The sequence below is a fragment of the Sphaerodactylus townsendi genome, linkage group LG11 (assembly GCF_021028975.2).
Source record: "Sphaerodactylus townsendi isolate TG3544 linkage group LG11, MPM_Stown_v2.3, whole genome shotgun sequence".
Classification (NCBI taxonomy): Eukaryota; Metazoa; Chordata; class Lepidosauria; order Squamata; family Sphaerodactylidae; genus Sphaerodactylus; species Sphaerodactylus townsendi.
Window position 1 is genome coordinate 24,030,168 of NC_059435.1, and position 128,291 is coordinate 24,158,458.

General features: G+C 42.1%; 2 protein-coding genes across 13 annotated transcripts; one reads left to right on the forward strand and one right to left on the reverse strand.

Annotated features, from left to right (window-relative positions):
- The first annotated feature begins 1,487 nt into the window (after positions 1 to 1,487).
- Positions 1,488 to 86,598, forward strand: LRRFIP2 (LRR binding FLII interacting protein 2). Of its 12 annotated transcripts, none has more exons than XM_048511754.1 (28): positions 1,488 to 1,632; positions 12,732 to 12,880; positions 15,801 to 15,887; positions 25,891 to 25,941; positions 27,068 to 27,121; positions 27,214 to 27,258; positions 29,267 to 29,335; positions 34,053 to 34,115; positions 35,014 to 35,088; positions 35,876 to 35,923; positions 36,007 to 36,051; positions 38,311 to 38,358; positions 38,467 to 38,517; positions 41,014 to 41,082; positions 43,345 to 43,458; positions 65,211 to 65,255; positions 66,429 to 66,536; positions 68,382 to 68,453; positions 73,919 to 74,089; positions 74,899 to 74,991; positions 77,147 to 77,239; positions 79,470 to 79,571; positions 79,800 to 79,932; positions 80,892 to 80,941; positions 81,877 to 81,994; positions 83,299 to 83,378; positions 84,008 to 84,112; positions 85,727 to 86,598. In XM_048511754.1, the coding sequence occupies exons 2-28, from the start codon at positions 12,791 to 12,793 to the stop codon at positions 85,835 to 85,837; spliced, it is 2,190 nt and encodes a 729-aa protein (XP_048367711.1). In that variant the 5' UTR covers positions 1,488 to 1,632; positions 12,732 to 12,790; the 3' UTR covers positions 85,838 to 86,598. The 12 variants fall into 12 exon arrangements, with proteins under 12 accessions (XP_048367711.1, XP_048367713.1, XP_048367714.1 ...); XM_048511756.1 differs by having other exon boundaries at positions 35,014 to 35,067; XM_048511757.1 differs by lacking the exon at positions 68,382 to 68,453.
- Positions 86,599 to 87,303: 705 nt separating this feature from the next.
- On the reverse strand, positions 87,304 to 112,077 carry MLH1 (mutL homolog 1). The gene is made up of 20 exons (XM_048511753.1): positions 111,954 to 112,077; positions 111,416 to 111,552; positions 110,776 to 110,866; positions 110,540 to 110,638; positions 108,424 to 108,497; positions 105,937 to 106,009; positions 104,960 to 105,051; positions 103,891 to 103,933; positions 103,205 to 103,293; positions 100,391 to 100,503; positions 99,468 to 99,561; positions 98,491 to 98,644; positions 95,676 to 96,019; positions 95,139 to 95,284; positions 92,684 to 92,792; positions 91,230 to 91,293; positions 90,050 to 90,214; positions 89,497 to 89,589; positions 88,315 to 88,428; positions 87,304 to 87,506 (listed from the first exon to the last, which is right to left on the reverse strand). The coding sequence occupies exons 2-20, from the start codon at positions 111,529 to 111,531 to the stop codon at positions 87,339 to 87,341; spliced, it is 2,241 nt and encodes a 746-aa protein (XP_048367710.1). The 5' UTR covers positions 111,532 to 111,552; positions 111,954 to 112,077; the 3' UTR covers positions 87,304 to 87,338.
- Between the last annotated feature and the right edge of the window lie 16,214 nt (positions 112,078 to 128,291).

A 128,291-nucleotide genomic window follows, 5' to 3' on the forward strand; every position in this document is an offset into this window, starting at 1 on the left:
GATGTCTCTCCACGGGTCAGTAATGACTGGGTGCTTCCACAGGGACTACATTCACCTTTAAATATGCATAGGATCAGGCTACATAATTTTTAAAAAACCTTTTTTTTAATTCTAATCGACAGAAGCTGACAAGTAAATAAAGCCTTCAAGTAAAGATTCTGAGTTTATAATCTCCAGGCCAAATGCTTGTACAATCAGACTGTTAAACATAGAAAAGCTTCTATAAACAGAAACACTTATGGATCTACTTCTCTCTCCAACTATTTTGACTCAGTCTGTCTTCTGCTTCAAATGATATGCCTTGGCAATCTGTTCTGGCATTTCACAGGTCATCTGAAGTTTAGCAGGGTAATCCCATGTTCATAGCTCTTTATTCACTTTCAGGGATTTGAAGAAACATATCACTGAATTGTGAGGATGACACTCTGACACGCTGCCCGAGTTAAGTATCATGTTTCTGGCAAAGATGTAGAGATGCTCAAAGGATATCATTTACTGACACAGCCCCTGCTAGGGAGAGTGCAAGCTTTAAATGAGAAATTGAGCATATCTACCAAACCAGGACGGTTTGAGTGATTTATTAGGGATATGTTACACATGACAAAAAGTGACAAATGGAAAGTGGACTTTAAAATGTAGGGGAAGTGAAAAATGTGCCCTTTGCAGAAGAGATTCCCAACAGCATTGGTGACCCTTTAAATACAACATCCCCTAGCAAAGAAGTACAAAGGAGGAAAATCCTACGCACAGGTCTGTGGACTGACAGTTCCAAAATGTTGTGGCACTAAACCCTGGGGCAGTGTCAAGAGCTCTGGCAACATAAGAGCCTGTCCTGTGCACAGAGTCGACTGTTCATGCCAGGCTGAAGCTGAGAATGGGAGCTTGTCTAGAAAAAGCTTGTCTCATTTTTCTAATATCTGAATTTATCTTCCTTTTGTGATTTCTGCCACGCGCAGATGTTATTAATGGGAAAATTTGGTTAAGATTAAGGCCCCTTCCACACATGCAGAATGCACTTTCAATCCACTTTCACAATGGGTTGCAAGTGGATTTTGCTATTCTGCTCTGTAAAATCTATCTGCAAAGTGCACTGAAAGTGCATTATTTTGCATGTGCCGAGGAGGCCTAACGTTGCAGCTCCTGACCAAGAGGGATCATGCATTTGCACGATCGAAGATGCCATACCCCAAAAACGCCTATTTTAGAACAGGGACAATCCTGGCAAGATCCTGAGTCTGATATTAGAAGCCTACCCTCCCTAGCGTTGTAGGTTGGCTTGCTTTCTGAAGAAGCGGGCTCTGACTCACAGAAAAGCCCATGTTGCAATGCAAGTTGTTCGCCTTCAAGACATTGCATTCTTTTTCTTTTCTTTCAACCGCACCTCAGACAAACCCACAGCACCCGCCCTATTATTTATGCGCATGCGCCTTTGAACCGCTGCCCTGCTCGTGGCTCCTCCCAAGCCGAGAAGTGACGCGTGCGCACTGCGGAGTGTGTTTTGGGAAGAGCTGTCGGCGGCTGAAGCGTCGGCTCGCGGGGTTGACGGTCGGCTGGCGAAGGGGCGCCGTGATTGACAGCCGCTTCCCTGCGGCGTTTTGGGGAGCCCCTTTGGAACTCCGGCTTGGGCGCTAGGTAAGGACGTCACTGCGGCCGTTAACGGGTGAAGGTTGAAGCGGGGTCTCCCCCCCCCCCTTCTCCCTTTCCGGTTCGAGCAGCGAGCAGAAGCCGCCGACGAGCGTGGCGGAGGGGTCATCCCTGCCCTCGGTGGCTGCTGCCCCGCCCTGCCTGCTGGCTCTTCGCTTTGTGTGAAGGGACCGAGGTGGCCTCCGGTGGGGGGAATTTAGAGCCTCGGAGGCTTCGAGGGGCGAGAACGGGCGGGCGCTCCTGGCCTGAGGACAAGGCATTTCGGAGAGGGGTGGTGGCTTCGCTTCCCTGAGGCTCCTAGATGGGGAATGGGTTGCTGCCCCCCCCCCCCCCCCCCCCGCCATGTAACAAGAGGCAGGAGAACCACACGGGAAGCTCCAGATTTCTCTGACAAGGTGTGTTTGGAACCAGGAGGACTTGGGTGGCCTAGAGAGATCTGTCATATCATCCCCTCCACACACAGAGAGACAGAGACATATCATCGCCTCCACCCCACCCCCCCAACACACACACACACACACACACACACACACACACACACACACACACACACACACACCATCCCCTACACGCGCACAGACAGGCATATCATCCCCCACCCCCCACACAGACGCATATCATCCCCTACACACACACGCGCGCTCAGGAAGGGAGGTAGTGTATGAAGCAGGGTGGGGGATAAATCTGGTAGTGGTGTGGAGCTGATAGGACTTTAGCTGCCCCTAGTATTGGGGACAAGGGAAGGGCTGAATGAAAGTGGAAACTATTTCTGGGCGTCTGCTGAAGATCACTGTAATATTAGGGTTGCCTGTTCCAGATCCCGAGGGGGAACCCTGTTATCTCTCAAGCTACCATCATAAACAGGCTTACTTGGAAATGAGCCCCACCGAAGCCAGTGGCCCTTATTCCTGTGTAGTGGTCAGTGTTTACTCATGCAGAGCTTTGTAGAGCTTCTCAAGCAGAAATAAGAAGTAAATAAAAATAAGGTGGGTCTCTTGTCTCCAGAGATGTTTGCAAGGTGTACTGAAACCTAAAGCGGTCTGTGATTTTGTTCAAAGGGTTTGCATGTGGAAGAACAGCAAAGAGTGGCTTCATAAGAGGAAAAACCAAAACTGATTTCCTCCCTCTTTCTTTACAACTCTTGCCATCTTAATCTTGCTTACCCAGAAGTGAGTTGCATCAAAGTCTGGACTTGTCAACATGGCTGGATGTGTATTAACTATCCCTGTAAACATTTCTTTAGTATCATGTGTATGTGAGGGAGTACACTGAATATCACTTACTGCAGGTGCCATTAACAGTCTTTAACCCCAGTTTACCCTCACAGTCAGCTTGGGGAAGTAGGGTAGGATTTTGCATCTTTTAAATACATTCTGCTGTTGGGTTTGTTTGTGTCTGAGTTATATATGTAACGGGCATAAACATGTACAGCAAATAATGTGCGAAATTTTCTTCTACAAACCATAAATATTACATGTTAATAGGTCAAATTGAATCATTTAAGGCAGTTGTTTCAAATTGTTGAGGTGGGAGTACAAGACTACAGTGTTTGGCTTAACAGTAGCCTGAAATACTCTGGGAAAGGAGTTAAGTAGAGGTACCTGCTGTGCTGTTTTGTGTAATGCACAAATATGCCTCATTTGCCGCTCCTAATATTGAGTTCTTGTTTGGGGAATAGCCCAGGTCTGTTGTGCTGAAGAAGGGATGATGTGGATTTTCATCAGTGTGTATTGGGCTGTATCAGTAAATAATATGTTTAGTCAGAATGTTCCTGAGAGAGAACAAAAGTCCATTCAGAATCTGGATCATCCCCTCCACCAATCTTAATGTTAAGTTATCTTCTGTAGATTCTTGGAATTTTTTTTCCACTTCAGACAGGAAATTTCTTTCCACTTCAGACAGGGCCGGTGGAAGTTTCCCCTTGTATCTAGTGTTGGGAATGAGAATTAGTATTTTAATACTGTGTCAATAAAGTAAGAATGGATGAAAGACTAATTTAGTGGTAGTATTCTTTTGGGAAGCATATGGGTGTGGAGAAGGTATGTTTAGACCTTGAATTTTGCATGACTGAGAAGCATGTGGTGCTCAGTAATATTTTCAAGGGTAGTAGTTGCTGTCCCTTATTAGCTTAGGAAGCAAAAAATAATCAAACTCTAGTTTGAACTTCATTATTAATAGTTTCCTTCTTATCCTAAACACATTTACACAGTTCATTACATTCAGTGGAGTTTGCATCCAACTTCATGTTTGAGTTACAGTATAATGTTCTGTGTTTGGAACTGCAATAATAATTTGAAATGCAACAAATTAGCCAAAAATCGTTTTTTCACCTTAAAATGGGTGTCACTAAGCCTCTATCACATATAAACAGTTCTTTTTCTCCTGTGGTATTTCTGTTCTGCAGGAAAGTAAGAAAGCTGATTTTTCTCTTGAGACTATGAAGACTGTAGGATCTAGGAAAATCTAAGGCTGATTCTGCATGGGCCAAAAACAGTGGTGTGAAAATGGTGTGAAAACAGTATAAACCCTTTTACACCATTTCAAACCCCTTTACACCATTTTCACACCGTTTTCACACTGCTGTTTTTGGCCCATGCAGAATCAGCCTAAGTTATAGCTATCCTTTTAGAATGTTAAGCTTTTATGATTATTATAGTTGCACATTGATCACATGCATATTAGTTGAATCATGGTAGAATACAGTAGATGTGGCCATGTGCTAAAGAGAGTGATAATTTGAACACTTTTCTTTCATACATGGCTAGTACTTCTGATTGTATCCCCAGTATGGAACTTGCTCCATGTTCCAGGAATCTGGGCCCAGCCATTGCCTCAGCAGATGGTTCCCAGGGGTGCTGTGTGGTTTCCGGGCTGTATGGCCGTGTTCTAGCAGCATTCTCTCCTGATCTTTCACCTGCATCTGTGGCTGGCATCTTCAGAGGATCTGATAGTAGGAATGGAAAGCAAGATAGTTCCCACCTTGAAACAACCACTGAAGAATGGATAAGCTGCTTGCTTTTCCTGAGCTGTGAGCCTCAAGCCGGGAATGGAAGTGAAGGGCCAATCTGCTTCAACAGCCCACTCATCCACCAACAACTTGCCATTCTGGTTAGAGTTGTATATTGAATGTGTGTGTTTGAAGTGGTACACAGGACATGCAGTAATCAGGTATCTCTGTTAGCTGATGGTAATTGCCAGTGTAGCTCTTCACTAGCTATGGAGCGAGGACTACTGGTTTTATAGATTCATGATAGAACTGATACTTTACTTTTGTGATATAAATCAGACTTCCGGTATTGCAGTTGTTACCTAGATCATCAGTGACCAAAGGCATAATTCTTAAGCGATTCTAGTACTGTTACATTATGTTTACAACTGCAGCATTTTAAAAATTCCTTGGGAAACATCCATGGGGATGTAACATAATAATACTTATTTCTGGTAATGAGTAATTCTACAGCTCGTTGTGATAATTATAGTAAGTTACGGGGTGAGTAACTTTCTAATGAAGTTTGCTGTATAAATAAAGAACATTACTGAAATAGACGTTAGTGAGAATATTATTCCAGATCTTCCTGGTGCTCTACTTAGAAGCAGGAACCAGCATAATCACTTCTAGTTGTTTTTTTTCATAAAATCTGGCTCTTACATATCTGAATTCTTTTCTGGTGATCTTGATTTTAATAATGGATGGTGCTTCAAAATTTAAGATCTTGTTCTCCAGATACACATACTTCTGTGTATGGAAGTATGATTCAGGGAGAAGCCTCCCTCCCAACTGCCCCCCCCCCCCAAAAAAAACAAAACCTCTGAGTGGCAACCAAGTTTGACAAATATGACAGGCAAATTTGTGTACATTCTGTAATGGAGATATAGCTAAAATGTGTAGTGGAATGACTGTTGTCAGTTCTAGTGAGGGGAAAGAAAACTTAGATCGCATTGGCTGCTCATGTCATGTTTTGGTAAAGGCAAAATGCAGTAACAACAGCTGTGAAGGTTCAATTTTGGATCTGGACTGTAAGAGCACTTCTGATTGTAATTTTGCTATGTTACTGTTTGTTGTGTTTATGGTTAAATTATTGTGCTTTTATGTCCTCCGCTTAACCGTTTTTCATTTGGGTCACCAAATCCCCTTCCTTAGCTCTTAAAGCCCAGATTGCTCTATCTTCATTATATCACACTTCAATTACTGGCAGTTTCGGGAGCTTCATATTCCTTAGCTTCTTTCCTCCACTAAGGACTGCAATTATTTTTTTACTGTCTAGGGACCCAGGGAACAGATCCAGATGAAACAGCAATGCTTGGAATCAAATATTTTTAAAGGAATACATAATGTTAAAACTTTAATTGGACCAGTTGGGGCAAACATTGACCATGGCAGTATTTTAAAATATAAATGTCATATAAACATCACTGGCATGCAAGAATCATAACTAGATTGGTTTCAAGATATGTCTGAAAGGGTAGCCATGTTGGTTTGCAGTAAAACAGTTAGATTCGAGTTCAGTAGCACTTTAGAGACCAACGTGAGTGTGTTTTCCAGATTCAAATTTCCCTTAATTAGAAATGGAGATCTTTCAGTCTTTTAATACTAGTCAGAGGATGGAAGGGATGTTGTTAGGAATGCTGGTAAATGATCCAGAGATACGATGCATATTGCAATCAGCTTGATTACAGCAAAAGGGAAATGCTTGGTAGCAAAAAATTAGCATCTATAGTGAGATAAGAATCCTATGTCTTATTCAATCCTGGGGATCCATTGTTCAGAACTTGTGAATTATCACAAGTTCAGCAATCTCACCTTGTAAATTCCCCCCTGAAATGTATGTGTTTAGAACTGCCACTCTAGCTCAGCAGTGGAATGACCTGGAAGATTAAAATGTTCTCCCATTGGTTCTTGAATATGGGGTGATGTGTGGTTTAATGTTAGCTTTACATCCATTTATTCTTTTGCATGGGGACTGACCTGTTTGTCCGATATAGAGAGTGGAAGGGCATTACTGACATTTGATGGCATGTTTAACATTGATGATGAACAAGTGAATCAACCTGTGATACTGTGGAAGGTGTTGTTAGGGTCAGTTATTGTGTTATGGGTCAGAGTTGGCATCTTGGTTTGTTGCAGGTCCTGGTCCCAAAATACATGGCCATGTTTTGAAGATTATAGCTGTGGTTAAGTTGTTAGGGTGAGGAGGCTGTCTGTGGGCTGTCTCTTGAGTTTTGTCTCCCAGTTCCTGTGTGAGAAAGGAGTATCATTGTTCAGCAGAGGTTGTAAATGTTGAACTAGTTGGAGCTGAGAACTGTCAGTGACTACCAGTGGTATTCTTCTGTTGTTCTCTTTGGGCCTATCTTTTAGAGCGTTTTCCCTTAGTGTCATTCTGTTTTTGTTGATCTGTTTCCTAACTACATCAGGTGGATATTGTAATTCCAAGAATGTCTGTTGTAGATCCTGCAAGTGAGGATCTGCCTGAAGGATTGGAACTGATGTGGCCGTGGCATAGAGCTTGACTGTAGACAGTGGATTGTTTGATGTGTTCAGGATGGTGACTGGAGGCATATACGTGTCTCTGGTTATCAGTAGGTTTCCTGTATAAGGTTGTTTTTATACTTCCATTATGTATTTGTACAGTGATGTCTAGAAAGTGCCTTTCATAGATTGGTTTATGGTCAGGTTGATGATGGTGTGGAAGTTGCTGAAGGCCTGATGAAATTTCTCCAGCACTTCTTTCCGATGTGCCCTAATGATGAAAATGATGTCAATATATTGCAGGTAAAAGGGGGTGTTAATGGATGGGAGCTAAGGAAGCACTGCTCTGTGTTAGCCATGAAAATATTGGTATAGTGGTGTTATATGAGGGCCCATGGCTGTAGGGGCGAAGTGAGGGGGAACTGCGCCCGGGGCGCACGCGCGCCCTGTACCCCTGCTGCAGCACCACCTGTCCCCCTCTGCCCCAGAATGCCTCCAGAACACCCCTCCATGCCCTGGTATGTGTCCAGGGTGTCGCCCCCCGCCCCTTGGGCTCTGCGCCACTGCATGGTTGTGACCTTGATCTGAAGTTATGTTGTTAATGTTTAGACCTTCATACAAAAACTTAAGGAGTAATTTTCTAGAAGTGCAAAACTGAATAGTTTTTAACTGAATAGTTAAAAGTGAATTCCCTGAAATAGGAAGGATATACTGTTGAAACTATGTTCCTGATCAGTAAAAACTACTTTATTTTTGAGTGTTTCAGAGGACTCAGCCCATGAAAGATTTTGTCCTGGTGAAAAAGGCTTTGTTTAAAGTGACATCTGTGAGCAATAGTCATTCAGCTGACATGAGGGCAAGGAACAGTGCCAGCTAACCCTCTTGCAGCACAGCGGGCAGCAGTAGAGAGCCTGTTCATCTTGCCCATCTTTGTTTGGTGATCTGTAATGCAATTTATTTCATCTAGGTTGAACGGATGGAGAATGTTGTACCAGGAGAATGGCAGTTCTTCACATTCAAGAAAAAAATGTAGCACAATGTTAAGACAGTTGCAAATGCTATCAATTAAAAAAAGGGGCGCAAAAGTCAGTAACTCAGAATTAAGGCTGCCATGCTTGTTTTAGAGAGCAGACAACATCATGTATTTGATATGCAGCTAGTTCCTTAAGCCATTTATATGGAAGCTACAGTCAAATAAATTGTAGTTCAAACACTGTTTAACTCTTTACCCTCAAAAAGAAAGAGGAAATGTGGCAAATATTGAATCCTTTATTTTAAATATTTGATTCATTTGTTCTTAGGCTATGTCCTGTAAGGCAAATCCAGAGTCCCTCATCATAATAGTTTTGCTTTGCTTGAGTATGCCAGAAAGCAATTGTATTGGTTTGTCCATCAGAAGCTGTGTAAAGCATTGTTATTATAGTTACAGTATAGCAAGTGGTCCTGTAATAATTGGTAACTAAATAGTTGGCTAATTAATTGAAATTCAGGCTCTTTTGCTTCCTCCTTGGACTCCTTGACTAACTGGAGGCCCCTTGGCTGACTTTGGGTCCTGTATGGGACCACTTCAGCCAACTCTCCCAGGCTGATGTGGACAGAATCCTTGCTGCTGTGAAGCCAGCCACCTGTCTCTTGGATTCATGCCCATTATGGTTGGTTAAGGCTGGTTGTGATGGGATATAGGCCCCCTGGCAGACATTATCAATGTGTCCCTGGATTCAGGGTCATTACAGGGAGGTTGAGGTGATGGTGAGATTGCAATTAATATAACTATCTTTGGATCCCCGAGAATTGTTAAACTACTGCCCAGTATTGAATCTTTTGTTTCTAGGTAAGGTAATTAAGAAAGCAGCGGCAGGTTAGCTTTAGGTTTTTCTTTGCTGAACCAATTTCAATCCAGCTTCTGACATGGCTATAGGATGGAGACTGTGCCAGTCAGCTTCAGAGACAATCTTCATAGACAGCTGGATGGACGCAGATCAATGCTTCTGCTATTTCTCAATCTAACAAGCATTTGACACAATCACCTTTGACCTCTTGGCCTGCTGTTTTGCTGATTCTGGCATACATGGGACAGTCTTACAGGAGCTGGGGGTTGATCCTGGATGCTTCCCTTTCTATGAAGGTCCAGGCATCTAATGCAGCCAGGTTGGCATTGTTTCATATTCACCAGGCTAGGCAGCTGCTGCCCTATCTGTCTCGCCTTATCTAGCCACACCAATCCATGCAAAAGTCACCTTTTAGACTACTGGAACTCACACTATTAGACTACTGGAACTCACACTATTCAGGACTATAAAAAAATTCTTGTAATTCAATTCTGTCATTATGTGGTTCTGTTTTTAAATGCTCACTCAGTTCTTTCCAAATTTCAACAGCATCAGCAATAAAACAGCTATTTTTCTGTATTTTGTTTAAAGCTTCAGAAATGGGTTCCAGGATGCTCAGCGTATGCACAACATTTCTCTTATGCCCAATGTTGATGGTTTTGGCCATGACAATACCAACTATTTTCTCTCAATTTTGTTTACAAATTGTCATCAGAATAGGTCAGTTCTTACTATACTTCTCAAAACAGTCCATTACGGAGTTCCATCTAACATTTTGTGGGCACATTACCTTGGTTTCCCCCATTCTTTTCAGTTCTGCTGCAACAGCAAAATGATTGTTACGGAAGTATTTAGCAATTTCAATTACATTAGTCTTTATTTCTGGAACACCAGAGTCTTTGGCTAGGAGGTGCAGCAATTGACCACTGCAACACTATGTTATTAGCTCTATATTCTCTTCGTCCTCTTCTAAATTTAATCTCACCCTGGATACATTTGCACTGTTGTCTGTGGTTGAACTGCATACTAGACATTTGAATTTTGTTCACATTTGACTATTGCTTTTGCTATTGCTTCTTGTAAGTATTCTACTGTGTGGCAATTTCTACCCATGACAGATAACTCATTTTAGATCCCATGTAAACCTGGTAAGAATCACAATCTAATATGTTTTTACTCTTATCATTCCTTCCTCATTATATTTCCACAGTAACCACGTGAGATAGCTTTGGCTGAAACTGTGTGACTGATCCAAAGTCACTCAGCAAGCTTTGTGGCAGAGAGAGGGCTTGAACCTGGGTCTCACAGATCCTTGTCTTCACTTCTATCATTACACAATAGCACTGTCATATGCAGTGACTTTTTACTTGTATAAGTGGCAGTGTTTTCATTGTACCTGTTACCACATTTTCTATATATATAAAAAGCTAACAGTGTTTTTGTTGATGATAGTAAAACTCAGTAACTGCTGGGCCAATTCCTCTGAAAATTCCCAGCCACTATAGTCAGCCAGGTGAGAGTGTTTTTAGAGGTTCACATACCTGAAATTTCACACCTGGCCCAGGTAAAATGCCTTTTTCCTGGCGCTCCATGGTGAAGGACATGCAGCTGCCTGTGTGTAACTGTCACCCTTAGAATATTCGTGCTGCTTAGAATGTTCACTCAGATGGCCAAATATGAGCAGTGAAAACAGGACACAGGCAGTAACTCGAGTGGAAGTGAAACACATACTCACACATACACACGAGGGAGAGGGAAGGGAGGGAGAGGGAGGGGTGGCATGCAAGGGAAGAGAGGGAGGGAGAGGAAAGGGACGGAGGGGGAGGCATGCAAGGGAAAAGAAGTGAGAGAGGGGAGAGAGTGAGGGGTGGCATGCAAGGGAGGGGAGGCAGGAGGCCCAGCATCTTGATATGACCCACCCACCCTAGCGGAGGAAAAGGAAAGGGAAGGAGGGGAAGGGAAGAGAAGTGAGGGAGGGAAGAGAGTGAGGGATGACATGCAAGGGATGGGAGGGAGGGGCCAGGCACCCTAGATTCCCTGAATACTGCAGTTACAGTTAAGAAAACCAGGCATGCATTACTCAGGAGTAAGCTCGGTACAGCAACCGTGACATACTTTGAATGGCTGCATTGCGCCCCTCAGAAGGTTTCCTTAGAAGCAACACCCATTGCCACCAACCAAACTTACTCCCAGGTAAAGGATCATTGCCAGCCAGCCTAGATGTGTGGGAGGGGTGCCTTTCCATTCCCCCCTCCCCCAAGGAATGCGGGCACACACATCAATGACATCGCACAGTATCAGGCTGCGTGTTTGATGAGCACGTATTGCTGGCCTCTGCAATTGATTTGCTTCTACTGTTCCTTTCCCATTTCACCACAATAAGCCACAGCAACGCGTGGCCGGGCCCTGCTAGTATTCTGATAAATTAAAATGTTTTAACTATTCCATGAAGTGACAGCATCCAGCCACTATTGAGGCAGGTGGTGGTGGTGGTGGTGGTGGGGCTCTGCAGACAGGCAAGCAACACCTTTGTTCAGTTATTGTCTATTTCATATAAACACACAAATGGAAGGAATTTATGTGTCGAAGTGATGGGACTTTTTGCCTATTTGTGTTCTGCTTAGTAATACCCTTCTGAGGTGTTTGATTTTGAAGGAATACCTTGAAGGATCCGTAGCTATATAGTTATGTTGAAGGTCTCAGATTCAGTTCTTGTTGTTAGGAACATGAGCCTGTGTTTTAGGAAGGAAGAAGCTTTTGCATTAATGTTGCATGCGGCTTCACGTTAACGTGCAGTTTGGCCTTTTGCGTCATTGACAGAGATTCAGCAAGTGTCACTATTTCTGTCCAGGTGCATTTTAAAGAGCATGTGCACATTAAAAAAAGGTATGCCATGTGTATTTATAGTACATTCTTAAGCAGGATACCCAGTGCATTGCATATATTTGATACTCATTTTGCTGGCACAGACCCAGGCACTAGAGCAGATGGTACCAAATGAGTTTGAGTACTACGTCCTGTAGTAGTTCTCTCTGTGAGACTAGAGAAGCCCACAGATCTTGAGTGCTTGGAGTTTGGTGAGCTAGTGGTGCCAAACAGAAGGGAGATACTGTACATCTGTGATGAACCTTTAGACATTGGAGTAAACAGAATACAGAGAATGAAAATTACTTAAAGAAAACTTGGGGTGGGGCGTGGGAGTTGCAATGCAAAATTCAAGTGTGTTTAGAACACTAAATATTGCATAACTAAGCTATATATAGTTCTTTCCAATGAAGCATTCAGTGACTTTGTGTAAAATATCTGGAGCAGCTTTTCTTTAAAACACATTCATATAAACTCAGGTGCAGAACTGGAAATGGCTGTGGGTTTTCTAAAATAATTTGAAACAAAACAGTTTTGTCAGGATGAATGATATTTGGACTTAGAAATGTCACAGCTATGCATCCATTGCATGGAAGATTTTGACTGGAAATATGTAAAATTAGATTTATAGTACTATTTTTAGATATGTGGTTCTTGATGACTAGTACCTACATTTATAACAGTAGGTGGTATCCTACTGTTTTGAAACTTAACTAACAATATACTCTAAAGTGGGTTTATGTGTCTGCTGCAGTGAAATTGTGAATTTAGAATTCAGGCTTGTTTTTTATAACAATATATAGTAACTATTAATAATATATGTTTGGGAAGGAGATGATGGTCCTTGATTTCTTAACTCTTTGAAGAGTTGGTAGTAAACATGTGTTTCAAAAAATAAGCTTGTTAATTCTTTAACTTCATTTTAGATCTGGCCACTTGGATCTGACCCAAACGTGTGAGAGAATTACTGAACGGATATTTGAACATGGGGACTCCTGGTTCGGGAAGGAAAAGAACACCAGTGAAAGATAGATTCTCAGCAGAAGATGAAGCTTTGAGTCATATTGCCAGAGAGGTTGGTAAATCTATAATTCCAAGTTAAAGTGGATATTGGAAAATTATGAAAATGGTAGTATACATGGTTGCAGATTTTTTTAAAAAACTGGTTTTGCTTGTACTAAGGTGATGCTATATTTACAGTTTTATCTGAACTTTGTTGATATTATGTTGATCTCTTCAAACTGAACAGCTGGGATTTTTATTAAGTTATAACAAACTGAAACACTATCAAAGCTGCGCTAAAATTTAAAATGCTTGAAAACTCCAAACTATATACTTCTTGCAATTTGCCCCATCTTAATGGTCTTGTAAACTGAATAGACTTTGTGTTAGGACATATGTAGTTCTTCACATAGATGCAACAATTCTGGGCAAAGCTGCAGTACAACATAGGAATGTTTCAAAACTGACTGTGGATGGGGGGGCACAAACAGATAGAGGTGATGGTAGTAGTCATATTTATCAGAGGCTGCTACACAGTTGCTTTTGGGGGAAAAGGGAGATTTGCTGCAAGATGGATTTGGGATGCAAGTAGAGCAGATCAGGTACAAAGGTAGAGGATAGTTAAGAGGTACACTGTGTCACTGGTTAGTTTGATCGTTTAAAAAAACTTTATTGACTTTGGTCAGTTGCTTTACTCATGGATATCAAATCCAAATCCTTTATTAGGCATAAAACGGGTGCGTGTCAAGAATTCCAAATACAATAAGAAGATCGTTATTGCACAACTTGCAGAACACAGAGTAAAAATATAGCAACAGCTTCAGAGATTTCAACATTAGAGTTATTTAGAAGCTTGGCCATTTTTATCTTATCAGAAAGGAGCATAAATCCTGTTGGTAATACAGTTCTCAAATCAGTTCTGATGTTGTTGTATTTTGAACAGTGAAGCAGAATATGAGAAAGTGTATCAGTTGTATCAGGACAAAATCGACAGCAACGCTCATTTTGTGGAATATTAGAGAAGCGACCTTGAAGATGTACTGACGGAAAGGAGTTACACCTTGCTCTAGTCATGACCCATCTGCAATTGTAATTAACCAGTTGTTCCAGGTATATAGCAGGGCTAGATTTCTGAGGGATAATCCCAAAGAATATTGGGGAGCAAGAGCTTTGTGCTTTGCTCAGGAGAAATTAATATTCTTGATCAAATAATCTAGTCTTTAAGCGATGGTAAATCTCCGGAGTGGTGAGCATTTGTAGGGCCTCCCAAGAGACTCTCATGCATATATGTAAGCAGCTGGTAAGACCACCTTCAGTAAAATTAGTTGTTGAACTTTCTATTTCATCCTTTTATTATTGAAAGTAATGTATTGAAAGATTGGATTTGGTTTTTTCCTTTTCGATATATGTTGCTTATATGTGTAAAATAAATAAAATTGGGCTTGCTTGAAACTCTATAGACAGGTTTGAATCTTAGTAGGTTTGACTCTGCCAGAGAAAGTGTTGCTGGAATTTCTTGTATTTGGCAGAACAGGTGGTCCTGATGGATGATGCAGGTATTAATTACACCCTACCAAGAGCTGGAAACTGCCCCCCTTGTCCTGAATCTCCCTGGTCCAATCATAAGTCTCTGGTCTTCAGTGGATTTAGTTTCAACCATCTCTGCCTCATCCATCTCACTGCAGTCTCTAAACAGCTGGCCAACATATCTGGAGCGGTATCAGGCTGGCCACACATCAACAGGTACATCTGGGTGTCATCAACATACTGGCATCAGCCCAATGCTCTGGACCGACTGGGCAAGGGGTTGCATATAGATATTAAACAACATGGGAAGAGGATTGGCCCTTGTGGGACACCACACCTCAAGGACTATCTTGGAGAAATCCTCTTCCTTAATGCCACCCTCTGTCCCCAATCCTGGAGAAAGAAGCTCAGCCACTGTAGGGCTGTCCCACATACCCCAGTGTTGGCGAGTGGATAGGAAGATGTGGAGGGTGACCTCTTTGAAGGGAAACCATCCATTATATTCTGTCTTAACATGGAGGATACATTGATTTAGCATCTGGTAGAGTGGAAGAACAGGAGGGAGGGGAATGCTGTGATTGCAACATTGACAGTACATCCAGGAACAAACTCAACTTCAAGGATGAATTCATCTTATGTACTTCAGTGTCAGTGGTGAAAATCTGCTATTGGTTCAGTTTGGTGCAGAACTAGGACTTGCTTTGATATTAAATCAAAACTTCTGAGCTTAATTCCCCATTGGGGAGCTTTAGGCTGTCCTTTGATTGGTACAGACTTAACACCATTGGTGGAAGTTGAGAATCCAGTCTGTGGTAGGTTAGGGTTTGATCTCTATATATTAATCACAACTAGATTGTGGGGGGGGGGGGGATTTTAGGAAACAAGGTTATTTACCTAGAACTGAGATATCATTTGACAGAATTTGGAATGTAATGTTAATGATCAAGTTGACTTGATATAAACGTTTCTAGGAAAAAAATGAGGATTGAAATGCCATGACTTTCTTTTGTTTCCGAGTGGAAACAAGTAAGTGCATCCTCTCTTACCTTTCTAACAGAAGTGTAAGGCTGTATTGTCCAGAGAGGCTCTTTTCTGATTTGGTTTGTGTAGTGTTTAGTATTTTAATATGTCAGCTTCTGGCTCATTTTTAATCTATTTAGTGTAAACCGCTTAGAGCAAAGAAGAAAGCTCCATAGTGCCTATATACAATATATGTCATAAGTGAATTAATAAATGAATACAATTAATCCACTGAAAAATGTATTTCCTTATGTTGTAATGTTATACTTTTCTAATAAAATTTTCAGATTAATGTAAAGTAATAATCTTGGCAAAACATCACTTCTGTACTTAAACCTTGTAGTGTTTTCTGTTCATGTTTTGATTAGTCATTTTTTAAAATACTGCAATAATCTGTCTGTTGGAGTGTGACAGTTTTTAAAAAGCATTTACTATCGATATGACAGGCAGAAGCGCGGCTCGCAGCCAAACGTGCAGCCCGAGCAGAAGCAAGAGATATACGCATGAGGGAGCTGGAACGACAACAGAAAGAGGTACTGATACAGTTTCTCTTATTCTGATCATCTTAACTTTAGCACAGAGTTTGTTTCAGAATAACATGAACTGGCTCTGTTATTTGACATGGCTATTAGTCTTTAGGCATCATTCTGAATGCTTACAAGTTATTTTCTAATTGTTTTTCTCAGCTCGTTCAGAGTCAAAATTAAAAGTTCTGCAAAGAGCAGAACTTTCCTACCTCGGGGTTCAGTTTTTCTGGCTTTCTGTAGACTTCAGATGGCCTTTTGAAACTATCATTGCAATCAGTTTTGTTGATTTCTAGCTGTGGTTATGTTACATTCTAATTCTTCTCTTTTTTCTTTGCTAATGTGGTTCGTGTGTTCATTATTTTTGACTGAAACTATTTTGTTTACATCTTAAGTTTTCTAATGAAGAACATGATAAATGTATGTAAATAAACATTATTCAGACATAGCTGAATACTTTATAAGTGTGTACTTTTAATGCAAGGCATGAAATCTAATAGACTGCTGACAAAATGAATACTCAACATGGCATGCGGAATCCGGAACAGGAAAAAAACTTACAGTATGTTGACAGCTATTTCACATGTATCTCTCAGAACTTGGCACCCAGATCTGGCTTGCAGAAAATCTTTGGGCACGTTAGCTTTCAAATGGTGCTCTTTCAAGGTGGGGGTGGGGGTGGGAGGGTGGGGAGGTGAATCAAACTAGGCTTTGTTTTACTGCTCTCTGTTAAAACCGCCAAGAGTACTTTGTGGTTTTATTGTTTTGTGAGTTCTGTTGCAAGAAGGTGAAGCAAAGAATATCTGAGCTTTCGTTTGGGAAGAATTCATGTAGTATAGTGCATTGGGTATGGAGAGGCACTCTGCAATATTGATAGGCTTTAGATAGGGACAAAAAAAGCATAATTTGTGTTTGGAATGTAATAAAGAGAGATTTGGAAAGAGAACAAAAATGACTGATCTGCTTGCCTGTGCTGGGATCACAGTTTGGTATGAATTGTATAATTCAACTTGCCAGCAAGACTGGAAGTGAAGAAGTCTGCACTCTTACCCTTCCTTGCACTTGTGTAGTCGAAAGCTGGAGAATATCCAGCATGCTAGCTATGATGGATGGGCAACCTCTGGGGTGCAGAGTGCTTTGCAGTAACAATTTTGCTTTCCTTTATTTGAATTTCTACTCCGTCCTAACCCAGCCGAAGGCCAGGCTCATTGTCAGGTGCTTTATGCTTGTAGTACCCAGTACCCAGTCAAGGACCTAAAACCTGTGAAAAGTTCAGCAGCTGAAGTAAAGCAGTAGGTGAAGCATTCTTAATGTGCAAAATGGAGATCCACATAGAGGGTTTGACAGTGCTGACAATTCATATTATGGTCGTGTGTTGAAAATGACTGTACCTATTTTATTTCAGGGCTGAACATAACCCTGGTGCCGTGTCACAATGGTGACTAGAAATTTCATTGTGGTGCCTAGCAATGATTTTATTGTAGCTTCTTTCAGTAATTTTTAGATGAAGTGCAGAACTTGTTTTGTAGTATGTTGTAAAAATTTTCATGAGGTTCTTGTCATCACTTGTTTGTATGTAAGCTTCTGGCAGTTCAACGGCAGTGGATAAGTTCATTTCTTAACCAGTTGCTTTCTATGCTGGCTTCAACTTTCAATTATTTTATTGTATTGGTTTTTTTTAAAAAAAAACTAAATAAAAATACAGGAATGTGAAGTGAATCATGGGAGTTTGTACTCCAGTGTTTAAAAACAAAATGCAGAGTGGAACAAATCTGTTCAATTGGAATTCCATCCCTTCTCTTTTAGGATATGTCATAGTTAAAAAGGAAAAAGCACAACCCATATCTTTCTATAGCTGTGCATTTTTAGTCTTTTGCAAGCAGATGCCTCATATATTTATATTGAAGGTACTGAAATTGTAATCAATTCTCTATCATCCTTACATATACTTTTAAAAATAAATCCTGCTAAAAATAACTTTGGATTGCATAGTAATTCAGATCCAGTAATATCTTTAAATTTTTATTTATTTATACCCCACTTTTCTCCCCAGTTGGCTCGCAACATTCTCCGTGAGAGAGAATATGACTTGCCCAAGGTTACCCAGCAAATTTTCATGGCAGAATGGAGATTCAAACTTGAGTTTTCCAGCTTGTAATCTGTTACTCTAATCATTCTATCACATTGGCTCCAATCTCTGGATTTGTTTTCAAAAAGTTTACAATTAGTGGAGAGTTCTAGAAAGTATGTTTTACGTTTGTGCTGGGGGTTTGACCATCCCAACAATCCACATTGTCTGAATTGTAAATGTGTTCCCATCGCTGAGGCATTGAATATCACCTTAAATGGAAGCTATAGGAGCCTTATGTATATATTTATTACATTACAAGATATATCCCAGATCTATTCCAGATATATTCCTGTTTTTTTTCATGTAATAAATCCTGTTTTCCTTTTCTGTTTCTCCTTAAATTCTTTCCCTTTATTGTCCACATTGGGCTACCCTGAGTGATCCAGGTCAGGGCAATCTTGTTAGATCTCAGAAGCAAAGCCCTGGTTAGTATTTGGATGAGAAACCACCAAGGAATTCCAGGGCTGTCATGCAGAGGAAGGCAATGGCAAACCACCTCTAATTGTCTGTTGCTTTGAAAACCCTACCTACACAGTCACCATACTGGATATGACATGGCGACATTGTCCATTTCCATTTTGCAGATTTAGCAACAATGTATCATATACATCCTTTCTGTGCTGACATTTTTAACAATAATTCGGTTTTGTTTTGATTTCCTTAGTCTTCCCATCACCCTACTTAGTTGTAAAATAACTTTACTCCTACCTGCAACCAATCCTCCACATTGTTCCAATCTCATATTTTTCTTTATTTTTCTTATTTTTCTTATTTCTCTGTCCTTTGGTGCTGTCATTCGTATTGAAAGCTTCCCCCTTCAATTTAATCTCAGTATGTGTTTATGGCCTCTGATCCTGTAAAGAGTTTGACAACTGACTTTCTATATTTGTTCAGAGGCAAGTCTCACAGTGTTCGATGGATTTATTTGTAGATTAATATGCACATAAGATTGCATTCTAAGAGTGTCTGTCTTGGAGGAAATAGAGCAGAAAATCAAAACAAATATTATAATTATATTAGAAGACTAAAAAAAGAAATTGTGCATGAGATTATAGTTACTAATCTGATAATGGTAGACAGTTGAAATAGCTGTTATTGCGGATAGTGAATGACATAATAATAAATACACAGTAATCCTTAATTTGACAAAAATAATAAAATACCCTGTGCAGTATATGATAAACCTCATAATATTAGACAATATTATACATTTAAATAGATTGAGTAGATAAACATAACTGATAAGCGATTACTATTATAAATTTCTAAGAATAATTCTCACATATTCCACACTGAATACACATACTATTATCATCTATTCATAACATATTTAAAATTTTATACGTCTTTCCTGTAGGCCCTTTTTCAATCAATTTATCATTTTAAAAGAATAATTTGGAAAATAATTTTTTATTTATCTTGAAATTTTTTGATTGGTCTCTTATTCATAAAATTTGTAAGTTTTGCCACAATTGCATATTCAGCCAATTTACTTCCATTTCTTGTGGCTTGGACATTTTTCTGCTTTCCATTGTACTGTAATGATATCTCTAGCTGCTATTATCATATATTGAAATAGTTCTTCTAGGATTTTTGGAATATTTCTTGGAAAAATGTTTAATAACATACTCTTGGAGTCCATAGCAAACTTGATTTAATTTTTTAAAATTTTTTTTACATGTATTTCTTTCCAGTTTAAAAAAAGAATTTACCCATCAACCGCATATGATAAAAGGTCCCACCCATTTCTTTACTCTTCCAGCATTTCACTTTGTAGTTGCATCCATCTTCTCAATATCCTTCAGAGTGATATGCTACCTATAAAACATGTGCCAATTTTCTCTTCATTTTTTTTGTCTGACTGTAAATTTTATGTCTTTTGTCCATAAAGTTTCCCACTGTTGAAAGGTATTTCTTTCTCAGATTTTTCATCAATTTAACCATATATGTTTTCACTTATTCTTTTTCTGTAACATATTGAAGTAATAGCTTATAAATTCATACTAACAAATGTTCTTTTTGCTGTTACCACCTTTCAAATTCTTTTAAGTCCCATTATCACACCTCTTGGTGTTTGAATCACTTAATCTTGAAACTAATTGCAAATATAATAGTAATTCTATTTTTTAAATCTTCATCCTTTATTTTTTACCAATACAATTTCTCCTTGGATGTTTATATCTCCATATGTTATAAAATCATTATTAGCATATGTAAAGATTATGTGCATATACATACATACAAATATGTATATACACATACATATTTAAATATACATACAGAGAGAGTAATTGACTTTGTAGTCCATAAACAATTACGTAAATCTTCTTCCAGATCTGCCATTTCTAATTTTATTACTATTTGGTCTGGGTTTTTGATTCAGTCCACAATCCAGACTGATTGATAATATAGTTTAATATTAGGTACTGGTAATTTTCTTTTTTTTATCTTGTAAAACTTTAAGTCTGATTCTTGGTTTTATGCCATTTCATATGAACTTTTATCTGTCTCTGCCATTCCTTCAAAGTTTTTTGTACGTGAATTAGTTGCATTTTAAACATTTTTTACTGTATCTTCTTGTAATAAAAGATAGTCATTTAGTCTCCATATTTCCCTTCTCATTCTGAAGGGGAGAGCATCTTGGAGCTTGTATTATTCCCACTGATTGCTTGCGGAGGCAGAACCAAAACTACCACTTCCTTTCTCCCTACTGGGAACTTGTGCATCAGTTTTAGTTCCTGCCTTGCCTAGGGAGAACAGCAGAGAGATAGCTATCTGTAGAGTCTATTTCTTTCATATTTCCTTTCATTTTAAACTACCAATTCTCAATAGCTACACTGCACAAATTTTTCTCTGCCCTCTCAGAGCCTTTCTAAATTACTCATGTCTTTGTTCATCCCTCCCCCAGCTCCACTCTCAGTAGAGATTGGGGAACACATCAGATCAACCAGAGACAGATTTCTTTCTGACAAGGATTCAGGCCTGAGTCTGTTGTCCTCACAACAGCCAGGAACCTACATGGTTCAAGGCAGCCTTGGAAGAAGTGAAGAGCAACAGGAAACACCTCAGGCAGCCCAGTGGCTAACATGAAATTGGCAAAATGTGTGTAATGAATGAAGGCCATGTACATGTAATGAATGAAGGCCTTAACTACAAAAATGCCCCCAGTGGCTGCTAGGCCTGAATTGGAATAATGGCAGGTTTTACTTGCAGGAAAAGGACTCCTCGATCCACCAGCTGAATTTGGATAACTCTGGGGAAAATGTTTTTGCTCCCCAATCGAGGTTGTGGGAGGGCAGCCATCTTTCCAAATAGACATTTGAGAGATAGTTAAGCAAGCCATAAGAGAGGAACTAAAGCACCTCCAGCCACATTCAGGGTTTTCCAACATTCCCCATCCAGACCCCACCAGTCTCCTTCAGATAGATCTTGGTGTGAGGAGGGGCAAACTGTACAGTTTGACCAAATGGCTCTTCAGGTATATAGCCTGAGCATGTTGTGGACAATGTGACACGCTCTTCTAATTCAGATGTTGAGGAGGAGGTTGAGAAGGAGACAGCCATCACTGAACTGGGCTCTTCTGATAAAGCCATCCCTTTCCCATAGTATTTTGAAAGGCATGAAAATCTAATAGGCATGAGCATTGGGCTGATGCCAGTTCAGTCTCTGGAACCAGCAGAAAGGAGCATTGGGCTGATGCCAGTCCAGAGCATTGGGCTGATGCCAGTTCAGTCTCTGGAACCAGCAGAAAGGAGCAGCAGTGGACAAGGCAACTGGACCAGGAAGAGCAGAGTGACTCTGGTGTTCATTTTGGAGGGCTTTTCTCAAAGCCACATCTTTTAAAACAGTGTATTTTTAACAGGGGTTTGCAGGGGTTATCTCTTTTTCTCCTTGTAAGGTTGCTAAGAGCTGAGACTGCTGGAGGTGGGGCTTAACAGGGGTTAACAGAGGTTACTCTTTGTCCTGGGCTGCTAAAGGTGGGGCTCCTGAGGTGAGTCATTCAGTCTTTAGTTCAGTCTCTGGAACCAGCAGAAGAGCGGAGCAGCAGTGGACAAAGGCAACTGACCAGGAAGAGCAGAGTGACTTGGTGTTCACGCCTTTGGAGGGCTTTTCTCAAAGCCACATCTTTAAAACAGTGTATTTTTAACAGGGTTTGCAGGTAGGTAATATCTCTTTTTCTCCTTGTAAGGTTGCTAAGGGCTGAGAGACTGCTGGAGGTGTGGGGCTTAACAGGGTTAACAGATAAGTTACTCTTTGTCCTGGGCTGCTAAAGGTGGGGCTACTGAGGTGAGTCATTCAGTCTTTAGTTCAGTTCCTGGAACCATGCCGCCCGCAATTTCTTTCTTTTCTTTTTAAAAAAATAAATAAATTAATTAATAAGGACATTTCTTGAGGATAGTAGGTACAGATAGCTCCAAGGCGCACTGGACTAAAAGTTTAATATCTAAATATCTAAACAAAAGCAGATATGAAGGCATGAAGCGAGCAGGTGGCTGGAGGCTTTCCAGCGTTTTGCACTGAGTGCCACATGTATGACTATCTGCCACTAGGCCAGAGCCAAGTGGGTGTGCCCTCCCTGCAATGAGCTCCTGGCACTCAAGGAACGGTCCGCTCTCTTGAAGCCAAGGTGGCAGACCTGGAGAAGCTTTCGAGAGAGGCAGAGAGGGCAACAAACAAGGCTTTCAGGACCTAGCAGCCGGGTCCCACTCCCAAGGTGACATCTCTTCAGATGTCATGGAGAATGAGAGTCTGGGTGACAGAGGGTGCCAGTCTGAGGTGGGGGAAGATGTTCCTTTAGATGGGACCCCTTCCTTAGCTAGTGGTCAGATATCCTCTCGCGACTGAGGATACCCCTCGGGAGGTGGGGGGCTCCTTGTAGTGGGTGATTCGATCATCAGGAATATAGAGAGTTGGGTTGGTGACAGGCGTGATGACTCATGGTGACTTGCCTGCCTGGTGCTGAAGGTTGCGGATGTCACGCCACGCCTAGATAGGCTGTTAGACAGTGCTGGGGTGGAGTCAGCAGTTGTGGTCCACATTCGTACCAATGACATTGGGACTTGTAGCCGGGAGGTTCTGGAAGCTAAATTCTAGGCTGCTAGGAAAAAGGTTAAAACCAGGACCCCCAAGGTGGCATTCTCTAAAATGCTACTCTGTTCCACTTCAGGGCGAAGCTAGGCAAGCGGAGATACAGGGTCTCAATGCGTGGATGAGAAGGTGGTGCAAGGCAGAGGGTTTCAGATTTGTCAGGAACTGGGGAACCTTTTGGGATAAGGCAGGCCTGTACAAAAGGGACGGGCTTCATCTTAACCAAAGAGGAACCAGGCTGCTGGCCAACATTAAAGGTGGCAGAACAGCTTTTAAACTGATCCCTGGGGAAAGCCGACAGGAGCTGAGGTGACTTCGGTTCGAATACAGAGTGCCATGGGGATGCAGACAGAGAAGGAGGTTTTTTAAATCAACCACATACAAGTGAGGAACATAGCAATGTGATAAGTGATAGTGTCTACAAAAGGCTAGAGGGCAAAACACATAAATCCCAGGTTAGGGACAGAGACAGAGTATACAAGTGTCTCTATGCTAATAGTAGAAGCATTCGACCTAAAATGGGGAGCTGGAGTACAGAGTTTTGAAGGAGGACATTGATATAGTGGGCATCACAGAGACATGGTGGAATGAGGAGAACCAGTTGGATGCTGTTATCCCAGGTTACAGGCTCTACAGGAAGGATAGGACAGGGCGATAGTGGTGGCCCTCTACATCAAAGAGAGCATAGTGTCACATAAAATAGACAATGCAGGGGGAGCTGATTCCTCTACAGAAGCACTGTGGATATCAATACCAGGGGTGAAGCATAGTTTAACATTAGGAATATATTATCGTCCCCCTGACCAAAGCGCACAAGAAGATTCTGAGATGGAAAAAGAAATTAGAGAGGCCAACAAAAGCAAAATGTCGTGGTAATGGGCGCATTTTAACTATCCCCATATAAACTGGAAAAATGCATGTTCAGGTCATAGTAAGGAGAGAACATTCCTGGATATGCTAAATGACTGTGGCTTAGAGCAGATGGTTGTAGAACCAACCAGCGTAGATGTGATCCTAGATCTAATCCTATGTGGGACTCCAGGACCTGGTGCGCGGAAGTCAGTGTTGTTGAGCCGATAGGGAACAGCCACCACAATGCTGTCAGATTCAGCATCTCTGCATGCTAACAAGTGACAACTACTAATGTAGTTACATTCGCTTCTTCAGAAAGCGAAATTTCTCAAAGATGAGGGGATAGTGCGCAGGAAGCTGAAAGGGAAAATCAAGAGAGTCAAAATGTCCAAGATGCTTGAGGTTATTTAAAAACACAGTCTTAAAAGCCCAGCTGGAATGTGTTCCGCAGGTTAGGAAAGGCAGCACCCAGTCCAAAGAAAGCCACCATGGTTAACAAGGGACGTTGAGGAAATTATTAGGAAAAAAAAGATGTCTTTAGAAAATGGAAGTCCAACTTAACTGATAAAAGAATACCAGAGAACACAAATGGTGGCAAAAAGAGAAGCAAGTTAGCTGTAAGGGAGGCAAAAAAAGGATTATGGAGGAACGATGGCTGTGAACATCAAAACCAGCAACAAACAGTTCTTCAAGTACATCCAAAGCAGGCAGCCAACAACCGAAGCGGTAGCCCCATCCGATGACAAAGGAACACAGGGTGTGCTAAAAGATCACACGGAGATTGCAGCAAACCTGAATGAATTCTGTGCTTCTGTCTTCACCCAAGAGGAGGTGAGGAAAATCCCTGCACCTGAACCAAGCTTCTTAGGAGGCGAATCCGAGGAACTAACGAAGATAGTGGTAGACAAGGAAGAAGTTCTGGCAGCCATTGATAAACTAAATGCTACCAAATCCCCTGGCCCAGATTGCATTCACCCAAGAGTTCTTAAAGAGCTCAAGCATGAAATTGCTGATGTTCTCACTTTAATATGCAACTTATCCCTGAAATCAGGCTCCATCCCTGAAGACTGGAAGATGGCCAATGTCACACCAATCTTTAAGAAAGGATCTAGGGGGGACCCGGGAAATTACAGGCCAGTCAGTTTGACATCTGTTCCTGGTAAATTAGTAGAATCTGTCGTTAAAGATAAAATTATTAAACATGTAGAAAAGCAAGACCTGCTGAGAAAGAGTCAGCATGGCTTTTGTAGAGGCAAATCCTGTCTTACAAACTTACTAGAGTTCTTTGAGGATGTAAATAGGCATGTGGATAAGGGGGAACCAGTGGACATTGTCTACTTGGATTTCCAAAAGGCTTTTGACAAAGTTCCTCACCAGAGACTATTGAGAAAACTGAGCAATGAAGGAATAAGAGGGGAAGTCCTCCTATGGATTAAAAACTGGTTGAGAAACAGGAAACAAAGAGTGGGTGTAAATGGGAAATTCTCACAATGGAGAGATGTGGGGAGTGGTGTCCCCCAAGGATCCGTATTGGGACCAGTGCTCTTTAACCTATTCATAAATGACCTGGAAGTAGGGGTGGGTAGCGTGGTGGCCAAGTTTGCAGACGATACCAAATTATGTAGGGTGGTGAGAACCACAAAGGATTGCGAGGAGCTCCAAGCGGACCTTGATAAATTAGGTGAGTGGGCTAAGAAATGGCAAATGCAGTTCAATGTAGCAAAATGTAAAGTGATGCACATAGGGGCAAAAAATCCAAACTTCACATACACGCTACAGGGGTCAGTGCTATCAGTCACAGACCAGGAAAGGGATTTGGGCGTCTTAGTTGATAGTTCCATGGGAATGTCAACTCAATGTATGGCAGCTGTGAAAAACCATGTTGGAACCTTGGTATTTGTTTATTTATTGTCAAGTAAGATTATTTTTACCTTTTTGTAGCTCGCTCAACGTTCTTATGATAGAAAATGGGGACATATCCAGAAGTGGATGGTAGGCCAGGATTGCCCGTTTGTTGTAAGATCACTAATATGATTGCAGTGATCCACTTACTAATAGCTTGTATAATGTGTGCAATTTGAGTGGTAGAGTACCATATAGGCACATAGAACTTGCATGAACAGTAACATATGTATAAGAACTTACATTTATATGCAGAAATTTACATGATGCAATAAAGCATTTCCTTGTCCTTATAATTAAGAAAGCTGTTATAGCCTGCATGCTGGTCCATTTTTTGGTATAAATATGCTTGTACAAGTAATCTTAGTTTCTGATTATCAATCCCTAATTGGTGGTTGATTTTTAAAATGTCCATTCTGTTAATACTTTTCTCTGGACATTTGTTGTTGGACCTTAAGAGAGTATCTCAATTCGCAGCAGGAAATATATACAGTTCTTGCTTCATAATCCTGCAGTCCTGATCTACCTGTTTATATATGTGTGTAATATACTCATTTCAGGCTACTGTCTGTGAGTAAGAATGGGAGAACAGAACAATTTAGAAATCCCGACCCCAAGATTTCCCCCTTCAGGATTCACTAAGCACTTGGTGAAGTGCTTTGCACAGCAGATCAGGGGCTTCAGCAACTTCTCGTGTGCTGGAACAATCTCAATTGCCATTAGGTAGCTTTCACAACTCCCCTCCCCATTTTTTCTTCAGGTTAATTTACAAAGCTGTATTTTTCTGTGTACTTGGCAGACCCATGAATCCCCCTTTCTTGTTACTTGCTGCATTTGTGAATGACTACTGTTAGAATATAAGGTTATTAAGAAGTAAAATTATCATTGGCTGTTTCTCTAAAGGAAATGCAGCAGTTTATTGCAAAATGATAGATGCTTGTCCTCCTTTGCTAATAGATTAAGTGATGCTTGAATATCTGCTATTGACTTTTCATATGATAATCCAGATATTTACCTCAAAACTAAGACAAACTGAGGTAAAATGGTGACATGTGGCAAATTGAAGCAGACTCCTTTTACACAATAGTCAGACTGGCCTCTGTGATCATTACTATCCTGTTTTCTACCAAAATTTCTTTTTTCAGAGTTAAAAATACTAGTTTTGTGAACTTATTTTTTTCTTAAATAACTTGATATCTGATATCCCCTTTTGTAGGATGATTCAGAGAAGGCTAAGTATTCACATCAGCTCAGCCATCGGTCATATCTGGTTTGTACTAACTTATAAAATCTCATTTCCACCCCCCCCCCCCCCCCCCCCCGTTAAATGTCACGTCATTTATTGTTTAATTTTGTGATTAGGGAGCTGATGGCTTGGCGTCTTCTCGGATTGCTGGTAGTCACAGGGTTAGTACTTTTTGCTCATGGTAAAGTTTATAAAGCTATTTTTAATGTTTTTATAGACTTACATAGTGTTTGAAATACTTAAGAGATAATGAGTTAGATCAGTGGTTTCCAACCTGGCACCAGAGCTTTTGGAAGTATACAAAAAATAACAATAATTATGTAATGGGTTTGCTAATAAGTGGTAATGGGTTTCCAAGGGATATACAAGTGGGAAAAAAGGTTGACAACCACTGAGTTAGATGTCAGGACTCCTTTTCTCTGAAAAATATTCATTCAGTAGCAGAAGGTTCTACCTTAGCAAAGGGCGAGTCCTTGGTTTGAATCCTGTGTAGTACGCTAAAGTGCTTTTTGAGCTCTTAAGAGAATCAGTGTGTTCTTTCAGAGGGGCGGAACCTTCCAAGAATTTCTGTATCAATATTTCCCATAAAACATATGATCATTCTTTGAGACATAAAATGAGATGTACTTCTTGTACAACAGCCATTAAGTGTTCATTTTGAACATCTAGATCTCTTACCAAATGTAAAGTGCAGTGGTGCCAGTCCGAGCAGAATACAACAATAACTGACAGTCAAACATTTAGGATGTTTTGCACCACGTAATAACTTTGGTTATGTTTAACCAACTGCTAAAGTTCAGCTACCTCATTTCAAATTCTAGAGTGTGCATATAAGAAACATCTGTATGTGTAACATACAATGGGTTAAATAATGTGAATAAATTTTAAATTCCATACATCATGCAAATCATTTTAATATATTCTAATTGTTTAGCTAAATTAAGCAATTTAGATTAAAATTGCCAGTATTTGAGTAAAAATTCTTAAGAAATGCTGTTCCAAAACATGCTTTCCTAATCATGTTACTGCTGTTAACTTTGTAAAGAATAAATTATTGCATGCAGTATGGAAAGCCGATATCGATATTTAATCGATATTACGTTATATATTTTGTCAAGGCAGTAGTAGAATATACACATAGTAATTAGTAGAGTTTTGATAGGTCTGGCAGCAGAGAACAACTGTTACCATAACTTTTAAATGGATTGGAAGATGAAGATTTTTCTTAGTTATTAAATGCATTCTGAACTACCAAATAAACATATTTTGATCATTATAAACTATGCTGGTTTGAACGGGAAAAAGTGCGTGTTTTTTCAAAATTTGGCAGCCTACTACATCCATATGTGTATAAGAGTAGTGTTCATTGATTTGGCATAGAATACCTTCATCTGTATGTATTTACAGATCTAATGAGAGAAACATGAGAATTATAGTAACAGACAGAATGAGCAGTAGTGTAACAAGGGGTGGCATGAGGGCGCTGGAGCCTTGAGTGCCACTTAGGCAAGTCATGTGGGAGTCGCCCCCCTTCACAACTGCACCCTTGCCCAAACTTCACATGGAATTCAGGTCCAGGGGTGCTGTTGAATACTGAGCCACCCAGTGCAAGCTTACCTCGCCCGGAACTCCATGTGGACTTCAGAGTGGGGCGGGTCTGTTCAGTGGAGGGCTCTGCTTGGCTGGATGGCTTGGGTCAAACTTTAACCTGCAGGCTGGACCAGGCCTGCCCTGAACTCCATGTTCAGGGTGGAGTGAGCCCATGCTGACCATTTCAGCATTGAACAGTGCCTCTGGTCTCAAACTCCATGTAAAGTTTGGGCAAGGGTACAGTTGTAAGGAAAATGATGGCTTGGCAACATGACTCCCTTGTGATCTGCCCAAGTGGTGCCTGGGGCAGGGCAAGCTGTTGTGTTTGGTTCGAGTGCCATTTTAGGCAGTTACACCTTAAGGATGGTTTATACATTCCTCTCAACCAAAAAAAGTGGTGTTTAATTAATGCAAGGTGACAGCTTTAGGTGTGCAGCGTGGCATTATAAAGCCCATCATTTCAGTATAAAGTAAAAATAAAATGACAAAGTTCACAGATCTAATAAAAATGTCAGCTTAAGACAGAATTTTTGGCAGAGAACTTCTGAGTTTCATTATGTAACCATTTTTGTTCTTAAGAGCTCCTCATTGGATGTCAGTGGGTCACACAGGAGCAGAGCAAGTACCTCCAGAAGGAGAGATCTTGTGGTGCGTAGTCAAGACTTAACATGCTTTTGGTTTGTTCACATAATATTTTGTGTGTACTAATGAGAAGTTATGGTTGAAATATATTTTAATAAAATTCTGAACTAGGAAGAGGTAAGAACTGGCCTGATGAATGAGGCAGTGGGAAAGGTTATATCTTTACTTATAGACCACAGTATTTTGGATCAAAACCACTGAGAAATAGCATTTATGATAATACAAAAATTATTTGAGGATGACATTTCCCTGGTCACCAATTTCAACTATGTCTAATAATTTGTATTTATTTTTACTTTGCATTATTCTTTCATTACAGTTTCTGTTAAACGTTGCTACTCTGTTTCTCCTATGTCTTATATTAATTTTTGTTCCCAAAGATGTTCTACATCTTATTTTCAGGGGATGTCTTATTTTTCCATGAAGAAATATTCACATTTATTGTTAAACAAAAAAATGAACATTTATTATATACTGTACAGTAGTTGTCATCACAGACTAGTCTGTTGGGGTGGGGCCAGGCGAGGCAGGAAGGAGGAGGGGTTTGGGGACGCACATGCTTCCAAACAAAAACTTTGCTACCGGTGCATCTTACTTTTGGGGGATGCCTTATATTTAGCATTTCAGCAAAACCTCTGATATGTTTTATTTTCAGGGGATGTCTTATTTTCGGAGAAACAGGGTGTCTAGTTAATGTTGCCTTAGGCTCTAATGTTGCTTTTGTGCTTCTGGCTAAAATGTGTAATTATGGGGAAAGCAGTGTTCAGAAAATCCATATTCCGTATTTATTTATTTATTTATTTACATTTATTCCCCGCCCTTTACTACAGTCTCAGGGCAGGTTACAATAAAAACAATAATAAGGTCCTTCCCAACACAACAATAAAATCCCTATAAAACCCAATCCTAAAACAATAAAACATTATAAAAGCTCCCACCCCAACCGCTACATCACAGTAAGGGCAGGGGAAATCAGCTAGATTCCCTAGTGAAGAGGTTGGTCTTCACCGGGCACTGAAACTCCAGGAGGATAGGTGCCTGGTGGACCTGTGTTGGGAGGGCATTCCACAGTGCAGGGACCACTGTTGAGAAGGCCCTTTGGGCCACCGCTGCCACCTCACCTTTGAAGGGGGTGGAACAGCCAGGTGGGCTTCCCCCTCTGATCTCCGTGCCTGGGCAGGAATATATGGGTAGTCCTGTATCCAGGACTGCAACCTTTATAAGTTAGTACCAGCATTACAAATTGGACTTGGTAGCGCATCGGAAGCCAGTGCATACTCCTCAAAAATGAGGTAATGTAATCCTGGTACAAGACACTGGTCAGCAGATGAGTCACCATATTCTGCACCAGCTCAAGCTTCTAGACCGTCCTCCAAGGCAGCTCACGTATAGCGCATTTCAATAATCCTATCTGGTGGTTACCAGAGCATGGCTAACTGTACAGGTAATCCTGGTCCCGGAGAAAGAAGAGCTGGCACACCAGGTGGAGCTGTTGATGGGCCCTCCTGGTCATTGCTGCTATCTGGGCTTCCAGAGACAGCATTCTGTCCAGGATGATCCCAAGATCCTACACTTGGTCTTTCTGGGGTAGAACCACCCCTTCTAGTACCAGGTGTCCCTCGATCCCTTGAACTTGGGAGCTTGGCAAAATAATACCTCCATCTTAACAGGGCTCAGTTTATTGTCCCTCATCCACTCCATGACCATCACCAGGTAGCAGTCCAGCGCTCGGGCAGCTTTGCCTGATGCAGATGGAACCTAGAAGAAGTGTTGGATTTATATCCCCCCTCTCAATCCTGTAAGGAGACTCAAATGGGCTTACAAACTCCTTTCCCTTTCCCCCTTGCAACAAACACTGAGAGAGCTCCGAAGAACTGTATCTTGCCCAAGGTGACCCAGCTGACGTGTGTTGGAGTGCACAGGCTAATCTGAATTCCCTAGATAAGCCTCCACAGCTCAAGCGGCAGAGCGGGGATTAAAACCCGGTTCCTCCAGATTAGCGTACACCTGCTCTTAACCACTACGCCACTGCTGCTCCCTAGAGGAACAGCTGGATGTAATCCACATATTGATGACAAATCCATCATATCCTCTGATGACCTCCCCCAGCAGCTTCATATAGATCAGGGGTAGGGAACCTGTGGCTCTCCAGATGTTCAGGAACTACAATTCCCATCAGCCCCTACCAGCATGGCCAATTGGCCATGCTGACAGAGGCTGATGGGAATTGTAGTTCCTGAACATCTGGAGAGCCGCAGGTTCCCTACCCCTGATATAGATATTAAATAAGAAGACAGGACCAGGCCCTGAGGAACTTCACAAGAGAGCTCCCAGAGAGCTGAGCACCTATCCCCCATCTTCACTTTCCAGAGCCTGCCACTGAGGTAGGACTGCATAGAATAATGGTTTTGACAAAGTCTGCGCTTACGAATGAGTTATAATGGTCATAGTCATTTGGAACTATTTTCTACAGTGGAAGCATGCTACTTTCTCTTCCACTGCACCACAACTAACCTCACTTTAATCTTTTCATGGAAAAAATTATAGAAACGTACTGGTGGTATCAAAAACCAAAAAGTGTTTAAGGAGAATCAAGAGGATGCACTCTCCCCATCCATCAAGTACAGGTCATCCCCAGATCAACCAAGGCCATTTCACTTCCATAACTGGACTGAAAAGGATCATTGCAGTTTCCCAGTCATCCCTCTTCTGCTCATTCATTACATTTGGGGCTAGACAACAATCATTCACCTCTCCTGGTATCCAGAATAGACTTTTCTGGGAGTATGCACGCCACCATCTGTTTTAAGCCAGGGGTGAATTATTAATTCACCTCTCCAAATTCACCAGAGATGCTATTCTTAGAATTATAATCTAATATGTAAGATGTAAGAGAAAAAGCTAAGTAAACAATGTGATTGTTCTTTATAAGACATGATTTGGGCATCTCAAATATCAGTGTTTCCTTTTGAGGGAACATGCTTCAGGCCAACTTTTATGCAATAGAATTGATAGTAGATTGGGTTCAGTTTTTCCTGATGCCATTTGAGGAAACCCCCATTTTTTATTTCGTTTTCAAGGTTTTCTGCAAATTTGGGGTAAATGTGCCTCCTGTCTGCAGATTCACAGTGTCTATAAATAGGGGGCTTAGTTGGGGATTCTCTCCCCCCTACCACACACACATTTTTTGGGAAAGCAGCCTTCTTTACTACTGTTGTACAGTAGTACAGAACCATTTCTGATGCTTTCCTCCCTCCCCTTTTTAGTAAAATTAGCTTTTTAAAAGGGTGGGGGGTTCTGCTTGTAGTAGATCAGTGGTTCTCAACCTTCCTAATGCCCTTTAATACAGTTCCTCATGTTGTGGTGACCCCCAATCCTAACATTTATCCATTTTACAGATGGAGAACACTGATGCAGAGAGTCTTAGGCGACCCCTGTGAAAGGGTCGTTCGACCCCCAAAGGGGTCCTGACCCCCAGGTTGAGAACCACTGTAGTAGATAAAAGGCATAGGAAGCATCACTTTGAAGCTATTAGCTGCCTGCATGAGGAACTTGTATGGTTCAGGCCTAAGTGCATTGCCCTGTTTGAGGTTACTCTATGACTTCTGCCCATATTTAGCTCTGAGGATGTAGGTCAGTGGTGGCGAACCTTTGGCACTTGGCCATGCTGGCAGGGGCTGATGGGAATTGTAGTCCATAACATCTAGGTTCGCCACTACGGATGTAGCTTCTGCTCTATGGGATACAGGAATTGTTGTACTTACAGATCATAGTCTTCGCAGTTAAGATGTAATGAAATTGTGGAAGCATACTTTGACATGATGTAATGTGGCAGGTTTTTCTGCATGGATGATGGGTTTGGTGATCAGTTTTACCAAGGGTTTACTGCATGCTCTTAAAAATAGTCTGAGATGTCCTCTGACATCGTAAAATTAGTTCAAATGAATTTATTCATTTACATTGATAGTATCCTGTTTAATTTCGTAGATTCTTACTACTGAATGTGAATTGTGGTTCAGTTAGTTCTGTTCTTTGAATATTAAAGGGAGTTGCTTTCATATCACTGACTTACATTTAAATGTAGTTTAATTAAGGTGCATTAATTTAAAGCTTACCTTTTCCTTCATGTCATACTATAGCATATATTTAAAACATTTCTATATTGCTTTTCTTCCAAAGGATCTGAGGCAGCTTACAGTTTTTAAAAAGATAACAAATTTAAAACATATATACCAGAATTGGGGAAAAAAACCCTGAAATACAAATGTTTATCTCTATACTAAAACTGGTTATCTATGTTTTGAAAGCCCCTTTAAACAATTTAGCCTGCTAGAAATACTGAAAAACCATCAATATAGTGACCTTCCTCATATCTCCAGGAATTCCACACTAGTGTCTGCAAATACACCCTTGTGGTACAAGATACAGGTGATCCACTGCCAGAAAAAAAATCATGTGTGACCTCTAGAGGCACATTTCTGTGCTCAACATCCTGTGATCAGACTCATGTGTCAGTGTGTGCAGGTATAATAAATGCATCCAGCATTTATGAGTGAGGCAGTATTGTACATTTCTCAGCTTTTGCCCAGGAAGAAGTAGTTGAATCCTGTCTTTGAGAAGGTATTATGTTAAAATATGATCATCACATGGCGGTTTTGAATTTATATTTCTACTGATGCCACTGCTCCTTAATGATTATAACTTCTAAATTTTTACTTGACAGAGCCTTGGTTATAGTGATTCTCATGGTGGGAAGAAGTCTTCCAGCTCACATAAAAATCTTTTGGTTAGTGGTCTTCATCAGCATTCATGGTTGGCTTCTCTGTGCAGTGTATGTGCTTGGTATATTGCTTATAAAAGCTGCATCTTGCTTGCACAGTCAACAACTCGTTGTCTACATTGTGATGGAAACTAAGCTGGCAGAGTTCTAAATGGGAACAGTGATTTACAGCAGGGATAGTAAACTTTGATGAAGACTGTTAGGACTCTTTGTCTGCTTGATTACACTGGGGTTGTCTGTGTAATTTTGTGCTGCCCTTTTTTGAGACCTTTCAGAGAATTCTTCAGCCATTTACCTTGATTTTAAGCCATGAAAAACTAGAAATAAAATGCTTGTTTTCATTTATTTTCAATGAGCATAGGAATGCAGTTCATTAAGCCCCCTCGGTAATGAGTGCTTGAAATTCCATTGAGGAACAGCCTATATAAGGTCAGAAGCTTGAATCAAAGTAAACATCTGAAACTGCTTCAGTAAATTATTGCAACACAAATGAAAGATGTTGAAATACGGAAAACATTTCAGAACAGTTCGATCTGGATTTTTAGGATAACAGTTTTTATGGACTGGAACTGCGTACCAGTGGGGAATTCTGTTGGAACTGACTTAAATCACAGAGTTTTATAAGAAACTATAAGTTAGTCTAGTTATGATTCCATTTAGAAAGAATTATGGCAGTTAATTTCACATTTTTAATATGGATACATTATTTATTTACACTTGATAAGTGTATACCAAATGAGAATCATCCTGTAATATAATGGTCTGCTTTATATTAATAATTGTTCTCTCGATTAAGTTTAATAATACTTCACTATTTTGGAACATCGTAAACTGTTGCTTATGTCTTGTATGTTGGAGCAAAATGAAATATGTGTTTGAGTGTATATATTAATTTTTTTGACAGAGTGGATTTTACCATGACCAAAGAAATTACAGCAGCCTTAGACATAGCAAACAGGTTTCTACCTACCACCCTCGGGTTTGTCTGAATTTATTTTGTTCAGAGTATGAAATACTTTGGAAAGCTCCTTTTCTTAATTAAGACTTAGAACATGACTGCTAACGTCACCATATCAGAAAGCATTTGCTTCACTGTTTGAGCACTTACAAGATTGCAAAACATGCTCATTGTGTGAATTAAATTACGACTGGAAGTAGATATAGGTTATGCGTTCAGACTTGGATTTGCTGTTTTATAACATTGATTGAACTCACCTATGTGTTGCAGTGATACAATTAGCAAACTTCTGCATTGCTGTTCACATTGAAAGTTCATTTAGTTGAAATGCTCTTCAGAGTATTCTTCAGTGTATTTCACAATTCTGAAAGCAGGCTTTGAGAAGAAGCCACAATGAAGCAACAATGTGCACGTCTACAAAATTCCTTCAGGTTCTGGTATTGGAAATTACAACATACTTTTAATGTATGCCAACCTGCAAAGGCAATATTCTTTACATATTCACAAGACTGTGAGGGAAAATAAGATTTTTGAATTGTGATTAGTCTTGTAAGGACCTTGGTTTTTAGATGTCATACTCATTTTGCAGAAGTATATTTACCATCATTCTTTAACTCTGAGATTGATGAATTTTGTTCAACTGACTGAAGGAATTTTAATCTGATTTTCCCCCAGTTTGAGTCATTACTTGGCATGCTTGGTTAACGCAGTTGTGACAGTATCAGTGCTTGTTTTGTAATTGCTGTATGAACAGTACGCTTCAATCATATAATGTCAACAATAATACAATATCTTATTATTGTCACAGTCATCTTCTCTCTACAGTGATCCTTTGGCAACATCTAAGAGTTACAGGGTTAGTACAAAGTAATGTAATAGTCTACATTTAGATTTTGTAAAGTATGTGACGCTTAAACAAAACCCACCTCTCTTCTGTAGGTGTCTCCAGATGTAAAAGCTGGTTTGATAAGAAGTGCCAGTTTGGTTCGTATACAGAACTGCATGGTGGCCTCAAACTTGCCTACTTGAGGATCTTTGGGCTTGAGAGCATGGTGTTGGAAAAGCTTTTAAGTGTCCAAGAATATCTTGGGGAAAGTTTATGTGGGCTGCAAGCTGTTTGCCATCCTTGGTATTACCATTGTTGTGTAAAAGTCGAGGCCTGTCAGATGTCTTGCCGTTCTGTTAAATGGGAAATGCATACGTTGGAACTTCTGTGCTTCAGTCTTTGCTAACTTTTACGTGCATGTTGCTCAAGGTTCATTTCTGCTCTTACTGGCCTGTGGGTGGAAGTTTTGGGTGCTGAGATATGTCCCACTGACTACACCAGTTCTCCTCAGCCATAGCCTACAAGTATAGATTGAGGGCACATCATATTTGCAGTCAGGTCTGTACAGATTTTATAAACAGCCAATGCAGATCTGTCAGGTAGTTAGGACTCAGGATCTATTCCATAGATTGTGGCTGTACGTCTGTTGTGTTTCTGCTGCTTTAAGAATGACATGAAGACTAATAAAGGCATAGTGAATGCTATTTTCACAGAGGAGAAAATGAAGGGTTATACACACAAAGGTACATATCGTAGTTTCCCCTGGCTTATCTTGCTCAATGCACTGCTGAATTTTGTAGTGCTAGAGTCACTGCATCTCTGATAGCAGTTGACTGAATTGATGTGATCTGGATTTGTGTACTGGCTGGCAGTGATAGAAAGTTTCAGTCAAACTCGGTTTATGATTTGAAACAAAGCATCAGATTGATGAAAAAAAATCTCCTCGCTCAACCCTTTTGAGAGAGGAGTTGTGGGCAAGAACAGAAGTCAGAACCATGTAAAGCTGAGTTGGAAGAAGTTCCAGGAAGTAGGAGAGCTGAGGAGCTCCAGTTTGAATTTATGCTGGAAAAAAGACTTCCTAAGAAAATCATGATTCGTTGATCAGAACCTGGAAGATTAGACTTTGATTACTCTGTAGGTTCAAGCTGCACTATTTTCAATAATTTTTCAGTAATTGATTAAAGGTTGGATAGTTCACAAGCTTTCAGGTTGTCAGATTTTTGCAAATGGCCATCTATTTCCTAAAGAAAAGAATGCTCCTATGTTGAATCAATTAGGAAAGAATGTATTGTAGAAGGTTTTCACAGCCAGATTCAACTGGATGTGGTGGGTTTTCCGGGCTGTGTGGCCCGCTGGCAGGCTGGTGCATCCACCGCCACACAGCCTGGAAAACCCACCACAACCAATTAGGAACGACAGAACAAAAATTCACAAAGTAGATGCAGTTATTTCACACCTTTGACAATGTTGCTTTTTTTTAAAGTATGGTGTGAAATGTATACAGTGTTTCTGCTGCTTAAAAATGTGACTGTTTCTATACTCTGTCCCACTTAAAGATGATAGTAGATTGTATACTCCTCCACCACAGAACAGAGCATGCCAGGACCTTCTTTGTTGTAGAGTGCTCAGCCTCAGTCCTAGCTAGCCCTTCCACCTCATCTGTTTGAATGTTTGAAAGTAAAAATACATTTTGGCATAAATTCTCTTATATGAAAGTACATGGTCAGTAGTGCACAAAATAATGGTTTTGATAAAGGCAGTGCTTAAAAATGAATGATAATTCTCATATTCATTTGGGACTATATTCTAATGTTGAAGCATACATTTTTCTCAACTGCTGTACCTCGAATAACCAGACTGTAATCTTTCTGCGGAACAGACTATATAGTCTTGTATGTATGGGCAACAAACACATTGTTCTTCTTGAGAGCTTAGTTTTGAGTGTACAAATCACAGAACCTCTAGAATGATAGGCAGAGTCTGCCTGTGTTTTCTAGAAGACCTCAAGATTATCAGTCAAAACGATGGAAAGGAATCCTAGGGGTCCTTTGGGCATAAATTTATGCTTTAAGATAATTGGTTAGATTAGCTTCACTGTGACTCTGAGAAAACTAAATTGCAAGATCAAATGTTAGTGTATATAAATAAATACATTAAAAAGGTGAAATGCTTTTACCCTGTCAGATTTTTATAAGGCAAGAGTTTGAAGATGTTACACTAAAGATACATTTGACAGACTAATCATATTTGCTGCTGCAGGCTTATGCTCGTGAGCTCTCACTTTGGAAAAAGACATCTCTCAGGCATGTGTACTGGCATTTTGTCAAGGTGTGGTTGAGTTGCTTTCTAAGAGAATGCTCAAAGAACACACAGATATTACCTTTATTCTCCAAAAGTATATTCTCTTTGTTCTCTAGGCATCACTGTGTGGTGATGGATTGAATAATTCATATAGCTATTACACTGTAAGTTTACAGGTTTTTCTTCTGGTGTATACAAAATATTTTTTAAAAATATCACTAGGTAAATTATCAAACAATTCCTCTTCCTTTCCTTTGCAATTTTGGTTTTAGCCTTCTGAATATAGTTCTTCAAGAGCAAGTTCAGCACGAAGTAGTCCAGTGGTGAGAGACTTCTGTTGGTTTGCATGTCTTGAAGTTTTCTTCTTGTGACTAATTTTCTCCTGTTTTATTCATTTGCTTTAATCCTGCTACTGATGAATATATGGGTTGTAGATCACTAAGAAATACAGGTAATTAAACTTAAGCAAAAATATAAATTTTTGTCTGTTCTGGCGATTTGTGAATGATCTACTTTCACAAAAAGCTCTATTTGAAAGTTATCATATGAGGTATTGTAATCAGATTTAAAAGATAATAGACTTGAAAATTGTCATGGGAATTAGAAATCATTGTAAATTAACATAGGACATATCACCAGTGTTTTATCTGTGTTATGCTTGTCCTTAAGTCAGTTTAGTAAGGGATTTATGGTAGGCAGAAAAGGGTGTGTGTGACTTTCCTCCTTCAGCAACAGACTTTCTTTGTTTTTGATAGAAACTGTACTGGGGGCTAGTGTTGTGATAGCATCCCGTGTTACACAGAAACTTTCCATTCCTCAATACTGTTTGGTGCCCAGTTTGTTTCAAGCTGAAAGAGCTATAATCTGTTGTGTCTCTATCCAAGCTTTACATTTTGTACATAATACTTCCTTGCATGCATATATTTTCCATCCGTAGAAAGACCACCATAAAGTCTAATAGAACCTCTTATCACCCTTTTCCCCTCACTGAGCACCAAACAGTAATGAGGAATGGAAAGTTTCTGTGTTCCTCCCTTACCTCTGTTCACCCTATCCACCCTGAACTCACTTTTTTAAGCACTTGGTGGGGATATGGCAAGCGCATGCAGTCCTGTCATTTCCTTCTTAAAAAGTGGCATGTTTTGTTGTGCCCTATGGTGGTATATCCAGTTTCTTACTCTTATGTACAAGCACACCACCAGGAATTCCTTCAAGTCTGTTCGTTTGACCCTTCTTAAGTTCTGGCTTGTGTTTGACCTCCATCACTAATGAATCTTACTGCAATATTTTGACATTATATTAGAAAGGAAAAGTTATTTTTACTTTGATATTGAACATGTAAATCAGCTTAAGCCATGTACTTTCCTTGGCTCCTAAGAGGAAAAAGAAAGGCCCACCCTTGGGGATATTATTGCAGGCAAAACTTTTTCTTAATTTCTACTACTGAGGAGGGTGGTACTCTTTGACAAGGATCCTACAAAGATTGTATTTGGCTTTGCAATGGGCTCCCATACCTTCCAATATCATCAAGGCAGGGAAATTACTAATTGGCCAGATTTGTGAGATTTTCCCCACCATTTCTCCTCAGGGACTGAGGTGCTTCAGAAAATGGTAGCATTTGGTTGAAAGCACTTCACCTCAGCCCTGTAACACACCCAGAAGGTAAAGGATGCCTGTTGACATTATTCTTTTCCAGGCACACACCTCATGAAGGCACTCTAAAATAAATACTGGAGGCAGATTTAAACTTAAACAGATTAAAGGTTTATTAACAGATAGAGGAGATGATAAAGGGATGAATAATGACTTGGAGATGAATTTTGATGAGGCAAATAAGGCAAAAGGAAGGATGCACACACTATACACAAAATGTTGGCACAGAGGTTCAGAGGTTTGTTTCTCTGCACAGCACTTAACAAGATTGTTCAGTTTCAGTTCAGCTCAGATGTTTATTGTTTCTTATATGTTTCACAGATTGTACAGTTCCTTTAACTTCACAGATGGTATTGGCTATTGGATTCTTCACATATAGGGTCCTAACACTGGCTTGATACTTATACATAGTACCCTCACACAACCCCCACAGTTAGAAAAACCCTAAAAATAAAACAAATTCTCTACTGAGGTAAACTATAGCAAATCCCAATATCACAGACCCACTGGAATACGGGAATCCTTTTGTCACTAGAAAATATTCCAACCCTGGTTTATTATGACTCTACATCTCCAATAAACCCTTCCATCAATATATTTCATCTGTGTATATATTTGCTTTCATTCAGCACTCATGCTGATAACAGTTGCAGACCCACACTTTGACTGATTACTTCCCTCAAGCAAACTGCACTTAACAGCAGGAATGCTCAAGGTCAAAAAGCTTCACAGATTCTTCTGTCAGGAAGTTAACCTCCCCCCCCCCCCATCATATAGTTACTTGGCCAGTCAGAGTGCAGGAGGCAACAGCCAGTAAGGTGGCTCCCTTGTGTGTAAGCCTTTCTCTCTCATTCAGGCTGTAGACAGTGAGTTGTTTTAGACAAAACTACACTTTTAAAAAATCATATTTCCTTGCAGTCCATCATAGTCTCTTTGCAAATTACAGAGATACACTGCTTCTCCTGGAGGCGACCTCGGGCATCCTGTATGGGTGATTTGGCTTCAGGGTGTTGTGAAGATAGCATTTCTCAGCACATTGTTTTGGTTTTTTACATATTTTTAATATGTACATGTGTCAGTAATATTATATACAGATAATTGACACTGACTCATTCAAATGTTTATCTAATTGAGACTTAGTAATTGCCTGTCTTTGACTCTTATAGTTTACAGATGATGAATCAGGGAGCATTGTATCATCTGATCGTGCCGTGCGAGGGAGGAGGGATAGCATGGTGAGCTGGGTTGCATGATTTGTATCATGTATTTGCTGTGGTATCAGCTTGTAGCACATGGAGTACTTGAGGCCTGATTGCAAGTTTAATAAAATAACTGGCAATGCTCACACTGTGTGCACATATAAAGTACTGTAGTTTTCTTCTGTTTTATTATTGCGTAAGGTGGAACTGCATGGTACTTGTGTCTCACTCCTGAGAAATATGTCTCTGTTGGTCTGGCATCGTCTTGAAAAAGCCTATTTATCACAATGAAAGCTGTTTTACTACTAATAAAAGTTATGTGTTCAAGGCATGGAGAAGATATTTCTTGCACAATGATGATATCAGTGTTAATGAATTATTGGATTTACTAAATTGGTTTTCCCCCCCTAGGTATGCCAGCAAAAGGGGGGGGGGAGGAGAGAAAAGGGGGTCATGTTACATTTGTTTACAGGTTATTTCAAAATGTAAATTTAAAGTAAATTTGTGTGACTGTTCCTGGGCTTTTGGAATGGGGTGGGGAAGTATGAGGACCCCCACAGCAGGCTGGGACTGAGGCTCCAGGGCAAAAAGAGGCATAGTCTTCAGCATCTGCTTCTGGTCTTCATTGGGTTCAGAAAGTTAAACAGTATTTATCTTTTATCATACCCCTGGTAGTTCAGAGTTCTCCCAGGTATGGACTCCCATTCCAGACATGCTGTCTGCTGCATGTTAGTCCCTGGCTGCCATCTTAAATGCCCTAGCCCACCCCTGTACCCCCAGGTTGCCCCCAGCCTCCTGCGGCATGAATCAGCCATCTGTCCCCAGTCATGGATATCCGTGATGACACCCTTCTGATAGGACACCTTCCTGTACTGGCCTTGAACTTCACCTTGTGTCTGCCTAGTCTTGCTGTCGCAGTCTGTCCCTAAGCCCTCTGGTTGGCTCTAGTCCTTCAGATTGCCATAGTGACATTTTTAGGAGAATCATCTTACACTATGGGTTGTGTTCTTTTCAAATAAGTACTGTAAATTTGTGACTTTGTAAAGGAACTTAGAATTCCTAGATATGCTCACTAATGATCTAATTCTGCTATTTGGTTATTAAAACACATACATCTGTAGGCTCTAATAGTCTTGATATTTATGATTACTATTAACAGTATCATGGTAGTGTTTGAGTAAGGCTGGTAACTGGGAGATTATTCTGCTTGCTCTTTGTGGCCATACAAGAAACGGCAGGAAAAATAATTAAGTGGATATGCATGTCACCCCAGCATTTGAGGTTCTAAGAAAACATTTGAAGTTCTGAATATAGCTCGTGGTTGAGTTGCTGGAGGGAAGGCAACCCATTCTAGTTCTTTATCTGGAAAAGTCAGGTGGCAGTAATGAAGTGAGAACAACGATAATGTAGATTGGCTGTGTGTAAATGCAGAGGTTTAGATACAAAATGTGTTAATTCCCTCCCTCCATAGCAAGGGCCCAGAATGGATTACTGTACTGTTTTCATTGTATCTTTAACTGTGTAGCTGATGCGGCTGAAAAATGATTCAGTCACACAGGAGTAATATCAGCATCTTTCATTCACATGTTCTCTGGGTCACACATGCACGAGAAGCTTGGAACGGCAGTTATGTTTTCTCAGTATGGCAAATAAAACAAAAGTCCATTGGGACCTTAAATACAAACAGTATTTACTTCAGTCTCACAACAGTTCACTTGTTCATATAAGTGAAAGGGAAAATCAGAGCAGGAAATCTTGGGGGGAAGCAGGGGAGATAGATATGTGAAGAGAAAATTGAACTGAGGCATCTTAGATGCCACCCCAAATCTTCTGCATAAGATTTTCCTTATCTCATATTGAAATAAATGTTGCCACAAACTTTTCATTTGTTTGCTATAACAGACTAAAACAGTTACCCATTTGCAGTCTTGGTGTGGAATCCTTTGTTTCATTAATAATTTGAAAACCACTGGCATGAAGCACTTAACCCGTATTGAATGGTAAACCGCATTCATGAAAGGGAAGCTTTCTCTGATTTTAACATAGAAATATGAATAGCATGGTTCAGTTGCTTGATGAATGACTAAATTCAGTGTTTCTTTATCAGTGGCCTTTTAAAAAAATCTTTGGCTTTTCTCTTTCCCCAGTTTTGTTGTACCTTATGGTTATATTCAAGGGATAATAATGTGCTTATAATTTTCCAGTGTTGTCACCATGTAGCAAGACTTTTCCTTTCAAATACATCTGTTTTATTCAATCCATTTTTTCTCTCTCCTTCTGTTGGCTTTGTCACTGAAGTCAACTGACTTTTCAGATCATAGTGAAACTGCAGCTGATTATTTTAGCCGTTCAAATCGTAGGGGAAGCATTGTGTCTGACTTGGATGATGTCAGCATTCCAGACTTGAACAGTGTGAGTGTGATTAGCATTGTGCTAATGTCATCGCTGTTTTATTAATGATTGTCTATTTTCTGTGGGGAGTGGTGCCAGCATTGTACTAACAAATTTGGCTTTAGTAGCAAGCATGACTTGGTAATAAATATTTGTTGCTAGCAGTGCAGAACTTTATATAGCTTCAGACGATATTTATTTAAAATGCAGTATCCAGCTGATGAGAACCAGTGTGGTATAGTAGTTAAGGTGGTTAAATGGTTAAATCCCTACTCATACCATGGTTAGTGGTTAAATCCCTACTCATACCAAGGAAACTTGCTGGATGACACTCTCAGGCTTAGCTCTGGCTAGTAGTTGGGTGGGAGACTTCCAAGGAATGCTAGGGTTGAGATGCTAAGGCAGGCAATGCAGGGGCATACCGCCCTAGGGACATGGGGACACTCATGTCCTTGGGCGCACATCTTTTGGTCATGGGGGGGCAGACACCCCCCATGAGACAAAATGGCATGCACCCAAGCCGCCTGCTGTGGTTCACCCCGCTCCTGGCCTTCCTGCAAGCCCTGGGGAAAGCAGGAGCTGGCCTGCAAGGACGTGTGGGGGAGCGCCCTGCCCTTCTCTTGTGGGAGGAGACCTTCTCGCTGGGTGATTACCACACCCTCTCAGGGAGGCAGGATCAAACGTCACTTCCTGTTCAGGCTAGGACTCGTTCAACTTCCCCAGTTCTATTTCCTGCCTGACAGGGAGCGCACGGATCCTGTGGACTCCTTAGCCTTTTCAAAAAATTCTTCCCTTTACTCTGTCTTTCTTCTCTTCAAAGACTAAAATTCTTTTTCCAACCTTCCTTATCTCCCTTTCTTCTACAAGGAGGCTTGGGGATTTCTTTTAATTCCCTCGTTCCTCCTTTCCCGCCCTTTTCAGGCCACTCCTTCACGCCATCATGGCGGACCGGGAATTCTCTCCCCCCAGGGAGATCTTTCACGGGGGGGGCAGCCGAAGGCACTCGAGCCTCCTCAAAGAAGACCCCCCCAAACGACAGCGCGTGCGCCTCGCGCAGCGCCACTTCCGTGGCAGCCAGCCTGACCCTCTCTGAGGCAGCGGCTGAGGCGGCGAGCCGCGGCGTGGCCCGGAGCGGAAAAAAGCGCGCCAAAACAGACAGCAGCCGGAATGAGCCTCCGGCCAAACGGGGCACAACGGCAACGGGATCGTTACCACCCCGCTCCTCCTCACAGTCCTCGGAGGGCCTCCAAGCTGCGGAAACTTCCATTCGGCCCCATCGCGACAGCAGCGTTGGTGCCAGATCGTCTGCTCCTCCGTCACTCAGGCAAGAGCGACCCAGCGGGGGGGGGGATCCCCCGATGGGGAAAGGCAGTTGTCCAGAGCGCCCCCCCCCCGGGAGGGACAGGCTTGGCCCACAGCGGAATTCCCATCCGCCTTTCAGAGAGCCATTGAGGATCACATAGAGGCCTACTTAAGGGGCAGGGGATCCAGGGCTACTGGCACTCCACCTCCCTCCAACGCACCTGCTCTATCCACCATGAGCCAAGGGCAAGCTAGGGGCTATCCTAGATCCCCGGTGCGTGCGCTCCCCCCCCCTCCTCAGGGGGTGTAGATGACCACCAGGGAAGAGGCCCCGACCCGGCCTCCTTGGAGCGCTTCTCTGACACGGAGGAAGTCATGGAGACCTCCCCAGATCAGTCCTATAAATGTTTTAACCCAGAGGACCTCCAGTTCCTGATAGCCAAAACTGTGGCTGCACTAGAACTTCAGGATGTGGACACTGACCAACCATCCACCTCGGCCACCCCTTCCAACATCAAGGGCGTCCCTAAGGGCAGCAAAACCTTCTTCCCCCAGGACGAGCCATACAAATCCATTCTTCCACTCCTGGAATTCTTCATAAAAAAGATTAGGAAAGAGTGGGAGACCCCTGGCTCCAACAAACACCTGTTAGCCAATGCACGCAAATTATATGCAGTGCCAGAATATGTGGAGGATCTCCTGAAGGTTCCACTGGTAGATGCCCCCGCCGTGGCCATTCAATCTGCAGGACTGGTGTCCAAAGACGGGGAGGGGAACCTCAAAGACCCCCTAGATAAAAGGTCTGAGGCAGCGCTCAGACGTTCCCATGAATCCCTGGCTCTGGCTATGAAAGCCATAGCCCCGGCCTCCACAGTGTCTAGAGCCATTCTAGTCTGGCTGGCCTGCATCATGGAGCTCCTACCCCCAGAGGCTTGAGGAGTTCGGGACGGCCTGGAGAGGATTAGAATTGCGGCCTCATTCATTGCTGATGCCTCTCTAGATGCATTGATCTTATCCTCCCGATCCATGGCAGCCAACATAGTAGCCAGACGCAACGCGTGGCTTAGAACATGGCAAGCCGACAACCAATCTAAAACTATTGTAGCTGCGTATTCCTTTCAGGGGGGTAGACTCTTCGGCAAGGAGCTGGACGACATCCTGGTGGAGTCTAAGGACCATAAGAAAACCATGCCCAAATATGTACGTCCAAGTGGGTCGGGCTCCTGGCCCAGAAATAACTTCCGCCCTCAAAAATTCTTTCAACGTTCACATAAGGACAATAGATCTGCATCCTGGTCTAACAGGGGCTCCTTTCGTAGAAGAGGCAACTTTAGGCCCCAGAACAAGTTCGACAAGAACACCAGACCAGAGCCCGCGCCCAGATCCTGACTCCGCTACCCTTCCAGTGGGGGCTCGCCTTCTCAACTTTGGAGATCAGTGGAGAGGAGACCACATGGATGCTTGGTCTCAGGAGGTGGTATCACTCGGATACACCATAGAATTCCTCCGTCTACCTCCGCCCAACTTCCTTCAATCTCCAATCAGCTCCAGACCAGAGAAGGCGACCAGAACCCGCACAGCCGTTAACCACCTTCTATCCATAAAGGCCATAGAACCGGTCCCAACCTCGCAGAAACGCTTAGGTCATTACTCACACTTTTTTACAGTCCCCAAGAAGAACGGGGACTGGCGGGCCATCCTCAATCTACGAACTGTGAACAAATTCATTCACTTAAAAAGGTTCAAGATGGAATCCCTGAGGTCCATCACGGAAGCATTGCGACCAGGAGACTTCCTTACCTCACTGGACCTCACCGAGGCCTACCTCCACGTACCCATTCGTCCCTCCCACCGCAGATTCCTCCGATTCTGTCTAGGGGACCAACACTTTCAGTTCCGAGCGTTGCCGTTCGGGCTGGCCACAGCACCGAGAGTTTTCTCGAAACTCCTACTGGGACCCATTACACTTCTCCGTCAACAGGGCATACACATACACCCCTACCTCGACGACATTCTGATACGATCCAAGTCGTCAGAGACAGCCCTACAAGACCTGCACCTGACCATGCAGACCCTAAAGAATCACGGTTTTCTGATCAACCTAGAAAAGAGCCACCTTCTTCCAACCCAGCAACTGGTCCACCTGGGGGCCCTCATAGACACGGTACAAAACACCCTCTTCGTACCAGAGGAGAAGATTCTCAAGAACAAACATTTACTCATCAGAACGGACAACGTGGCGGCCAAAACCTACCTTCGTACCAGAGGAGAAGATTCTCAAGATAATTCACATGGTAACCACGGTCATCAAATCCAGGGTCGCCTCGCTGCTGTTCCTCTCCAAGGTCCTGGGAGTCATGACAGCCACCTTCGACCTGATCCAATGGAGCAGGTTCCACTCCAGGGGCCTCCAACTGCATCTGCGACCGTACCAGTGGGACATCCTTCAGAAACGGGACCGACTCCTAAACATTCCTCGGTCCCTCAAGACAGACCTCCGTTGGTGGACCGTCAGATCCCATCTTTCACAGGGAAAAATATATGCGACCAAGAACCCGATTCAGATGTTCACAGACGCGAGTCTGCAGGGTTGGGGCGCAACCCTGGGAGACGAATTTGTACAGGGCAAGTGGCCAGCCCCTGCATCCTCCCTACCAATCAACCTGCTCGAGATGCGTGCCATACTTCTAGCCCTACAACACTTCAGCACCAAACTGAAGAACAAACATTTACTCATCAGAACGGACAACGTGGCGGCCAAAACCTACCTAAATCACCAGGGCGGCTCTTGGTCCTCCAGGTTACACAAAGAGGCCAAAAAGATCTTCCACTGGGCAGAGGTAAACGTTCTGAGCCTGCAAGCCGAGCACATCAAGGGGAAACTCAACCTAAGCGCCGACTGGCTGAGTCGGCAAACGGTATCCCCTGCCTAATGGTCACTCAACAGGTCGGTCTTCCTCCAGATCACCCTCCGGTTCGGCGTTCCAAGAGTAGACCTATTCGCGACGGCGGAAAACGCGCAAGTCCCGACCTTCTTCTCCCGGTTCTTTCATCACCAGGCACAAGAAGTGGACACGCTGATCGCTCCATGGCCCCAAGGCCTCCTCTACCCGTTCCCTCCAACCCCGGTAATACCGAAGCTGCTAAGGCGAATAAGAATAGAAAGATCAGAGGTCATCCTAGTGGCACCCTTCTGGCCAAGAAGACCTTGGTTTTCGGCAATAATGGAGATGGCGATCTCCCCTCCGTTTCACCTTCCGATACGCCCGGATCTCCTCCTGCAGGGTCCCCTTCGGCATCCGGACCCCGGTTGGCTGTGCCTGACCGCCTGGCTTGTGAGCGGCGACTTCTAACCAGCAAAGGCTACTCAACAGACGTAATCAACACCATGCTGGAGTCCCGCCACCCCTCCACAGTCAGACTATACAACTCCACCTGGAGATCCTTCGTGACATGGGCCAGAACGCACCAGATAGATCCCAGTGCTCCATCAGTAGCTTCCATCCTAGACTTTCTTCAGGAAGGGTTTCGAAGGGGCCTCAGAAGCAACACTCTCAGACGACAGGTGGCGGCTCTGTCCACGGTGTGCCCACTGCCTCGGGGCCTCAAACCGTCTCAACACCCCGACGTCATCCGTTTCCTTAAGGGGGTCCAACAACAACAGCCACCGGTCTACCACAGATTCCCATCATGGCGCCTTCACACGGTCCTGACGGCCCTCACCGCCTCCCCCTTCGAACCCATTCAGTCAATCCACCTGAAGTGGCTCCGTATGAAGGCAATATTTCTGGTGGCCATCACCTCAGCTCGTAGAGTATCAGAGCTCAGCGCACTTTCCTTTAACCCTAACCTATGTGTATTCCACCAGGACCGAGTGGTCCTATCACCGGACCCCACCTTTAGACCCAAAGCGGCGTCCGCATTTCATCTACAACAAGATATTATCCTACCTAACTTCTGCCCCAAACCGGCGCATCCACGGGAACGTACAGGACACACGTTGGACGTGCGCAGGACCCTTAAGGCATTCATCCTACGAACATCTGATTTCAGACAGACTCAATCCCTTTTCATTAACGTCTCGTCCCCCAACCTGGGACACCGAATGTCTTCTGCGTCCATCAGCACATCCATCAGGTCATGCATCGTGGAGGCCCATAAGGCCCTCAATTTGCCTGTTCCCGGGGGCATCACAGCCCATTCCACACGTAGCGCCTCAACCAACGCAGCCTTTCGTAACAAGGCCACCCTGGAACAAATCTGTAGAGTAGCCATCTGGGCCAGCCCTTCATCGTTCGTCAAACACTATAAACTACAGTCATGGGGCGCGGCCGAAACCGTTTTCGGCCACAGAGTTCTTGAGAACATACTGGACGCTTAGCGGTAGCCCACCCATTTTTGGGGACACTGCTTGGGGAGGTCCCACCGAGAAGGTCTCCTCCTACAAGAGAACGGTACATTGGTACTTACCCTGAAGGGGCCTTCTCTTGTAGGCAGGAGACCTTCTCGTCCCTCCCTTGACACCGCTAGCGACCGGAATGTCTTCAACAGTTGTAGGTTAAGAAACCCTTTACCTCTCTTCTTACGTCAACTATGACGAAGTTTGAACCCTGTTTCACATCTAAAGTTGATTGTTATTACATCCCTTCTTCCTGTTCTACTCTATATGTTTATAATTGTTACTTACACTGCTCAGTCAGGAGTTTACTGGGGAAGTTGAACGAGTCCTAGCCTGAACAGGAAGTGACGTTTGATCCTGCCTCCCTGAGAGGGTATGGTAATCACCCAGCGAGAAGGTCTCCTGCCTACAAGAGAAGGCCCCTTCAGGGTAAGTACCAATGTACCGTTCTGGGCTCCCTGCAGGCTGGCTTGGCTTCTGTCCTCCCCACGGCCTAGGGAAAGCAGGAGCCGCCCTGCATGGATGGTGGGGAGTGTTTCCATGGTTTCCAAAGCCAGCCTGCACAGAAGCCATGGGCGGGGCTTGGGATGGGGCCATGCCCCAGAGCCCCACTCACGAGCGCGGGGGGCAGGGGTGGAAGCTGCCCGGAGAAGGAGTTGTCTTCAGGCGCCATTTCCCCCCAACGCGCCTCTGAGGCAATTCCAAACTACCATTGAACATCTCTTACCTTGAAACCCTTATGGGGTTACCAAAAGCCAGTTGTGACTTGATTGCAAAAAAATAATAATAATAAGCAAACTTATATGGCTAGGTACTTTCAAACTTAATGTAGGAAGTTGGATGGTATTACTTCTGTTAATTTGATGGTATTGTGCATAAAATCTAGCACATACATATTTGGGAAAATATTTGATATTTGTGAGAATGTGAAGGATCAGGCTATAAGCGCTCTACATAACCTTAAAACAGAATGGACATCTTTTAGTCACAACTTGCTTCTGAAGCAGGGGCAGAATAAATGAATACAGAAGAAGGACAAAAATCCTTCAGCAGTGTGTAATTGGGGATGAATGGTGTGTTCAAGTTGTGATTATTTATATAAGAACAGGGATGTGTCAATAAGAACACCAGAATGCCTCTTTTTTCAGTTGTGAAATGTTGATGTTAGCCTGTTAATATTTACCGCAGACTTACTGCTTTGATCATTTAAAATGATTACCCTATTAAAAATCTTTTTTTCCTGAGTGAATAACTTATTTGTCAAGGGAAGGCCTTGTCCTCTGTACCCTGTTTGGGCCGCTAGGAAAGCTTGTTGACACTGTGAGAAACAGGATGCTGGATTAGATGAACCGCTTAAGTTGGTACGCAAGTATACCCTGCTCCAAGTGGTCCAGTAGGGGGATAGGATTATGCTTACCATAGTGAAACTAAATGTAATGTTAGATATAGAGAAAAATACTGTATGTGGCAGTACAGACATGACACTCTTGATGTGCATTTATTTCATGGTTTCATGATCAATTGTGTACCCCAGTTACATTTAGTGTAGGAAGGATAGTTCTGTAGTTTTCAATTAGGCTCAATTAGTCATTAGAGACGAAAAATTTCCAGAAACCTTGAGGCCATGGGGACGCATTTTTTCTGTTTTTTCTCTCCTGGAAAAAAATAGGGGGAAAATAGAAATGTATAGAATGCTTCCTTTTCTGTCAAATTGAAACTACCTTTCCTGATTTAACAGCATGAAATGCATTATTTATATCTTAGTGTAGGAAATTGTATTAGCTGGGATATCCTTTAGAATTGAAAAAGCATAAATATCTTCATTTTCTATAATTGCAAGTATATACAATACTTGCAAATGTTTGCCGCCTTGCTACAATAGTACATATGCCTTTACTTTTTGCCACATAAAAGGCATAAAAAAGTAAAAGTTGAAGGCAGAAAACAAGTTCTGTGCTAAAGAAAAGAAGGTATATTATTTGGATAATAGATAAGACTGCCAGCATGTTTGGATCTTAAGCTAAACTCTAAAACATTGAAACACTCAACTCTTTAATAATGTATTATTAAGTACCTTATGGCACATTAATTGTTGCCAGAATTACTTTAAATATAAATAACAAAACAAAAAAATCCTCTTGAGTACCATATATACTTGTGTATAAGTCGACCCGCATATCAGTCGAGGCACCTAATTTTACCACAAAAAACTGGGAAAACTTATTGACTTGCGTATAAGTCGAGGGTGGGAAATGCAGCAGCTACTGGTAAATTTCAAAAATAAAAATAGATACCAATAACATTACATTAATTGAGGCATCAGTAGGTTAAATGTTTTTGAATATTTATTTCAAAGAAAAACAGTAAACTAGCTCTGTAAGTGGAAAAGAGGGTCAACAAAAACAATATGCTCTCAACAATAATTTTAAAAGTACAAAAACCTTAGCTCAATCAGCAACCAAGCTAAAACACAAGAGTTAAAATCCTTCAAAACTGGATTTTTGGTCAGGGGAGGAATGTTTATGTTAGCAGTACCAACATTTCAGAGTATCTTTAGGAGACCCTCCTGATGATACTACCCAGGTTTGGTGAAGTTTGGTTCAGGGGGTCCAAAGTTATGGACCCTCAAAATGTAGCCCCATCTACTATTAACTCCCATTAGAAACAATGGGGGATGGGGTCACCCTCTTTGGGGGTCCATAACTTTGGACCCCCCAAACCAAACTTTACCAAACTTGGGTGGTATTATCAGGAGAGTCTCTTGGAAAATCCCTGAAATTTTGGTGCTGCTAGCCTAAAAACTGCACACCCTTGCGGCCGACAAAGTAAAAACCCTAAAATATTTTTTAAAATACACCTGACTCAACTTACATGTGAGTATATACCAGTGGTGGCGAACCTATGGCACAGGTGCCAGAGGTGGCACTCAGAGCCCTCTCTGTGGGCACACGCAAACCGAGTCGCCCCCCCACCCCCACACATCTAGGCTGGTCTGGGCCTCTGGGCTCGAATATTAGCATTAAACCTAAGACCTAGGTTTGGGGAAGCAGTGTAGGTAACCCTGTTAAGCATTGTTAAACCCCACTGATTTTCATGCAGAGAACTAAAGCGTGATCCTTTACTTGGTAGTAAGCTCGGTTGCTGGCAATGGGGCTTACTTCTGAGTAAACCCTCTTAGGGTCATAATTCACCAGTTGGAAGAGTTGCAAGTTGCTTCAAAGGAAAGCCACTGACTACCACCAAGCTTACTCCCGAGTAGCGCACACCTCGGAGCCAACCGTTTTTTCTAAACTAAAACCTCAGTATTCAGGTTAAATTGCCGTGTTGGCACTTAGTGATAAATAAGTGGGTTTTGGGTTGCAATTTGGGCACTCAGTCTCGAAAAGGTTCGCCATCACTGGTATATACGGTATATTATGTGTTGAGTAAACTCTCAGTCTTTTTCACACTGTTTGTTTTGAATGTGAAAAATAGTGCCTTCAGAAGTATTTTACTCATTCTAAATGGGGAAAAATATTTCATAGGAATTTCAGTATTCCGCAATTTTTTTTCAATTTTTTTTCAATTTTTCTGTTTAAAAAATTGAAAAAAGAACTTTGGAAAAATGTCTTTTCTTGCTCTTAGGAGCAGGGTATCTTGTAGCTAAAGTGTTTCCCAGTGGCTGCTGAGGAAGGCAGGATTAAAATTCTATTTACTGTCTCCCAGGTGGGAACTTGTAGCTTAGTTTTATTCCTGCTTCGCGCAGGGACATCAGCTGAGATGGCTCTCTGCAGCATCTACTCTATTCTTTTCCTCTAATTTTCTCCTGCAGCTTGTGTAACAATTGTAACTCTGCTATAATAGCGAGTATCCTCCTCAGTCTTTTTTGTCTTATGCCTGACCTCCTTTGCTCTTTCCATGCCTTCTCTCTCCTCCTTCCTTCACACTTGCCAATGGAAGATGCCCGGAGAGTGGCAAAGATCAAACGGAGACAGTGAGACAATAATCTCTCTGATCGAGGACACAGGCTCAAAGCAGCTCAGACACTGTCGGAGGAGAGGAGGAAAGGGCTTTAGAGCCTCAGACGCCAAAACAAAAGCATTTTCTGCTACAAAAAGGCCCTTAATGGCTGTTGGTTTGACCCAGTGGCCTTGGCCCCAGGAAAGGGATTTCTTGAGCCAGGTGTTGGGAATGGAAGCTTCCAGTGTAATGCACCTTCACCACCTCCCTCATTTGAGGTTGTAGAAGGGTGGCCATCTTGCTCTACTGAAATCATCTTGATATGCTGGAGGGCCCTAAGGAAAGAGCTGCAGTACCTCCAAATACCTTCTCCTCTGGCCTCATGTAGGGGCTTCTATTGCTCCTACTCAAGGTCTCCCAAACATCCTCACATCACCCGTTCTAGGTTTGAGGGGAGTCAGGCCACCCACTATAAGGAAAACTCCACCAAGTGGCCCACCGAGGCAGCCTGGAAGCCTCCTTTTCAGGTTCCTACCCTTGTCATTTTCCAGGAAAAGTGACACGCTCTTCCCTCTCAGATAATGAAAATGAGGAAGGGGAATTTTCCTTTGAGGATGAACTAACCAAAGTAGAACAGCCAGCTTGACTGTTTAATAGAGAAGGTTATCAGTCACTTTTGGCTAAGGCCATCATGGCATTGGATCTCTCTAAGAATCGTGATCTGGTTGAGCCCAAAGAGGGCAGATCGAGACCAAAGAGGGCCAAGGAATCCTTTCCAAATTCTCTTCCTTTGGATAAATCTGTTCCTTTCTCCTGGAGGCGATCTCGGGCATCTTGGATTGGGTGATTTCCAACCTATACTCAGGGAGGCAGGACCAAATGATGTCACTTCCTGTAGAGGCTGGAATCCATCTTAGATCCCCAGTATTACTTCCTGCCTAGCAGGGAGCGCAGTGCTTGTGAGAGGGCTCCAAGCTACTTGTATTTCTCTACCATTTCTACCTTATTTCTCTCAGCTTACTTCTATTCTCACGTGTGTTCTGTGTGTCTGTTTCTGTCGGCTCCTGTCCTCTTGTGAATCAGCCTGTCAGTTTGTGAATCAGCCTGTCAGTTTTTTCCAACTGTCAGTTTTTCCCACCTTAACGGGCCGCCTTAAAATGGCCGCCCATGGAATCTACGCTCGCTCCTTCTCACCCCCGCCTGAGTCTTTTGGCAAGACCGCGGCAGAGGGCACTCGGGCAGCAACCCGAAGGGGGCATCAGAAGAGCAACAGTCAGGAGTCCTCGGCTGAGGCTCCGTCCACTTCTTCTTCTGCCGCATCGAAGGCGGCGGCGGCGGCGGCGGCGGCGGCGGCGGCGGCTTCGGCGCCCCCACAGGAGATGGCACAGGCCGGAAAGAACAAAGCCCCTGCCGCCAAGAAATCGCGCCTAGAGCCCTCCCGGGCTATGCCAAGGCGCAGGAGCACCAGCGTCCCAGTCCGGGCCGCGGAAGGTGTAGCTCCGCACTCCCCCCCACGCTCCCAATTTTTAAGTGTTAGCCACGCCAGCGGTGGTGGCGTGGGGGAGCATCGCGGGACCCAGGAGCGAGCAGATGATCAAATGGCCTCCCGGCAGTCTCCTCATAGATCTTCGCGACTCAGGCAAGATCAGAGGGGCCCGGTGGGGGAGGGAAGTCCCCAGCGCGAACCTGCTCCAACCCTTTCAGACCCTGCATCCTGGGCTAGCATGCCTGCTCCCGAGCTAATGAGTATGTTCAGGGCTGCAATGAGGGAAGAGATCTCCCTCCATGACAAGAAAAAAGAAAGTAGACGCAGAGGGAGACGCAGGTCCCGTTCTAGGAGGGGTGGTAGACGCAGACGTTCATCTAGCTCTTCTTCCAATTCCCCCACCATCCCACAGCCCTCCACCTCCACTTATAGAGATCCCCTTAATAAATATGGGGAGGAGGAATTCAGTGAGGTGGAAGTGGGACATTCCTCAGAGCATTTCTCTGAAGGGGAGGAGGACATCACTGAGCCAAAAGAAAAACTTATCAGATTTTTTAGAAAGGAGGATTTAGCCTTGATTATGTCAAAAACTATTTCCACTTTAGAACTCCAGGATTCAGCAGACGCTGAGGACCCTGAGGGTCTCCCATCCTCCAAGAGAACAGTTAAAGGTGTCCCTAAAGGGGCCACAAAAATTTTCCCCCAGACGGTACAACAGCTTTGGTAGGCTGATGAGGGCAGGATGGAAAAACCCTTGGTGAACAGGCAGTTCCCTAATGCCACAAAAAAACTATGCCGTACATGCTATGGAAATTCTTCAAGTCCCACTGGTGTATGCTCCCATTGCAGCCTTGCAGTATTCAGATCTCCTTTCGTAAGACGGCATGGGGTCCATAAAAGAGTTCTTACTAAACAGAAAGGTATATTTTGCATTCCAGAAATCCCATAAAGCATCACCCTTAAGCATAGGAACAGCAGCTATGTCAGCCCTCTTTTCCAGGGCTGCTATTATCTGGACCCGAAAACTGAGTCTGCTCAGCTCTAGTGATAATAGCAGAGCTGCAGAATGACCAAATTGTGTTCTTAAGGCTGCTCTGTCCAGGTGGATGCAACTCTAGACACTATGACTTTCACAGCCTGTTCCATGGGAGCAGTAGCTACTATCAGATGCTCCCTATGGCTACAGGTGTGACAAGCAGACCTTCATTCTAAATCAATAGTGATGGCCTACCCTTTCCAAGGAAGCAGAATGTTTGGAGACACACTGGACAAAACACTAGTGAAGATCAAAGACAAGGAAAAAATCCATATCAAGAAAATTACAGAAGGACAACAGGAGGTCTATCAAACTTCCTTTCCTTCCTCCAACGTGCTTCTGTTATTCAGTTCCAACCAGAGGAGAGCACAATATCCAAATAGGCTCCTTTTGCAGAGGTTTGTGCTTTAACAGGTCTCCCTAATTGTACCAGGGACTTCCGGCTTGAACGCCAGCAAACGCCAGCACATGACGACTTCTCTCTCCGGTTTTTATCTTTTATCTTTATTTTAATGGTTTTAAGAGTTTCATAGCATGCTGAAGTTTTATGAATGATTGGCTCACAGAGCATTTTAACTAGAAAGTCTGAAATAAGAACTTGTTGCATTTGCACTTTATAAGATACTAAAGGATCGTAAATTACAAGCTACTGCGCCAATTAAGCCTTGTGGTGAGAGATTTGCAGACTAGCTATCAGAGCTGTGTCTAAATGGGGAGGAAGAAACGTATAAGAGAAGATGAAATAGAAAGTGATGAATATGACTGTCCACAGAATAAACAGACAAAAATTTTGGATTTCTTCCCTCAAGAGGTCCCGCTCTTTAACCACTTTGCAGTGTTAACAGAGGAAGATAATAAGGAAGTAACCTCATAAAAAATATAACTGACACCTCTACAAAAACGGAGACTATTTATAATTTGAGTGAAGCTTACAAATAGCAACAGTAGAGAAATGATCTGTAAAAAACCTTAAACTCCTTAAAATGATAAACTTGATTATAATCATTAACAATGGAATGCAGATGAAGCCCGCTCTTAAAGACATATATACAAATGAAGGGAACAGTGAAGGGGAGCAGGCATGGCCTGGATCATGACCGTTTAAAATATAATGAGATAAAAGAAAGCAAAAGCCAGCTGGTTCTTGAACCCTCAACAGAATATGCTTTAAAAATAGGCTGGTGTGGGGGGTATTTTTTCCTCATTTGGAGACTCTCTCTTTTTATGGCAAAAAAAACATTTTACATATTTTTTACTACAAAGAATGGCAGCTAAAAAAATTAGCAGACCTAAAAGAAGCGTTGAGACTCTGCCCCATCCAAATACTACAAATAAAGCAAGTGATTTTTGACCTTCTCTTCGAGAAGGATTCCACAACTTTGTGGAGGGAAAAAGAATTATCTGGCTACAAAAGGGAGTTGAACCAGAGGGACATTTTAGAAACATACAAGTACATCCCCCCCTCATATCCCATAAGGAAAGAATATTCTACAAGACCCTCAAAGTGCCAAACTAGGAACAAAATGAGGGACACTCAATTAGGACAACCAAATAGTGGAAGGTGATAATTTGAAAAAACTTAACTTGTTTATAGATCTACCAAGAATTATGAACAAGAGGCAATTCTACAAAGGCTGGATCTTTTTAAAAAAATGAATTAGAGACAATAAAAGAAAGGGGAAAAAAGTAGACTTTTGTGCCCAGATGAACCATCACAATGTGCCCCAGATCAACCCTAATCCACCTACTAGGACAAAGTGTAAAAGGAAAAGATCCCCTTCAGACAACCAACTAACAACTCAAAGAATCAAACAGAGAAGCCAGTATCGGTGACATTTAGGAGGAAAGAGAGAAGGGGCAAGATGGAACATACATAGTCCACAGGAAGAATCTTATTAAGTTGGACTCCCCTCTCCTTTAAAAGTGAAAAAGACCACAAGGAGCAGAACTGAAAGCGTGAACTAATTATACAAGAGATATAGATGTGGACTGGCACCGAGTACAATTCTTGGACAACACTTTTACAGCATGGGATGAGTGGAAAATCTTGGGTCTCCAAGAATTGTTGGAGGCCTGAAAACAAAAAAATTCCTCCACCTCTGGATACCAAAAGAAGGATATAATCCAAAGCAAAAAGAAAAAGAAAGTGATTCCAATATTCAGCCAACATCTAAGAAGTCACAGTGCTAGTGCTAAAAGAGATCAAATGGGTGCATCTTTACACTGATCATACAGGTCCAATTGGACTTAATTACAGATGCCCCTTTGTTTAAATCCTATGGATCTGAAATATCTAGCAAAGAAAAGTTCAAGTGAATCCTACACCTAAGGGATGATACCACTAACCCAATATGCCAGAAGTAATAGCTGACACCTAATAATATGTGACTAACTAAGCCCACAATCAGAGAAAATCGATGATAAATAAGCCTTTGGAAATTATATATCTTTGGAACATTGCAGGGTTGGAAAAGATGTTTTTGCCACGGATAACAACTGTTTCATTGCTCCAACACAAATTTGATATTATAATACTTGCAAAGAAACCTGGAGCTGACTCCCTCACTTGAACTAATGGATAGCTATGGTTTTTTAATGTCAAGGCAATCCCGAGGAGAGAAAGGACCAGGGGAGATTAAAAAGGGAGGACTGGGAATATTAATCTCTACTACACTGAAAGTTAGAGCTGTAGCTAAAGCTCCACTCTCTAATTTTGCTATGGCCCTACCACTTCTACGTGGGATCAATGTAGTCCTGATAATATTTAATATCTATTTCCCCCCCAAAGTATAAGAAAACAGTTATTGAAAATAACCAAGGCAGGAGTTTTGATAATTATTTTACCCAAATTACTTTAGAACACCCCCAAGCTCTCAAATTCTAATAGCTGGGGACATGAACGGCTACGCATGATAAATGGGCCCCCTAATGATGATTTCCTATTATCCAAATTTAAAACTGTAGCTGATAGTAGGGGAAAGCAGACCAGGGTATGCTAACTCAAAATCGCATATCCAAGAGATCTAAAAAGAGTGAATTATAGCGGGAATCTGTTTGTATAAACTAGCACATAGGAGGAGCCCTCTGCATATTTTAAATGTGGGACAATAGATAGGGATGTCCCAGGAGAATATACTTCTTGTGTAACAGGTAAAAGGGACTAGTACACTTGACTATATGTTGGTTTTGTAATTCCTTGATTACAAGAAGTCCCGAAATTTTGCCCCAGGTTTTCTGCCATATATGGAAGTGGGTGATCATTTACCACTTTTTTTTTTTTTTGTGATCAGAAATATATATGTTCATCTGACAGACTTACATAAATTCCCTCAATTTAAAGGAAACCTTAGGTAAAAAGAATTGGTTGGTCCCCAACACTGGATCTTAAGATAAAAGAAGTTCTCTCTAGTGAAGTAGGGGAAGAACTGATACAACAAATGAATGCAGTAATTCTCCTATCCAAAGGAACCAGCTTTAGAAATGTAATGAGAGTCTTATAAAGAAGCTAGCAAGATCGAGATTCTTACAATAACAAATAATAAATAAAATAGAGCTCCAGATACCTAAGATATTCCAAAACCTTGGTTTTGATAGTGGAAAGGTCAGTGTAAAAAGCAAAAGATCTTATTGTCAGCTTTCTCATACACAACTATGTGCAATTAAGGAAAAATAGAAGTAAGGCCCATGCACCATGTGCATTAACACAGAAAAGCTTATAAAGAGAATAATACTAAAGAAGAAAAAGCATAATACATTAAGAAGTCTTGCAAGAACTTATATTTGCAACTACTCAAAGGGAATTCTAGCCAGCCTTTTGGAAGATGATTGCAGCCTGTAAACAAGGGAACCCCATCAGTTTTGGGACACCCATAGTATTCCCCCCCTGACAAAATGGGTACCTTTTTTTTCTAGAGGAGCTTTATAGAAAAGAGTGATAAACAGGGAGACCTTCAAACCAGAATTAGCCTCTCTAAATCAATGGGCCACCGGGTTACAAACACAAGAAATAAAAAATCTTGCATAAAACCACTTAAATTTAGGGAAAGCCCCAGGATTAGATGGAGATCCCGCTTCTGAAGTTTACTAGAAAGAGAATATAGACTGGTGGGCTCCTTTCTCTGGGTAACACTTATTTACATATATAGACAAAAAAAACAGGTTGCATACCCAAGTTAGGTGTAGAACACAGCAGGTTGTTTGTCCCTATCTATAAAAAAGGGAGTAAAAAAATGAACTGAAATTTATAGACCCCATCAGTCTTCCTGAATGTCATAAGCAAATTGTATGCAAGACATCCTAACTAGAAGAAAGAAGTTTGAACAATGGCTAAGTGGGACTTTAAGAACCACGATAAGCGGCTCTAGAGCAGGCAGGGCCTTTAGGGGAAGGTAGATCAATATTAGATGAACATAGATTGCTAACACTACAACATCTAATTGAAAAAATATACAACTGGCAAGGTAACATCATTTATATATTGCCTTTATTGATCTTTAAATCTGCCTTTGACTCAATTTCTAGGGGAAAACTATGGCGAGAAACTAGAAAGGAGACTTAACATAGATAGAAGATTGTACAATCCCTAATCTGGTCCTCTATATGAACAATCTGCCCTTGAGAGAGTTCGTTGCAACACACAAAGGATACCCACTGACCAAATATGGACCCACCCATAGAGAAGTCAGACAGGGGTGCATATTATCTCCAGCTTTATTTAATTTCTATATAAATGAATTTGTAATAGCACATATAGCAAAGAAAACTGTAGACTCAGCTTCCACATTCACCTAAATTAAAATACTACTCCATCCCTCCAAAATTCTATTATAATGTAGATGATGCTGTTGTTCTAGTATCGAGAACTCCAGTTGGGATCACGAGGGGCATTATAGCTGCATTCTCAACTTATTGTGAAAAGGAAGAACTGATAATTAACATAAATAAAACAAAAGTGATGATGGCATGTAGGAAAGCCTCCCAAAAGATCTTGGTCAATAAAAGCGGAAACAGACTAGGAACAAGTTGACAAATTCTAAATTATTTAGGTGTAATGTCGTGGTTCCAAGCTTCAAGGGAGCCATTGTAATGTGTTACTCCACTGTAATATGATAACTGTAGAGCAGGTAGAAAAGAGACAATATATGTACACTGATGTTGAAGTTTACAAGCTTCTAGGTACTAAAGGGGGGGGGTTTCTCACTGCACTTTCAGCAGCACTAAAATTATACCAAGCTAAAGAATATTGGACACAACTATCTGATAATGTCTATCGTTGGGGATTGTACAATCAGTGAAGTGACCTTACAGCTAGAAAGGCTACAGTCCAAATTTTAAGAGTTAACCTTCAGCTCCCTCCAGGAGTCCCAAATACATTTATTAGGCTTGAAAGCAGGGAGTAATGAGCCTGAAAAGGGGACAAGATAATAATAACAACTTGGCATATATAATATGGATAAAGTTACACTGATTCAAATGGTCTCTGGCCATTCCCTCTAGCAAAAGATCCTTATAAACCTAGGGTGGGCTCAAGAGGATGGAGTAGTGCCCTTAATAAATGTGGCCTTCCATATATAACATCCATATGATCAAAAAATTGGGATCAATTTAAAAATTGTAAAGGAACTCTACCCAAAGAATCAAAAGATGTATTATCCACGACAGTCTGATCTGGCAAGATATTCGAGATTTTCCTCTATGCTATAACCACAGGAAATATATCACTTGCCCCTGCTCGCCATTATTTAACTCTATCTGGATAACAAAGATCTAAGGGAGAGCTTTTATTCTTGCCCAAGAAGTGTACATTTACCTTCTACCTGCTGTTTTAGAAGTTGGAAATATCAAAAGATACCTTGCAGCTGCAAGGTTATGTTCTTGCTCTCTGAAGTCTGTAGAAAGCCTATATAGAGCATATGTTGATTAAAAGTGTCTCCTTTATGAGGAGGCAAGGGAAAAAATGCACTGTCACATCTACTACAATAAATGACTTGCATATTGTTCTGATAAGAGTTTGTTGTCAAAAACTACATAAGAATAAGAAGGAGAATATTACTAAAATGGGTAGCAAAATTTCATCTATTCATTATAGAAAAGAGAAAAATGATCTGAATATGGGTATCCCCTTTAGATATTTTTTATTTTTGTTTAGAGTATTCTTATGCTGTTTGGTGTGTTTACTAAGTATAATGATATATAGAGGGATAGTGCTGGAATACGGGAGAGAGATCTGTATTCTTGTTTTGTTTGTTTGTAGATATTTTGGAGTCTTTGTAATACATCTGGTCATTGACTGTAAATAAAGTCTTCTTCTTCTAATTGTACCAATTGTACCAATCCAACAAGACTGATGGGTCCCTTGGGCAAGGGAAACAGTGATGCTAGGCCAGTACCAGAATAGGGGAAGACTACATCTATTCCAGGTCAATGGCTACAGTCACAACTGGTTCATTGGGTACAACAGATCTTTCACTTTGGTTATGCCATAGAACTTTCCAGTCTCTCCCCAGACCACTAAAAAAAAAAGAAAACACTTGAGAACCTTATCTGCCATAGAACATCTGCCTCCAATGAGAGAGGAAAACTGGTTCCTCTCTGTGAGAGACAGTGAGGAGTCTACTCCATATTTTTCTTAATTGCCAAGAAAAGTAGGGATTGGCAAATCATGCTACAGTCAATAGGTTCGTGACCCTAAAACACTTCCATATGGATACCTTGCATTCAATCACCAAAGCTCTCACTCCAGGAGCATTTATAACTCCCATCAGTCTCACGGAAGCATACTCACGTATGTGGGCCATCGCAGGATTCTCAGATTTTATTACCAAAATTAGTATTTCCAGTTCAGAGCCCTTCCTTCGGACTGACCTCAGCTCCTCAAGTATTCTCCAAGGTACTGGTGACACTAGAGGCCATTGCCTGAAGGCAGGGCATTCAGAGTCATCTGTACCTGGTTGATATCTTCCACTCCTCAATCCTGGATCAGCACATCATTGATCAGATCGGCAACATATCAGCTAAGGCCCACATCAAGGGAGATCCAGGTTTTCCACCCTATGTCAGGAAGTGAAGAGTATTCTTTAATGGACAGATATGCATTTACAATTTAACTCCACAGATCATATCCAGGGACCCCTCAGTATTCAAGCTGACTGGATATACAGACAAACCAAGGACGAGATTGAGTGGTCAGTCAAAACAGAGACTTTCCAACAGATCACAAACAGATGGATCTTTTTGTCTAGCTTCCAGTCATTATTACAATTTTCCCCCCAGAAACCATCAGCTATAGGAGGAGCAAGTGGATGTCCTGACCTTTCCATGGTCACTGATACTGCTGTATGTGTTTCCACCTCTGTCAGTTATCCCAAAGGCACTGAAGAAGATACACCAGGAATAGGCCCCAGTTATATTTGAGGCTGTGAAATGGCCTCACAGACCACAGTTCCCATCTCTAATGGAACTTTCAGTGCAAGAGCCTTGTTGTATTCCTGTGAGCCAAGACATGTTACTGCAAGGCAATTGGCTTCATCTGACTGCATGACTCTTGAAAGAAATTGGCTGCTAGAACTGGGTTATGCCCCAGAAGTGGCTGAAACCATCATGGCCTCCAGGAAGCTGTCCACCAAACATATATGCAAGTCTTCTTGGAAGATTTTTGTGAGATGGTATCAAAGCAGAAGAGTTGACCAATTAAACCTTGGGTTGGAGCAGCTGTTAGCCTTCTTCCAGGATAGGGTCTGGCAACATCTGAAGACTTCTACACTACATTGTCAGGTGGCAGTATAGTGACCATAGTTCCACAGATAGCAGGAGTTCCTTTCACTTAACATCCTCACATCATCTTGTTCTTAGTAGCAGTGGGGCAAACAGGTCTTCCAGTCATTAATTGATTCCCCACATGGAGATTACATGTAGTTCTCTCTGTTCTTACCAAGACCCCTTTTAAACCTTTGTGAGGTTCCTCTTAAGTGGCTTGAAGGCCTTGTTCTTAACAGTGGTAACTTCAGCTTAAAGGGTCTCAGAGCTAGGAGTCCTATCAGCCTGGAAAGGTCTCTGTTTCTTACACAAAGTCAAGGTCGTACTTCAATTGGATCCTTCATTTGTTCCCAAGATTAACTTTGTATTCCATAGAGGGCAAGAGATTCACCTACCATCCTTCTGTCTACAGTCAAAACCTGTGAAAGAATGTTTGGCACATGCTAGATTTGAGAATGACTCTTAGAATATACATCTAGCATACAGAGTCCATCAGGAAAATGGAGATATCAAGTTAGCCTAGATGATGCCAAGAGACTTCTGCTTAAAATATTAACTGTTCTCCTTACTACAAATGTTATGCACCAGACAGCCAGATACATGTCTTATAGTATAAATATAAATTGTTTATCAGCAATAGCCTAATGCGGGGTCCCCAACGTGGTGCACGTGGGTGCCGTGATGTCCACTGAAATCATTTCTGGAGCTCTCTACATGTTTTTAGGGAGTGGGGGGGGGGTGGGGGGGCTGGCAAAGCTTTTGCCCAGCAAGACTTCTGATTGACTATAGGAGGTTTGACTGCCTGTGCAGATTTTTAAAATGTTGCTTTGGTAGCAGCTGCCACCATAGCACAAGGATCTACACTGTTACTGAAATTAAGCTGTGGAAATCATTTTGTGGTAGCGATTTTGTTGCTGTGCCCACTGTGCCATGTCAGAATTCCAAATGTGTGTGCAGGATCAAAAAGGTTGAGAACTCCTGCCCTAGTGTCTCCTCTGCCAAAGCAAATTCTGAATAGACCTGTGCTAGTGTGTGTGTTGCTGATTTTTCTCTTCTGGTGGTGGCATCCTCTCATGCCACAGGATCCTCTTCAGGTATGACATCATGGGGAGCATGGGAGCCACTGTTGGCAAGTAGAGGCAGAAAAGCTCTCTTCTCTGCATGCCTAGCCACCTGGATCCTCGTCTGGGTATGTTTGAAGTATGCAAGGTTGCTCCCAGGCTTGAGTTCTTAATGCTTTCATTAGTTGAGAACATTTTTGTTTTACAATAAGTGCAAAGCAGTATCTCAACCAGATAACTTTTATTTCTGTACAGTAATTTCAGATGTTGAATATTGAAAACAAGGGGACTTGCATAATGAGCTCAAGAATCAACGGCCATTCAAGTCTCAGCTCCTTCGCATTTCATGGATTTGGAATATGTATAATGATTCCTAGTTATAAGCTTGATAAAAAAATTGTTCTAAAAAGAATAGTATGATTTCAGTGTCTACGATACTGACTTGTAGGACTGGTATCACATGTGTATGGGGACTGTCTGCTCTCCTGCGCTGCTGAATTAAAAAAACAAGCTCATATAAAAAGAAAAGAAAATCAGAGAATCTTTTATTTGTAATAAGTTTCTCATTTTAATGCTGGTCTGACTTTGTGTTATCTTAGATCAGGGGTAGGGAACCTGCGGCTCTCCAGATGTTCAGGAACTACAATTCCCATCAGCCTCTGTCAGCATGGCCAATCTGGAGAGCCGCAGGTTCCCTACCCCTGCCTTAGATTATGAAGTGCCTCAGTGTCTAAATTTTTAATACAAATAAATGGTTTGTATTTAATATACAAGTGTTTCTTTTCTTTTTTTCAGCAAGAAGACAAGTGTGACAAGCAGTATTCTGACTTCTATGTAAGGGTGAGTTTTTAAATAAATTGTTACCAGTGGTTTTAAAGCTTACAGGATTCTACAAATGCGTGAATGTTGAGGAATCTGCAGGAGCTTAGAAGGGCTTTGCTTGACTTGTCGGACAGCAGCTCTCCCCAGCTCCTACTATTCTCAATGCTTGTTTAATTTCCAGGGGACTTTGACAGTGTTTCTTGACAGTATTTTCTATAAAATTTCTTTGCTTACTTATGACTTAATTATACTTTGGCATTCCCTGAAAACCTAAAACATGCGTTAGCTGGTTGTTGTTTTTTGCTGATATTGCTCATTTGTATCCAAACTTGAACTTGTAGATCATAGTTTAGAGGACAATGTAAACAATCCAGATCCTGTTGTCTCTCTTTGTCTCAAAAACTAATTATAAAGTTCTACAAGTGCCCTGCGAAAAGAAGACTGGATCCGTTCTGCTAGTGGAAATAGTTTATTTGGTGGAAGCAGCCTTCTCCTATTGCAGGATGCAACAGTTTTGTAGTGGAGGAAAGTATCTCTGCTAGCAAAATAGATTTGTGGAATTCAGCTGAGGGGAAACCCAGCCCTGAAGAAGTCACAAAGCAAATGAATGTACAGAACCATCAATAAACTGAAGAAACCTGTTACTAGGAAAATCTTGACATTGCAACTGAATGTTAAATGAAATATCAAGAGCTGACCACATAGTCTATGTAAGCCTACTGCTGGATAAGCAGGTGGGACCTATGGCCAGGAATACCTGTTACCATCTTTAGTTATTAAGGCAATTGTGACCTTCCCTGGGCAGGAAAGATCTAGCTACATGCCCTGGTGATGTCTAGCTTAGATTACAGCAATGTGTTCTATGTGGCTCTGCCTTTCCAAAAATGTTTGGAAACTTTAAGTGGTGCAAAATGTTGCAGCATGGATGTTGACTGTAGTGCGTCCAGTCTTGGTCCCCCTGTAATGGCTCCCAATTTGTTTCTAGACACGATTCAGTGAACTGGTGCTGATCTTTAACACCCTATATAGTTTGGGACCTACACACCTGAAGGGCTGCCTGTTTCCCCTATGAACCTTCCTCACCCCTGTGGTTATCTGCAGAGGCCCTCTATTGGGTCCCCATCTTGTACAATAAAATAGTTTTACAGCATGCTGGAACTCCAATACAATGTGTGTCTTTTCCCCCCAAAGCCTTCATCTCGCAATTCAGCTACTCCTTTGAGTGGAAATTCATCCAGACGAGGAAGTGGAGATACTGGCAGTTTCGTCGATCCTGATACCTCATTAAGTGAATTGCGAGTGAGTAATCTTTGGTTACCTAAAAAGTTACTTTCTTGTAGCCTTTGAGAAGGGAGAAATAAGACTATGGACCCTACAGAATTACTTGCTTCAGATGTCCATATAATAAATAAGAGGGGGAAACGCTCAGTTTTGCTAAAAGTAATTCCACTATCATGATGTTACCCTTTTGGCCCTCCCTTTGACTCTTTGTGGCAAGTGAATAATTTGTGGTTTTGCATGGACATCAATACTTCTTTTTGGCAATCCTTTCCTTTTTGGTCCCCATCCCTGAGATTTAGGGGCCCCTTTTCAATATCCTGCTGCCACTTAGGGTGTTTTAGCCTTGCCACTTAGGGTGTTTTAGCCTCTAGATCAGGGGTGGCCAACCTATGGCACTCCAGATGTTCATGGACTACAATTCTCCAGATATTCATGGACTACAATGATGGGAATTGTAGTCCATGAACATCTGGGATGCCATAGGTTGGCTACCCCTGCTCTATATCCTCTTAAGCGTCCTGGGTGTCTCTGTTGTGAGCTTATGAGGATGTGGGGATATCTCTTTCCCTTCCTCCCTCCCTCTTAGCTAGAGCAGTCCCTCTAGCATGGTTAGTTCCCCATATTCATGAATGAATGTCTAGACACATAAATAAGTGTTTAAGAGAGTCCAGACCCCCTAAGCTTCTTTCAAGTTTAAAAAAAAGTTCTTTAATAACTAAATACAGAATTTACACAAAATCAAATAGAGATGAATGGGAATTAATTGGAGCACAGCTTGAGATATTGCAGATTATAAAAAAGAGAGTATTATCTTGCTGTTCTTAAACTCTGACCATTTATGTCAGTGTTTCTCCTGTGATAAATGGGCTCAAGGCAGCAGAAACATAACAGACTGTCCCCCAGCCTTGACACAGGTGTCAGGCTTTCTTCTCCCTTTCCTCTCCCTTAGTTCACATTGCCAGTCCAAGCTAATAATTTAAACTCTTGGCATCCAATTTGGTAGTTTCTTTGTGGACTTGATCAAAATCATGTCGATTTGGTTGAGCTCTTCCTGCCAAGATCTATTTGAGCAATTCATTGCCCTGTTGTGATGAAGAAGTTTTATGATGCCTATATTTAAATTAAACTCCCTCTTTCTTGCCATTTAGAGTTGTAGCCATATGGCCATTTGGAGCTATTTGGAGACTTCAAGATTCCAAAGGGTCACTCTGTCTGGCTCATTTGAAAGAAAAATTGTCTCTCGCCCCATGAACAGGACAGCCTGGCATATTTCCTCCTATTCCTTCACGGCCACTATGGCTGTTTTTATTTTGCTGGGAACTTAGCCACAAACTGTTTCCCAACTGTTTGCAAATATTTCAGAATAAAATTAATGTTTAGATTTGTAAATAGAAAAGCAATTTTATATTTCTGTAGAATAATTATTGATCAGTGTTCTAATATTTACCATCCTTTAATAGTCTAGGAAAGAAGGATACAAGCTGTAAGTTATCTAGTTCACAGTTATCCATGTATTCAGTTTTACTTTCATCCTAAGGCCATAATACAGTTTTTGTGTCATAGAATAGTAAAATATTTTATAATTGAAGTTTTGGAGCCAGCTCTTTTTGGTCAATAACTTGTAGGATTGAAACTTAGGCAATGAATATTTAAATTTGCAAACATAATAAATGTTGACTATTTATTTGTAGCAAAGATTAAATTAAAATGCATGTCTTAAATTAGAAAATAAAGATTTAACTCTTACTTAAATTTGGTTAACTGAAACATATACCACACTGATTTTTTTTGTTTAAATTTCAAAATGTAATAGTAAATTTTTTCCAGTGTTCTTATGCAGTGGTTCATTCCTATGTCCTGCAGGATATCTATGATCTTAAGGACCAGATACAAGATGTAGAGGGGAGATACATGCAGGGCCTTAAAGAACTGAAGGTATTAGGGTTTGTCCCAAGCATGCATTCACTATGGTAATATGTTGGTGATGGAGTTCTTGCCAGTTTCACTAACAGCTTTACTAACACACCACTTCATTTTCTTTTGAAGCATGCGGCTAACCTGCAAATCCTAGATTAGACTATATATAATTTATTTAGCTGTTAACTAAATCTGCTTATGCCTAAACCATTATGTGAAAATGACAGTGAAGTTTTATATTAAATATAGGATATGCTCTAGTAAATAGTATGAAAAGTTTATGTACGCCTTGTATGGTACATACATACTTGAGTGTGTGTGTTAAATTCCATCAGGTAGCTTCCAAGTCACGGTGGCTTATGAATCAGTACCCTCTAAAACGTCCTATTGTTATCATCCTTGTTCAATTCTTGCAAACTGAGGACTGTGGTTTCCTTTATAGAGTCAATCCATCTTCTGTTGGGTCTTCCAGTTTTCCCACTGCCTTCAACTTTTCCTAGCATTATTGACTCTTGTCTTCTCATAATGTGACCAAGGTACAATAGCCTCAATTTAGCCATTTTTGCTTCTGGGGGTTTAGCTTCAGCCTTGATTTGATCTAGAACCTACTTATTTGGAGGGGTTTTTTTGCCAATCCAGGGTATCTGTAACACTCTCTTCCACCATCACATTTCAAAGGAATCTACTTTTATCCTGTCAGCTTTCTTGTCCAGCTTTCACAGCCATACATACTACTGCATGAATTAATTTCATCTTGCTTGCCAGTGACACATCCTTACACTTAAGATTCTTTTCCTTCATGGCTGCCCTTCGCAGTCTTCTGTCAAGTTGCTACCAACTCATGATGACCCTAGGAACCAGTGTACTCCAAAACATCAGATTGTTAACAGCCTTGTTCAATCTTCTTCTGATTTCTTGGTTGCAGTTTCCCTTTTTGTTGATGATGGAACCAAGGAATGGAAAGTTTTCAACAATTTCAGTTTCCACATTGTCCACCTTACCAGTAGTCATTACTTTTATCTTCTTGATGTTCAGCTATAATCCTGTTTTGGCACTTTCTCCTTGAACTTTCAGCAGCAGATATCTCAAGTCTTTGCTATTTTCTGTCAGCAGTGTTTATAATCAGCGTATCTAGGAATTGTTAATGTCCACCCCCACCCCCCTCAATTTTCACTTCACCATCTAAATCTAATCCAGCTTTCCTTATGGCATGTTCTGCATACAGATTGAAGAGATAGGGAGATAAAATACATCCTTGTCTAACATCTTCTTTGCCAATTGGAAACCATTCTGTTTCTCCGTATTCTGTCCTCACAATAGCCTCTTGTCCAGAGTTCAGGTTTCACATCAGACTCACACAGTAAAGAGTTTTGCAGTAATCTATGAAACACAAACTGATTTTCTTCTGCAGTTCTCTCATGTGCTCCAGTAACCAACATAAATTTGCAGTATGATCTCTAGGGCTGCTTCCTTTTCTGAATCCAGTGTGAAAATCAGGCATTTCTTGTTCCATATATGTTAACAGTCTTTGTTGTAAGATTATGAGCATCATTTTACTTGCTTGAGAAATCAATGTGGTGGTCCAATAAATTCTGCAATCTTTGACATCCCCTTTTGGGGAATTGGAATGTACATTGACCATTTCCACTCTGTGGGCCATTGTTGTTGGCCTATTCTCATCAACATTTTGATGGACGTCATTTCTGTGGCTTGAAATAGCTTTATTGATATCCCATCTGTTCCTGGTGATCTGTTTCTCCCAGTTGCTCTCAGTCCTGCTTTCACTTCCCTTTCTATAACTGTAGGTTCTTCAAAAAATTATTCTTGGAAGTAATTTGTTATCCTTTTATCTCTTGTGTACAATTCTTCAGTGCACTGTTCCCACCTTTTCTTTATTTTGGCTTTTTCAGTTAATGTATATTTAAATCCATGTTGATCTTTCAGCGTGCATAACCATGCTTTAAATTTCCCTTTGATTTCTTGGATCTTGTGGAATAGATCTCTTGTCTTTCTTTTTTGTTATTCTCTTCTATTTCTTTCTATTTGTTATTATAATAGTTCTCTTAGTGGTTGCCATATGATTGATCCAAAGAGATCGAGAGCTTTTGAAACAGATATTCTTTGCGTAGAGAGGTTGCTAAAAAATTCATATGGTCCAATGTGAAAATGCTGATGAATGCTGTTGAAACAGGACTGAACTGGCAGCCTGTTTGTTGTTGTATTATTTAGAATTGTTTTTAGAAAAGACTGCCAAATTGTTTTGGAGTGGAATAAAGAACCATGAGACAGCATTTCAAATGGTTTAAAGACGCTATTGATACCAATTCAGCAAAGAAAGGTATTTACAGCCACAGAGTTATCATATGCTAGCTTGTTATCAAGCTTTGTTATGCAGGAGTTCTTGTTTTATCTGTATTATACCATGCTTTTCCCTTTTTTGTTTAATAATTTTTCTTAGTGCCTACATGAACAATATCTAGGTTCAAACTAAATACAATTTGGTTGGTTTCTTTCCAAAAATATTTGCTTATTTACACACTTATTCTGCATCAAGTTTTTGAAAATTTTATTAAATAAACAAAGACTTCTAGAAGTCCTGTTTCGGCATCTGTCAGAAGATGGCCCTAAATGCATATTTGAACAATCTTTTATAAAAGACTTACTAATCATTTAGGATTATTAGAAGAAGCAGCCTCCTTTGGCCTCTCTCTGCTAGTAGCAATTATTTACTGTCTTGTCTGCAGCAGGGACATCTACTAAATGCACTATGTGATTGGTTTGCTAAATAAGGAAAACCTCCTCTCCTAAGAGAAGCTGAATCATTGTAACCTTCCCATTTACCTATTCATGCTGATGAGGTGTTTCCCTAACTGCATTGCAAATAATCAGGCAGTTATTTGCTTTGAGACAGAGCTGGATGTTGCCACCCTGTCTCCTCAAAGCCTTATTTCTCCTAATCATCCGATCCTCCTTCCTTCATCCATAAAGGAAAAGCTTTTCTTCACCAAATTTTAGGAGACTTCCAGTCATTTTCTTCCAATTGCTTTGCCTTTCAGCATGCTCAATTGCACCTTCCAAATCTTCCTGGGTGTTCTTTTGAAAAATATGTGAATATTAGTGGCTCAAAGTTCTCATCAAATGATAAGGTGAAAAAGGAACCAGACATTCCTCTGTTATACCTAGCTCCAGGTGCAAGCCTTTCTTCTTCCAATTTTCAGTGCCAGAGGACCATGGCATGCAGCCAGGCACTCTTCCATCATATCTTCATCTAGATCACCAAAGAATCTCTTCCATCCAATGATGGAAGATGTTTGTAGTCTGCACTAGTTTTTGACTCTTGCAAGTTTGGGGTGCTGGTTTAATCCTGTTTCTTAACAGGCCAATTTACAGGTTAAAAATAATGGTACATAACTCCAGCAAGGTTTCATCTGATACAGCCTTACCATCCAGCTCTTTGGGTGGCAAGTTTCCTAGTTTTGACAAGATCTGATCCATTCTACCAGTCCCGTTCATCTCCCTCGGATAATATTACTTTATGAACTTGGAGCAAGATGACTCCTTTTTATAAACATAAGGAGTTACTTATGCATGGACTCTGGGACTAGAGCCTGAAACAAACCAGGATGCCAATTCTGTCCCTGTATCCACTTTGACAACACAGTAACTATATCTAACAACCACCACCACAGCATCTCAGGTCCATTTGCTTGTTCATCTTCCAGTATTATGCATGCCATCAAATGTCAGCAGTGCCCTTCCGCTATCAGACAAACAGGTCAGTTTACCTAAATGCACCTAAATGGACCTAAATATCATTTGATCAGAGTCTTATAGACACAAAAGAAAAAATGGATATAAATCCAATATTAAGAGCCACAACACTCAAAAACCAGTTGGAGAACATTTTAATCTTCCTAAGTGTTACTGTCCTCTAATGTGCTGGTCTCTGAGGAGTTACGGAACTCAATTTTATGCAGTAACTGATCTCTGCCTCACTAGTTACTGGAACTGTTCCCATCAGTTCACCAAACACTGATGAGTGGATAAAGAGATAGGTGGTGATAACCAGAATTCTAGCTCAGAATGAAAAGATTATGACAGCCTGGTTACTCTTCCTCTCTTGTAAGTTCCTAGTCTCCATGAGTCTGTTCTTGAAAAATACAGGAGCATGGAAGTATCTAATATAAATTAGCATTCTTATCTGGCTTCTATCCTCCTCCCTAGATTAATTCCTTGTACTTTTAGATTCACTTATTGGATGGTATGTATGGTTATTGTATGGTTATTTTTTATTAATTTGTGTTAATTACCTTTTTATAATTATGCTGCTGTGTTCTGCTATTGAATCATTTGTGTTTTATATCTTGTTATAAGCAAAAGCTTATGCTTCGTAAACATTGTGCTTGTCTCCTTCAGTAGCCAGACTGTTCATTTGCAACTGCAAATGTACCCTTCTGATCTGCTTAGTATTTTAATTATTTTGCTTTTGTAAGCTTCTTTGCCTTAGTCCTTTCTCATCTGCATTCTTCAATTCCCTCTCACCTGCTAACTAATCATATATAAAAATATTAGTGTGACTGCATCTTGTAGACGTTTCATGGAGCTTCATAATTGTTGCTTTGTGATGTTTGTTATCTGTTTAAAGCTAAAATCCTTTGGGGTATTATGTTTGGCACCTCTCTGGATTGCTTTTTGAAGCAAAGTAACACTGCAATAGAAAGGAAGGTGATTTATAGTGCTCAGTATCTTTCATAAAAGCAGTCATAAAAATTCCATAGTGCGCATTTCAGAAGGAAAGTCTGCATACATTATCTCCTTTCCTTATGAATGAATATGAATATGTATATGTGAACTTATGCAAAAATATTATGAAGATGATCAGAACGCACTTCTCTGATCAGTCTTATAGATTTTATTTCATATATATTTATGAATTATATTTGCTAGATAATATGTAGCAAACGTATTGCTTGTATTAATGAGATGCTTCTATTATTCCTGATAATTTTTTATTGTAAGATATTCCTTTTGATGAGGGAAAGCCTAAAGTAACCAAGTTTGCAAATACCATTACTTATGAAGCTGTATTAAAATTATGGTATGGTACCCAAATTAATTCGAAGTGACTGAAGACTTAAAACTAATCTAGACCTGGAAAGCTTCAATATAGTGAGGATTTTAACAGAAGAGAAGCTTGATTTGATAATGGAATAGAGATGTTACATCTATAAACTCAACAATGGAAGATAAGACTGCGCTTTCTTTAGGCTGGAGCCAATTCTGTTAGCTTGCTTAGGTTCTTGGCAGTTACTGTAAAAATAGGGTAGAATTATTCACAGAAAAAATGCAGTCAAACAGAAAAAAATCAACTATAGATATTATCAGGATCTTTAATTTAAATTATTACATTAAAAGAGCAAAAGCAGTGTTACTCGGATGGAACATGGTAAATTTTTAATAGTAAGATGTCCAATGTTTACCAGGAGTCACTTGCTGAAGTAGAAGAAAAATACAAGAAAGCAATGGTTTCTAATGCCCAACTGGATAATGAGAAAAACAATTTGATCTATCAAGTGGATACTCTGAAGGATGTCATTGAGGAAAGAGAGGAGCAGCTAGCAGAATACTACAGAGAAAATGAAGACAAATCTAAGGTACTTATGGTTTCTATATTCCCTCTGTAATGGACAGTGTACCTTGAGTATCTAATTTAAAAAAGCCTTGTATATACTTTCATATACTGATATTTTTAAATCTACCAGACCCAAGTTTAATTAAAAAGAGGTGACAGATTTTGGAGTTTCATGGACAGATTTTGGAGTTTCAGGGAGCAGCAGTGGTGTAGTGGTTAAGAGCAGGTGCATTCTAATCTGGAGGAACCGGGTTTGATTCCTCGCTCTGCCACCTGAGCTGTGGAGGCTGATCTGGAAAATTCAGATTAGCCTGTGCATTCCCACACACGCCAGCTGGGTGACCTTGGGCTAGTCACAGCTTTTCGGAGCTCTCTCAGCCCCACCTACTTCACAGGGTGTTTGTTGTGGGAGGGGGAAGGGCAAGGAGATTGTAAACCCCTTTGAGTCTCCTACAGGAGAGAAAGGGGGATATAAATCCAAACTCTTCTTCTTTTACTATTTGAAATATTTATCCGTGTTAGTGATACAAGCTCCTCCTCCCTTTATTTTTAATAGCACAGATTCTTTAAACATAAGGCTGTTTAGCTTATTCTGATGATTAAAAATGTATAATTGTTTGTAAAATGGAATCCTAGTGTTTCTAACAGAACAATGGGAACAGATTTATAGCAAAGACGTATTAATATTGCAAACATGTTTGCTTTTATTTTGTTACCAAGTGTTGTATATATTAAGCTGATATTAATACTGAGTGTAATGTTGAATGTAACCTTGAGATGAAGAATTAATAGTAAACTTGAGAGGATTAATCGATAGCTGTCTTAATATAGGAATTGGAAAGGCAGAAACATGCGTGCTCTGTTCTGCAGCATAAGGTAGATGAACTAAAAGAAGGCCTTCGTCAAAGAGATGAACTCATAGAGGTAACTTGTCCAATAACTTTCATTGAAAAAGATTATGATTTCATTGTTCACCTGAAACTGTTTTTTGTACACATCACTTGCATACCCTGAAATGAGCTGTACAAGGAAAAAGAGATGAATTCTGCTAACTCTGTATGGGTTAGCAGAAAAACCTTTCAATCTATTTTACAGTGTTTCAATGTCTTCAGTATCTGTCTACCTTGTGTTTTTAAGTCAGTGCCAGACTGAAATGATTCACCTCTTCCCTCTGGATAATTCCAAAACTAATTGCAGTTTTTCCAAGTTATTTTTCTGTGAAGAAAATACCGCTGAATAATTACCTAATAGCAAATATTTCAGAAAGTTGTATGATTGCAAGTATATGTAATATTTACAAAGCTCACTTTATGCACCACTTGTTATGTAAAATGGTACCAAACATGTCCGCCATGTCAGACTTAAATCTGAAAGAATTTTGTGCTTTGGTGCTGTGTGGTTTCCGGGCTGTATGGCCGTTCATCTTCATCTGTGACTGGCCGTACAGTCTGGAAACCACACAGCACCCCAGTGATTCTGGCCATGAAAGCCTTCAACAATTTTGTGCCGCTTTCTGTTTTGTGTAGATAACTATTGTAAAGTGGCCATTGTTTTGTGACATGAATATCTGGCCCACCTCATGATTTTGGTTTCAGAGGTGCTTTGTGGCTTTTGCCACAACCCTAGAAATGGGTTAGTGGATGTTTGTATTAATATTCTTAAGTCTAGCTGCTTGGTCTTTACCATTTCTTGTAGTCCATTACCTTGACTTTAAGGGTCTTCTAGCACTGAGGGATCTATGGCTTTTAATTTAGAAACCATCCTGGAAGAAAACTGAAACAATTCTTAGGTAGTTTTGGAAAACTGAGGAACAGTTTTACAATCAAGGAATATCTATAGTGCAACTTTTCCTTCACTGCACAGATCGAACATGAAGTATGCATATGGACAGCATTCTTATTTACCTTTATTGGCATAATAACACACGTTAAATACAATAAAAACCCATTTATACACGTTTGTCAATAACAAGACATAAATTTTTTGCTCCCATCTCCAAAATCTCATTGCAACCACCATTCAAGAGAAATTTAATTATTAGATTATTAGCAACCTCTTCAAGACCCATCAACAAGGGCTCTAGATATTTACTCCTAGCCCTATTATAAAGGGGGCAATACAATAGAACATGAAGAACAGACTCTTCACACCCAATTCTACAGATACTCGTTCTTTCATGATTGGGAATTCCCAAGCTCCTCCCCTGGCTGAGAGCTGAGGGCAGAGGTGGGATCTAACCAGTTCTCGCCACTTCTCTAGAAGTGGTTACTAATTTTTTCTGAGTGCCGAGAAGGGGTTACTAAAGCAACCCCCCTGGCCAATAGCCCCATTGGCACTACGCCACTGTTTGAATCCCACCACCATCGGAACCTGTTATTAAAATTTTTGGATCCCACCACTGGCCGAGGGTATTACATTGCATCTGGCCAGGGTCAAGCCTCTGTCCCATCTAGCTAGCAACAGTTAGGTTAGTGAAGGAGATTCCCAAATAAAGGGGAGAGCAAAACTTATCAGCCTCCTTCAGTATATTTGGTTTTAAGTTGTTTGAAATGTGCGCGCAGAAGGATAAGCTAACCATAACCATCTTCCCCACAATGTATGTGTTTGCAATGTGCTGAATCTCTTGATGTTAGCAAGCCTTCAGTCATGCAGTCTCTTCCTGCAGTACAAGGTGGCACAATTGAGGAACAGTCGCAAAATGGACTATTTGTCACATTTCAGTACAAGTTCGTTCACAGGGCTTAAGCTGATGCAGGCTGTCAGTATGATGGACCTGCCTAACATCAGTGTTCATTCGTATTGTTAGTATGGTAATGAAAATGAATTCCTAAGTGAGCTAATTTTATGAAAGTCCTTGCAACAAAGATGATGTTTCAATTCATTTCATGGACCATGTAGCGCACATAATGGTTATCAGTAACTTTGTTTAACAAATGAAAGAAAAGCTCTTAACCCCATGTCTTTATTTATAAACTCTTCATCTTTGTCTTTGGTTAACTGCTCACTCCTGCCTGTTGTCTTGTAATTTCCTTTCTTTCTTTCCTCCCTCTCTGTATTCATTGTCCTGTGTGTACTGCAGGAGAACCAGCGCATGCAGCAGAAAGCAGAGTCTCTAACCAAAGAGGTGTTTGACCTCCAGGAGACAGTTAATTGGAAAGATAAAAAAATTGGGGTATGAGATCAATTCTGAAGTGAAGAGCGATTAGGAATAGACTGGTATATGTTGGCATTAGGATTGTTGATGATCAGAGGAATGAATTGTTTAGATGAAGTTCAAGTAGTCTTCATTAGTGCAAGCAGTACTTTTGTTGTGCTAGACTTCTGCGGATTCTGCCCTCCCCCTTCTAAGGCCCCCTGCTGTTTCTGAGGGTTCACCAGCACCCCCCTTCTCTGAACAAGATTCTGGAGAACAGAAGGAATGGGGAGGGGAGCAAATTAAATTTCCTAAGTGTGGCTTAGGATCCATCCCATTTGTTATGCTGCTTAAAACATAAGGCAGTAGCTTTAATGGAGAAAGTGTCCATTTGTGTATAGAGACTTGATACCATCCTAAGTTTGCAATTCTGATAGAAAGGGCTAGTTGTACATGCAACTTATTTGTTATACTAGCTTATGCACACATCCATTTAGACAAAACATTGAGGTGATTTGGCTTAATCTGATACAGTGGGACTTCTGTCTGATTCAATTTCTCTGAGTTGGAGCTTTAGTTCATTGATCCATTTTAAATGGTTCTCTTTCCAAAGTGCTAAAATAGGATGATGATTAGATGTTGTAGACTCCCTGATGGTAACAAACAATTAAAACACTAATCTTGTGTGTGTGTGTGTGTGTGTAAGAATAGAGAGAGGCAGAGTTTATATAAAATAGTATGCCTCTAAAAATGTCACAGCTAGTTATTCTAGGACAGTGATGGCGAACCTTTTCAAGACCGAGTGCCCAAATTGCAAACCAAAACCCACTTATTTATCGCAAAGTGCCAACACGGCAATTTAACCAGAATACTGAGGTTTTAGTTTAGAAAAAACGATTGACTCTGAGGCGTGCGTTACTCAGGAGTAAGCTTGGTGGTAGTCGGTGGCTTTGCTTTGAAGCAACCATGCAATTCTTCCAATGGGTGAATCACGACCCTAGGAGGGTTTACTCAGAAGCAAGCCCTATTGCCAGCAACCAAGCTTACTCCCAGGTAAAGGATCGCACTTTAGTTCTTCACATGAAAATCAGTGGGGTTTAACAGCACTTAATTGCAACCCAAAACCCACTTATTTATCGCAAAGTGCCAACACGGCAATTTAACTACACTTCTTCCCCAAAACTAGTTCTTAGTTTTAATGCTAATAATCGAGCCCAGCCGCCCAGGCCAGTCTAAATGTATGTGTGGGGGGGGCACTCTATTTGTCCATGCCCACAGAGAGGGATCTAAGTGCCACCTCTGGCACCCGTGCCATAGGTTCACCACCACTGGTCTAGGACTTGATTTCAAGCATAATAGAGAGATGCAGGATTTTTAAAGCTTGTTTGGGCAGCACCCCCACCCCCACTCCAGGATTGTTCCCAGATACAGATCTGAACTGGGCACTCCCTCCTCCACTTATGAAAAACAAGATTCCCAAATTAGTACATTTCTTTAAGGTTCAATCTTCAACTCATCACAGGTTAATAACCAAACAAGAGGTTTTTTGTTTGTTTTTTGTTAATTGAATGCAAACTCTCACTTCTGAGCCTGGGAGTTTAAACTCAGGGAGAAAAACTATTGTCTAAGCAGGTCTTGACATTCACTATCTGATTTGGTAAAAATGATCTATCCTTATTGCCTTAGAAGAAGTTGCCCTCTTCGGTTTGTTTATAAAATTGGGAGAGCTGATAATATGAATAGAATGTTGATAGAAACTCTTCCAAAAAAAATTCTGGAAAAAATTGCTTTGTAATTAACCCATCCCCAAAACACACACACACAAACAGAGCTGGATTTGTTAGTTGATGTGTGCAGAGTTATAAGCACAGTTGCATGCTTAAAATTTCAAGTCTGTGTAAACTGTGAAACCAGACATTTCTGCCCTTGACTTAATCAACAAAACGTCCAAACAAACATTTCTAGCACTGAGAGACTGTCAGTTCATTCAGCTTGCTTGTAACTGCTGGGCAGAATGCCCAATACTCCTTTTGAATGAGTTTGTTAGAACTGTATGTATAGTTTAGCATGTAACAATAAACATTTAAGGTTTGCCAGATATTTTGCAAGCCTGCTTTTTGCAATCACAGGGCTGTAGAAACCTTTACTTTCATCTTTTTGCTTCTCTTTTTGTTCAATGCTGATCTTCATTTGCGAGAAAATCTCTCTTTACCTATCACTTGTTCTTTCTCTGTGCCACTTTCTTTGTGCTGCCTACCTACACACCAAGGCCCTAGAGAGACAGAAAGAGTACTTTGACTGCATTAGGATTGAGCGAGATGAGCTCAGAGATGAGCTGGCTGACCTCAAGGAAACAATGAAGACAGGAGAGGTAGGTTAGCTGTGGCAGCGCCTTCTGCTGTAAGAATGGGGGATAGAGCCAAAACCACCGTGATGAAGAGTACAATATTGCTACTTCAAGCATATCTTTCTTCTAAACAGGGAGAGTATTTAACAGGAGCTTTTCATGCATATTGTTCTGATTAAGTAATTAGTGTACTGGCAAGTGTCAGCTTGTATTTAGGTAGTGTTAACTGTTTTTTGTTTCTTGTTTTTGCAGAAACATGGATTAATTATAATCCCTGATGGCACTCCAAATGGCGATGTCAGCCATGAGCCAGTAGTTGGTGCAATAACAGTTGTATCCCAGGAAGCTGCTCAGGTGTTGGAATCAGCAGGGGAAGGACCGCTAGGTAAAATGTGTAGAATCCTTTTTCTTAAGAATGTTGGCAAATTGTGATTTGGAACCCACTCGGGCCACATGCTATTATAAAATGATGGGCAGCCCAATTCAAAGTCCCGGGTGGCCGGGGATGGCGCCTCCCCGTCACATCCAGGGGGCTTTCCAGTGGCAGGGGGAGGAAGGAAATCCCCAAAACCTACCTGTTGCTGGAAAGCCCTCCATAGGGATCAGTGGACTTACATCACCCAAAAGAGTATAAATCCAAGTCCTGGGCCACCACACACTTCCCCACAAACCTAGGGTGAGAGCAAACCCGTGGGAACACTCCCACTGCGCTGACGGGGCTGGTGGTGTGAAAGTGCTGGCATGGTGCTAAGGGCTGTGTCCAGGCATCCCAGAGGGGTGCGACAGCCACCCATTAGCATGTTTGCCCCTCAGCTGGGGTAAGTGCCCCACAAAGGGTAAATCAATTGGCACAGCCCTGCACCTCCTCCACGGGATGCTCCCTCCCCCCCCAAAAAAATCTGGGTTAGGCCATTAATTTTTATGCCCTGAACCAAAACATTCCTTCTGTGTTGCTCAAATTTACAGTCACATCTGTATAGGCATGTATTTATAGAGCAGGAAGCATATCTTTAGGTTTACTGTACATATGTGAGTATTACCTTTTATCTGTAAATGATGGCCTCACAGCAGTGCACTTAGTATTGTACCAGCCTAACCTTTCTTTAAAAAGAGGCTTTGTTATTTGTGTAGACCCAACCATTTGACTCATCTAAATAATACATGTTGAATTTTGGAAGGTTTTTTTTTCTATTTTTTAATTGTGGCATATACTCTGCTTACTTCCAAGTAAGTACACTTAACACTGTGGCATGAAATCCCATCTAAAAATGTTCCTCACAGCAACAAAAAAGTTAGCCTTCCCATATCAAATGTCTGACTTCTAACCAAGTTATTTTCTTTTAGATGTTAGGCTACGAAAGCTAGCAGGAGAAAAGGAAGAGTTATTGTCACAGGTAAATACAATCCTCTCAGAATCGGCCACTCAACTGGTAGTAAACTTTTCAAAATGTCAGTAGTGATGCCTTTATTAGTTTTTGTAAAACACGAAGTAGGGGAGTTATGTAACAGGCCCTGGCACTAGTTCAGCAGTGATGAGTATTCATTGTTTAACTCTTCTTCCAGGCCTAGGGCATTGCCCTGCTTCCCGGAGATTCTGTCCAGTTGGCTAGCTTTGCTTCACACTTGGAAGAATGAGAGTTATGAAAGTCTCTCTGAACTACATTAGTGCTTTGAGTCCCTGGCCAGTCCAAGTCCTGTAGTTTAAACAAAATATCTGCTTGAAGGAAACTCCACAGAAAACAGACAAAAAGAAACGAACTGTCCTAGCACGGCATAGCACTAGATTTGATTCCCATTTAAAGGAGCCCAGAGACGGAGTACTACAATTTTCAGAATCCACATGGAACAGTTAATGGCCATCACATAGAGGACTGGACTCTGTGTACACATGCAAAACATTTTATATCTTATGCACTACACCTGCACTATACCCTTCACTTTTTATAGGTTCCATGTAGATTGCTGAGACTTTGTTCCAAATGTGAATTATACATGTTGCAGTATGGTTTTTTCTACTGCAATTCTGGAGTCTCTTATGTTATATTGCTTCTTAACATTGGCCAATAGAAACAACTGATCACCACTGCTGGTAAACTATGGGGCTAGGGTTTTTGTATTTTAAGCAGTCTGTGTATTTATGTGTATCTACATCATTTGAGAACAGCAGTAGCTTCCTGGAAAATTTGACCAGATAAAATAATGGCCATTATTTAAGGTTGGAAATTGGTGGCACCCTAAAAAAGAATTGCTGGTGATAATGGATTTGTCAGATAGGAATAGACAGTGGCAGGCTACTCACAAAACATTAATTACATTATTTTGATTTTAGATTAAAAAACTGAAGTTACAGTTGGAAGAAGCACGACAGTCTTCTAGAAATGATGGCACAAATACTGATCTAACAGGATTGGAAAACGGTTCTGATTTGCAATTAATTGAAATGCAGAGTATGTATATTGTCAATCTGCGATTCCATACATTTGTGAAGAAATTGACACTTTTTTCTTCATTCAGAGTGGACTTATGGTAGGAACAATCATGTCTGGAAAAAATATTTGTTTCTATCTTAGCTCTCAGTGTTCAAAGTGGTTTGCAACTTTGTACCAAGATCATCTAGTATATGAAGTGTAAGGAGGAATACAAAGAGACCATGCATGGTTCAAATTCCTGATGGGCCTTGAAACTCCCTGGCCTTATCATCCTTCCTAAATACCTCACAGAGAAGCTGTGAAATTAAATGAGAAGGAACATTTACACTCTTTTGGAAATGAGGTTAAATCACTGTTGTAAAAGATGCTACTAAGTACCTCAGAACAGGTGAGGCCTGCCAATTAAATTCCTGTGAATTTCATATTCCAGTTGCTTTATATATTCATCAAGGGCTGCATCACAAATGGCATTTTGTCTAAATCATTTTAGATGACATGTGCTGTCATGTGGATTGCAGGAGCTTATTTTGCTATGTGTACATGCATTCAGAAGCTGCAATCAATGAGTTACTTGTGTGCCTTGTGGTGTATGCATGCCATTGTCACATAGCTATGCATATGTTGTCCTCTGTATACCTATAAATTTGTCTGGGTGCAATGTCATATTAGTCCTTAGAGCTTGAGGAAATGGTGGAGAGCTAAAATTTTGATTATCTAATTTGCCTAGAATGGAGTATAATGTACCCATTTGAACATGAATTACAAAACATCACTTTCTATTTTGTGTTAAAAGAAACTTTTTAATGTTAGAAATGGCTCTTGACTCTCATCCTTTATACTTGAAACTGTAACCAACACATAATGATGTCATGGTTCATAAACAGAATATTGTAAAATGCCTCAAAAATAACAAATTTAGGAAATGTTTTTTAAAAAAACCCAGTGATTTCTTCTAACAGGAATGGCTTTGCCATTAATCCTAGTTAAAAAAACAATGTACTGCATAAAGGGTTGCAAATGTATGAAACAGAATCTCCCTCCCCTCCCCCAAAAAACCTTGTTTTTCTTGGAAATCTGAAATATTATTTACCAAGCTCCATCACAACCTCAGCCTTGGAATCTGTTTGGCTAAATTCTGAAGGAAGCTGGTCCTTTTGTAGGTGTCTGGAACTTTTGAAAACTGACACTAATGTGTGGTTCCCTTGAAAAACAGAAAATCCCCATGCAGACCAAAAATTTAAAGCATCAAATACCCCCAAACTGAAGTAGTAACCTTCATGATGTCCATGAGCTTGTGGTTTAATTTTTTCTCTTTTATCTAGGAGATGCCAACAGGCAGATAAGTGAATTCAAATTTAAACTTTCGAAAGCAGAACAGGATATTACTACTTTAGAACAAAATGTAGGTATACATATAGTTGTTTGTATCAATGAACCTCTTTCTAATTTCTATATTATTCTTTCTAATCTCTTGCCTCTGTTGCCACTGTGCAGATTTTTATTTTCCCCAAGGAAATGGTACTCAGGACTTCATGAGCCCCTTGGGGGAGGATGGTATATAAATTGAATAAATAAATAAATGGTCCTGTGAAGGAGCTGCTCTGTAGATGGGTCTGTCCTTATACAAGTAAACTGTTTGGCTATATGGGGAAGTTGGCAGATATGAACTAAGATCCATATTCCTTTCAAGCTGAAAATGACAAAATAATTGCTTCATTGTCTTGTCTTGGGATAGGGAGGAGTGGCGAATCTACTGCTGCTCATATATATGATGCCACTTTCCAATTCACTTAAATTGTGATAGCCAAATTCATTGGTTGGTATGCTTTGTGGCTCTGAGGCAGTATTCCCTTTAGCACACAAATGTATTACTTTAGCCTTCAAGCTCAGTTGTCTAACTGGTGACCACAGATGTAACCAAGTTCCATGACCTTGTTGTAATGCTATAGAAGGCAAGGACAGAAAAGGTGGACGCTGCTTGTATATGGGAGGTGCAGTGAATCACTGCTGTAAACCTGTTTGATCTTTCAGATTCTAAGACTAGAAGGACAAGTGTTAAGATACAAAACTGCCGCAGAGAATGCAGAAAAAGTAGAAGATGAACTCAAAGCAGAAAAAAGAAAACTTCAGCGAGAGGTAGTTATCTTTCCTCTGTGTGAGCAAGTCATAAGAAGTGTTAATGAGTACTTTCTATACCTAAAAGTGGGTTGGGGCTATTTTTGCATAAAAATGAAAAAAAAACAACACAACGTTCTGCCTAAAGAATGCTGCCTTGTGGGTTTATAGCAACTGTGCCCAGTGAAATGCCTCCACAACTGCTTCTACCTGAGCTAGACCAGGACAGGGAGATATTACTGAGGAATAAAGATTCCTGTCCTTGGATGCTGTTGCACTTCTGCCTCCTTCAGGGGTGGGGTGGGAACACTGTAAATGTTAGATTTATATCCTGCCTTCCACTGACGTGCTTAAGATTGCTAACAAAACTATGGCTTGGATCTAGTGATTGAAGTATGGAAACAGGTTAGTACAGTTCCACTTGTGCAAAGCCTAGTGCTTTCTCTCCTATGAAACTGGTTGTGCAAGCTCTTGTATAAGTGGAAATATAAGTGAGGTATACTTACTATGATTAGCTACTGTCGTGTTTTTCGTGTTTCCACTTCTGCAAGTGTTTTAGTGCCAGGGCAAATCAATGCACTGCATCCAATCCAACCCCAACAAAATTGTACACCCCACAAGATAATTCTTGTGTCTGCTGATTTTTGAAGTAAACATGACTGATACCATTCCCACTGCCACTCAAAGGTCTTTCAGAGGTAGTAAACCCTCCCCCCTGCCCAAAACTGCTTATCAAATGATGGCTGGTTGGCTTTCTCTTCCACTCCTCCTTTCTTCTGATAGCTATTCCATCTTCCTGGATGGGAAGACAATAGCTTGTTAGAAGGGGAGCTTCTGTGAGAGTTTCTGTCTGTAGCCTCTGCCTCCTTAATCCTCACACGTTAGGCATGCTATCCTTTGACTCAGTTGCTCACACTGAGGAATTCAGATTTATTATGCATCTGTTTGGAAACTGAATTAAGAATGAGGTCCAAGTGAGGCACAAATTTCCAGTCCTGGCAAGACAAGCTAGGAGCAGTCCACTGTTCAGGAGAGGCAAGCCAAGCTGGATGCAATAGGAAGAGAACTGTGTGTTTATACCTGAATCTGCCAGGGTAATTGTAGAGACCAAGAAACAGAAGATCTAATTTTAATCACAAAAGGCGGCATGGATGACAGAAAAGCGAACCCTCCTTATCTGCAAGCTGCAGGGTAGTGATGTATCCTTTTTGATTTTAAAATTAGATCTCATTTTCCTGATCATGTATTATTGCTACCCATATAGGATTAAACACATATTTCCTATAGTTACATCCTGCCTGGGCTAAATTCAGTTGGTCAAAGGAGTAACACTGAACTGGCAGAGGTTGTCATAGAACACAGGTGTCAAACTTTCAGCCCTCCAGATGTTATGGACTACAGTTGCCATCATCCCCTGCCAGCATCATGCTGGCAGGGAATGATGGAAACTGTAGTCCATAGCTTCTGGAGGGCCACGAGTTTGACACCTATGTCGTAGAACAACCAAACTTCTGGATCTTGATTGTTTTTTTTAAACTCATTCAAACTGCGATGTTTTGTTTTATAGTGATTTAAGACATTCTTGCACATCTTCTCGAACATGTTATGCTTATTGTATTTTTTCTTTTTTTAAAGTTAAGAACGGCATTGGACAGGGCAGAAGAGATGGAGATGACCAACAGCCACTTAGTAAAAAGGTTGGAGAAGATGAAGGCAAACAGATCGGCACTTTTATCTCAACAATAGAAAAGAAATTTTAAAACATTATGCACTGCTCCATGAAATAACTTCCCCTAGCTTGTTTTAATACAGATTTCCTTTGGCACAAACTTCAACCATTGAGCTATTCGGTGAATTTTAGTTTCATAATTAAGTGGCGACTATTTTGTAACCGGAGAGAATGAAAAATGAGTTTTGAATTTCTAGGTGGATGATGAGTTTTTAGCCTCTTAATTCTAGAATCTGCTATAAACTATTTTCACAATTCTGAGATCAAGTCTATTATTCATGGAATTACTTCCAACTGCTTTAATAATTCTTGGTTCTTGGAAACAACTGCACGGACTGAAGAGGATGCTGCATTACAAACTAACCAATGACGTGCTCAAGACATCACACGGCACAAGTGCCTTCTATTTGGTGCAATGTAGACTTCAGCGATTAGATTAAAAATGTTTGGAATTGCATAATGTTTTATTTTAAGATACATTTTGGGGTCTGTTTGCTAAACTTTATACATTTTGATGGAAGACACTTTTGTAAAATATTTAAATTTATATAAAATAGAAGTGACTGTATAAAATTTGCTTTGTTGCATGGGTGGTGCACATCTGAGTTCATAACTCCCAAGAGTACTGTTCCCAGCTGCTCTTAACAAAAGAGTAGTAACTGTTCTTTTTGTTGTATGTTGTAAAGCCAGGCGTGATCTACTAAAGGTTGGAGTGAAACATTGGGTGGGGGAAATGTGGCAGAAAAAACTTATTAAACGGACACTTTATTTACCAAAATGGAGTTTGACTAAGTCTGGTTATATCTTCTATCTTAAGGTTATTTCTTGCGTATTAAGATGCAAATCTGTAAATTGTTCATACAGAAATTAGAGCTTGCTAAATGGCAATTTAACTTAAAAGCAGGACTGCTAAAAAGGTAATGGTCCTATGCAGGCACCAGATCATTACATGGTGTGACATCACATTTATTAGGCAGACTGTGTTTACAGGGTGGTTTGTCATTGCCTTCCCCAGTCATGTACACTTTATCCCCAGTAAGCTGGATACTCGCTTCACCGCCTTAAGCAGAATGGAAGGCTGAGTCAACCTTGAAGTAGACTTCCATCGGGATTTTAGGTTGTGAGCACAGATGGGACTGTGCCACAGGCCTTTGTTACCCTGATTATATTCACTTCACTGGCTGAATTGTTTGAAAGCTGCATCCAGATATACCTCATAGAAGGAGCAATTGACATCCAAGGTATTTGGTAAGTCTTTTATCCAGGGGCTTACTTGCATTTTAGTCTGGCAGAGCTACAGCAGATGCCATGTGAACTACCTTTCACATTGTACTTATTAATTAAGCTGCCATAGAACTTTCCATATCAGGAGCCAATTCAACTAAGATTGGTTAACCCTGCTTTCCTGTTATAAGTCTGAACTTCATATGCTGCCCTTATTCCTTGGAGAAAGACCAGTATGGAAAAAGAAACTGACAAATAATAGATAGATGTGGGCCTTTATTCATATATCTGTATTTAGCATCTCTCAAAAACTTTGTATAGGTCTGGGAGATTAGCAAGCTGCAAAATGGTTCCATCTTCTGTAAAGTTCTTCGGAGTCATAAGGTATGTCCTAAAAGCTTTGTAAAGCACATGTTCCACTGTCCATTTCCAGGTGTGTGTGCTAGATCCTGATTCATCATCCTGAAAAGGTTTTTAAAAAGCTTACATTCAAATAAATGTCATGCAGTTTAGTTATGTCACACTTCAAATGGTACTATCTTTATTCAAGAGGTTTTTTTTCTTTTTATCAAGTCACAGCTGACTTGAGGACCCTGCAGAATTTTCAAAACAAGAGACATTTGGTTTATCATTGCCTACCCCTGGTCTTCCTTGGAGGTCTCCCATCAAAATATTTACCAGAATCAAGGCTTAGAACGTGTGACTGCCTCAAGGTCACCTAACAAGTTTCCGTGGCAAAATGGGAATTGAAACTGGGTTTCTCCGATCCTAGACCAACATCTAATCCCCATGCTGGTTCAGTCTAAGAGTATTAGTGTTTCTTTAAGAACATAAAAAGCCAAATATTTCAATTCTGGTTACCTTTTATACGATTATATCGAGGTTTTGGAAGGCATTTTTTTTTTTACAACACAGCTAAGAATACAGGAATGCCACATGATTCTTGGATGATGGCAGAGTTGGAAGGAAATCTAGGAATTCAGACTGAAGACTGAGTTCTCTCACCTTCTTAGCTACTGTGACATTACTACTCCTTACTCCAGTAAAGACAGCTGCCACTAGAGCCAGTCATATGGAATCTTACACAGATCCTTTAGCAGGTTCGGTTTCTTTTCCGGCTGTGGGACAACCCAACTATGGAACAACCACTCCCCTCTTCAGTCAGCCTTCAGAAACTCCACCATGCTGCACTATTTGTAGAATGTCAAGATGTAGCGGGATAACATTTTTTCCTTTTCATCTGTTAAAAGACAGCTACTGAATACTATACCTGTTGAGTATTAAGATCAGACTCATCCATTATATACTGCTTTCTAATGGAGTAGAACATGGCACATTCCTTACTGAGACTTTCAAAGCATTCTTTTTCTTCATCCCAGTTTACCTGGTGAAAGAATGTGGGAAAACACTGCTGTAGGCTTAGTTTAAGTAAACTGCAAACGTGCAAACGTGTTTGAAGAAACTCCTTTATAGTAGCATACATTGTATAATAATATCTGCATATTTAAACTATTGAATTGCTCTTCTTTTTAGAGGAAGCTCAGGTCTGTTAATATCAACCCAGCACCAATGTGAATCCTTATGGTGGAGCTTGACCATAATGTTGTGGAGGCCCTGGAGGTCTGAAATACAACGGCTACACTCCCCGTGGCAAGTGTTTCTAAATGAGAATTTCCCCAAATCTCCATAACAACCACCCTCCACAATAGTGGCCTGAATGGAGGGTAAACAGAACTGCTATTTAGTGGGGTTCTGAGTTGCATTTATTGAGTTCATTCTGAATTTTTTATAAGGAATATCTTATTATATAAACAGCCTGTATTTGCTTTGAAAGTAGATTGCACGAAGCATTCCTGTAAGGGCTCTGTAAGAGGACTGCATTAACTTGTGCAGTTCATGCTCAGTTTAAGATAGTACTAGGTGATGTCATCCCCTCTTGGAGATAGATGAATGAAAACAAATGGGAATAGGCATCTTCTAGGCTTTGCTTCCTGTAGTACAAAACAGTTTATCTTGCACTAAATGGACAGAACAGAAAAGGGGGAAAGCAGAAGCTACACTTATGCTCAAATTGACAAAAATATAATGGGTGGGTCAAGACCCCAGAAGAGTCCAGAGAAAAGTCCAACATTCATTTCTGAGGAAGTTTCTATGGTTTGTAACGATATGCTCAGACAGGATCTTCAGTGGGACTGCTCTCCAAGGCCCAGCATAATTCTTCACTCCTTCACTTGACTAGCAAAACCAGATTTAAATTATGCATATTTGCATTCAGGTATGCTAGACGCAGCTTTAGCTGTATTAAAAAAAGAGCACAATTCCTCTACTCCTTTGCTAAATCTTCTGTCCCTAAATAGCACAGACACTGAAGGCCAAAAGCTACTTGGAAGACCAAATCTACTTGTTAATTTGAAAATACTATTCAGGTGAATCTGAATGAATATCAACATACCTCTGTGGCTAAGCGAAGAACAAACATGGGTAGGCCTTCCATCAAGGGGATGTACTTATCTAGCAGAAGTGGTAATCCTGTAAGATTTCCATCCTATAAACAGAGTATTCCATTATCTTGAATGTCCACTGTTTTTCAAAGTACATATCTGTGTATCAGATATAGCTGAGTTGCACGTTTGCAAAACACACCTGCTTTCTGTTTTTGAATTGTTCTGTTCTTAGAAATTAGGACAGCTCCCATCTATAATGCTTTTGTTTATTGCAACTGTTGCCAAATAAAAAGACAACCGAATAAGAGATTGTATCCCATTAAGCCGTGCCATGAGAACCAACTTAAAATTTCTCCACAGCATGATTAAACACAATAACCAGGTATGGGTGATGTGCTGTCTTCCAGTTCCTTCCAATTTTTCAAGGGAGAACATTTTATGTATTTATATGGAGCTTTTCCGTAAGACCTAAACCTTTTCTGGACCTTGTCCTACCTTTGAACACTGAAATGAATTGTCCAATAGGCTAATTCTTGTAAGACAAACCTGCCTTGGAGTTACCTCATCAATTTCCAGGGAGAAATAGTCTTTCAGCATTTCACTCTTCTTTGTTAGAAAATCAACAATGTATTCCGCAAGACCTTCTTTTGGGCCATCTTCTTCTGTCCAGCCACTCTCAGCATTCTCCAAGGCCAGCATGGCCAAATCATAGAGGGGAGCTGGTACCTAGTTTGCCAAAATACATAGTACTGTCACCACATATTTGTTCATGAACTCAGAACAAAATAAACAATCACAATGTCACTGCAAAATTAAGAACTTCACATAACATGTATCATTACGTAATGTTGGCCATGGGGGAGTTATATGCCACCATCTTTAAGACTTTATTATCCCTCCCCCATTTAGTGTGAAAACCAATCTTGTCTAACAGAAAAAAAGCTCATTTTGTCCTTTCAATAGGTATTTATGATTTTGTTTTACCATCACAGAGTTCTTTCAAAATAGATTTTAATTTCTGAAGACTATTGAATATTCTGAATACTGGTACTTCTATATTCTTTTCTTTTGACTATATTGCATGTTGTTATTTTATAAGAGATTTCAATTTTAAAGCATACGTAGGAAAAAGCTTTATATTTACTAAACAGAAATAAATGTATTGGCACATAACAGCATTCTTTAAAATCAACCTTACCAAAAATTTTGAAGCGTAAGTAAGGAGAGTTTAGATTTATACCCTGTTTTTCTCAACCGTAAGGAGTCTCAAAGTGGCTTACAAATTCCTTCCTTTCCCCTCCCCACAACAGCCATCTTTGTGAGGAAGGCTGAGCTGAGAGAATTCTGAGAGAACTGTGACTGGCCCAAGGTCACCCAGTAGGCTTAATGTGGAAGAGTGGGGAAACAAACCTGGTTCATGTGGAGAGTGGGGAATCAAACCCAGCTCTCCAGATTAGAGTCTACCACTCCTAACCACTACACCACACTGGCCTACATTAGGGGGCCTAAGAAAATAGAAAATGCATTTTTAGTCCAACTATGTAGAAATATGGATAAATCTGTGATGCTTAAGAAAAAGCCAGATTCTGGTAAACCACTAACTCAAGATTCAGTAGCTGCAGAATCATCCATAGCAATAAATTATCTTCTGTTTTTAGTGGTTCTCGAATGAATGAAGCAACTAACACTTCATTACGGATAGCTAAAATAGCTCACTTGGATCCAAGCAGCATATACTTACAGACAACCTTAGAATGCCAAAGTTCCCAAAGTCGTAAACAAGGATCTGGTAGAACATTTCTTGACTGGAAAAGAAAAGTTAATTTGCTCTACGTACAAGGTTTTTATAGCACTGGGCATCTACAAAAAGAAAAGTCTCACTAACAAATGCTAATAATAAATCCATTATATTTAGCTAGAAGTTAGAAGTACAGATGTGGGTTCCTTTTTTAGATGAATACTGCAGCTATCGCTGGATATTTTGTCGTCAAACAAACGTGTTCAATGAAGTTGATAAGTTTCCAATACTGCTGAGGAGGATACAGTTCAATAAACCATAAACCAACAACACAAGAAAAGTCTGTGTAGGCACAAGGACTGTTAATGGATTTTGCCTTGTTTTCAGATGCATAGTCTTTGAATATGCATTCCTATTGTCTTGAATTTATTACCGTTTATTGTATGGTAATATTGTCTTCTTACCCTTTAGCTTTATGGCATATACCCACTAAGTAATTGCTGTATGGTGCTTTAAGACTTGTTAATTCTTTTAAAATAGTAAATTGCACTTACATAAGATCTCCTTGTGGCTACACAGACTTTTGTTTGGTTTAAAATTTCCAGTACTGGTGCACAAGTATTCAATAGTTTTAAAAACCTGGGACAATTCACAGGCATTATAAAGAGTTTCACCAGCACAGTTGGTTTTTAAAGAACCACACCACTTTTCATGACCGAAAACATGTTTGCATAGTGCAAACAGCAAAGAGATAAAGTGCTTGCTCCTACTGTAGACTTCTGGGCCACCAGGTGCCATCTTCCCAAGCTCTAGAATTCAAACCAGCAGGCTTCTGGATCTCAAGACACTTCAGCTCCAATTTGACACTTACCTCTTTGGAAACCAATATAAACACCTCATCTGCATTACCACATTTCTTCAGAAGGTTCTTCAGCTCTCACTCTTAAGGAGCCAGTATAGCTCAACCAATGCCTTCTGGTTCCTATTGCCCAACTGTTATCTCATTCCCCATTTCTCTACACTGCCTTACAGTGAAGGGTGTCCCCACCAGAGGCAGCCAGAACAGACCTGTCCTAAATGCAAATATGTTCATCATCGTGTCTTCAGTGCAGTCCCATGCATGCTTCAAAAGAAGACAATCGATGGCTGACGCATTGGACTTACTATTAAGGTGTCTTCTTTGGCAGTGGCACAAAGTCATCCATGTTGGTTAGGTCATGCCTCCAACTGTTCAGGAAGGGCTATGCAAATTTTTTGCAAGCTCTCCTAAGCCATCCCCTGCTCCTCATTAGCTATCTCAATTCCTAAACAGAAGCAGAAGGAGGATGGGGATGATTTTGTCCCACTGCAAGAGGAGACACCTTCACATGTTCTTCCTGTCTCAAACCACTGCACTTCCTAAATGCCAATTATTTTCACCAAACAGCTAACACGCCTAACGTTGCTCAGGCTGTTACCTGAGTTTCGTGGTATTCAGAAGATACAGTTTTGTCTGATACTGCACCAATGCCCACTGTGGATTAACACATCCGACGAAGGAGTGATTGTGAAGCATCTCTTGAAGACCTGGAAAGAAACAAAGTATCTGTGTTCAGAGCAATTAACAGGATCACGGATGTTAGCAAGCTCCTGAGACATCAGAAATTTAAAGAGGTTAGTCTCATATAATTCAATTGGCAGTTCTTTCTGCCAAAATATATTGCATTTGGCTGCCCGTGCCGATTCTAGACTTGTCTTTTCCTTCTATGAAGCATTTTAGAATATACTTTCTCCATTTTACACTCATTGTCAGAGGTTCCAAACTGGACTTTGAGGATTTAGCAGAAAAACTGGTGTTCAAACAGGATACAGAAAATGACATTACATCAGATTACATTCATATATGTTGACTTTCTTCATGCATAGGGTGTATTTTGTAAACAACTCTATGCAGGAACTGTGCATCATTCATAGCTGCAAAAGCAATAAACTCAGTATGTAGCAAGAAAAGCACAGTGTCCTTGGTGCACACACACAGAAATATTCTCACATAGAAATATGTTGGTTGGATTTAACTACTCACAATGACTGCTAAATCAGGTGGCTCTGTAATTATCTGGCTATAAAAGAACTTAGCCCAGTGATGTTAAGTGGTCCTTTTAATTACCTACAGCACATTCCAGTGTCTCCTAATCCTCCATGGTGTGTGTGAGGAATCTGAAGATAGTGCTGGAAAATATCAGTACACCCATGTATCAGTCTCATGCCAGTGTGGACGAGTGGCCATGATTCTTTGTAAGCTGTCCCATAACTACAAACACTCATCAAACTGTTCAGAGCTGGAATCTTGAGAGTATGCAATATCCTCTAGGAAAATGGGAATTGCTACAGGGTTCCATTCAGTGATGAATTTGAAGATTCCATTCAACTGGACATCCTGACAGAAGGCAAAGGGAGGTCTATTTGAAACACAGCACAAGCACCTTCATAACCTCTCTTCAACAGGATGGAAGAGAGCTTCCTGTGCTTGGAATGCTTACAGGAGGCTGAAGTGAGTGACTGTGGTAAACTAGACAAGGGTGGGGATATGTAGAAGGACACTGTTTCCGATGTCATCCTCTCCAGCCATATTCTGAATAATATCTGCCTGATGAGGGGGACTTGCTGCATGAACATGGCCGGGGAGAGCAGCTTCTATGATGCCAAAGATGACTCCAATGTCTAAGTCCTAACCAAAGCAGCCCCGGACTGCAAAGCACGAGAAGAAGTTTGGATTTATATCCCCCCTTTCTCTCCTGTAAGGAGACTCAAGGTGGCTTACAAACGCCTTTCCCTTCCTCTTCCCACAACAGACACCTTGTGAGGTAGGTGGGGCTGAAGGAATTCCGAAGAACTGTGACTAGCCCAAGGTCACCCAGCAGGAATGTAGGAGTGCGGAAACACATCTGGTTCACCAGATAAGCCTCTGCCACTCAAGTGGAGGAGTGGGGAATCAAACCCGGTTCTCCAGATTAGAATCCACCTGGTCTTAACCACTACACCACGCTGGACTATGCCTTCTACTTCTGATGCGTCCACTTGCACATATCCAGAATTGAAGGCTTGAGGACCTGGTAAGTTTTTTTAAAAAAGTTTTCCCCATTGAGTATAAATGTTCTTTTAGTATTCATAGCTGAATGTAACTAATAGCATCGCCATTTCTAAGTGAATACAGGGCAGTTAGTAAGCCTTTGCTGGAAAGTTAACTCTGCTTTGTCAACAGGATATCTACTTTAAAATTAGGTTAACAGCAGTTAAGAGGACTCCCTCTCTTGACAAAAGGATGTGCAAGCATTCTTATTTCCTGCAAAATAAATATTTACTGGGCCAGAAAGCAGAATGTGACTTGACATGTCTGAACTGCTTCTACAACTGGGCATATGCAACCGGCAACATGTTCTCAGTCAATCAGGGCTTCCTTCATTGATAAGTACTTCAAAACCAGCATCAGAAACTGGCTGCAATCTAGCCTCCAAGAGCAACATTAATGCTTCCCAGTGTTGCTGGGAACTACCTCAATATTCCTGCATCTGTAGCCAAAAAACATAAACAGCATTTTGCTTTTCCAGGCCAACATTTTGCATGCCACTAGCAATCAAGAACAAGTTAAAGAAAAATCAAACATCAAAGTAGCCTCCTCTAAACACTGGTGTATAACCTTTGCCCTAGAAGTTTTGGTGGAAGTGAACGTTAAATTGTTGGGTATGTAGGCATCCATTCTCTTTAAGCAGAGCTGTTAGTACTGAAGCTGACCTCAAATATGTCGTCTTAACCTCATGCTACTCCGGCCAAGATATTGAAAATACACACCTAATGCTAATGATCACAAGTCATGAAAGGTGTCCAAAAATGTATAAAAAGACAGCAATTAGGACCAATGAGCAATAAGCTTACTTGTGTGAACCCGGTCACTAATTTCCTCTTGAAGGGTTAAAATACTAGTCAGGTTAATAATTCTTCTTCTAGGGGTGCAAGCAGCAGTCAGATCCTGTCTTGCATCTTCCTTCATTTCCACATCGCCATCTATTTTCTGTTTCTTTCTGCATTACAGAGGAAACACATCCTTTACCACTGTGAAAGGCATTGAAGCTATCAAAGTAGAAAGCTATGATGAATTCAGGACTAGTGTCAAGAAACTCCTTCCATGAAAACCATTCAAGAATAATTTTTCGGTTTATCCGAAGTGTTATTCTGCTCCCCAGTTGTATGGGATCAGATTACGCCAGCCACTCCCAAGGAGAAAAGGACAGCCCATCCCAATCCAGATTTCCTTTGGAACTTTGCCTTCTACACATCACAGTAGAGAGAGACTGGACCACAGCTTGGCAAGAAGGAAGAAATAGGGAGTACATCAACACTACCACCCCTCCACATTACCAGTTACAAGCAGAGCAATAAAGACAAGCAACAATTGGCAGAGATAACTCTTACCTAGCAGGGGTATCTTCAGGAGACACCTGTTGTATTTCTGATGACTCTTCTGGTTTATTCACATTTTCTGCTGCTGTCGCCCTTATATCAAAATCACTGCATTCTTCCATCTCAGTATCTTGTGGTCCAGGGTCCTTACAGGCCTGTTTGCTACTGTTTTCCTCTGCAGCAAGTTCTGAAGGCTTGGGTCTATTAGCTGGCTGAAGGAAAGCATCTAGTTTCTGGTCTCTGGAATCAGTGCGGACCATCTGATGGGCATAGACTTTGTCTCCTTGATTAGCTGAGGTAGAACTTGCAGGTTTAACAACATCAGCAGAAGACGCAGTGACACCCGGAAGCAACGTCTTCATTGAAGAGAAGGTCGGAAGAAGGGAAGCAATTTAGTTATTTCAGAAAATGTACAAGCCGCTGTCCAAGAAGGGCATTTAAACTTGTGCAGAACAAACATGAGGTGCCACTAAGGGTTATTGGATCTCTAAAATAACTATAGAATTTAAATATGCAAAGCGGCTATTGAAGATAAAGCCTTATCACACAGCACACAGCCTTGTTTAACAAGGAGTCAGACCCTATTACGAAGACTGTACCATCTACCAGTAAGAACTTCACAGTTATGGAGTACAAGTGCTCCATTCCTAGCCAGGAGACTCATTCGCCTACTTACTCCTTTTAGGAGTGAAAATCATCCAACATTTCTTTTAAGCAGATATTTATTATATTTCATAGCTTCATTGGACAGCATATAAAAGGGCTTTGCAAAAGCAAAGGGAGCCAGGAACTTCCAACAGATTTCAGCAGCTCCACAGTCTTACGCTGACTCTGCAGTCAAAGGCGTTTTTCTACAGGCTTCCTAGTCTTTCAGATTGTCCATTGGAGTCTTTTTAAAACGCAGATCACCGCTTGCCCCAAAGCTTTCCAATAACGCCGAAAGATGGCATATGTGAACTGTCAAGCAGGCCACCACACTAACCAGTTTGCTTTCACCTGAAGTGACTGGAGGCAAAGCAAGATCCCCAACCTGCCTCAAGAATCTCCAAATCCTCTCTGACTAAAAGAGCAGTTAAATTGTTCTTTTTGCCTCTGTCCCCTTTCTCCCTCTCAGGGTTCCAGAGGTCCTGAACCCAGGTACAAAGAGGACTGGCAGGTATGAAAAAGTGGACGGACCCCACTTTGACTTTCATAGCAGATTTTAAGATATCCACATTAATATATAGACACAAGCCTCTTCTACTATTTTAGAGTCACTAGTTGTAGAGACAATTATGGGTACTTCACTGTTACAGTCATTTGCTTTCCAGTAAACTGCTAGATAAGTAGCCAAGTGCTCTAGGTATGATCGCTGCAGAAATAACACAAGTAGTTTTAAATGCACTGCCAGTTAGCCGCTTAGATATTAGGGAATCGCGTCAATATATAAATACTGTCAGCCATTTTAACAGAACTTCCTGAAAATCTCACTTGTCGTATGTAGGCTATGCGACAGATGGTGTTTTCCGCTGGTGACAATGTTAGGGCTCTAAACCTCTTAATCTGAATTAATATGTTAATCTCAGTGCAGCTCCACTGTACTGTCAAATTCCTCGCAGAATGTGGGGATTATGGACTTCTTACCTTGCCCACATCCCTGCCCCCAACAAGCACTACATTTGTTTATGGAGAATCCTGCCTGCAGGCAGCACAGTGAAAGTGGCAACTGGTTGGAACAGAAAGGAGGGCATCCTCAGCAAGATCATAATGCTCTGAGATCTCTACATTGTCAAAATACTATGCCATGCCATATGTAACAGTTTAGGCCCTGAAGCAGATAACTCTGAGATCAGGGGACATTTATTCCAACATGTTAACATAACTTAATATGATAGGGCTTTCCAGCAGAAAACCCACTATACAGAAATAACTTCATACCAATTCTTGCCTACCTTGTTTGCATTAACAGATATTTAACAGTCTTAGTCCCCTTTCTGGCTTAACACAGTTACCGTGTCCCCGAAAATAAGACAGTGTCTTATATTAATTTTTGCTCCCAAAGACACGCTATGTCTTATTTTCAGGGGATGTCTTATTTTTCTGCTCCACAGCTGCATGCTCTGGTCGACTGGCATGCTTCCAAACAAAAACTTTGCTATGTCTTACTTTCGGGGGATGCTTTATATTTAGAACTTCAGCAAAACCTCTACGACATCTTATTTTCAGGGGATGTCTTATTTTCGGGGAAACGGGGTATCTATAAATGGCTTTTGAGCTTCCTACATCAAGAACCTCTTTCCATATCACTTTTCTCATAGGGTCACATTTGCCTTAAAACTGTGTAGTCTAGAAAATGTGTGATGTTTACAGGAGTCACTTGGTCTGCAGCATCAGTGTACCCTGTTAAAACTACATCTTTACTCCTGGCTGGCCTTCCCAGCATAAAAATGTATGATAATTCTCATATTTGTTTGGGACTATATTCTAATGCGGAAGCACACAATTTTCTCGACTACTGCACCCGACTGTACTAACATCTTTTCCTGAGACAGAGTATAGTAACAACACAAGCCTTTATTGGCATACAAAACAGGACAAAATTTTAAAACAAAACAAGTTCAGACAGAGTATAGTAATGATAAACATATTATTTTGTTGATTGTTCCCTTAGACAGGAATGTTAAAACTATCTCTGGGGTTAACTGTTATTGTTTTAGTAATTTCGCCCAGGTACTTTGGAAGCACATAAGTGCTCTGATTTTGAAAGAGGAACACAAAGGAACAGCATGCCCCCCCCCCCCCCCGCCCGGTGGCAAAATGTCCTTCTTTTGGTTAAAACCATACTTACCTGGGTGAAATACATCCTTGAAGAGTTTGAGCCCAACAATTTGCTCTCTATATGCTGCTGCACACGCTCCAAGATGCTGTCCTCATGGAGAAAGTGAACCTCATGCTTTGTAGGATGTACGTTCACATCCACATTCTGGGGGCATATTTCAAGGCTGTGAAGGATTTTGAAACACCGCCATGTAAGACAATCAAGCGGCAAGCTCAGCACCAAAGTAGTCACATTGTCAATAGAATGCAAATGTTGTGCTGCAGAGCTTTTCGGCTCTACAGAACATTTTCAGATTTCTCATGCATTAGAATGCTATCGGATTATTCAAAATGAACATCTGAAGCTGAATCTTGAAGCCAGTCAGGCTAATGGCCCATTCAGCTCAATATGTAGCTCAGGTCACAGGTCATAAAAACCCTTTCATCTGATACTGGAGATACTTTAACTGGAAACACTCAGGACTGCGTGTAGACACCCCCTTGTTATATGCCCCGCCACAGTCCAGGAATTTTGTAGAATTCTGGCTAATTTTGTAGAGTACCAGAAAGATAAACACAAAGTTACATTCCTGGCATTCCAGTATAATATGAAACCCATATTCACTGTTTTCATCGTTAGAATTCTCTCTCTCTGTTTGTTTGTTTCTATTTGATAATATGAAAGTCAATACCCTGTAATGGTTAAGAGCAGCAGACTCTGATCTTGTGAATAGGGTTTGTTTCCCCACTCTTCCACTTGAAGCCTGCTGGGTGAGCTTGGGTCAGTCACAGCTCTCTCAGAACTCTCTCAGCCCCACCTACCTCACAAGGTCTCTGTTGTGGAGAGGGGAAGGGAAGGTGATTGTAAGCTGCTTTGAGACTCCTTAAAGGTTCAGAAAAGCAGAGTAAAAAAAATCAACTCTTCTTTGTGCCTATGCTCATTTTGTTCACCAAGTTATCCCTCTTTTGTCTTCTTGGCCATTTGGCCTTAAGTGGCGATTATTTTACCTTATGTACAAGAAGGGATGCATATTTTTGGGTAAATAAGCGGCATATACAGTTTCTATTGCTTTCCGCAAAGCGCTTGACTCAACCAGTCGATCTGCAAATACACCAATAAGAAAGGGAGATTGTTATGTTAGACTGATACGTTTATTTCTCTGCAATGCCACTTTTACACCCATCTCTGTTAAAACAGCATGACTTCAACTTTTTATTCATACAAACAACTGGAAAATACATGTTGAAGGTTAACAAGATATAAATGGGGTAGATCCAACCATCCATCTGACAGAAGAGACTCTTAAGTGGGAAGGCACTTCCTTGGATTGGAGGAAGGCTTTCCAAGAGGAAAAGTAGGGTATAAATATTTTAACAAACAAGCAAAGCTTGCTCAGATGAGTATAAGACAAAAGTAGGGTCCACTATTTTGACATGTCCTACCCATACACACAACAAGCTAAATCTCTTCCAGATGGCCACTTATTCCAGTGCCAAAATAGGAAGTACAAGGAAAACTTATACTGCAACTGTGGCTTGGCTCCTCAGCTGCTAGACCACCTGTCCCTATACTCTAGACGGCAGCAGCAATCCTGACTGCTAGCATTCATGTGGAGTGAGACTGTCTGCCACCCAGATGCAGCAAATTCCTCAGTCTGAAACAGCCCTTACTATCAAAGCAAAGCAAACTCGTACTGAAACAAACACAAGCAGCAAAAAGTCCCTTTATCATAAACCACTCGAATTCTCAAATCTCCAAAAATGTACTCTGTGGCAGAAAACACACAACATAACCACCTCCTTTCCCTCCTTTCTTGACTGATTTTTCATAAAAGAAAACAGCACTCAGCATCTGCCACTGCTGCTTCTTGTTAAAGCGCCAAAGAACATTCTACCTTAAAGTGGACTGAAAGATATACTTCTGTACTTACGATTTATAAATAGCAAAAAGGTGCATTTCTTCACTGAATAGTTTGCATTGGTAACATAGCCCATCATTTTAAATGCCAGCGTTGCATCTTCGCAACCCACTTCAATCAATTCTCTATAGAGACGTTTTAAATGAAATGGTAATTAGTTTCTTCTTACTACTAGGATCACTTTTCTAGTTCAGGATCAAGCCTTGGTAAATTTGATTATTTAACAGACATATATTCCATGGTTTTCTGCCAGTCTGATCTGGTTTGGATCCTATTTCCTGCCTCTGCCCCCCTCCCCCCACAGCCTTCTATATCTCCTAAACATTATGCTCCCATGGAACTTGATACCCCTAAGAACATCACAGAGGTCAAAGTGGATTCTGGGGTTAAGCTTCTTATGGAAAAGGTTAAAAGCATGTCCACATACCACTCCCCATCCCTGGGTTGCATTTTAAGATTAACATCCACCAGATCCAATCACAGCTCTCCCAGGTAATGTACATAGCTTGAATTTTAAGGTTGGATCCCATCAATAATTTCTGCTGATGGAAGGGATAATTTTTACACCTTATATCCCCCACCCCACCCCAAAATTCTATCCCTTCCTGCCTTCAATCCATTCCCGAAAATCCCCCACCCTCCAGAAGCAGCATTTCATAGGACATTTTGTGTTGCAGAAGGGTCAGAGAGAGAAACCACACTGAGACCACGAAAATCCTTCCATAAGCCGAAATTTTCACTCTTCTTACAGTAACTTTCAACTGGTCTATAATGTTCAAAACACAACAGCAACCAAAATTATTATTATTATTATTATTAATACTAATACTTTTTATCTTACAACATCAAGTGGATCCTACCGCCCCGTCCCCTCTTGGGGTTTTTGGGAGAATTGAAGCTGGTGCCATCTTGTATTAATGTGAATTTTAATAAAGCTGTATTTTTAATGGGGTAGGGTTTATTTTTTATTAGAGCATAATACTGGTATATCATTAATAATAATAACTTGATAATGTTATTAATAATCTATAACTAGTGTTTGAGTTTTTATACGGCCTACCCCAGTCTGGAATATTAGTACAATAATAATGGCAATAAGCCAATAATAATAATAATAATAATAATAATAATAATAATAATAATAATAATAATAATAATAATAATAGGGTTTATAGACCGCCCTCCCCTGAAGGGCTCAGGGTGGTGAACAACATATAATAGAGCACAATATCAAGTTAAAATCCAGTAAATATAAATTAGTACGGCTCTAATAAAAATAAACCCTACCCCATTAAAATACAGCATTATTAAAATTAACATTAAGACAAGATGGCACCAGCTTCAATTCTCCCAAAAACCCCAAGAGGGGACGGGGCGGTAGGATCCACTTGATGTTGTAAGATAAAAGGAGAGGGAGGGGGCCCCTATCAACGGCTAGGCTCCCCACCTTTCACCTACATCCTTTGAAAAAAAGTCAAAGGTCAGGGGATCAACATACACAGCAAAGGGAGATTAACAGCCACGCAAACTCAACAGTGACCGCTGCTACGAGACAAGTAAGGCCCTCTGCTCTTCACTCCATCGGCTAGCATGCTTTGCTCATTGACTGTTCAGCCTAGAGCTGTAACTGTCGTTTCTAAATTTAGAAACCATCTCTCACTGACCTTTATGCCAATGCTGGCACATGTCCTGGAGAACAGGCAGCAAACGATTCTGCTCATTTGTCCCTAGGTTGCCTGTGCAATTACAGGACAGGCATTCTTTCTAAAAACTACAGCCGAAAGTCTCAAGGCACTGACAGGACAGCTCAGGTGTCTTTTTAAAGCAGGCCCTGTCTTTAAATAGTGCTTTAAATACAAATTTTAAGTATTAAGTGTTCATTTAAGGCTGCATTGAGGCAACTGGAGTGACAGATGAACTAGAGGCTATTCCACACAGGCATCCAATCAAGGCAGGAGTGCACAACAGGGGTGTCTCATATCCTGACTAGAGCTAACCTCAAATGAGCCCTCAGATCAAAATGATCTGATCACAGCACTCTATCAATAGAGACCAGATCGACATCTACCACCATACCAATGCTCAGATACAACGTGTGTAGAACCTGACAAACAAAAAGGAGTCCCACGATGGAAGACATTAGGTTCAAAGCCAACAAAGAGGAAGCTACATTGGCATGGATGCTGAAATCCCCCAGAACTACCAGAAAACCTCAAAGCCCAGCCTCATACTTCCTCTAACAGGCCAGAGAGGATATCAACTGATGGCAAGGCAGCCAAACTGTCTGCAGCCCCCCACGCCAGACCAATATAATCAGTGTCAGAAATTGTTGGGACGGGGATTGTCATGAAGGAAAAAGATTCCCAAATTAGTATCACCAGCCCTCCCCACCTAGCCATTTGTTCCCATGAGAGGAAGGGATAATTACTCTGATCCTGTTGACCCTTCTCTGCTGGGAGAGGAGAAATTTATTATCATGTTGCAAACAAGTGCCATGGTGAGAAGCGGAGACGCATAAACCATAAATTGTACACCCACAAAATAAGGGATTCCTAAAAGTTTCAATATCATAAACTCCCCTCTAGATATATTCAGGGAAGCGAATATGCAAAGTATAAAGAGTGCTATACAATTTCTTCCCTACCCCCTTTTCTCAGTCCCCTTAGGAAAATAACTAAAAACATGCTATACACAAAGGCCATTTCAATATGAATTCTAACTATATTCCACTCCAGGACACATAATGCTTCTAATCTAAATGTTTTTATATACTTTAAAATGTTCACAATATGTCTGTAAGCAAATCTGTATTTGGGACTGGTATACCTGCTAACAGCATTCCCAAAGATGGACCGAATATTGTCCACCGTGGTAGCGTTCGACAGTGTTCTGACATCTGCTACAGTCTCACCTTGCTGAAAACAGAAGACATTAACCTCATATATACTAATATGCATGCTGTGAAGAACAACCAATCCAAGAGTAGACTTGCAAGCTAAACAGACAAAACAAACTTGTTTAGATATATTATTTCAGCATGCCATTATCTATTAGACTCTTGCAGAAAAAGTCTACACGGCAACATAGAGATCAAGCTCCCAGGTGATATGCAAGAATTATTTTTGTCTCAAACAATTTTAAGGTTAAGACATTGTAAACAAAATGGCATTTTGTTATATTATAGCCTCGAAAAGTACAAGGTGGTTGTTGTTGTTTTAAGAGCTTGTGTGATGGCTTGAATTTCAAAAAAGCGTAATGTAATCCAATGCATTGCTATTTACATCTGAAAATGTAAATTTCAGATGGATATCATCTGCACATAGATGACTCCTAACTCAAAATCTGATGACTTCTCTCACCAGAAGCAGACAAAGGGAACCATGGGGACCACCACGAACAGTTGATGTGAGGCCAAGAAGTAGCCATAAGGACCCCGGAACTCCTGTAATTTCAGCACAAGTAAAGCCACAATCTATATTCGTAGTACTGAAGAAACGGATTGTTGAACTTACCTTCTTCGCTGAAAAACTGATGCCAGAATTATGAACAGAGTATCTGGGGAGAAAAGTTTTTTTTTAAAAAAAGAGCATATAAAATGGCAAACAGCAAAGATCTTAACACATATTATTTCCCCCTGAAATCACTATGATATAACTACTTCTTTCCTTGGTAAGCCAGTTCTTCTACGCTTGTGCCGTGATGTCATCCTGGTGTCCCTGACCTTAACAACAGTGGCCAATAAAGTGGAGAGAAAACTCTAAATCAAATGGCATCATTCTTTCCATTTTAGTTTACTACAGATTACTGTGAAGAGGGAAGGCGGCATGATATAATCTCGTCAGATCTTGGGAGCTAAGCAGAGTGGGTACTGGCAAGGGAGACCACTAAGGAAGGCTCTGTAGAGGAAGGCAATGATAAACCCCCTCCGCTTTCCACTTGCTTAGAAAGACCCTTGCTGGGGTCATCAAAACTTGGTTGTGACTTGACAACACGTACATACATGAAAACTGATAAGGGAGAGATGTGGGCAACCACCTGGCTCTTGCAGTGCATACATTATTTAAGGGATTTTTATTACATTTTTCCTGGATTCAAGTTAAGCATGAATGTTCTAGCAAGTGCTCAAACAACTGGGGTCAGCTCTATGATCCACAACAAAGCAAAGGTTGATTGTTTTCTTCTGCTGGACATATAATCCTGGGAGCAGAAGCAGTTCGTCAAACTGACAAGCATAATTAAATTACTGAACTTTCCCTTGCAGTCTCAGACTCGCATAAACAAGGCTGCAGTCCCTCCTCGATCATCGGGTCCACGTCCAATATCCCACATTTTGTGGAAATATTCAAATAGCTTCAGTAGGATTCATCTCAAGGTTAAAACCACGCTCTGGCTGTATCTGTGCCACTGAACTGACCTTGGCATGAAGGCTTTTACTAGAAAGAAAATGTCCCAATTTGTGGAAGCATCCTAATATTTATTTACTTTCATTTATATCCCACCTTTCTTCCCAATGGGGGCCTACAGCAGCTCACATCACCCTGCAACTAGCAGAAACTAGAGCCCTTTATTTTAATACATTACCGGCTGACAACATCCAGTATTTTTGCATATTCTTCACTTGGATTCTTTAAAGCTTTCCTCCTTGTGGCTATATTGTAAAACAAGTCTTCAACCTGCAAAGAACAACAGACAAGTTAGAGCAGAAAGCAGACAAGAATTGCAGTCATCACAAGGTCCTTTAGAGTCAATCATCAGAATGCAGTGGTGTAGCATCAAGGGGACGGGTGTGCGTGACGCACCAGGTGTGCCCCCTGCGGGGCGCTGTGTAGCAGGACGGGGGTGTGGCAGGGGCGCGGGGCGCAAGCGTGCACCAGGCGAAGTTCCCCCTCTCTCCGTCCCTGATAGAATGCACTGACAGAATTCCATAACTATGATTATTAGACAAAATTCCAATTTTTAATCCCAACAGTGAAAAGATTTTCACTGACTATCATACATTTGACTACATCCAATAAGAAATCTCAACATTAAGTGTTCTGGTACAAGTTCTATAAAGAAAGTTACAGTTCATACAAGACCATTGGACTGAAAACCGAAACTTTCAATCTGATAAATTAAACACAGGCTAACTATATAAAATAAACTGAAAATCAACAAAATTTGTAAAGAAGTCCACAGGATGCTCCATGTGAGAGGTACAAGAAATCAAGACATACAGAGACAATTCAAACTTTACTACTTTACTCTTTTTCCCAAGCATCTGAGATGCTGATGCCAGCTAATACTTTTGCAAGTGATCTGCAGAACTTTCATTCGTACTATTTCAATGGGGGGCGGCAGCAGGTGTTTGACACTAAAAACCAGTTATTTGGTGAATTAAGACCAAAATCTTTAATTCCAATGATGAGGACAAGACATTCTGCAATACTCTTAGGAGCTGTTTCCAGCAAAAACGTCCATGTGCTAGAAATGTGCTACTATGAAAGAAAAGATACAGGACTAACTGGGAATGGATCTGGCCTTGTAAAGCAAACACTGATAAAAGGCAGATAACTTACTACAATCTGAGTTCCCTGGTTTCCAGCACAAGGTTTGGGTGCAGCTTTCAATTTTCCGTCAGAATAGTTTGCCCTAAAAGCAGAATAAAATAGCCGCTGTTACATTACTCCACAAGTATTATTTCAAGCTAGCAATGTCAGCTATACTCTCATCACCCAGCGACTAGCAGCATGGTTCTTTGAAAATTCATAATTGTATAGCTATTTGGCAGCGTACCTGGAGGCCTGTCCACAGATGGCAGAGCTGAAACTGGACAGCACTGACTTCAGATAAATGGAGCAACGACTTCAGTTGACAAGAGGGAAAAAGCACCAACACAGTAACAAAAATGCTCCCAAGCAGCTTTGCACCTAACAGCTGCAATGCTGTTCAAGCCCCTCCGAATTCAGTAGGACTTATTTTGGAATAATTACAGACCACGCTGCATAACGTTAGGCAAGGCAGATCCTAGTTCCTCACAGAATACCTATAATTTAATAAACAATACTGGCTAGTTCAGAGAGAATAGTTTAATTAGATATAACCTGCATTATTTTAGCCATCACTGTACAATAAAACATTGTAAAGGAACATCTGAAAACTAATTGCTGCTCTTTGTACCAATAATAAAAAGACAGACCTCTAGTGGCTAAATGTTGAGCTGCATAATGCTGAAGAGGAGAGTTTCCTCTTTTGGAGTTTGTTGCTTGAAGACTGTTGGTCCCTTAAATTTCAGATCTCAGTAAAACTATTTTGAACTATTACGGCTGTATTAATTTTTCTGTAGCATCTATCAGTGCAAGCACTTCAGAAGCATGGTTCTTTTTGTATGATTACTATTCCTATGCAATACTCCTCAATACTTTAGTTACACTGCTGTTGTGCTCACAATCTGCCATTCACATTTGGGAACCGTTACGTGGTTTTACTTTTGACTTATCTGAAAAGACCTCCACACCATGGTATGGGGCTTTGGAATTAGGAAAATAGAATTGGGGGGTGAGGTGAGGTGGGGATGTGAGGAACTATTCTAGGCACAAAATTTTTGACACCCCCCAAGATCCCTACTCTTAAATTTCAGGGACTTGGATTTACTGGTTTCTCCTCACCTCCTCACCTCTCCTCACCTCTATTTTTTTCTTTTCTATTTTTCTTTTCTATTTTCTATTACTATTTTTATTTTTTAATACAATTTATACTCCTACAGCCCTCATAATGTTAACAGAATAAAAACATAATAGAATAAAAACATCTTAAAAATCATGTACATCAAACAAAAACACATCATTTAAACAATTAAAACCAAGTTAAAATACACATACAATAAAAGACACATAAAATCAACAATTAAAAACAGGGCAGAAAGGAAAGATTACTGAGGGGCAGCCAGACAAAACAAGAAAGTTTCACTTGCTGGCAGAAGAGGGCAACTGAAGGGGGTTTGTTTTTTCAGGGAGAGAATTCCAAAATTACTCAGCTGCCCTCAACTTCTTACTCCTTCAGGAGCAAATTTCTGTTATTTTTCAAGTACTCCTGCTCTCTCTCTAATTTGGTTCATTTACAAATTTTCCTTGTCTGGGGAGTTTCCCAAGTAACTAGAGACATCTACTTTGTACATCAGTGGTCATGTTGTGCAGTTTTCGTCATCATCTACACCGGAGGCAGGTGATTCACTATTCAGCAAAGGGATATTCAGGTAGTGAAGCTCATGCAATAATTTGCATCTCAGTCTTGTTAGCAGGATCAGCACGCATTTGACTGAATGCTGAAAATTGCCATAATGGCAGGAATGTATGCCCCGTGAGAGCAAAAAGAACCCACTCAGGTAGTACTGCACATGCCCAATATCTTGTTTAAATTAGACTGCTGTGTTTGTGCGTGCACTGTTAAGCATGCCAGGGATCCAGGCATAGGAGAGCACATGGAGCAGCAGAGGGCCTGCTCTGCTCAGGAGAAGAGAAGACAGGTTGCCCTTCCCCTCCTTACAACAGTCCCTGGACTTACATGGCTCTTCCTCTGCACTGGTCATGCAAACACAGAAATTAGCAAAGGGGGGCGGGGGAGGAAATGTTGAGAACATCTTTCCATCTGCACCCCATCTCCACAATGCTTCTGACTCACTCCAGTTTGCAGCTACAAAGTCTGGACATAAAAAGGAGCATGAACCTTTCCGGTACGAACCAAACAGCTCTTGATTTGAAACCTACAGCCACTGAAGGAGGAGCCACTGGATTTAAAACCTAAACAGAGTTTAGTTTTGAGGGATTTGTTTTTGTTTCAATTTTTTATTTACTGTATTTTCCTTGTTTGTATTGCTGTTTATTTTAAATCGGGTGTTTTCAGGTCCCCGTCTTGGAGAACAAACTTAATAGAAGTCAGAAGGTGCTACAGGTATGGAGGAAACTCCATGCACTATCTGCACAGAGTTGGTAGGATACAGTCTAGGAACCACTTTAATAATTCTTTCCTATATAAGTTTATCACATTCAAAAACTAAACAAACATACCTGAATGCACACTTTCCATCGCTTGTTTTAGTTGTTATGGTAACATGGGCTACATGACTTATACTAGCCAGAGCCTATAGGGAAGAAAGGCATGCTTATAACCAAGTCAAGTAACAGTGCAATCCTAAATACAGTCACTACATTTTAAATTCACTTAAATCAATGGAGAGGTGTAATTCTGTTTAAAATGGTACTACCAAACTCTTAAAAGATGTCACCTACTACTTTGTTGGTATATATATTCAACATATTATAACATTAATAGCAAATATATTTTAACTAGACTCTCAGAGAATCTAATCAGTTGGCATCTCCAACGAGTGAAAAATCTCATTAAATCAGGAAAAGTTTTATTTAGAAGGTATTAAGCTGTTATTAAATGTGCAGTATGTAGTGATGGGCACACAAACATGGATGGTTTTAAAGGGAGATGAAATACATTAATGGCAGACAAGTCCATCAGTGATTACTAGCTATGGCAGCTAAAGGGAACCTCCATAATCAGAGGCAGTATTAGACCTTTTCCCTTCTATGCCCTTTTGATGGTCCTTCAGAATAACGGGTTGGCTACTGTGTGAATCAAGAGGCTGGTCTAGATGGACCACTGACCTGATCCAGCAGTGCTTTTCTCATTTTCACACATTCTTCAGGTATAGGTTAATGGGGTCTGAACTTGTTGACAGTGAGAGAGAGAGAGAGAAAAAGATCTTGGGGTTGTAATAGATTGTTAAATGAAAATATCTCCCACTGTGCTACAGAGGTGAAAAAAGGCACATGCTACGTTAGGAATTATTAGGAAAAGAATTAAAAATAACATAGCCAATGTTACAAGGTCCTTGTATAGATCTATGGTGCGGCCTCAACTGGAATACTCTGCATAGGTTCGGTCACCAGATCTCAAAAAAGGACATTGTAGAGCTGGCAAAATAGAGAAGAAAGCAATCAAGATGGCTGAGGGTTGGAGCACCTCCCCTATGAGGAGAGGCTGAAGAGGCGGGGAGATTTCAGTTTAGAAAACAGATGATTAAAGGAGACATGATAGAGGTTTATAAAATTATGAATGCATGTATATACACAGTATGTTTTTCTGCAGCACAGATGTACCAAAACACATACAAAATATTTATTTTATATTTATAATATGTGTATTCAAATTAATACAGTTTTCCTGCCTCATTCATTAAATTAGAGGCTGAGGCACTCCCATACTCCTCTCAATTCTTAAAAGGCTAACTCCAGATAAACACACAATAATCCAGGTAGTTGATAACACTACAAAGAAGAAGAAGAGTTTGGATTTATATCCCTCCTTTCTCTCCTGTAGGAGACTCAAAGGGGCTTACAATCTCTTTGCCCTTCCCCCCTCACAACAAACACCCTGTGAGGTGGGTGGGGCTGAGAGAGCTCCGAAAAGCTGAGACTAGCCCAAGGTCACCCAGCTGGTGTGTGTGGGAGTGCACAGGCTAATCTGAATTCCCCAGATAAGCCTCCACAGTTCAAGCAGCAGAGCAGGGAATCAAACCCAGTTCCTCCAGATTAGAATGCACCTGCTCTTAACCACGCCACAGCAACTGAAGAAATAACTAGTTTGTTTCTGCATGTTTGTTGTGGTATCATATTTTAGATAATATACAACAAAAAATCCAGAAACAAATTAGTTGTTTCTTTTTCCTTGCTTTAAAAATCTCAAATAAAATGTGAAGTCTTCAATCCAAGGTACTGGCCATCACATATAAATCCTTCAGAATGACCAATGTTATGCATGTTTCCCACATTTTACACATAAGGCAAGCTCAGTCACAGTCTGGTTCTAGCTGCAAACAGTAAACACTATTTATGGCTACCATCTTATGCATATTTACTTGGGAGTTAACCCCACTGTATACAGTGGACAGGTTTGTGCCCTTAATTAATGAATTGTAGACTAAGCTCATATATTTCACTAGCCAGCATCAACTCCAGACAAAGCAACGATGTAGTGACTCTGAAATTTCTGGAACAATGTTTGCTATGACATACAGAACTACTGATATATTTTGGATGGAACAGAAGCGAAAAGAACTTTAGTGCTTTATAATTATTTTTAATACCCTTTTTCTATACACAGTTAACTTACCTCGCCTCTAAACCCATATGTCGAAATACTAGCTAGATCTTCAAAAGTCTGAAGTTTACTTGTTGTAAATCTCTCACAGACAATATCCAAGTCTTCCTTCTGGAGGGAAAAAACCAGATACTAGTAAATAACATATTGAATTTTCCCAAATATTGTTAGTATTACAGTCTGACTATTTTAGAGTAGATTTACTTACCCTAATACCAGTCTGACTATTGCAGAGTAGATTTACTTACCCTAATACCAGAGCCATTGTCTTGTATCTGGATTAATTTCAATCCACCATCCTTAACTGTCACCTGGATACTGCTAGCTTTGGCGTCCAAGCTATAAGCACAAGAAACAGGTATCAGCCTCCAGAAACAAACTGCACTAATGCAATAACGCTCTATTTCAATTCAAGTTCCAAACAAGTCGGATTTCATCATTTAACTGCACAAGAAAGCAGTAGAGAACGAGACAATTTTGGAGCTAATTATTCTGCAGTTAAATGCTTGTCCCACAAATATATAGATCCATTATATACTTTCTTCCCCCGAAACAGAATGTTACAGGACCTCAGCAATTAAGTGTCAATCATTGCAGTGACATTTAAAACAATTTTAAAGTATTTTATGACCTATGATATCATCTTTTTAACAGGTTTTCTGGTCATTAAAAGACCAGTTATAGAAACCCACTCATAGTGTCTTAGTGGAAAACTTAACAGTGTTTCAACATAAATGCTAACTTATTTAAAATTAGCATATTGAAAGCATGGCGCTCAGTTTGTAAATTTGCTGGGCCTCATCAAGTCAGGGACACCTGATATTATTAACAGTTTCCTAAAGCATCCACTCTCTAGACAAAACAAATACCCAACAGGCACAAAGTTACCAATTCTCTATCATCTCCTTAATGGCATTAGCTGGTCTTTGGATGACTTCTCCAGCAGCAATGCGGTTCACCACAGTCTCATCCAACCGCCGGATCACACCAGCCATCAGAGCCATGATTGGAGTGTTGGGCAAAACCTGTAGAACACACAGAACTTGAAGATATGAAGTGGCAAAAAGCTATGATTGCCAACTCTGTGTTGGGACATTCCTGGAGACATTCCTCCAGCTATTTCCCAACCCAGAGCTGGCAACTCTAAGAGGACTTGATCTCTGCGCTCTGCAAACCAGTTGCAATTCCAGACTCCACCTGGAGGTTGGCAACTCTACTGCAGGAGCACAAATGGACTAAGGAGTGTTTAGGGACTGGTAGCTACCCAAGTGTTGGGTGGGGGAATTCCGCAGGCTAATGCGAATGAAACGGAGATGGTCCATAATTGCAATGAATTCCTTAATCAGCCCCTCGCGCGCGCGGAGAATGCCGGGAGCAGAAAACACTACATGCAAATAAATCCTAATGATCAACCTGCACCTCTCACCTGAGAATGCCCACCTCCACCTGGCTGGACAAAGCGTCCCGTGCAGCAAGAGCCAATCAGGCGACTGCAAACGGCAGCACTCTCCCGCCAAACAACCACTCATGCCTACTACTAATTGGCCCGCGCGGAAGTCAGTCAAGCAGAAGGCGGGGAGTAGGCGCCTTCCAAAGACGCGTTTCCGTCGAAAGAGAAAGGAGGCAAAAAAACTACAATTCCCACGAGTCCTTGCGCCCCGAGAAGGCGTGTGGTCAAACAGAGTTTGATTTTCCCGTGCTGTGCTCTCCTTAAACAGCGGGGGTTGCTGTGTAGGGAGGGAACGGGGGAATGTTTGAACAAAGTTGTGGACGTGGAGATTGCTCTGCAGTTGGATGTGCACTTTTCAGAAAGGCGTTAGAATCATTGCTTGTTTCAACAAATGAAACAGTGAAAACAGAGAATCACAAATGTGTGCCTTTTGCAATGAAAACAGCGAATCACACGTGTGTCTTTTGCAATGAAAACAGAATCACTTGTGCACCAACGTAACGTATGCTTCCAGCATGTTCACACCAAGGGGTTTTGTTTGATCCTTCCCTCTTCTTCCTGTTTGCTTGAATGGATTTGTTCTGCAATAGTCTCTAGTAAAGAGAGACGGTAGGAATATTTGGGATACTTTAAGGTAGAGGTGTATAATCTTGCAGAGCTGCCATTGGAATTGTGAGAATAGGTAGTGGGGGCAATAACAAAACCGGCAGCCAAAGGTGAGAGAAATCGTTGCAAAATGCATGAAGCTTTCAAGCCAAATTTCCTCGTATGAGGAAGACAGCTGTTTCCAAAAGGTTTCCTGGGTTGACTTTTGAACAAACAAACAAAAAATCCTGCTGAATTCAATGGGACCAGATTCTGAGCAAAAATATGTCTCTTACCTTGAAACAGAGTTGCTATATGTTGGCTGCAACTCAACAGCACTTTATATTCATACATACATTAGTGTGCTAAATATCACTTCAGCATCCATTTGCACACCTGGATCTGGAAGTACTCTTAAATGTGAAACAAACATTTCAGGAGCTCAACCTCAGCTAAGGTTGCCAATGCCCAGGTACAGGCGGGAGACCTCCTGGAATTATAGCTGATCTCTAGAGTATAGAAGGCCTCTTCCGCACATGCAGAAGAATGCACTTTCAATCCACTTTCACAATTGTTTGAAAGTGGATTTTGCTATTCCGCACAGTAAAATCCAGCTCCAAAGTGCTTTGAAAGTGGATTGAAAGTGCATTCTTCTGCATGTGTGGAAAGGGCCGAAATCAGTTTCCCTGCCAGAAATGGCTGAGTCTGAGGGTGGACTTTATAAGATGGTACTCTACTGTGGTCTTCCCAAAACTCTACCCTTCCAGGCCCCATCTCTGAATCTCCATGAATTTCCCAAACCAGAGTTGGCAACTCAAAACCGCACCTAGAATGTTATACCTCTCTGAAAAATATACAGCAGCATTGAGGAGCCACATTGGTTTAATGCCAAGGTAACACTGGCAAGTTGTACATGTTGTAAACTGATATTAGTATTTTTGGATTAGAAATCAAAAGCTGCCACCCTAAAGCTAAAATTCATTGTACTTTGTGCAAAGGCTGCCTAGGCAGATTATGAATGTGTATATTTGATGGAGGGGGAGGGGAAATATACAGCTACTCTTGAGCTGCTTTTACCCTGTTACTACTCCCAAAGAAGTTGTGCTCTTCTCTTTTCCTCCAGCCCATAACTCCTATCCAGAGCAGTTCCACTGCCAGCTGTTTTTCAACTGTCTGGTCTGCATCTCCATCAATAAGACCGTCTTCTGGTTCTCAAACTGTTCTTCCACGATCTGTGTTAGTTGGCATATGTGTAATATCTAATGAGTCACACAGTGTGCAAGAAAACAGCAGAAACTTTACCCAGCTTGGAGGAGGCGGAGACAGCAAACAGTGTGAGTCAGAGTTGTTGCAACATAGTTTGCTTTATTGGGGGATGGGTGGCACTCTTGTTTCATTGGTTTGTTGTGTTGAAGAAAAGGAAAAGAAACTGCTGGGAGGGAATAGACAAGACAGCGGTTTGTCATTCAGTCTCGTGTATTTACCCTCTGTACTTCAACAGCTGTCTCACATGTTCTGTGCATGTGCAGGTCCCACAATTTTCAGCGAAGCCTTTCTCAGTGGTCAGGGCGACCTATAAATCAAATTACAAATAAATTAAAATAAATAAATATGACATTTGGATTTTTTTTCCACAGTGCAAAAAACAAACAAACAAAGAGTTGGATTTGACCTATTTAATGCTGCTAAAGAAAGCAAAGTGGAACCAGAGTTGAAGCACCAAACTTTTCCCTGTTTGCAAACAAAACAATAACAGTGCAATCCTAACCAGAGTTTTGCCTTTCTAAATCCACTGAAACCAAAGGCCTTTAAAGGTGTAACTCTTCTAAATTAAGGACGTTGGTAAGGGGGGGGGGGGGTTCCTCAGGTTCAAATTCCCCCATTACACGTTTTTTGTATTTTAGGGTTTTTTTTTTGGTTTTGGCTTGCAAGGGGGGGGCAGGTTTTAGACTAGTAGCACCAAAATTTCACAGATTTGTTGGGAGACTCTCCTTATGATAGCACCCAGGTTTGGTGAGGTTTGGTTCAGGGGGTCCAAAGTTATGGACTCCCAAAGGGACTTTCCAATGGGAGCTAATAGAAGATGGGGGCTACACCTTTGAGGGTCCATAACTTTGGACCCCCTGAACCAAACTTCACCAACCTGGGAGGTGACATCAGGAGAGTCTCCTAAAGATACCCTGGGAGTTTGGTGCTGCTAGCTTAACAATTGCACCCCTGACAGCAGGCACCCCACAAATTTCCCCAGGTTCTCCTTTTAAATCCACCCCCTTTGGCATAGATTTAAAGGGAGAATGTGAGGTCCCCATTTTAAACATTGAAAGTGATGCTGTTTCAGGGTGGGGGAGAATCCACCCCCAAACAGCATCACTTTCAATGTTGTTTTAACTGGGGACCCCAGATTCTCCCTTTAAGGTGGATTTAAAAGGAGAATCTGGGCTCCCCATGGAGGGGTGCAAAACTCAGATTTTGCACTGGGCTCCATTTTCCCTAGCTATGCCTCTGCCCAGAGGGGAGGGCAGAAGGGGCTGCTGGCTGCCAGCTGGAGCCCAGCCAGTGAGGGCGGGGGGGGGGGCGGCAGGGGAGTCTGACATCCCTGGCCTCGGAGAGCTGCTTTTATAAACACTGAGGCCAAGTGGCCATGCCCCCAGGGGCAGATGGGGGTGTGGCCCTGCCCCACCCCCCCCCCCTAAAAAATCTATACCTACATCACTGCTCTGCTTAGAAAATCAGTGTAAGGATAACAACAATCCATTTTCTCTGTGGTACCTACATTCATATAAGAAGACGATGTGTAAGTAATTAGTAAATGTAAGCTTTTCCTCTACTAAATCAAACAGGGTTGCCAACCTGGTGGCTGCTGTAGAAGTAGAAAAGTGCACAAGTTCAATAGCACCTTAGAGATTTCCTGAGTTTCTGGTAGGATATTCTGGACTCTTGTTTTTTTCCCTACTGCTACAGACAAACATAGCTACCATCTTGATCTGTCTCCACAGGTGGTAGCTGGAGATCTCCTGCTATTACAATTGATCTCCAGGGGACAGAAGTAATTCACCTGAAGAAAATGGCTCCTGCAGAAGTTGGATTCTATGGCATTATACCCCACTGAAATCTCTCCCCACACCCACGCTCCTCAGGTTCCACCCCCAAAATCTCCAGGTATTTCCAACCTGGAGCTGCTGGCAATTCTATCATTAATCAATAATGGTAGGCAAATTTTAACCTCGTGAAGTTGCAAGTTGTGGAAGAAAAATTTCACGTCAGGGAGAAAATGAGATGTGAAGCAGAAAGGAATGCCAAAGGAAATTTCCCACCCAAATGGTCAATGGAGGGGAGGGGGCAGAGCGATCCCCTCAGTCCTCCTTCCACTACTGCAAAGAGAGGACCTGTAAGCTGAGACTCTTTCCACCAGTGTTTCCCTTATCTCTCAAAGCTCCATTTTTTTTCAGAAGGAGGGGTCAGCCAGAGAACTCAGCACTTGCAGAACCAAAATGGCAAAAAATGATGGACACTTAGAGTGCTTCCTTTGCCTTGGCATGAGCTGCATTCCTGGGCCCTGCCACTCTTGTGCTTGTTGACACCAAGGAAGAACATCATGTCTGAATGCAGCCCTCTATTTAAAAAAAGGCATTGGTCCTGATGCTCCATAAGGGGAGTAAGTTCCACTCTGTGGGTTCCATCCCTGTTGCCCCACTGTCTTTGTGTCCTCAGGCTGCAATAAGGGACCACAGCAGTGGTGGAGAACGCCAGGTTGCATATAAGAGTGCTGCAGAACTGGTTCCTCAGGCATAAATCTGAGGGCTATGCTGGGGGCGTTCCCAGAATGAAAACCTGATGGAAGCTGACTATGATTGGCTCCACCCTCAAGAATGCCCCTAGCCCACCCCCAGCTGCACTGATGGCCAGGTTTAGGCAACCCAACTCGGAGGCACAAGTCCACTTCTGGGTCAGGCACTGCCAAGTTGTGCGATGCCCACTCACAACCCTCTTTGCCCTCTCTGCCAGAGCATTTGCCATTTGTGCTGGCGACACATGAGCAGGTGGCTTAAGGCAGGGCACAGCCACAGCAAACAGAAGCCAGCTAAGGAACAGGGAACAGAAAAAGAAAAGTGAAAGTTTAACACAAGAAACAGCTGTGGAGCTGGAGGGAAGGAAGATAAAAGGGTGTCAAACTTGTGGCCCTCCAGACGTTATGGATGCTGGCAGGGGATGATGGGAACTGTAGCCCGTAACATCTGGAGGGCCACGAGTTTGACACCTGCTAGAGCAGGGGTAGGGAACCTGCGGCTCTCCAGATGTTCAGGAACTACAATTCCCATCAGCCTCTGTCAGCATGGCCAATTGGCCATGCTGGTAGGGGCTGATGGGAATTGTAGTTCCTGAACATCTGGAGAGCCGCAGGTTCCCTACCCCTGTGCTAGAGGGAGATGATACAGTAACAGAGGCAGAGGGGAAACCAAGCCAGCTAGGTGGTGAATAACAACACAAGAGAGGAGTTTGGATTTATACCTTGCTTTTCTTAACCATAAGTCTCAAAGCGGCTTACAAACTCCTTCCCTTCCTTTCCCCACATCAGACACTTTGTGAGGTATATGGGGCTGAGAGAGTTCTGGGGAAACTGTGACTGGCAAGGTCACCCAGCAGGCTTCAGGAGTAGGAGTGGGGAATCAAACCCAGTTCTCCAAATCAGAGTGTACTGCTCTTAACTACGCCACACTGGCATTCTGAGTGGGGAAGCAGCTGTCACTGGAGAGAGGGAGAAGAGTTGTCTCAGGGAAATTCCTAGACAAGGAGGCAGGATATAACACTGTGACTTTCCCCCTTGTAACAAATTATATCCCTGAGGCCGGTGAAGCCAACTATTGAAGGGGGACATAAGCTTAGCTTCATGAGTTCATTAGGGATCTGGCTAAGTGGCTGACGCCAATGTTCAGGGCAGATTGATTAATATGGTTACAGCAGCAGGCCGGCTGCAGATAGCCACCTCCTGGCCGTATGTATACATTTTGCTTTTAAGGTTGACAGGCCTGAACAAAGGGGAATCTGATCTGAAAACCCTAAAAGCAGGAAGGGACAGTGACCATAAATTTCCTATCTCTACTTGTCATCTTTTGTACTTGTAATTCACTAAAAGAGAAGCTGTAGCTCACTGGAAGTACCTAATTAGTCTGTAGTAGGGGTGAACTTAAACCTTGTTAGTGGTAAATTTTGCACTTTGTTAATTCTGTTAATGGACTTACAAAGTGATGTATTGTTGAAATGGCATAATAAAAGGGGCACAGCTCAACAGAGATTTAGCTGAAAGACGCTCCAGCACAACTGCTTGTGTGTTCGCCGCCGCTTTGCTTTCCACCGCAACGAACGATACCTTCTGGTATTAGAACTGGTTAACTTCCAATAAAACCACTAGATCAAGGAAGCAAAGTCTCGGCTGATACTTTTAAGGCCCCACAGACCCCCAGGCATCATGTCCTGCTGCCCCCAGAGGGCATCACACTCAGAGATGTACCTACAAAAAATAGTACCCAAGGCAAGCAGAGAAATTGTGCCCTCCAGCAGCAGTGAAATTGACTGGACTGGACCGGGGACCTTTTCCATGCAAGGCAGATGCTCTACCATTGAGCCCCAGCCCCAGTGGTGGGATTCAGCAGGTTCGCACCACTTCGGCAGAACCGGTTGTTAAAATGGCGATTGTAAACAACCAGTTGTTAAATTATTTGAATCCCACTACCAGAACTGGTTGTTAAATTATTTGAATCCCACCACTGCACAGCCCCTCCCATAAGAGCAGGGATGTAATAGCAAAGTTTGCACTCTTTCATGTTCCAGGGTACTGCCACAACTTCTTTGAGACAACATCTGGATTGAAGGGAAGGGGGCTTAAACTGGTGCTGTGTGAAATGCAGATTCTGATTCTGAAAGACTGCCAAGAGATGTCCAGAGCAGATTAACACAGTTAATCCTAACACTGTGTATGCTATATAAATATGAATAAAGCTCAGACTGGTTTGAGAATGAAGTGGAGGAATGAGAGTTATGTATGACCTGTCCAACTCTAATCTGTAATCATCATGAGATGTCCTTCATGCAAACCCAAAGCCTGCATGAATCATCTGTCACTGGAAAAACAGGCAAGTTATTTACCACTGTTCACCATGCAACAATGCTGATAACATTCTTGCCTACTCTGCAGTGAAAGGACTTCAAGGTCACTGTGAACTCACTGAAGCCCAAACAGTGAGTGGGGGGAAAATCTGTCCAAGGAAACGAAACTATTGTTGCTGCTTTTGTCTGTGAGCAAGTCCACTCCTTCAAAAGAAACTTAGCTGAAGGCATGCAGCTTTCATGTTTACAACAGTTTCTATTTTCACTGAAACAGAAAGAAAAATGGGTTATGATTTAAAGAGTATCACACCCACTTTTGCTGGATCTCGGAAATGAATCATGTTTACATTTCTGTCAGGTGGGACCGGGGGATTCTCTGGAATTACAACTCATTTCCAAACTGCAGAGGTCAATTCCCCTGGGAAAAGAGGGTGCTTTGGAGGGTGAACTCTATGGCACGGTACCCCACTGAGGTCTCTGTCCTTTCAAGCTCCATCCCCAAATCTCCTGGAGTTTCCCAACATGGATCTGACAACTCTACCCATGCCATCCCTTGCTGGTGGACAGGGGGGACCCAGCAAACTAGTGTACCGTGTAGCAATATCTTGAAACCTCTTGGCTTCTAGCTGCAAACTGAAACACCCAGCTCATTTATTTTATTTTATGAGATTTCTATGACACCCTTCCCCTTGCAGGCTCCGGGCAGCTTCCATCGGATAAATATACAACAAATTCTCAAGTTAGCTTGAACTTATCAAAGCTGAGAAACGAAGCAGGGTCAGTCGCAGCTAGGCCTTGGAAGAGACTTGGGCTGCAAAACAGAGGAAGGCAAATGGCAAAACCTCTCTGTTTACCTCTTGACTTGAACACCCTGCAGATGGGGTTGCTACAAGATGTTTGCAACTTGATGGTGCATTATTCACTTACAAAAAAACCTCTTATTTTTTCTTTCTTTATTCATGCCGTACTGAGATTACAACTTCACTCAACTACTCTGAACACTGACAGCAATTGCCAAGACAAAATTTGCAGTCTTTAAGGTGTCACATGATTCTTTGTTGTGTAAGCTTTTGTAAGGAAATACTTGATATTAAAAAGTTTGTGAGAAGTTTTCCCCACAGTGAGCCTGGCCTGAAACAATGCCTTCTAAGAGAGAGGGGATTTCTCCAGGGAGTCTGAGTTTGCCTGACAATAGGACATGAGAAAGAAATGGGGATGGACTTAAGGGAATAAGAAGTTGAGGAGTTTTTCTTCTGCGAGAGTGGTGAAAGAACCTTGAGAGCTTGTGGCAACAGAGAAAGGCAATGGAAAGAAGAGAATACATCTTCTGACCTGGGTGTTTGATCCTAAGTCTGTGGGACTTCTGTTATGACCGTGAAGAAAATGGTTTATCAGAGCTTGGGATGAAGAGAGACCTCACTAAATATGCAATGCAGCCTATCTGTAGTTTGTGAGTCACAGCGGAGTGTTAGGTTTTGGGTCTTAAAACAATACACTCTATGGGGTTGATCAGCAGCGTTTATTGGCAGGCATTGAAGCACCCAGCTTGACAGTTCTGATGAACCTGGCTTTTACAATCCCCTTTATTCCGTTAGCAACCCCTCCTCCCAGTTTCCCAAGAAATGTGAGAAAGAATTAGTTTGGAACCAAGGCACCCCAAGGTTGGCAATAGATAGAGATAGAAAGCCGCCTGGCATCCTACTCCCACAAGATAACGGAAACAACCCCGGTTCCTGTGAGACTAAAATGTCAGGGGAAAGCCTAGTTCAGGGGAAAGCCTAATCAAAGTGAGAAACCATAAATGAAAGATCAAGGAAAGAATGTCCCAAGACAGCTGGGATAACATATAGCAGACTAGTTACATATATCTTGTAGCAATTATATTACGCTAGGAATGCATCTCAATCACCTAGATGCAATCCCCCTGACACAGAGGCCCCTTCTGCACACACAAAATAACGCGTCTTCAAACCACTTTCACAACTGTTTGCAAGTGGATTTTGCCATTCCGCACAGCTTCAAAGAGCACTGAAAGCAGTTTGAAAGTGCATTATTCTGCATGTGCGGAATGAGCCAGAGAGACACAAGAGACTTCCTTCCCTTTTTACCCTGACTTCGAGACTGCTCAATATAATTCATTATTATTCGAAGGCTAAAATACATTTTGGGGTTTTTTTCTTTGCTAGAGACAAATATGACTCCCACATGTCTGAAAGTTCATCGGTCTCTCGCAATCAGAGATTAAGTCCTCTAATTCAGAATTCCCTGATTCATGACACATTCTATGTGCTGTGAAGAGAGCTAAGGTCTATCTGGGGCCCACTCCAAATCTCAGTTTTGACTAAGGTGCTCTGTTATGGGACTGAAGCTCTGTGAACACCCATCAAAACATCATGTTAAACCCAGCCCAAACCACTAAAACTTAAAAAGATGGGTCTGTCAGAAGTGGCTGGGGATGGCGTGGGAGAGGTGACGCTGCGATGCCTCCAGTGGGGCTCTAGGTCAGTGATGGCGAACCTTTTTGAGACCGAGTGCCCAAACTGCAACCCAAAACCCACTTATTTATCGCAAAGTGCCGACACGGCAGTTTAACCTGAATACTGAGGTTTTAGTTTAGAAAAAATAACTCATACATTAACATCTTTTGTCTTAAAAGAAAAACACAATAACAGAGCTTTCAATGATACAAACAACGTTTTATTGAAGGGTGAAAGTTTGCATTTGGCATGTTTTTGAACAATTAATGTGATTTTTGCTGTTGTATGCATGCTGATAATTTGTCTAACCTTAGCTCATACTTTGTAAGTTTGAGAGCAACACATGCAGCACTCTGGTCATCTGTTAGTCTGTTTCTTGTGTCAGATTTGAAGGGGGAGGGGGAGATGACGGCATGTGTGCCCACAGAGAGGGCTCTGAGTGCCGCCTTGGGCACGTGTGCCATAGGTTCGCCATCATAGGTGGTGCAGCAAGCCGTGGGGAACCCCCCACCCAGAGGTGGGATCCAGCAGGTTCTCACAGGTTCCCTGTAGTGATGCACTGCTGACCCAGCAGCACCGTGGTAGAACGTTGGGACGCCAACGGACCTACGGCCTTGCTGGTCGCACCGCACCCCCACTCCTCATCCCCCCATGAGTCACGGGTCATGAACTGCCTGGCTCAATCACCGGGCGCAGGGACAATGGTCTTGCCCCCAGGTGAGGATTAGGCTCAGACGCTTACGCTCCTCTCCGCACGTAGCCAGATGAGATCATGCATCACATGATGATCTCCCGACCTCCCGCTCTCCCGGAACTCCCCCCGGTCCTCCCTCCTACACGCCCCCGATAGAATAACAATAAAAGGTGCCAGGAACCGGCAGACGGGAGACTCGCTAGGAACACGGACCTCCGGTCTCCCGCTGCTGGCGATCTCCACCAGATGTTATCTCCGCGTCTCGTCTACGTTCTTACGCTGACCCGTGGAGTCGACTACAAGCTGGTGCGAAACCCGGGAATCCTCGAACCTCCACCCTGCTCACCGCCGCCTGGGGAAGGGCCGCTGATACCGCAGTCCACTGGATCGGCGCACCCACGGACCACCGCCTCGGTCTCGCCTGTCCTCTGGACGGCCGCATCCAGAGACACGCGTCCTAGGACACTCTCTCGTCCGACGGAACACCGGTGAGTATGGGAGCTTGCAAAAGCAGGGCTTATGACAAGCACGTTGACGAACTGAAAGCGTTAGCGAAATCACGGCAGGGTCCCCGTAAAGAGAAGGGAGCTGCGCAAATTGGTTGAGGAGATTGAAGTCCAGTGTCCATGGTACCGAGAGGGGGGGACGGTGAATCTTACGGACAGGGAAGACATCGGGCGCACTCTTCGCACAGAGCCTCGCGCGCCGATGTCGCTGCTACTGACGTGGAGACAATGTTTTGTCGCCATCAGCCTGCAGACCTATGGCTCCCTTGCTGTAGGCCGCCCTCCTTTCGATCTTTCACCTTCAATTTCAACCCCGGATTTTCTCTATCCGCTAAATTGGACGCCTGTCCTCCTTCTGCCCCCCTCGCTCCTTCACCCAATTCAAACTCTCCGCGGCTCAGCCGCCCGCCTCCCCCTGCTCCGCCTTCATTTTCCGAAGCCACTGCACCTCCGCCAGCCATCGCGTAATGGCGCTGGTTTCAAAACTCTCGCATGGAAGCGTATTAGCCACGATCTGCAGAAGAAAGAAACCCTGACGGAAGACGATGCCGAGATTCTTGCATTGTGCCCGTCCACTTCACAGATACTGAGGGGAGGGTGGCGTCATTCGACGGGTTGTCGAGTACCGCCCCTTAAGCTATAACATCCTCACTGAGCTCCGCGAAAAGCGATGCGCGGACGAGGAGTCACTAGCCCCTACGTGAGAGGCATGCTGGAAGCTATCGCAAGGAACCACCTAATGGTTCCAGACGACTGGAAGACCACCTTTCGCATGCTCCTGAGCCCTGCACAATTTGTGGTCTGGGAAAGCGAGTTCCGCCAGCAGTGCTTCAACAGAGCAGCCACCTCTGGCGGCGCCTACACCGCCGCGCAGCTTTACTGCTTCGATGCTTTCGCCAACCCCCAACGATCAGATTGTCCTGCCTGAGGCCGCCCCTACGGTCGCCTCTGAGTGCGCCTATAAGGCATTTGTCAAGGTCCCCAACGCCGGCCAGCCAACCCAGAGTTTCTCCTCCATCCGGCAAAAACCCCAAGGAGCCCTATGCCGAGTTTGTGAACAGGCTCCAGGAAGCTCAAGAGGCAGGTAGATGGCGGGGAGGCCCAAAACGAGCTCCTCATGCGCGGCAGAAAGAGAACGCCTCCACGGAGTGCCGCAGGGCAATCACGGGCCTGGGCAAAAATCCTGAACTGGCCGACATGCTTAAGGCTTGCCAGGACATCGGATCCTCCGCCCACCAAGCTGGCCTCCTCGCCGCAGCACTCTCCACCGGCGGGAGGCAGCCTCAGGATGACTGCTTTAACTGCAGCAGACCCGGACACTTCCGAAGGGAGTGTAGGCAGCCCGGTGGGGGGGCCTACAACCCCGATGGAGGAGGGTCCTCCCCCAGGAGGAGAAGGCCACCTAAGACCCGGTGCCCGTTTGCCAGAAAGGCTTCCACTGGAGAAACGACTGCCCGTCGGGAAACTCCCGCCCGGGCGTCTCCCCAGCCCAGGACCAAGGAGGAGAGTACTAGAGCAGACCCAAACGCCAAGGCCCCTGCCAAAGCCCACCCCCTCTCGTGGCATCTCGCTCGCATGCACCCAGCCCATCTCCTTTAAGTTCCCCCACGAGGTTCTTGTCGCCCCAACCCAGTATGGCGAGCCCATCCCTACCGGGACAATTGGGCTGGTGCTGCCAAAGGCCTCTGCCGCTGAACAGGGACTGTTCATCGTCCCTGGAGTGATCGACTCCACGCACCAAGGACCCATCCATCTCCAGGTCTGGACAAACATCCCACAGGAGTTGCCTGCCGGAGCCAGCTACGCTCAGCTGATTCTCTTGCCCCATGCGCTGCCCGCTGCCGACCCAATAAAGGCTACGAGCCCCAGCAGCCAACATGGCGCAGCCTACACCACCCGTCGCAGCGTGGAGACGCCTATCGGGAGCTCCAGCCCATACCTGGAGCTCGCCATAGAAGGATGTAAGTTCAAGGGCCTGGTGGACACCGGCGCTGATGTTACCGTCATCAGAGCAGCCGAGTGGCCCGACCAGTGGCCGACCGAGGCTTGCCCGCACATCTGGGGTGGGGAGACAAACCGGCGAGACGGAGCATCCGCCTCGCTCACGGTCAACAGCCCAGGGCTCGAGCGGCAGCTCACAGTCCGCCCCATCGTCTTTGTGACATCCACGTCAATCTCTGGGGAAGGGACCTCATGAGTCAGGTCAAAACGACTTTGGTCTGGGATGGGTAAGGCCATCACAGATCATTGATCCCAACTGTGACTTCAGAAGTTCACTCTCTATCTCCGTAAGGAAACTGTTTCCCTCTCCCCTCCTTTTCTCTTTCTGTTTTTCGACCAGTAGAGGCGGGAGGGCCAATTGGCTGACTAGCCCTCCCTGGATTAAAATCTGGGCCCGTCCTGGTACCGCAGCACTGCCAGGACAGGCCCCAACTTAAGGGGTTGCTGCAAACACAGATCCACTCATGATTTGGGTGGGTGGTGTTTGCCAAAGCGCAGGGCAGCTGTATGAATTCAGCTTGCAGGCCCTGGCGCCGACGAGGCCGCCCAAGGAGCGGTCTCGGCCGGACGGCAATTCCCCAAGATAATTCCGGCTTCAAAAATTTTAGCACCATCCAGCTTCCTGCATTTAGCCACCAAGGTCACGGTGAGTGCAACTCCCTTGCAAAGAACCCCCTCTCTTTTTTCCTGTGTGTGCAATGCTGTAGGAATTTGCACTCTAATTACCCTGATTGCTTCATTCCCTCGCTGATGCACTCCATCCCCAAAAAAGGTGCTTCCAAAGCCCCTTGCTGTGTTGTTTGGATTAAGCATGCATACTCCACAATCCCCCCAGGACCCGCCTGTTCCCTCCCCCCTCGAGGTTCTTTCCGGACCCTCGCTTTGACGCACCCTGATGACGGCTCTGAAGCCAATTCCTCACCAGGGTCGCATACCTCCTGCCCTCCCTGTCAAACAACTCAAAGAAGAGAGGGAGTAGGCGGCCCCCCAGGAGGATTGCATTAAAAGCTTAACCTTCTACAGGCTGCAAAACAAGCCTTCTTCCCTTCTTATATTAAATTCCCCTGACAAAAGCACTCAAACTCGATCCGTGCCGATCTCCCGCCATCCGGCTTCTAGAACCTTTGAGCTTCCTCCGGCAGGGGACCCCCCCGTAACCTGGGAAAAGGGGGTGTGTTTCCAGTCCCTCTTCCTACAGGTCCCTGTGGACTCCGATTACCGCCATGACAGGCCAACCCATGGAATGGCGCCAGGAGGAAACCAACCCCATCCCGAGGAGGATGGAACCCACATCTCTCTAAGAGGATCCCTTAGCCCGATCTCAATACCAGAACGCCCGTCGCCACATCACGCCCAAAGACCGAATGACCTGGGGGGGGGGGAGACGTCCAGAGGCGACTCACCAGCCAAGCTCCTAGAGCTGCACTGTCGCAGGCAAGACTCACCCGAGACACCCGAGAACCTCTGTGCCGCTCTCTTTGCGATCATCACCGCCCAACTCGGCGTGACCACCGTCCTTTGCCTGCTCTGCTGCCTCCTGCCCTGCCATGGCGACATCGGCCACCCCTGGCGAGCTTCTCCCACTCCAGACCAACATCTGGGAGCAGTTTGCTGCCGCTGCCAACGTCTCTCATCCCAGCTTCTGCCTGGAGCCCGAGGTACCTAGAGTCGGGGAGCCTGCCCCAAGCTCCTGCCTGCTCCCGTCTGCAAGCCCGGAGACTTCCTAGCGGAGTCCGGGCTAAAGCCCCTTCATGAATGCCTCATCCATCAGGGTACTCTATGAGCGCCGACTGGGGACCTGGTCGTCCAAACCCTCCCGGCTGGCAGCTCTCTCCCTTGTCACCAAAGACTGTCGCTAACCAGCGAGACTCCTAACACCTGCGCCCGCATCACCGGGCGCGAGCCAAGCTGAAGGAACCAACCCGGGCCCATTCATCGGCTCTAGGCCAGGTTGGAACTGCAATAACCTGCGGAGGACATTCCCCCATGTTGGAAACATCCTGCTCCCCAGGGGCTGGTTCTGGACCTGCTTGGGGAGAGAACGCTTCAATTATATTCCCGCCCGACTCTCTGCCGGAGACTCTTTTGTTGCCTCAATTAGCCTCACCATGCATTTCGATCCTACCCCAGGCTCCACTCCCGGGAGCCCGGACGCTTGCGCCGCCCGCCCGGCTCTGCCCTTTCGGACCCCTCACCAGCCGGAGGATGACAGCCTTGGTCGCCCTCTCCGAAGCGGAGTTAAGTCTCCCTCGGCAACTTCCCTGAGTGGGAGTCCCCGGACTTCGCGCCTTTTACCTGTCTACTTTAGAACTATTGGTCGGCTAATTGAGGCTGTGCCCTTGCGAAGTTCCATCAACTCTACCTCCACCGCCTTCTGGATGCCCTTGGCCTCCAGAGCAGCAGGCAACTTTCGTCAAGCGACCCTAGACAATCGATGCCGCTTATTGATTACTTGTTGTTATTACATCACCAAGGTTGTGAGAATGTACATAATATGTGTTGGTTGTTTAATCTTTCTGATAGTTCCCAATTGGACAGTTCATATGAAAATGCATTGAGCTGCAAGCAGTTGTATCTAATCCTGAAGTTATGATGTTTTGCCCCATACTGGTGGTCAGCCCTCTGGAGCTGGCTGCCGGGAGGATGGTTGAGTGCTATTGTACAGCTCTGCCATTGGTTTAATTCGTTATTGCCTCGATTACTCCGGATCTTGTTTAGTTCAATGCGTGGTTCTAATATTGCACTTATATAGCAGTGTGTAAGAAGCCCCTCGAAAGGTTTCCCTTACCTTGCGCAGCCAAGTTCCCCAATCGTTACACACAAGCAGCTTGAGGTCGAAACTTGACCAGATGGCGATGGAGGAGACAAAGCGTCCCTTTAAATCGCCCCTATAGCACTCTTTCGGTCCCCCTTTTTCTAAAATGTAAAAAAAGGAGGAGATGTAGTGATGCACTGCTGACCCAGCAGCACCGTGGGTACGCAGAAACGTTAGGGGCGCTTTAACGGACCAGTTCACGGCCTTGCTGGTCGCACCGCGCCCCCACTCCCTCATCCCCATGGAGTCACGGGTCATGAACTGCCTGGCTCAATCACGAGCGCAGGGACAAATTTATGGTCTTGCGCCCTCAGAGTGAAGGGAGTTAGGCTCAGACAGCTTACGCTCCTCTCCGCACGTAGCCAGATGAGATCATGCATCACATGATGATCTCCCGACCTCCCGCTCTCCCGGAACTCCCCCCGGTCCTCCCTCCTACACGCCCCCGATAGAATAACAATAAAAGGTGCCAGGAACCGGCAGACGGGAGACTCGCTAGGAACACGGACCTCCGGTCTCCCGCTGCTGGCGATCTCCACCAGATGTTATCTCCGCGTCTCGTCTCGTTCTTACGCTGACCGCGTGGGTCGACTACAGTTCCCGAGAGTAGGTTACTAATTATTTGTGTGTGCCAAGATGGGGTTACTAATTGGTGATTTTGCCACGTGATTTTTGCCTTAGTTACGCCCCTCCTATCAGCAGTAGCACGCAAAACTTGAAGCAGTCTAGCAGGAGGTGCACCAGCGTGCGTGGCAGCCTGCGTGCATTCGTTTCCCACCCAAGGACCGGTGCAGCAGCTGCGTCCTTGCCACATCCCCGCCCAGGAATGCCCCGCCCCTGGAATGCCCGGCCATGCCCCCATCGTGCCCCGCCGAGCCCCATTGGCGCTATGCCACAGTTTGAATCCCACCACCATGGGAACCTGTTACTAAAATTTTTGGATCCCACCACTGCCCCCACCCACTATATCCCAAGCTGAGTCTGGAGAAGAAAATCTGCATCAAGGTGCATTGCGCACTCTAGGAAAGGGGCCCTTACTCAGTAGAAGGTCATCTGTTTAGCACGAACAAGGTCCCATATTCAGTACTCGATTAAAAGGATTTGGTCACAATGAGACTCTGGAAAGTTGTT

Excerpts from the sequence above, each read along its gene's own strand:
- LRRFIP2 (XM_048511754.1), top strand. The coding sequence starts at position 12,791 with ATGGGGACTCCTGGTTCGGGAAGGAAAAGAACACCAGTGAAAGATAGA. Across the intron at positions 36,052-38,310 it reads TGATAAGAAGTGCCAGTTTG|GCATCACTGTGTGGTGATGG; the intron begins GTTCGTATACAG and ends TTTGTTCTCTAG. Across the intron at positions 79,933-80,891 it reads AGCAGGGGAAGGACCGCTAG|ATGTTAGGCTACGAAAGCTA; the intron begins GTAAAATGTGTA and ends ATTTTCTTTTAG.
- MLH1 (XM_048511753.1), bottom strand. The coding sequence starts at position 111,531 with ATGGCTCTGATGGCTGGTGTGATCCGGCGGTTGGATGAGACTGTGGTG. Across the intron at positions 110,639-110,775 it reads ACAATGGCTCTGGTATTAGG|AAGGAAGACTTGGATATTGT; the intron begins GTAAGTAAATCT and ends TTTTCCCTCCAG. Across the intron at positions 87,507-88,314 it reads CTGATCTTAATACTCAACAG|GATGATGAATCAGGATCTAG; the intron begins GTATAGTATTCA and ends AAACCTTTTCAG.